Genomic DNA, 144179 nt, shown 5'->3' with positions numbered 1-144179 from the left:
CTAAAACTACTTTCATTTTCCTTTATGAGAAATAGATAAGAGGGGAATAAGGAGACCAACCTCTGTCTTGCGCTTGGTTCCTTGCTCAATTCCTCTCCCTTCTGATAGATCTTTGCTACTCACTTCCTTGTCTACCCAGCTTCACAGAGCACCTGTAGAATCAAAGCAGCATAACACTATCCAAGAACATAGATCTATTATCATAAACAATATAGGACCAGATATATATTGAACACACAAATGCACATAACATCAATCATACAAGAATGTGGAGGAAAACTTGAATAGCTTTATTGATAATCAAGAAAGAGTAAAGAGGATTACAACCAATTGTTCTAACCCAACATCATCCTCTCAGCAAGAAAGCCCTTCTTCACCTCATGAAAAGCTTAGATCACCCAACACTATGATATTGCACCAAGAAACCAGCAGCACTTCCTTACAAGATACAAAATTCCAGCCTTTGGATCTCTGGGATGAGGGATCCATATATAGATGTTTGCAAGGGGGGTGAGTCAGCTTTTGAGAGTTGATTAGTGTCCTCTCTCTGATAGTTCTTGATTCCACTTGGAGATTGATGATCTCTTACTCATCCCTGGGTGAATGTAGAGAGGCAAGTGTCACAGGAGAAGTTTCTAGAAGATTCCATGATCCTCCACCTTGCAGATTGACCCTGCCATTTGTCCACTCTCACCCATCGCACCCCACAGAAGGGCTTTTAAAGATGCATCGCACCTACTGTGTGTATTTAGGTGGGATGCAGCGCACTTTGACCATGGAGCAGGTGAGATGGTCCAGTTTTGACGAGTTCTGAGCAGTTTTTCATGGAGAACTTCTACGAGAAGATGTAATCAGTTGACCTTGTTCTTTTAGAGGTTCGAACAAAACTTTTAGGGAGTTAAGAGCCCTTGGTTTATGGACATTTATGATTGGGGTTGCAGTGCCCAAAAATGTCTATAACACTCCTCTGGATCATCGGGCTCATTCTTTGTATCTTGGCAGTGGCAATAGTGGCACTGGGATCTGTATCAATAATCTACTTCCCTTTGTCATTCCTCTTGTCAAGTTTTGACTCAGGGTTAGAACATGCATCTGATTCTGAAGCCTTCAACTTGTCCACCAATGACTACTTGGTCTGACACTCACTTGTGTTATCAGTGGGGCTCTTATGGAACTCACACCACTTTCCTGTGTCCTTATTTGATGTCGTGGTGGTGTTCTTTTCTTGCAACTTTGACTGGTTGTCTTCGGTCAATGGTTCTTAAGGTACTTCTAGTATAATCCACAAAGTGTGAAGAATGATCTGGATTCAAACACTTGTGAAATCACTCGATCAAATACCAATGATGCAAGCCTATCTTCGAATGCGAAGAACTTGCCATTGAGGCATGCAAGCTCTAAGGTACCAGAGAGGAGTCTCTAGGTCAACTTCTCGGATAACGAGCTGAAGTCGACAGGAAGCGACCCGTCCAAGGAGGGCCATAATGTTTCCCACATCATCGACGCGAGACAAAGGAACAAGATGCTTGTGAATGAGACAAAGAATCTAAGGAAGGTGTGTAAGGCTACAAATTATAGAAGGATTAAGATCTTGAACATATCGGCGACACGACTAAGGAATTTGGCAGCATTTTGGTACCAAGGGATCAAAGGTCATGATGATGTAGCAAGGATCAGATGCAATGAGGCAAAATGAATAACCCAAAACCTGAAAGGCCAACGATAGAATGAGGATATCCCAACCCAACACGAAGTAGAAAGAGCGTCGATGTCCAAGAGCGACAAGCTGCCGTAATAACTAATACAATAAACAGAATGTTTCCAAATTTTACCCCACCATTTCTGGTGAGTACCCCAATTATTTTTGAAACACAAGCTTGAAGGGGATAGAATATGCTTGTAATGTAAGTTCATCCTTCGGAAGAATCTGACCTAGTAATTTGTAACAAGCCCTAGGAAGGAGAAGCTCGATCTCATCATGGTGATAAGTCCAATGTCGTTAGGGTTTAACAAGTCTGACATAGGTAAAACTCAGAGCCTTTTTCATGTTTAGAGAGTTTGAAAAAGGCACAGAAAAGAAAAATCCAAAGGATCCTTTTCGTAAATTTGTCCCTCGAACCGAAAAGGTAGAAAATAATATCCAAGGGAACCTATTGACCATGAAAGATCAATGTATACCTTTTTCATAAATAATCTATTCTAGGAAGTTGACAAGAAGCGATAAAAACCCTAATTTGACCAAAAAGGCTTATAAAAGAGTAATTTGGTAAAAATCAAATTACTTTTCACAATTTTATCTCAGAGTGAAAAATTTACCCTTGTGCATTCGAAATTTCAACGGTTGACTGGAGAAAGATCAACAACTTTCCAGCAAATTCATTCGGTCCAGGTAAGCTCTAATCGATTTCCTACATACTTAGATAGATGATAATTCATTTTTTTATGGTATTAGCTACCTCCAAGGAAGGATTTAGGGTCACCATATTCACAAAAGTCGTCGCGAGTCGCCAGCTCGAGACCACGACGACCCAAAATATTACACGTGGAGAAAATGGGGTCTTTGTGAATGTACATGGAAAGTCGTGAAAATCTCGATTTTTCTGAACGATTGATTTTGGCTCGGCACCCCTATTTGAAAAATAGGTGCACCGAGTGCCGATTCTTAATATTTCTCAAAATTGAAGCCATTTCCTTGGATTTTAAATATAAGCAAAGTACTTATAATCCTGTATGTGTGTGTGTAGGAAGAAAAATGGCGACTGAGCGGAAAGAACGAGAGCATAGTGGCGATGATGAATTAGCCATGGGAGACCAAAATTGCCTGGATGTGCTCCAGAACTGTGGTCTACTGAAATTTTTCATGGTGCCTAGTCTAATGCAGGAGCATATGGCACTCTTCATAAAATTCAGAATCCAAAGCAGAGCAAGGAAGAGCACGTGGACCATCGGAACTAAACTGGAGGAATCTGTTAAAACAGACCTAAATTGATGGAATGAATAAAGTCACGAGGAGACTTAATTAAATGTAATCTTCCATGTATGTGTTTAGATGAGAAATTTGAGGAAAGGATATGATCGGATCCTTCACAGTGATCTGATCCAATGTTTCCTTATATATATATATGATGAACCTACGTGTTTAATATAGATAGATAGAGAGTAACAAATAGAATTGTGTAAGCATAGAGTATTCACAATGTAGTTGAGAGGAGAGCTTGTTCCTAAGGCTGAAATGCTTTAGCTTGTAATTGTGATGTGTATAATATAAAGTGTGTAATTATGTAATAATGCATTTATGTGTTATCTGTGTATATATGCGATGATGGCTTGAATCGAGTGTCAGTAGATTACTAATCGACCATCGATCACTGTAGGATCCATGGTGATCCATTGTTTAACGAAATATTGTTTATATGAGTGTTCTATGTGAAGACAGAATATGGTAGAGAAACTAGGGTTTTAGTGTGAATCCATCAATAAGCAGCGGATCAACAGTGTAGGCAGAAGGAACGAGAACCATGAGATCATTTAGATCGACATACACTAATGGAAAAAAGTGAAGAGAACCAGAAGTAGTTCTGAGCCATCGATCTCATAGATCAATGGTCACCGCGAAGCTTAGAAGCGTGAATGTTAGCGTGCGAGGAAAGTAGTTTCACCACGGGAATGGTATTCCAGGCGAGGTATAAGTTGTAAGTTGTATTTCGAAGAAGGCACCCGATACCATTCAGAGGTGGACACGTAGCAGCGAGGAGGAGAGAGGAAACTGCTTTATCAGGTGATTAATCCTCGTGCTTGTGTCTCACCCAAAATCGCTGTGGACTGTCAGATCCACTAAGCGTAGATCAACGACGAAGGAGTGTCATGTAAGTTTGAGAGAGCGGGAAGAAACATCGTCTGTTGGATTGGAGGATGTAATGGACGGTCACAATCTAATCACTAATCGCAAATCAGAGATAATGAAGGACAATGTCGATAGAAATGGAGTGCAGACCCATCGATAATTATTGTTGCCGGTGTATAAATTTTGAAGTCCGGCCTTATGTTTGGCTGTGGGTTTTCCGTGTATTTCCTGTTATTCCTTTGTATTTTGATTAAATCAATGGTCCCAGGTTTTTAAAGGAAAATCCGATTATAGTGTTGTAGTCCAGGTTATAAGGCATAGAGCTATTAAGTGCTTCCGATAGGTTTGTGGGCCATAACCCACAGGCCTCAGGATCAATTTTTCTAATTAAAAGGGGAAATTGGTCTTACCCCAAAATCACCTTTCATCATTTGTGGTATCAGAGCAGAGAAAGTTTTCCTGCGAGAAGGAAGAAAGGAAAGGAGGTACAGTTGTTTAAAGATGGAGAGTTTGTGGTCTTACTGTCGTGCAGAAAGTGGTAGCAGAAGGTGATAAGACTTGCAGCAACCTATAGCAAGGAGTGCTCAATTGGTTCTAGAGGAGAGAACCAGAAGGATGCCAAAAGACTAAGTGAGGAGAGCTTGGTGAGGTATCATGTAGCAGAGGAAGATTGTTACTGTAGAGGTTGGTTGCAGCTCATAGAAGATCATGAAGGCAGTTCCACTAAGAAGTGGGTAGAATTTCTAAGGACAAGGAGAAGCTTATGACCAGGAGGTCATAAATTTTTTTGTGCCTCAGGAGTCTGATGCAGGAGCATTTTGCACTCTCCATAAAATTCAAAATCCGAAGTGGAGAAAGGAAGAGGACGTCGACCATCGGAACTAAACTGGAGAAATCTGTTAAAACAAACCTAAATTGATGGAATGAATAAAGTCTGGAGGAGACTTAATTAAATGTAATCTGCCATGTATGTGTTTAGATGAGAGATTTGAGGAAAGGATATGATGGGATCCTTCATAGTGATCCGATCCAATGTTTCCTTATATATATATATATATATATATATATATATATATATATATATATATATATATATCTGTGCGTATGTGTGTGATGAACCTGCGTGTTCAATAGAGAGAGACAGAGAGTAACAAATAGAATTGTGTAAGCATAGAGTATTCACAATGTAGTTGAGAGGAGAGCTTGCTCCTAGGCTGAAATGCTTTAGCTTGTAATCGTATTGTGTATAATATAAAGAGTGTGTTTATGTAATAATGCCTTTATGTGTTATCTGTGTATATATCTGATGATGGCTTGAATCAAGTGTTAGTGGATTATTGATCGACCATCGATCACTGTAGGATCCATGGCGATCCATTGTTTAACGAAATATTGTTTATATGAGTGTTCTATGTGAAGATGCAATATGGCAGAGAAACTAGGGTTTTAGCGTGAATCCATCAATAAGCAGAGGATCAACGACGTAGGTAGAAGGAATGAGAACCGTGAGATTGTTTAGATCGATGAACATTAATGGCGGGAGGTGAAGAGAACGAGAAGTAGATCTGAGCCATTGATCTCATAGATCAATGGTCATTGCGAAGCTTAGATGAGTGAACGTTAGCACGTGAGGAAAGTAGTTTTGCCATAGGAATGGTATTTCAAGCGAGGTATAAGCTGTAAGCTAAATTTTGAAGAAGGCACCCGATTCCATTTAGAGGAAGACACGTAGTAGCAAGGAGGAGAGAGGAAACTGCTTTATCAGGTGGTTAATCCTTGTGCTTGTGTCTCACCTGAAATCGTTGTGGACCGTCAGATCCACTAAGCACAGATCAATGATGGAGGAGTGTCGTGTAAGTTTGAGTGAGTGGGAAAAGGCATCGTCCTTTGGATCGGAGGATGTAATGGACAGTCGTGATCTAATTGTTGATCGCAAATTGGAGATAATGAAGGACAATGCCGATAGCGATGGAGTGCAGACCCGTCGATAATTATGGTTGTGGGTGTATAAATTTTGAAGTCCAGCCTTATGTTCGGTTGCGGGTTTTCCGTGTATTTCTCATTATTCCTTTGTATTATGATTAAATGAATGATCCCAGGTTCTTAAAGGAGAATCCGATTATAGTGTTATGGTTTGAGTTCTAAGGCATAGAGCTATTAAGCGCTTTTGATAGGTTTGTGGGCCATAACCCACAAACCTCAAGATCAAATTTTCTAATTGGAAGGGAAATTGGTCTTACCCAAAAATCACCTTTCATCATAGTCTAAGGTCACAACTGGACTTACTCCAATATTTGGTGGGAGCGTGGGATCCGAATGAGGCTAAATTCAACATCCGAGGGCAAGAGGTGGAGATTGAGGCAGCAAACATTTACTTCTTGACAAGGTTTTCATGGAGGGGGGAAAGGCCCTGGATGTCTGGAACATGGATCATTGTAGAAAATATGGACATGATGGGAAGACCATGTCCAGAGGCAGAGAAGTCAGATAAGGGCAGAAAGCTCAATATTGCTACTGTTAGAGACTTGTCTCTCTGTGTCCTTATCTTGACCATCACTAGAGTAGTTGGCTCACAGGCCCCACATGAGGCCACCAAAACCCATCTCTAGCTATCAGATGACTGTATGGATCCCACCATATTCAACTAGGCCGAAGCCGTGGCTGATAACATGAAATGGAAATTAACAAAGTGCCAGCGAGGGGATGTAAAACAATTCGGGTATGGGTCTATCTTGGTATCATTCATCCTTGAGTGCCTTCCCATATTTCAGAGACAAGAAGCAGTCGTAACATGGTCAACTCCGCGGGAGCCATGGATGACTCGATGGGCATTGCTGATGCCCTGAGGAGGCAGGGGTCAACATATGTCATGGAGACCTGAGTTTTTCCAATGGTTGGATTGCTAGCTTGTCGTTGTCGAGGGCTGAGCATATGCTGGGATATATTTCAGGGGTGATCCCGAGTTAGTACTCCCTCCTGGGGAGCACTCGGACCACAAATGTAACAAATTTTGATTTTGAAAGATTTTATAATTTTTTATCATTTTTTATACATGTTCTGATCACTTTGTGTCGCGCGGAATGGGTCGATCTTGCGGACAAGATAGACCTTCCTAGAATCTAAAGAAGACCTAACAACAAGCAAACCAACCAGACACTATCTTTCTCTAAATATGCTTCAATAAACAATAGCAAACAAAGGTTTCTAGGGCCTACCTTTGGTCCAACGCAAGCTTGTGGATGCCCTCGCTCTTTCGATCCAAATGAGCTCCTCTTCGCGAATCTGCAAACACAAACAAGGCAAACAAATTAAATAGCACCTGAAAAACCAATTGAAAAACTAATTGCATGAAACATATTTAACATGAAAGTCAAGGAGTCCATGAAACAAATAACATAAGATACTTGTTGATAAAAATGAGTTTGATTGTATTAATTCAAAAGAAGAAGAACTTTACAACCTTTGCCTTGACGTTGTACAAGCTCCTCCCAGGGTCCAACAAGATGTCTCCTCTACTTTGACAAGCTTCACTCACTCTCCAATGGAACCAAGAGGTATGTGATCTTTCCTCTCAAGCTCAACCAAAGAGTCTCAATTTCACCAGCATTTACCCTCAAAATGTTCAGCTTCTAACCTCCCTAGTCCTCACCCCAATGCCTGTATTTATAGTGCAATGGAGGGAAGTTACTAGGTCCTCCTTCAAAGGGATAGCTCCTTTAATCAAGGGATTAGCTCCTTCTCTTTTGGGATGCATGAACCACCTCAGAGCGAACAATCCACGTCAAAATTCCTTCTAGAAAACTCTGGAATTAACCCAAAGTGAGTTTTTTAAGATAAAAATTGTGCCTTTTGACTTTCACAGGGGTCCGCACCTGCACCGTTAGGAACAGAACGGGTAGGTACACAGCTTTTGTACACAGAAGGTGCGGGACTGTAGGTGACCATGGGAGAAAGTGCGGAACCAGAGTTACATTGATTTCTAATGTCTTTCTCCCACTTCCAAAGCTTGATTTGAAGAGCTGAGGTTCTAGACTTGCTCAAGAGGACAGTACAAGTGATGATAGACCCATACTGACTGAAAATAATCATGATGACGATATTTTTGTGTAACAGATTTTAAATTCGAACCCTAAGAAGGAGTGGTTCGTTCCTGTTTGTAATTGAACAGGTCCTTTACTGTGAAATTTTAACGAGTCCAGTATAGGCGAAACTCGGTGTTTTTCAATTTTAGAGAGTCTGAAAAAACTTAAGAAGACTCTAGGGTTGACCTTTTTCGTAAATTTGTGTCTCCCAAGCCCGAAAAAGTATAAAATAATACTTGAGAGAACCGCTTGATCTTTTATGACCAAGGAGTACTTTTCGTTATTAGTGTCATTGACCCGAAAAAGTAAAAAAGCGACCAACGACACGTCGTTTTATAGCCAATATCGAATTTGAAACGACAAAAATTTGGCAATCTTTTCATGTTTTTACGGTCGAAAAAGAGGTGTAAGTGGACCGTCTTTTAATTCCGTTTTAACGAGTGTAAAAGAAATGCTCGGCAATCTTTTCATGTTTTAGGAGTTAGAAAAGGGCTTAAAGATTACTCTACTTGTTTTTTTTCATTGAAAATGATAGATTTCGCCTGAATAATCCTGTATTCTGCACAAAGACACAAACATTACTCATACCTGTTTGAAATGGATAAAAGCGTTGCAAAATACCTTTTCAAAGTGAAACATAAACAAATTTGCGATTTATTTACTCAAAAAACTTATAAAAACAGCCTTTGTCAATTCATTTTTACCGTTCAAGTTTGGGTGAGAAAATAGTGCTTTTGCTTAGAAAACTTCCCGTGAAGATTGTGGAAAATCAAACCGTTGGAATCGAGTGTCGTCTTCTCCAGGTAATCCACATCACCTTACTCTTCATTTTCAACCGTTTAGTTTTTTTATTTAGCCCCTCATTTTGTTTTTTGGGAGAGATTTTAGGCGCAAAACCTGCGCGCAGGGGTCCGCAGGTTTACCTTTGCGGACCCGCGGACCCCGACTTTTTCTCCATTGGGAAAAAGGTCGGGGTCAGCACCTTCCGTGTAGACAAAGTGCGGACCCACGCACTGTGTCTAACATGGAGGGTGTGTACCCCGCAGCAAGGGTTTTGAACCTAAAATTCCTCAAAAATGGACCAATCAAAATGTTTTCTAGCAATCTAATTAATCTTTATACTTGATGCAGAGAATATATCATGCTAGATTGGCGAGAACGGGAGCATGAGGACGTGTATACCATCGCATGGAATCATCAGCCTTCGCTTGACGCTTTGAGGGCATGCGAACTGTACAAATTCTGGACCATTCCTGGCATGAGGGTTCAGGTAGATTTCTTACAGTGGCTGCTTGACAGGTGGAGCGTACAGGACCAGTGCTTTTTCATTGGCGGACACCGGCTCGAAATCGAGCTGGAGGACATTTATTTCTTGACTGGTTTGCCTAAGAGAGGCGAGGACTTGACTCTATTCGGGACTAGCCCAGGTGGCCAGTCTGTCGATAGCCTCCGGCTAGAGTACTGCCATAGCCAAGCTAAAGACAAAGGGATAGACATAAAGACCATATCCCATCCTGAGCTCATGGTGATTGCATTTACTGTCACCAGACTTTGCGGAGCTGCCACATTACATGTTGCCACCGGATCCCAGATGCGTATGGCAGTTGATTGCTTTCAGGGCACCATCTTCAACTAGTGCAATGTTGTGCTGGCCAATGTGAAAGGCCAACTGACCAGGGCCAAGAATGGACGACTAAAGACCTTTGGTTATGGGGCTTTGGTCATGAGTTTTGGCCTAGAGAGGGTTCCTATGCTGATCCCACAGCATCTTACTGTTGGAGCTGGGCTTCCTCGAGAGCCCAAACTGATGCAATGGGTCGCAGTCATGGCCCGTCACCCGGACGAGAGGACAAAGGTTGCTCGGTTCAAACCTGAGTATTTCCAATGGTTGGAAAACCAGGTTTTTTGCATTCAGGATTTCCCTTACGCTGGGATAGATTTCCATGGTGACCCAGACATGGTTCTTCCACCAGGAGAGAAGTGGGATGAGTCAAGTAAAATCCTTTTCAACTTTCCCTATTTAATTTTTTTTATATTTTTCATCGTCTCAAAACTGATAGTAAAAATTTCAAATGCAGATGTGGGTCCATAGCGACCAGCCGCTCTCTGGCCTTTCGAGAGGAGGCAACCAGTTGCACCCGCGCCAGCCCCACAGGACGAATCAGTAGATGTTTTGGCCGAGTTGGAGAGTCATTTTGAGCGCTTGACAGGAGATATTCCTGAGACTACTATTGACGACATTCCTCGTCGACTTCAGCGCTATGTGATTGGAGTCCCGGGACCTTTTAGGAGGTTCCTTTGCAAGGTGGCTCGGGTAGTGGTTTCTTATAGAGATCATCACCAGTGATAGGATGATCACCTTTTGTGGGTACATGTGACATTTTTGTTTTTGTACTTATGATTTTTGCCGATCATAAGGTGTTTTTCAACCTATGATCGAAGACGATGTATTTTTGACACACTCCTATATATATATATATATCACTATTAACGGCTTATCTTGTAAATCATGTCATGGAATGGTTTTAAATTTACATGTATGATTATTGCAAATGTCTATTTAACATTTGAGAAGCAATTGCATCTGCTAATGTATTTAAAGACCTTGGAATGTGCTGATATTCATTGTAATCAAACTCACGTTCCAAGAGACGCACTCTCAAAAATAATCTTAATAACACTGGATTTCTAATGGCATACACTCTATTAAGCTGTAATACAACGAGTTCAGAATCTAACCTCACTATCAAACTCCGAATCCCAAATGAAATAGATTCAGATAATAACTCAATCACTGCACTATACTCGGCAATGTTGTTTGTTGTTTGACCGAGGCTTACCCCATGCATAGAAACTAACTCGTCAGAGGGTGAATAGATAACCCAAGCTGCGGAAGAGATGTTCCGTGTATTACGACAAGCACCATCAGCAAATCCAATGTATGTTTGGAGAGGCATCGACATCTGCAATATCAAGAGTAAAACCAAGATAAGCAGGAATAATGATGAAAAACACTCTTTAAGCTAAGCACACTTTTGTTTTTTAAACTAAAACACACTAGCTAGAAAGAAAACTATCCTAACTAAAAATCTCCATACCCCATTCTTTTAAGCATAATACTTCTTCAAGTAAAGACCATTTCTGGGTTTACCTAAAGAGTCCCCGTCAAAGTCTACCAACTCATAGGCCCCTTTTGCTAGCTTTCGCTTAACAATATAGGGACCATGCCACATAGGAACGAATTTCCCAGCGCCTATTTTATCATTAGCTTGATCATACAATAACACTAGGTCTCCTTCCGAAAAATTTTGAGGGGTCACATTCCGATCATACTGAGCTTTCATACGTTTTGCGTGAGTCTCGATCGCTAATGCAGCATCACGTCGATTCTCATCTAATTGAGCTAAGTATAACAAATGCTTCTCCTCTTCGGAAGTAGCTGGAAGTAACTCGATGGCCATTTGCAGTGACGGGATTTCGCACTCAACGGGTAACACGACTTCCAAACCATAAACTAGTTGGAAAGGAGTGAACCCTATTGATGTTTTTACTGATGTTCGGTATGCCCAAAGCACTGAAAATAGCATGTTATGCCAATTCGACCGATGAATCCCAATGATTCGTCGGATCATGATAACTAAAACTTTGTTGATGGATTCAACCAGACCATTTGCTTGTGGATAATAAGGTGTTGAACTATCGTGATGTAAACCAAGCTGGCCTGTAAGTTCGGTCATCATAACATTTCGAAAATGACATCCATGATCAGTGATTATCGCTTGTGGGACACCAAACCTAGAAATTATATGATTGAACAAGAAAATTGCAGCTGTCTTGCCGTCTGCTTCGAATGTAGGCATCGCCTCAGCCCACTTAGTAAAATAATCTACTACAAGGATGATATACGCATGCCCCCCGGCCGAGTGAGGGTTACATGTAATAACATCGATACCCCATTTGGCAAAAGGACCAACGGAAATTATAGGGTGGAGAGGAGCAGGTGGAGCGTGCATCTTACGATCAAAAATCCGGCAGTTGTGGCATTTTTGGACCGTCGTAATACAATCTTTAAACAAGGAAGGCCAGAAATAGCCAGTGCGTAATATCTTTTGGGTTGTGGCATACCCAGACATATGACCGCCACATGCTCCAGAGTGACAGTCGTTTAGAACCCTTTCAGCCTCTTCGTGAGTTAAGCAACGTCGAAAAATAAAGTCCGCCCCACGGCGATAAAGAGTATCTCCAATAATTTTGAATTGTTGGGACTGGAATCGAATTTTTCGACGTTCCAACCTTGAAATTTCTACCCGAAAGGATTGGGTCTGGAGATAGATGATGATATCCCCATACCACGGATCTAAAGTGCTAATTAGAAACAAAGATTCGTCCGCAATGGGTCCTCTACCAGAGTTTCTGTGTCAGCATGCGGGAAGTCACACATTAACTCTGCAAAAACTAAAGATTTCTTAGACTTAGATTTCTCAAACTCCAAGTCAAACTCTTGCAGGATAACGATCCATTTAGAGTACTCGCCCCCTAGCAATTGTTTGGTCAAAATGTAGATCATAGGGTTGCAATCTGAAATTATCGTAGTTTTACGTAGTAAAATGTAGTGACGAAAACGTTGGACGGCTTGAACGGCTGCCAATGCCAATTTCTCCACATGTGAGTATTTTAGCTCAGTTAGATTTAACGTGCGACTAAGGTAATATATCACATGTTCCGTTTCGAATTCATCTTCCTGAACTAAGACCATTCCAATGGTGGAATGGGAGGCAGCGAGGTATAATTGGATTTCGTCATCTGTACACGAGGCACCTATATGAATGTTCTTAACAATTCCAGGCTTAACCGAAATGTCAATGGGAATAGTTTGAGAGATGTTTCCCAAATTTAACTCTGAATCAGGATGTTTCATTGGATTATGAGGTTCCTTGACATATTCGGTCGTAAAGATTGATGAGAAATTATTTTCAAAATGATCATCCTCAGGTAAAAACGAAGATCTGTGATGGAGATCTTCCCATGGTAAATCATCTACACATAGGATTTCACGAATCTGCTCATTAGAGTGAACAAGTTCAGAAAACGTAGTTAAATCCGAGGTTGATGTGAAAAGCGATTCCTCACAGACCACATTCATTAAGTCATTTTCAGTTGAACACGGGTCGACCAGGGAAAATTTTAAGAACCCCCCCCCTAAATTTATAAATATAATAAATGGGCGAATCTCCATGGTATATAGGAAAAATGGAAGGTGATTTTATCAATAATATAATATGTATATATAATTTTTTGGCGAATCTCTCACCAGGCATGGCGAATATTTTACTCAATTATAAAATCTTGTAAGATCTTGGCAAGTCTTTCACTAAATAATAAACTTTGTAAAGTCCTAGTGAATCTTAGCATAGGCTACATGTTGGTTTAATTCCCCCATTTAAATAGGCTACATTCCAGGTGAATACCATGGGTCAATACCATGTGCCATTTTGGTGAATACCATGGGTCAATACCATGTGCCATTTTTATTTTTATTAATTCTAATATTAGGGTTAATAATGATTTTTTGCATGGTATTAATAACAATCTAGTCCATGGTATTTTTCCCATAGTATTTTGGCCATAGGTTTCACCTAAATATAACCCATTTTTTGAGTGTTCGTAAATATAAGGTGACTTATGGAGTAAATATAAAAAAATGTTTTATTTGTTTACCATACCTCTCGTTTATTTATATTTTTATTAATTTACCATACCTCTTTTACAAATATGGTATTTGGCCCATAGGATTCACTTAAATAAAACCTATTTCTTGAGCCTTCATAAATAGAACGAGGGTTATGGACTAAATATAAAAAGAGGTTTTATTTATTTACGATACGTCTAGTTTATTTATATTTTTATTTATTTACCATACCTCCACTTTACTTATATTTTTATTTGTTTACACCCTTACATGTATATAAGGTGACTTATGGAGTAAATATAAAAAATGTTTTATTTATTTACCATACCTCTCATTTATTTATATTTTTATTAATTTACCATACCTCTTTTATAAATATGGTATTTGGCCCATAGGATTCACTTAAATAAAACCTATTCTTGAAAATGGGCGAATGGATTCACTTAAATAAAACCTATTCTTGAAAATGGGCGAATGGAAGGTTGTAAGTCCTAATTTCAAGGGCTAAATTTACCTTTTTTACCCTCTCCCTTAAAATAAGGTGGGCTATTTGAGGTGATTTGTAAAAATGTACTATGATACAAAATATTCGCCCACTAAAAATTTAAAACCCCTTAATTTCGCCAAAGGGCGAACATTCGCCCCTAAAATTATCCTTGGGGTCGAAAAAAGACTGCACAGCTTCATAGGCCATTTCATATGGACTCAAAGGCATGGAATTACCAAATGAGTCTATTTCAGATTCAGAAGGAACGATCCAAGGATCGTCATAAAAAATAGTGTCTGATGTAATCATATGAATAGTTGCAAATGAAGATGATGCGTTGATTGGAGGAAAAGGAAAAGTTCCCAGTAAACCAGCATCTTTAACTAATCCTACTCCAACATCCTTATATGGGATAGTCATTTTACCAACATGCTGAATACTCTCCGAAGAGGCTGGGTCGGACGAAAAGTAAGATAGCTGGTCTATTGTTACGATCTTTCCATTATGTGGAAATTTTATGACTCTAAAGACCGATGAAACGACCGCTGTCATCACGTAAGACCAACTTCGACCCAAGAGAAGGTTGTAGTCTAGAGGGGCATCAACCACCTCCACATCTAGACTAATGGTTTTTCCTTCAACCCCTATAGGCAAATCCTGTAGAATGCCAAAAGGATGAAACCCACGGCCATCAAAGGCCTTAAGAATCGTCGGGGATTGATTTAGTGAAGGAGAACCAAGCGATCTCCAACACTGTATTGACATAATACACGTTGAGGCTCCCTCATCAATTACAGTCCGATGAATAGGCCTGTTTTTGACTATCACGGGAATCTAGAAAGCCATTTGATGAGGCAAACACGGTGTACTATTTTCTAGATCAAAGATTATTAGGTTCGGGTCCTGAACATCAACAGCTCCTATAGCCGACAAAAGTAATTTGCATTGTGCTGGGCATGATTGCAGCACTTCCAAAGCCGACATTGCTGAGGGTGAAACAGCTAAATCCTCAACAATGTTATAATTCTGAGCCGCTCTCGCATGTGGATTGAAAGCTGACCTTCGAAGTACACCCTTGGCAGGCGGTTTGATTACTAAGTCTGGATTAGGTTTCTCGATCTGTAGTGGATCGGAACCGGGAGCTGAGGTTGATCGATTAGAATGAGAAGATTCTGCTTCTTTGCCATCAACAGGACTTTTACTGCCATAATCTTGTGATCGAGTCGCAATCCTTACATGGGACATCATCAATATGGGTTCTTCATTGGCACTCGAGGAAGAACCTATCATCTTGCTATCTTGATTTGGAAATGGATCCTTCAAAACAATAGGAGTTTGGGAACCTTTGACGATTTTCGCAACCTCTGCTCGATGAGGGCAGTCTCTTGTGAAATGTTCTTCGTCACAAATGAGACACGGATAACGAGGTTTGCGCTTTTCATCATTGGATTCCGCCTTTTCAGGTTTCTCCTTTGAACTTTTGTCCGTTTTATTCTTCTTCTTTCCTTTCTTCTTCCCACTGGATTTTGATTTAGCTGTAGATGATTCTACAACGTGAACATCGGCGGAAACCTCTGCAGAAGAATCTCCTGTTGGGGAATCAGGCAAGGTTATGATAGGAGAAGAATTCTTGGAAGACTTCTTCTTACTTTTAGTGTTAACCGTACCAATCATACCGTCAGCGGCATGAGATCCCGAAGGAGCTGATTTGATTTGACTTGGGAAGATCGGGGATCTTTCCGTGTAACGTACCTGACTGAGTATAGACCAAGTCAAGGTACTGTGCTTGAGCAATGACTTGCTCCTCAGTAACAACTCCGGCTTTAGCAACATCTTCAGTGATCCTTGGCAACAAAGATTTTACAAACCACTCAGCCAAGATTTGATCCGGAATGAATACCTTCACTAAACGTCGTCGACGTCTCCACTCATGAATATGATCTGAAATATACGTGGATGTCGATTGTTTTATCGAAGTTAACAATTCCGTGCCATTGTCATATCGAACTGGCAACTGGAAATGAGTTAAAAACGAGGTAGCTAACTGACTAAAATTATAAAAAGTGCCTCGCGGTAACTCAATGTACCACTTGGCCACAAGACCAATCAGAGTGCGCTGGAAAAGTCTAAGATGGATCGAATCATCTGTGATGGAGTTAGACACACACCAGAGGTGGTAAGTCATCACGTGGTTCGATGGGTCCTCTCCAGATTTACCTTCGAACTTGGGAATGTCACTGGGCAACTTATTCGGCATTGGCGGCCAAAACGGGAGATAATTAATCGGATCATTCGTTAGGCGCGACAAGTCTGGTAAGTCCAAAGTTGCGATAAATGGTAACTGCCGATTAGGATCCCTAAAACTCTGGGTCATGAGACCAGCCCTGGAGGAGGATATCCAGGATAACTAGGAATAGGAATCGCGTTCGGGATATTGTATCCTCCTGGAAAACCAGGATTAACCGTACCATACTGGGGTTGTTGAGGTTGTTGATAAGTGTACCCAGGATACGATTGATACTGATAAACTGGCTGCTGGACAGCAGGACCGAATTGGTACTGTCCCTGGTACGGTTGATAGGTGAATTGAGGTTGACTGGTGACAACCGTACTTAAACCAGGTTGTCCTACAGGCATTTGAACCGTACTTTGAATGGTGGATCCAGACGGTGGTAAAGATTTCTGAGGAGTAGATACAGAAACAGTAGAAACCGGAGCTATTGATACTCCAGAAGTAGGTGGGGTAGATGGAACAGATGTTGCGGTAGTTGCAGCAGTCGTTTGAGATGGAGTACGAGGCGCAGTAGGCCCAGACTGTGAAACTACCGAAGGTACAGAAGTTTGAATGTTAGACTGGACTGGTTGCTGGGGTGAACCAGAAACTAAGGGTTGTCCAGTTTGAGATGACAACTGTACACTTGTCTGCAACACCTGTTGAGTTTGCGATGGATCCCACACTATGTTTGTTCCGGGGTATTGACCCATAATAGGTTGAGAATATTGAGGACCATAACCGGGTTGAGGGTAGGTTGGATAGTTGAAAGGTACATTTCCCGTCCCTTGAACATAAGATTGACCTTGGGGTGGTTGGAAACCTTGGTTCGAGTACTGACCTTGGGGTAGATATCCCTAAGGCACGTACTGATACTGGGGTTGACCTTGAGGTATAAATTGATACTGGGGTTGACCTTGGAGTACATATTGAGTCTGGGGTTGACCTTGAGGAACATATTGTACCGTAGGCACGTACTGTCCTTGAGGTTGCCCCCCAGATGCAAATTGTGTACCTTGAGGTTGCCCCCCAGGTGTTAAATGAGGCTGCCCCCCAGGCGGTAACTGGCCACCTTGAGGTTGAGAATTGGGAATAGAACCTGACATCATAAGAATGTCTTCTACGCTCAACGGCTTTGCACCATTGTTTCCAGTGAATAACCCTTGTTCAATGGGTTGAGGAGATGCTCCCGAAAAAGTACCAGAAAGTGACTGATACCCAGCGGGAACAGAAGGACCGCTGTACAAAAAAGATTCAGGCGATTGAGTAAACATGGACGACTGACCTGACATATTTACGGGAGTATAAAAACCTCTAGGATGATAAGGAGTACGAGGTGGTGAAAAACTTAACACTGAATTTTCCAAATAATTAGTCAAAGAAAGATACCAAGTAGTACTTCTTGGTGGACTGTAAAAAATTGATTCACGCTCCCTTAGATCAATAATAGGTTGATTTTCAGGGATAGGGATGCCTACTTCTTCTTCCGGAGCAAGTTCTTCAATAGCTATCAAACCAGAAGGAAGATTTTCTGTGATTACTCTTTCTACCCTAGGTGAATTAGGACCATTAGAAGTTGGAGAGACAAACCCCGATGTTGGAGTAACAGGCTCAGATATCTCAGGTTCTTCAACCTATATCACTAGTAGATGAAAAACTACCAACAAGTTCGGAAACCGAAATAGATTCAAGATTATAACCTGTTTCTAGAGTTTGGTAATCAGTATGTACAACCAATGAAGACTCTCCTTCTTCAGGTGAACCAACTTTACTACCACTAGGAGTTACGAGGACTTTCAAGCCTTCAAAATGGCTCGAGACTTCTTCAGGAAGTTGGCCCCGAAGTCTACGGGACTGTCTTGGTAATTCAGCCACAGTTAAAAACTTTTAACTACTTCACACACAAACAAAGTAAAATCTCAATGAAAAATGCCTAAAGCCTCTAAAGAACCAAACAAATTTGAATCACACGCCTAAATAATCTAGAGATCAAAACACACACAAACAGTAACTTTCCGGACCGAAAACACTAGTTGGTGATGAAATCCAACGTCGCAGAATTCAGTACAGAAATGGCGGTTGGAACAGATACCCCGGCAACCTGCTTAATGAATAGACTGGACCAAGTTCCTCCACTTAACCATCTCGAGTGAAGTGAACCCCCCAGAAAATCCAAGTGAGTCTAGCCGACGTCTGCTCCAAGTACAGTGGGATCTTCCCACCACTGTCACCTTAGGAAGAATCCTAAAGAATATGGCCACTAAGGTTACCAACTGAGACAAATACACCTGGGGGAACAGTCTATGATCCGATACGCACGCAAGGGCAGAGTAGCAAGCTCAATCCCCTTGAAGGCTCCTTGACATAATCCAAGGTTTACCAACAAGTGACCCCAGGCTCCTCGACAATGGTTAATTCGAGGTTTACCGTTTTTAATACGTGAATATCTGGCGTCGTTCCCAATGAGGAAGGATTGATTCCCACACTGGTTCAGACACGATCTCGTGCTTCTCCTTTAAGAGGAGCTTTCCCAGAGCATAAATGCAACAATTGGATTTCTTCCTACCACAAGATACAACTACTTGTTTGTTTTTACTGTCTTGGAGAGTTAATTACTCTCCTACTCCAAGACACTAGCCTAAGCTAAGTTGGTGTATCAGAGCCCTAGAAATAAAATGTTACTAGGTGAATTTTACTTTAAGCATTAATTTTAGTGGTTGTTTTTTAAGTCAAGAGGTGACGGAGATGAAACTCGTGGTGTAAAGACTCGACTCGAAATCACTAAAAAGATGCACCTAGGATGATTTAAACAATCTTTTCTCTTCGATGAACTTCTAAACTTAAGAAAGAGTTTGAGAAATGCAACTACTTTGTAAACGCAAATCTTTCTCAATTAAACAAATCAAAAGAAGAGTTTTTCCTTTCCAAAGCACTCAAAACGAGACAACTAGCTATTTCACACAAATTGTCCTTTTCTTTTCAAAGAAAACAATCACTACAAAAGACAAATTTTCCAAAAGAGATTTTGTTTTTTATATTTTGTAAAAAAGACACTCAAAACTAATGAAAATGACTAACTTTGAGAGCTACAAACTATAAAAGCTACTTGAAGTTAAAGCCTACTAAAAGTCTTTTTAAGGATGTTTTACTTAGCTAAATGTGAGCTAAGGACTAATGTATGCAGAATCACAATTAGTCAAAAAACAACCAATCTTTCATTTTCTTTTTGTAAAAATGAAAATTCCAAACTTTCAACTACAAGCTTTTCGAAATTTTGAAATGAGAAAACTCAAAGCGAATTCCTCAACAAGGGGAGATTTCATAAATGGTCAGACTCACAAGAAGACCAGTAGACACCAAGGTAATCTGAGGTCTCTAGGGCTTCTAAGCTCAAAGCCACTACACAACCAAAACGAAAAACAAACCCAACAAGCAAAATTCCTAGGAATTCCACCTAAAACCCTAATGCTAATGAAATTAAACCAAGGAAAGTTTTTGACAGGGAACAAGCAGGTCTGGGCAATGGCTAAAACTTATAAACAAATTCTAAAATGATAAAAAAGAAGAAAATTTGAAATTCTTCAAATTTTTGACAGGGTACGCAGGCAACCTGTTTACACATGTGCGTCTACGCTCTGTGCACAAAGCAAAAGTGCGTACAAGTACGCACTGTGCTTAACTCAGAGGGTGCGTACCTCTCCCAAAACTATGAAAAATGGAAACTAACTCAAAATTAACTAAATACACCCAATCCCACAGTCATCAAGTCAAAAACAGAAACAGAAAATACAGTTTCTCAAGTCAAAGTATAGACAAAGAAAACAATCAAGTCCCTAGTATGGTCGCCATTCTGTCGCGCGGAATGGGTCGATCTTGCGGACAAGATAGACCTTCCTAGAATCTAAAGAAGACCTAACAACAAGCAAACCAACCAGACACTATCTTTCTCTAAATATGCTTCAATAAACAATAGCAAACAAAGGTTTCTAGGGCCTACCTTTGGTCCAACGCAAGCTTGTGGATGCCCTCGCTCTTTCGATCCAAATGAGCTCCTCTTCATGAATCTGCAAACACAAACAAGGCAAACAAATTAAATAGCACCTGAAAAACCAATTGAAAAACTAATTGCATGAAACATATTTAACATGAAAGTCAAGGAGTCCATGAAACAAATAACATAAGATACTTGTTGAGAAAAATGAGTTTGATTGTATTAATTCAAAAGAAGAAGAACTTTACAACCTTTGCCTTGACGCTGTACAAGCTCCTCCCAGGGTCCAACAAGATGTCTCCTCTACTTTGACAAGCTTCACTCACTCTCCAATGGAACCAAGAGGTATGTAATCTTTCCTCTCAAGCTCACCCAAAGAGTCTCAATTTCACCAGCATTTACCCTCAAAATGTTCAGCTTCTAACCTCCCTAGTCCTCACCCCAATGCCTGTATTTATAGTGCAATGGAGGGAAGTTACTAGGTCCTCCTTCAAATGGATAAAGCCCTCCTTCAAAGGGATAGCTCCTTTAGTCAAGGGATTAGCTTCTTCTCTTTTGGGATGCATGAACCACCTTAGAGCGAATAATCCACGTCAAAATTCCTTCTAGAAAACTCTAGAATTAACCCAAAGTGAGTTTTTTAAGATAAAAATTGCACCTTTTGACTTTCACAGGGGTTCGCACCTGCACCGTTAGGAATAGAGCGGGTAGGTACACAACTTTTGTACACAGAAGGTGCGGGACCGCAGGTGACCATGGGAGAAAGTGCGGAACCAGAGTTACATTGATTTCTAATGTCTTTCTCCCACTTCCAAAGCTTGATTTGAAGAGCTGAGGTTCTAGACTTGCTCAGGAGGACAGTACAAGTGATGATAGACCCATACTGACTGCAAATAATCATGATGATGATATTTTTGTGTAACACTATGTTTCAATCTTGCAGATGTTGGGCCGGAAAGGCCTACAGGTTTGTCTCCAATTGCTCGAAGAGTTGAGCGGGAGTTTGAGGTTCCTCATACTGGTGGAGATGTAGAGGACGAGATCGCGTGTGACCTAGAGGGATTGACGGAGGGGATCCCTGACTACGTGAGATTCGAGGATGTCCCTCAACAGTACCAACAAATCATAGCAGGGGTGTCGGGCAAGATTCACCTACTTCTCAGACATGTGGCCCGAGTAGTCATGTGTTATAGAGAGCACCACGCACATTAGAATCCTAGGTTTAATTTCTGCCATTTTTGAAAGACATGTTGTCTTTTGATGTAACCGAACACATATTTTTCAGCACTGCGATGTGCAACACTAATATACATATATATATACCTATGTTTTTTCTATATTGACTTATTATGTCTTTAATGATTTACTTTCATAAATGTCGCAAATGTCTATCAAATACATGATTTTCTAATGCATCAGTTAATGTATTTAGTCTTCTAGGAATGTGTCGATATGTAATATAATCAAAATTCCTTTCTAGTAAACGAAAACGTAAATACAACCTTAAAATTTGAGGATTTCTGACAGAATAGTGCTCGTTGAGTTGAAGAACAACAAGCTAGGAATCTAGATTCACAATCAATGTGTGAATATTGAGGACAACAGCCTCAGCCAGCAATTCAATGACTGCACTATATTTAACGACATTGTTTGTGGTACATCCTAGAAAAACACCTTGAAGATCTACCAACTCACTGTGAGGATCATAGATAACCCATGCTGCGGAGGAAAGATTCTGGGTACCACGATAGGAACCATCAGCAAAAACAACATAAGGTGCGACAGACATCTGCATAAGAAGCAAAAAGGACACAATAAGTGGCAAATGCTCACACGCCAAGTCAAACATGTACAAAATGAAAAACATAGAAATGTACACAGAAATGCACAAAAGACTCATGCATAAGATAAGTTGCATGCCCCCCTAGCATAATGATTCAAATCGAGGGACATGCCCCCCAAGCTTCATTTCATTCAGTGAGGTGGATGGAATCAATGTTCACTTGAGAGATCTTGGAAAGACTCGAATAGAATTTGACGAGATCTTAATAAAAGACTCGATTTAGAACAGGGAGTGGTTTCATCTTTTAACAAGGTTGACACATTAAAAGAACTATCCTTGTAACCCTTGTCTCACTTTTAACGAGTGTGACACAAGACCAGGAACTATCCTCATATCTGTGGTTTCACTTTTTAATGAGGTTGACACATGAACAAACTATCCTCGTAACCCTTGTTTCATTTTTTAACGATCTTGACACAAGACAAGGAACTATGCTCCGAACATCTACATTCATTGTTTAACGAGGTTGACATCGGACCAAGAACTCTCCTCATCAAAACTGTTCATGGTCCATATGAGAACATGGCTCCCAAGAGGTCTTCACTAGACGAAAGAACCATGCTCTAGGAGGAATACATGTCATTGGGTACCAACAACAGATCGGGTTCCAATGCCCCCAGTACCTGATGTACGAGACCATCTGCGTGATCATCAACAAATGTGGAGATGGAACGGGTAGCCACATAATTGACCTACAACGGGGAAGGTACTGCTTGCAAATAAGAGCCGATAGGGGATGATGGTTGCGAAGGAGGTACTTGGTGACCAATGAATGAAAATTGATCAATAGTCACAATTCTTCCTTCGTGCGGAAAACAAACCACACAGAAAAGTGAAGAAACAAGGGCTCCCATGACATAAATATAGTCACATGCAAGGCGAAAATTGAAATCTAGTGCACCTTGGATGACCATCACATCTATATAGACGATTTTAATTCCCAAAGTAATAGGGAAGTTCGGAAGGATCCCTAAGGATGGACTAGTTCCTCTGTCGAAAGCCAACATATTTTGGGTCATAGGAACAAGCTGTCGGGAGCCCAAACCTTTCCAAGTAGTGGAAGACATGATGCTAACAGATGCACCTTCATCCAATAGAGTGCCAGGTACTGCCATATTATAGGAATGTACTGTGATTTGGAAAGGTACATAAGATGGGAGGCAGAAAGCAGTCAAGTGACTCCAATCGAAGGAAAAGACAGAAATAGTTGGTGGGAGTATCATATGATTGCCCCCATGTTCTGTAGGAATAGAAGAAGGACTCCCCTAAGCAGTCAGGATAGGAGGGTCACTCTTTGATTCATGAGAATCTGAAGAGACGAGAAGAACATGAGCAGTATGATCATTATGCACTTCCAGAACAGAGTGAGCAACTGGTGGTGAAACCAAGTCGACACTCTCTTCGACCAATGGTTGGTCGAGAATAGACACCAAAGAGTTAGGCTCAGGAAGAGCAGGGTGGGTAAGAGATGAATCTAAGTCAATCTCTTTACCAATCGGGGGAGGGTCAAAAGGAAGCCTTTGATAACCAACAGGGAGTTGGGGGTGAGAAGCCGTAAGGTTTTCCAAAACTTTGGAGGTTGTATCCATAAGAGGACAAAGGTGAAGAAGATGTTCTGCTTCACATAACCTACAGGGAAATCTAGTCTTCCCTTTCTTCTTACCATCGCTAACCAACATATTTTGAGACCATACCTCTAAGACTCTAGGAATGCTAGGACAGTCTCGGAGGAGATGGTCACCCTTACAGAATCGATAAGGGAATTTGACCTTCCGTGACGGTTCAGAAGGTTTGCCAATAAGAGGAATGTTTGGAGTAACATTCAGACAATTGGCCTCTCGTTTAGCTGACTTCTTCTTCTTCTTCTTAGCCTCCTGGTTACTAGATTTGAAACTTTCACCAGGCGAAGTAGAAGAGAAAGGTGAAGAAATAGGGGAAGAAGGTGAGGGATCAACCTTAGAATCATCACGGTTTGATTTGAATGAAGGAGATGGTGGGGCCAGAGTCGAGACACTTAGGATTACTAAGGTTTAAAATAACCAGACAGGTAAACCAATGGTTAACCCAGGGAGGGACAACGTTGCCATATAAGGAGCGCCAGCATTTCTGAAGGAAGGAAAAGGATGAGGGTTCCCTTCTGAGGGGAACCCTTGACTGGTAGACTCCAGAAATGTTGCCATTGGAATCAACTCTAAAGAATCTCTAAGGAAATCAACTGTTATCAGGAATGTTTCGTGGGAAGTTAATTTTAGAACATTGAAACAAAACTTTTCCTTTTAATTTTTTAAGACTCGAGAAAAGGAAAAAAGGTGACTCTATCACTTTCGATTGGAAGCGAGCTTGAAAGGACAAGCTATCAGATGATCCTTTTACTTTTAAAGAGTCAAAAAGGAATGAAAGTGACTACTCTGGAATTCTAGGTAAGAGGTTGACCAGACAAATTGTAAAATTGCATATACCCCTTGGTGATAAAATGAAAGAGAAATGACCAAGGACTTCCCGTATAGCAGTCAATCTTCCCGAATGCTGTGTTCGGTGCATACGAATTGTAACATGGTAGACTCTGCTTCCTATGGATAATAAAATGATAACCTAGTGGGGTCTCCCAATATATACGTGATGGTACAGGGAGCACAAATCTGTACTAGCATATATTGTATCACAAAAGCAGGAATCACGCAACCTTAGTGAAAACAATAGGGACTAGGTTTAACGACGCTGAAACATGTCTCTAGCCTAGACCTCTAGATGTGTGAGCGTTAGGTTCCAATGCATTTCTAATTTCATTCAATAAATTTTAACAGTTAATCTTGAATTAATTCTTGATTTTAAGGCCCTATCGAATGTATCTTTAACACTCCTAGAATGCAACTAAATGAGTAAAAAGTCCATTCTCGTTGGATGAACAACTAGCTAAGGAAGATTGAGAGGTTCAATGCATAACAGCTGAATGGAAAACAAGAAAATGAATCAAAGGAAAGGGAACACTTCTACCATTTTCTCAAACTTGCAAGCAATATGAACAATAAAGAATGAGAAACACACTTTTTTCTTTTCAATGTCTTAATCTCAAGAATCTACTAATGCAAAAATCGTCTTTCAAACCTTAATACAAGATGAATGCAATTTTTTGATTTTTTTAAATAAATGATAAGCAGATACATGCACAAATGAATCAAAGACTCAAAACTAAAGAAATAATCCTTTTTTACAAAACTAGAAGACTACCTCATTCACTGGGAAGCAAAGAGATTTATGCTAAGCGAAAGAAGGAGACCTAATGAACAAGACAAGGAAGTTTGGTCACCAGACGCCACACACCAATCAAGAGGATGACAAACAGTGAAAAAGAAGAAGCCTCAAACAACGAGAAATATTATACCAAGCAGAGTCTAAATATCTCAATGAATGAGTGACCTAAGTAAACCAAGCAGTGGAGAAACCCTAGGGTATTTAGGTCACATGGTTCAAGAGGGAGGATTTGAAAAGACTTGAAAACCATAATCAAAAATATTAACAACCAACACTTTTGACACAACAAAGAGGAGAAAAACAAGCTTTGAGGACATAATACATTGGCCAATCAACCAAAAAAACCTCAAAATTTGAAACTTACAGGAATTGTCGCAAGTAAAACACTAGCAACATGCACCGACAACAAATCGTCACACCTCCCTAACCAAGAACTTTATGACGTCATTGCAAAAGTACATCAGTTATTTGTAGTGGGCCGATTATAGGCCTTGTCATGACTGTTAGACAATTTATTCGCACCGTACAATAAAAGATGCAACCCAGAAGACAACTCAGACGTGACTACTTCGCAACTGTTAGGAAATAAATAGCAACAACCTAGAATCAAAAGAAAAAAATGAAAGTTGGACTGGAGCAAGGCCAAATCTATCACTTAGAGGGGTGGGAAGGCTATAGAAGTAGTCTAACAGCTTCCATAATGCAGTATGCTACCCAAAAAATAAGGAAGTCCATAAACCAACAAAGCCAATCAACACAAAAGACAAAAGACAAGTCCCCAGTAGGGTCACCAACTTGTGACACAGGTAAGTTCCCTCTGCAGACAGAGGCAACCCCTCTAGCCCTAGAGTGGGTCTAGTCACTACACAGACAATACCAAAGAAAATTTCCTTAGAAAATTGGTGTTATGAAGGCCTACCTTCAATCCGAAGTTCGATGAAGTCCTTGTCGTGTTGTTCCAGCTCTTATTCTTCTAGTCGCTCATACCTGAAAAAAAACATCTAGAGAAACACCACAAATGAAATAGAAAATGACCAAACACTGTACTTGAAGAGATAAGGCACGAAATAGGAAACAAGCTATTGATTTGTATTAATATAAATCAAAGTAAAACTTACAACTGAGCATTGACGTCATAAGCCTCCTTGAAGGGTCCTATCGCCATGTCTCCATAAGCATTTACTTGTGAACCGTCTCCCAAGGGAACATATGACTCTCTCTTCTGTCCAAAAGGGTTGATGCTAGAAATCTCTCAAGCCAAATCTACTCAAAATTCTCTCAAATAAAAATACATATGATGCTACTTCCACACTCCAATAACACTCTCTACCTCTACTCCTCTCTTAGAAACTTGGAACTATCAAATTACATCTAGCTATCATCTAGTTACATCCAAGCTAGCTGATCTCATTCATGGAGGAGATGTTTATAGGAGGGAGAGGTCCCATAAGAGGAGGAAGGAAGAGATTATCTCTTAGGGAGGTTGCACAAAAGGTGGAACAACTATCCTAGAGGAGAGAGGAAAGTTCAACTAACCCATCAACCAACCCTAGGACTGCCCATGAAGCAATTTCATCTCGAAGTTTTGACGAGTTGTTTAAAAACTTGCCAAATCTGGCTCATCATGGGTGCAACGTAGGGATAGACCAAAAACTTCGCTAGGGCTAGTGTTAACTTGACCATCTTCGTGAGAGGGATAACTTATGACTCGCGATGACCCAAAAACTTAGGTAAAAAGGGTCTTCTTCAGGGATAATGTTGAGACACTCTTCCTGAGATTGCAAGGAAGGTAATGACACATAATTGGCAATATGACACATCACAGATGTCGGTAACATAGACTGGCGGTATCTGGGATGAGGGAATGCAGAGTCAGTGACAAATTACTATGTGATAGTAGGCCGCTACGGTATTTGAGTACCAAATACCACTCTGAATCCTTGACACCCAGCTTTGTGTGAAGGGTATGAAATATATTGGTAAACTCTAGCACGTCTTGGTCCCTTCCCGACTGCAACGTAGTCCACTTTATGTATTTTTCTTCATAGCTTCCGAGAGGGTAGTACTACTCCTTGATGGCATTGCAAAATGAATTCCAGGTGGGTGTAGCTAAAACAGTGAGGCCGTACTTTCATCCTTTTACTTGCTGTAGGATTCCCACCAGTCCTTGGCATGGGGGGTGACTTTGAGAAGTGAGAAAGTGATATTTTCCCTGCTGAAAAAATCATGAAAATAAATCCTTCTAGAATATTTAACCATTTATCTATGGCATATGCATCTATCTTAACCTCAAATATGGGAATCTCAGAATTAACTTGTACCTTAAAGGGTGTGGCACTTCCAGAGTAGCTACTGGAAGTAGATGCGGTGCCCCTGGGTAGTCGTTGAAGAATCTGGGAAAAGTTGTCCATCATTTCATTCCTTTGTCACTCGAGGGCTTCTTCGAGCAAGATTTTGATAGGATCTCCTACCCCCTCGTATTTCTTTTCATTCGCCATGGGAGGCCATTGCGATTTGTGAGGCCGATCTTGCAAAGGTTCAACTAGATCAAGCCCTAACTCCTTATATCCCGACCTCGTTGGGGACATGCAAAGAAAAACAAAGAAAGAGAAAACCACTCTGATACCACTGATCTAGATTTAACAGGAATGCAAAAATTACAAATATAACCATAAATACTAAGATGCAGCAGAAATAACACTCATTTCATTAATAGAAAAATACTGAAGTATGCTTACAAACAGAATGGAAATAAGACTAGCTCGGGTGATGGTAGCTGATCTCTGAGAAGAGATGTGGTGGCTACATACCTCTGAACTTAGTTACAATGAGGCTCAAGGTCCTTTTTATTATTGAACAATAAGAGAAAACCATAAACAAACAAAACCCTAACCCGAGGAGATGTAACACCAAGAGTTTGTGGGCCCCGTTGGGGTTAATTGGGCAACCATCTTTCTAGGGTCGTAACATGGTCATATTATCTCTGTTTGACACATATGATACATCATTGGAAATATATCTTTGGGGACTACAACTATCGATGTGACTGTTATAAAAATCAATCGAGGAATTTTTCTAAAAAAATGTCGTTTAGGGCCTCAAAACAACTCTGGATGTTTAGGACCCAGAAAACTGCCAAAAATAGTAAATTGTGCTACAATTAAGGAAACCGAAGAACTGAAAGAAACAATGGTGAGGATCCAAGTGGAATAGGCGGTTGGCCACCAATATACACTTGGATAGTCTTTAGAAAGTTGAAGGATCCTATCTAATCAAATCAAGATGTCTCTTTCTTGCTTCAAGGAAAATGAGAAGTTGGGTGACTCGTCTAAATTTGTTGCATGGAAGATCAGGTTGGAGATCATAGTTGATGACAATGTTGTCTAGGAATACCTATAATGAAAATTACCTAAGCATATAGAGAATGCTTCTACTTCTACCAAGAACAAGTATAAGAAAGATGAGTTAAAAGAAAAGAAAATTATAGATGATGGCTTACAAGATCATTTATGTGTATAAGTTGGATATATGAAAAATTCTAAGGATATGTGTGATAAGCTAGCTGACATGTATAAAGTCAACAATTTGAATGAAATCATCTCCTTGAAATATCAACTCAAAGATATTAAGATGAATAAAGGATAGAATGTGCAATCCTACATTATGAGGATATCTCATCTTAGAGATCAATTGCAGAGAGTTGGGGAAATTGTGCTTGACAGGGAATTGGTGATTGTAACCCTTATAGGTCTCCCTCCTATTTTGGAAACCTTCATTGCAACTATAAGAAAAAAATAGTTTCCCCTCATTTGATGAGACTGTTGGAAATATCACTCAAGAGGAATTAAGGATGGTTTCTATAGGTAGGATACAAAAGCATGAAGAAGGATAGCTTGTTGCTTTCGTCACTCATAACAAGAAAAATAAAGTAAAAGGAGGTAAATCAAATTCAAGGAAGCCTCCTCCTTGAAATTTGAAGAGAGGGAATGAAAGAGAAACATCGCACATTTAATGTTACAGTTGTCACAAGAAAGGTCACTATGCTCGAGATTTCCTTGAGAAGAACAATGGTCCACACTACAACACTAGAAGCAACAATAACAGGTTTAATAATCAAAGAAGAGGATATCATCGAGAGAATGATTGTAATGGAAGAGATGAAATAAGAATAAAAGATACTCTAAGTGATCATGAAGAAGACCATCTTCCTTAAAAGAAGTCAAGAAATACAAGAAATGAAAGTAATGTTGTTAACCAATCTAAATGTATTCTTATTTCTGCACTTTCTAGTTCCTCTCCTATGAATACTTGGGATAGTTATTTGGTTAATAGTGGGGCCTCTCATCATTTCTCTGGGTGTAAGAAATTTCTCTCTAATTTGGTGGAGAGGGAGTCAAATTTGAATATTATCCTTGGAGACAATTGTTGTAGGGATTAATGCATGGGCGGTTGTGGATAGAAAAACCCTCTAGGGTTTCCCGGGACACAAGGGTGCAGATGAAATTAGGTGACTTGCAATTATTCCAAGATATATGCACATATTCATGTTAATCTAGAATCGACAAAGTAAAAGAGAAGAGTTACCTCTCAATCTCTAGTGTAGTTTTGTTAGAGATCTCAGTGTGCCAAAGGGAAGATGGCTTCCCCCTCTCCTAGAACAAAACCTGCACATAGACAAGATAAGAGGTAACCTTCACAACATATAGACCTTGACAATTAAAAACATTAACATACAGGAATATATAAAACTATCTTAGATATAAGAGAACCATCAATCTCGAAATTGCATCAACATATATAGAAAATAAGTCTCAACATCATCAAGTAGACAGAGCAGAAGAAGATCTATATTTTCAGATGAGAGAAGAATGATTACAACCATGGTTGTTGAATCAAGTCTTCCCTTAGCTCCTCGGCTCCTTTCCTTCTCTCTCTCCCTTAAATATTCAACAACATAACCATACTTGTCTCAATATTCAGATCACTGTTACAATGGCCAAGCCTCTAATTTATAGATGAGGAGAGGCTCTCTCCTTTCCAATTTCTTCAAGAGTTCCAATGAGTAAAAAGCTTGGATGTTTCCTTGCTTTATTACTCGCTAAATTCCTTTGAATCTTTGTTAGGATTAGCAATGTCCTTAGCTAGGACTGAGACATATGTTTCTAGATTTTCGAGCTGACATTTGAGTGAAGAGCAGAGTGTTAGTTAGTAAACTCGTGCTTTGACCTCCGGAATCCCATAAATATCTAGTAACGCTTCCCTTTAGGCAAAAAAGAGAATTAAGATAGGGACTAATGCCTTTTTTTGAGTCATGGGCAGTCTTATAACTCCCTTAACTCCCTTTTTCTATTGCTATGGTGCGTTACCCTAGAAAATGGGCCTGCAACTTAGTGTTTTCTTCCAGTCAAAGTGTCCTTTTCCTCTGAGATGATGAGGAGGTCATTTTGTGTATAATAGATGCCCCCTAAAGTTTTAGGTGAGATATAGAGATGATTGACAAAATACTTTATATAAACTGAAGAGAGAGAGAAAGGATTGGAGCTTCAGAATTGCAAGAGACCTGAAATCCACATATGTCATAAATAAATAAACATGTCCTAAGTCAGGCATTCCCATGCTTAGTTGTTGTTGTTAGCACTCTGTAAATCCCTTAAGGCTAAGGAAAGGGATCCCAGAGGTAACCACCAACCTCTTTTAGGTTAAGGTCCAGTCTCCCTAACCTTGGAGAAGAATCTCTCGTTGGATCAACTATCAATCAAAAAGACTGATAGGATATGCATTTTAGATTGGGTATTAATGTCAAGGGTAGATGATAAAATATTTGATGGAAATGTTGGAAGTGAGGGCCACTGAAGTATAGGATTATAGCACATCAGGGCATGCATGAGCCATCTAGATAACAGAGGCAAGGTAGGTGCACACTCCAAGTCAAAGGTTGTTTGTAGTATAGCGAAGAATGAATGAAACAAAAAAATATTCAGTCAAACAAAAAAAAGCATCTGGTTATGAATTCTGTTACATAACTAATGGCCAGATATTTAGAAGAATCATGACAGAGAAATAAAGAATTTTACCATTTATAAGGTCCAAAGTTATCTTGAGCATATAGGAATGAATTCAAGACAACAACTTCAGAAATGGATATTATATTAACACAAAAGAAACACAAACTTGATAATGCACACCACAGGAATCTCTAAAACTAATAACTCAGTTTGATTTGAAGCTACCTCAGAGCACTTTCCAATGGGAAGGGTTTGATGAAGCTCTAATTCCTTTCGATATTTGAAAAATGACCTCAAAATTCCCTGTCTAGACCACAAGACCTTAAGGAGTAAATGACTCCTTGGACAATCAAACCTTTATGCTACAACACCTAGTGATTCATAGGCTAAATTGACCACAATAAATAGCGAGAGGCTAACACCATTGATTCCTAATATAGGACTCTAACAATTTTATCAGAGTGATTCTCAAAAGAGGCACGACCGTCATGTCCACTGATAGGTACAATGTGGAAGTTGTGTCATAATATGATCAATCTGAAGAGGTCTCCAAAAACAAGATAAACAACTTGGGAAAAGAAACAAGGTTGATTTTTGTAAGCCTCTACCCAAGGTCTTGTTCTTCGCCTCTCTCAACGACATATTTTTTCACATGTGAATAAAAGAGTTGAATTTGAACATGTGAGAAATCATCTGCTTACCAGTCAATGATGAAAATTGTTAGGAGATGTGAGGATGGCCAGCAATAAGGATGATTCTTGTTAAGCGCGCTTAACTCCACAGTTAAGCGCGCTTGAGCCAGAGGAGTTCTGGGATGGGTGACCTCCTGGGAAGTCCTGGTTACCGGGTGCAAGCCCCGAAAGTGATGATTGATGCTATGTGATTCGTTCTCCACATTTCACTAGTTTCAATCCCACTTCTTCACCCCTGTGAGCATCACCCGATGCAATGAGTGCTAAGTGAACTATTCAAAAATCATGAGAAATTAGTCAGTTACGACTACCTCTCATGGAAATGGTCATACGTTTGAATGACTTACTTAACGCAGTTGAATCCCAAAAATGATATCTAATATAATGCACTGCGTAATCCCCCATACTTAAATTCAAAAAGAGTCAAGGGATCTCTACTTGAATGGTTCATGAGGCACAATACTTGCTAAGGTTTTGCAAATGGGGTAGCAAGCTAAGTGGGCTTGATTGTGGGAAAAACTCCACAGTTAAGCGCGCTTGAGCCAGAGGAGTTCTGGGATGGGTGACCTCCTGGGAAGTCCTGGTTACCGGGTGCAAGCCCCGGAAGTGATGATTGATGCTATGTGATTCGTTCTCCACATTTCACTAGTTTCAATCCCACTTCTTCACCCCTGTGAGCATCACCCGATGCAATGAGTGCTAAGTGAACTATTCAAAAATCATGAGAAATTAGTCAGTTACGACTACCTCTCATGGAAATGGTCATACGTTTGAATGACTTACTTAACGCAGTTGAATCCCAAAAATGATATCTAATATAATGCACTGCGTAATCCCCCATACTTAAATTCAAAAAGAGTCAAGGGATCTCTACTTGAATGGTTCATGAGGCACAATACTTGCTAAGGTTTTGCAAATGGGGTAGCAAGCTAAGTGGGCTTGATTGTGGGAAAAACTCCACAGTTAAGCGCGCTTGAGCCAGAGGAGTTCTGGGATGGGTGACCTCCTGGGAAGTCCTGGTTACCGGGTGCAAGCCCCGGAAGTGATGATTGATGCTATGTGATTCGTTCTCCACATTTCACTAGTTTCAATCCCACTTCTTCACCCCTGTGAGCATCACCCGATGCAATGAGTGCTAAGTGAACTATTCAAAAATCATGAGAAATTAGTCAGTTACGACTACCTCTCATGGAAATGGTCATACGTTTGAATGACTTACTTAACGCAGTTGAATCCCAAAAATGATATCTAATATAATGCACTGCGTAATCCCCCATACTTAAATTCAAAAAGAGTCAAGGGATCTCTACTTGAATGGTTCATGAGGCACAATACTTGCTAAGGTTTTGCAAATGGGGTAGCAAGCTAAGTGGGCTTGATTGTGGGAAAAACTCCACAGTTAAGCGCGCTTGAGCCAGAGGAGTTCTGGGATGGGTGACCTCCTGGGAAGTCCTGGTTACCGGGTGCAAGCCCCGGAAGTGATGATTGATGCTATGTGATTCGTTCTCCACATTTCACTAGTTTCAATCCCACTTCTTCACCCCTGTGAGCATCACCCGATGCAATGAGTGCTAAGTGAACTATTCAAAAATCATGAGAAATTAGTCAGTTACGACTACCTCTCATGGAAATGGTCATACGTTTGAATGACTTACTTAACGCAGTTGAATCCCAAAAATGATATCTAATATAATGCACTGCGTAATCCCCCATACTTAAATTCAAAAAGAGTCAAGGGATCTCTACTTGAATGGTTCATGAGGCACAATACTTGCTAAGGTTTTGCAAATGGGGTAGCAAGCTAAGTGGGCTTGATTGTGGGAAAAACTCCACAGTTAAGCGCGCTTGAGCCAGAGGAGTTCTGGGATGGGTGACCTCCTGGGAAGTCCTGGTTACCGGGTGCAAGCCCCGGAAGTGATGATTGATGCTATGTGATTCGTTCTCCACATTTCACTAGTTTCAATCCCACTTCTTCACCCCTGTGAGCATCACCCGATGCAATGAGTGCTAAGTGAACTATTCAAAAATCATGAGAAATTAGTCAGTTACGACTACCTCTCATGGAAATGGTCATACGTTTGAATGACTTACTTAACGCAGTTGAATCCCAAAAATGATATCTAATATAATGCACTGCGTAATCCCCCATACTTAAATTCAAAAAGAGTCAAGGGATCTCTACTTGAATGGTTCATGAGGCACAATACTTGCTAAGGTTTTGCAAATGGGGTAGCAAGCTAAGTGGGCTTGATTGTGGGAAAAACTCCACAGTTAAGCGCGCTTGAGCCAGAGGAGTTCTGGGATGGGTGACCTCCTGGGAAGTCCTGGTTACCGGGTGCAAGCCCCGGAAGTGATGATTGATGCTATGTGATTCGTTCTCCACATTTCACTAGTTTCAATCCCACTTCTTCACCCCTGTGAGCATCACCCGATGCAATGAGTGCTAAGTGAACTATTCAAAAATCATGAGAAATTAGTCAGTTATGACTACCTCTCATGGAAATGGTCATACGTTTGAATGACTTACTTAACGCAGTTGAATCCCAAAAATGATATCTAATATAATGCACTGCGTAATCCCCCATACTTAAATTCAAAAAGAGTCAAGGGATCTCTACTTGAATGGTTCATGAGGCACAATACTTGCTAAGGTTTTGCAAATGGGGTAGCAAGCTAAGTGGGCTTGATTGTGGGAAAAACTCCACAGTTAAGCGCGCTTGAGCCAGAGGAGTTCTGGGATGGGTGACCTCCTGGGAAGTCCTGGTTACCGGGTGCAAGCCCCGGAAGTGATGATTGATGCTATGTGATTCGTTCTCCACATTTCACTAGTTTCAATCCCACTTCTTCACCCCTGTGAGCATCACCTGATGCAATGAGTGCTAAGTGAACTATTCAAAAATCATGAGAAATTAGTCAGTTACGACTACCTCTCATGGAAATGGTCATACGTTTGAATGACTTACTTAACGCAGTTGAATCCCAAAAATGATATCTAATAAGGATGATCATCTCCAATATGTCCAGTACAATCTAGCAAGTGTTAGAAGTTTTTTGTCGTCAAACACACGTAGAATCTCTCAGTTGGGAGCCAATAGTGAAAACCCCCAATCAAACGCAGGGTAACCTGCCACTGAGGATTACAAGTTCTAGGATACTGATATATTTTTGCATCTTCTTCCTAGATAGGATGTGGAAGTTGATGGAAAGAGATATGTCAAATGTAGGCAATAAGGTGTCCTACATTAGTTGATACGAAACATGACAAGAATGATTATTTTGGAGATATATTAGAGCAATGGGCCAAACAAACAGAGGGAAATTTCAGGCATATGATGGTATGGTTGATACAAGAAGAAGAGAGCATATGAATCCCTTGAACAATAGAAGGTACGAAATCAAGGTTACCAGGAAATTTAGACTTAAGAACACCAAACAATGTTCGAATACAGGGATGCAAGAAAATTAGAGTATGAAGGCTAAACTCATAGGATGGTAAGGTTCGAATAGAGGATGACAAAGAGGATTGTTGAGTGTTTGCTTCAGGGGCTTAGACCTAAGTTCAGAGTTGGTTGTTCTAACCAATAAAACCCTATACTATCGGCCCTTTCGGCAACAAACTGTGTAGCGCAGACCGCAGTCCCACCCAAGGCAATATTGGGGGATGCTAGAACTAGGTTTCTACATTGAGAGGGGCTATGTAGTGTGGTTGTAAGGTTTTTATCAGTTTAGGGCTTAATCCAACCTTCACGAACTGTTAACCTTATTGTTACAGTTGTAAAGCGTTTTCCTACTTAATAGACTTGCGAGTTGCGCATAACTAGTCTAACATGTATTATTCGTCATATAAAACTGTATTTGAACCTTCGTGATGCAATTGCAGAAGAAATGTACAAAAATGAACCATAAACAAGCTAAAACATAGAAACTACATAGACATAAGAAAATAAAAGGATCTGTCTCAGATTCTTCTTTATTAGTTCAAGTCTTCATAGACGCAATAATTTTTACCATGCACACATAGATGTAGGGGCCTGCGTATATAACTACAGACTTACCAAGGTTTCCGTGCGCACAGCTACAGGAGCCTTCCCCTTTGCTGGAATACATAAATATCTCCTAATCAAAAATTCAAAAACATTTCATTCAACTTAGCTAATTCCCTAGACTTTCTAAGAGATCCCTTTATATATTCTTTTACCCTTACAATACCATGGTCAGAAAACCATGGACGAAGCTCAAAATACTATAGATAATCCCATCCCCTTACAAAAGAAGGGGCTTTGATCTTCCCCAAAGCCCCTTTGACTCTTATAACCATGTGTTAATCATGCTCGGCTCCTCAAAATGCAGAGTCTCTACATGACTCGAATAAAACTTAAACCTACGGGACCCTTACCCAACAGGCTCCCAACAAAAAGATGTGACTCATGCTCAAGTCACTCAGCTGGTACACCCTTGATCTTTGCCTTCAGGCCTTCCCATGTAGACTTCAATGGATGAATTGTTGTTGTGCATTACTCTACGGCCTCTCAAACTTCGTCCACGAGCTTCTCTATTGTCGGCCCTCCTGCTGCGAGGTCGATTGTCCTCTGTGTTTGTTGCATGCTCCTTAATTTTCCCTCTACTTCCTATGAGTGTTGGAAGGCCTCATCTACCCAAGGCTACGTTCATGCAGAGATGATCAGTGCCTTCCTCCATAACTCATCAATCTATCCCTACAAAAGTTTTCCTTGTTGAAGCCAGGTGAACCGTTGCAAAGGCACTAAGGTTCGTGTCGTTTCTTTAAGCTCATCGAACTGTAGTTGGTTGTCTCTAATTTCTACTTCGATCTTCTACACATGCGGGTGTTCCTACAGAAATTCCCATACTTCCATTGTATCTTCAGGAAGTGGACTACAGTCCTTGACTCCAGTCGTTATCTATGTCATATCATCTTTTATGGCAGTTGCGCATTGCTCTCGAACTTCTGGTTGTGTTGTAGGCCACATCTTCATCTGAAGTTTTATAATCTACATCTGCAGTTGAAATCTAACCTTGCCCACCTCTGCCTTCAAGTCTTTGACTGTTACTACCAGTTTCTGATGTTTTTATGCTCAAGTTTCCTTCGCTGGGATCTGGAGATTTGGAAGCTCACTGCATCCTTTGGTTATGCCCTCTTCTAGCTGCTAGCTGGGTGTAGCTACCTTAGTGTGATCCTGCATCACTTTATTCTTTTCTTTGAACATCAATTGGTTGTCTTGTTTCACTTATTTTATGACCAACAGAGCTCACTTCTCTCGGATGTTTAGTTCATCAGAGACTCCCTGGTGTAAATCGTGCAATGCCTAAATGGGGAACACCGCAAGGTTGAGACTTATATTTTTCCAGTATTGCGCGCAATCCTATTCCTTGGCTGTCTCAAAATGGAGAGAGCCCCATGGTAGTTTCACTTCTTAGAGCTCGGATGTGATTTTGGTAGTGGTACAAAACTTTGACACGCTCACTTGACCCACACTTGCTTGACCCATGCTCGCCTGAGTCACACTCGCTTGAACCATGCTCACCTGAACTTCCAGCTTCTTGAAGCCCTATTGGACCTCTGTCAACACTGCTTTGTAATGGTCTTCAACTTTCCCTCGGAAGTCCTCCATCATAGTCTGTACTCTTTCTCTTATCTCATTGATGTCCCCCTCAGTGAGGACTATTAGCTTTGCACCAATGGATCTGTCCAAATTCTGATTCTTCTACGCTCCTCCAGCACGTTGCTTCTTTTGCCTTTTCACTATAAATAGGGAATCAATGTCCTCCATGTCCACAAAAGGGTCTTCACCACCCTAATCACCCTCATTGATATCCTTCCCAACTCTGTGCTCTATTTCCTGTGTGGTGTTTTTCTCAAGGTTAATTGTGACCTTCTAAGGAACCTTCTCCTTTTCCACTAGTTTTTCGGTCTATGTACCTCTAATGGCTTGTTGTGTCTTACTTGTGCCCGTCTTCTCTTTCTTTGTTCTAGCTGGGGTGAGCCAATTACTTAACCACTTGTTGATGACCGTCAAGATGTTCTCTTCAGAAACTAAGTATGGTATCTCATACTATACCTTCTCCAAATATTTCTTGGTGTGGATAAAGACAATTTGAAAATCCTCTTTAAAGTTAGTAATGTCTATATATTCTTGAAATAATGCGGGTGATAGTCATGACCTTTGGTTGATGACTGTGCACAGATCCATCTCAAATAGAACCCAAAATATTTTGTTCTCTATAACCCGGGTTGATTCCTTAGGTGTTGATAGCGAGGCAAACTTCACAGCTTCATACTCATCAGGGTACATAGTGGGGAACTACAACTCCTCTTGCATTCTCCATGCTACCAATGCAATTAAGATCAATAGCCACAAGTAGTGGAATGACTTCCCTTCTTCTTGTGCTTCTCGATAGCCATCCAAAAGCTCCTAACATAGATACCTAACTAGTTAAACTGGACCCCCTTACTACACTACGTGGCCAAGGATATAATTGGGGCGACACTTCATCCATCCAACACTTCCTCGTGATGTTACCAGCCAAAATGGATGTGGAAAAATGCATAGCCTCATCATTAATAAAACTAATAGCATAGACCTGAGACTTCTTGACTAAGCCAAAGTCATTCTTCATCTGATCGGCCAGCTCTTTCTCTTGAGACTTCCCAACAAATGCATCATCCAGGTTCACTCCTTGGTAAGGTAGCACAGTAATCCTTCGGATTAACATATTGCCAATCAGGATTGGTGTTTTGAGCCATAAACACCCATAATGTACCAGTGCCAATAGTTAGTGCATACATATTATGTTTATATTGTTGTGCCCAAAGTGTGGAATAGAAAGCATATTAAGCAACCCAACGAGTTGAATCCTTGCTACCCACTTCATTGGCTCAACCCTTGTCACTCCAGCTTCTTTGTAATAAATAGATTCGAGGTACTTGCTAGACTCAAATTGGGGATACTTGCTGCGATCATGGAAATCCTAGTCCTCCATGTGTAGTTGTGGCACCCTGGCCAACAAATCTCTCTCAATTAGCACTTACGCTAGTAACAGGGGTGTAAATATCTTGTATTTGATAGAACATGGGTCCCTTGTCACCTTTGAAGTTGGCTTCCTCAGCGGTGTTAGCTTCAGTCACTTCAGCCTGTCACCAATGATCAAATATGCTCTTACAGGTGTTGTTAGGGTGTCAAGTCAATTTTTTGTCATTTCAGTGAGTCTTCATATAAAAATTTGGTCATTGGTTATCATGTCTAGGTCACTATTGCTCCATTCACTTACCCATGGTCATCATCACTCATCATGGTCATTGTCTTCTTCAAGGTATCATATCTTCATTTAAGTGTCTTGGGTCATGAAATGGTTAAATTCCTCATTTTAGGTCATGGTCTAGGGTTTCACTCCATGTGTCCATGTGTTTCCAAAAGCATGTCCATCATGTGATTAAGTAGGTAAAGGGAGTTAGCATCTTAGGGAAAGAAAAATAAAGGTAACGATAATGTTTTATTTCAAATAAGACAATATTGCAGTACACTACCTCACATCATCATTCCTCATAGGGACATGTGTGATTAAAAATATGTTTCTGACAAAATGGAGACTAATTTTACAAAACTAAAAGAGGTTTTTGTCCATTATAGTCCAAGGAACACAAACCTAATTTAGTTTATGCACATGTATTATGATTTGAAATAAATTCCCCAAATACACTTGCTATGGGAGTGTTGCTTCACTTCTAGACAACTTGACATCAAGATAGTTTTTTAGGGGTTTGGAGCCAATTTTGTCAGTGTTTGAGGACTCTATTGTGTAGCAGACATCCTAAGATTTCCAATGGTAACTTCAGCTTGTGATTTGTATTAGTGGAAGGCATCCAAAAGTAATATTCAAGTTGGCACTGCGCTCTAGTCAGAGAAACCCTGAGTTTCTGGAGTGGCCTTGGGAAAATAAAATTTTCTCCCTCATGGAGTGTCCAAATTACATTCTTGAGGTGTCCATCCTATAGAAGACTTCAAGATATTTCCAATGAGCTATCAACCTCTCAATTTGGAGCAGTTTAAGGCCTCCAAAAGTGGTTTAGAAGATGGCACTATGCTTCTGTGAACTGTGCTGCGCTTTGGCACTGCACGTAGGAACACTGTGTTGTGCGTCGGACAAAGTGCCCAGAAATCCTTCAAAAATATCTCAGATCTCAACTTTTCACTTGCAAGATTGATTTTACTAAATTCTAAGCTAAGGAACAAGCAATTACACCCTCATCCTCCATCTTTTTCTTTCCCAATTTCATCTCATGTCAATGATTCTTCAAGTTAGGGTTTGTAGAAAAATTTGCATGGGAAATGTTAGGGTGAAAATGGATGGTGAGCTCCAGTATTGAAAAAATAATATTGCAACTCCTACGGATTCCTTCTTTACTTTTATCAACCCGGTAGTTCATAACAAACTTGGAAGCGACGGTGTTGTATGCACAAGTACTAGCTCTTACTGCAAGTTGTCACTTGATCAGCTGGCGCAAGTTCACTAGGAGATTAAGCCAAATTCTATGAGTTCTCAGAAGAAGCTTTTACTGTGATGGAAGAAAGCTAACTCTATAGGGGCTATTCTACTTGCAGAAAGAGAAGGAAAATTGAAATGAAATGCAAACCCTAGCAAACCCTAGTAAACCCTAGTTTACCCACTAACCCTACTTTTGCAAGAAAAGAGATGGAAACTACTGAAATGGGTACCATTGACTACTGAAAAGGTAAATTGCATTTATTCAAGCTACTTCTGAAGAGAAATGAGAAGAAATCATCTTTTTGTACTTTTGAGCATTTTTATGTGGAATTATTATGCTTGTGATTTGACTGGTTGTGGTTGTGCAGAGGTTTGGTGGCAAAGGAAGATGGAGTTGGCTTTTATAGAAGGTGAGGAAGGTGTGGAGGGGTCCTAAGAAGCCCCTAGTACCCTTCTGAAGACTTCCATTGTGATCAGACTTCGAAAAATCACTCACAGGAAATTCTATAGGAGGCTGCAGGGGATCTACAGGAGGATCTATAGGAGGAGGCCGAAAGTGGCTTTTGGATGTTTGAAGGTGGAAAAAGAATGGGAGAGGGGAAATGAAGGTTGGATGAAGGTGTTGGGGGGTCTATAACTTGTCAAGGAAGATCAGGGACGAAGGCGATGGTTGGATTTGTTCAAGGGGTAAGAAAGCAGCTTTATGGAAAAACGCAGAAATTAGGGTAGATTGGCGAAATGTTGCAAATGAGTTGGGAAATCAGGGAGAAGTGAGTTGGTGCTGGCTATTTTATGGAGGAATGATGAGATGGGATGTCCTGCAAGAGATCTGCACATTTACTTCTCAAAACTGACCAAATCAAGAACTAAAAAACAGAGTTTTTTCTAACTTAACCTAATTTCTGACCTAAAACCAAAAAATGTTGAACAGTATCCTATGAACAGAAAATCATGCGAGAGAACTATGGTAAAAGGACATGGAATGATCTAAGCAATTAAATCTGAACCAATATCCACTTTTCCAAATCAAAGGATCACACTAGCAGTTGCATGGAAGAGCAAAAACTGTGTTTTTGGTGGCAGCAGTAGTGCCTTGACCTCAAATCATGGTCCCAAGAAAGGAGAAAGGAGATCAAGACCTACTGTTGGCATTTTTGGATCTTTTTCTGTCACTGTAGCAACTTACTTAAACAACTTGTAACAAAAACAACTATTCTAACCATCAAAAGCAACCTAATCTAATGAACTAAAATGAATCTATGCAACAAAAATTAACTCATGAATGGAAGCAAAAACATATAAATACATGAAGGAGGTGTTGGGAAACTTGGGTTGGGCCCTAAACCAAGAGCTTCAGCCCTCTGAAAAAGATCAGTGCTAGCTCAAAAATTGTTTCATCTCCATTTATCAAAAAATAGCAGTTACATCACATAAATTGTCTTCAAAAAGAGCTCGAAAATGAGCTGAGTACAAGGCTGCACAAAAGTGCGAAAATATACTAAGAACTAGCTAAAATCCAACTAAAAAAATTGAGGCCCTAAGCCCCCCTATTTATACAAATGGAGTCCCCCAACAGCCCTCCTAAAATCAAGGAGCTTGGCTTCCCAGAATTGGAGATAAAATGTAGTCCTTCTTTACTTTCTCGGCTGCCCCTTGGAAAGTGGACCTTTGTGCTCCAAGTTTTTGATGGAGAATTCAAGGTAAGGGTTCATAAATGAAGGGGACACCCTCCTACAAATCCTCTCCCTTGTTATTCCTCGAATTTGGCTGCCAAATGCTCATTAAACCTTTGATTTTGTCTCAAAATTGACCAAAAATCTACATAAAGCACACATTAGACTTTTTGGCATAATGACTAACCCAATTCACTCTATTAGCATAAATATAATAAAAAACATGCAATAAACTAATGAGAATGGTGGATTAAGCTGAGTTAGGAGGCTAAATGAGCCCATATAATTACCCATTTCTGGGGCTCATCATCACCCCCTTACTGAATGGGTTGCTCATCCTCTGAGCAACTAGTCTATCTCCTCATCCATGATATCTTTGATGGATTCCCTGACATCCCATGCTTCTGATGTGATATCCTCCTCTTTATCATGGAATCCCGCCTTTCTATCAAACTCCTCCCACTGTTGTATTTCTTCTTCCTCTTTTTCCTCTTCTTTTGTCTTCTCTGCCTCTGTTAGCTTTGCTTCCTCAAGCTCTGTTTTGGTTTCCTTCTCATCTTGTTTAGTTTTTTCCTTCTCTGCTTTAGTATTTTTCTTCTCTGGTTTAGTCTTTTTCTTTTCTGTTTTAGTCTTTTCCTTTTCTGTTCTAGGTTTCCTCCTCTCTACTCTAGTATTTTTCTTCTCTGTTTTAGGTTCTTCCTTCTCATCTTCTGTTTTGATTTCCTCCTCTATTTTAAGTTCTTCCTTCTCATCTTTTGTTTTGATTTCCTCCTCTGTTTCAAGTTCTTCTTTCTCTATTTTGGTCTTTTCCTCTTTTTCTGTTTCAAGTTCTTCTTTCTCTGTTTTGGTCTTTTCCACTTTTTCTATTTCCTCCTCATATTTTGTGTGGGATTCCTCTTCTGGGATATCTCAGGTGAAGAGGGAGACAACAATTTTCAAAAACTAGGAAATAGAGAAAAAATTGTGTTTTTCTTTAAGAAACAGGCAAACTTTTTTTTTTTGTTTAATGCAATTACTCTTCTCTTCAGGCTTAATTCTTCCCTAAAATTGCATCATTCACTATATATGTGAGTATCCAAGGTGGAGAAGGAGACAACACTTCTTTTGCAGAAACAAGAAACAAATGAAAATTGTGTTTTTCAAGAAACAAGAAAACTTTTGAATGCAATTCCTCTCTTTTTCAGGCTTAATCCTTCCTTAAAATTGCATCACTCCTTGTATATGTGAAAACCAGGGTGAAGAAGAGATAATACTTCAGAAATAGAGAATAGATGAAAACTGTGTTTTTCTTAAGAAGCAGGCAGAATTCTTTGAATTCAATTCCTTTCCTTTTTTAGGCTCCATTCTATCTTACAACCACATCACCCCTTGTATATATGAAAATGCAAAGTGGGTTTGCACCTAGCCTACCTCTTTGAGCCCAAATTTGGATGAGAATCCCGGTTTTTCTTCTGCAAGACTACTCACTGGTCCTCCTGTAGAACTATTACAGCTTCCTGTAGAATGCCAATAGCAAAAAATGGGTGAAAACAATAGCAGATGATGATTTCGAGGTTATGGTGGTAGTATAGAGCTTACTGCAGCGAAGTGGATGAGGATGAAATGGAAGAAAAGGTGGTGAAGGAGTTTTGAGGAGGCATACTTATGTTTTCTTTGAGATATTTCCGCTGATGGTCAACTGGAAAAAAAGTGCGTTGGCATTATTTGGACTATTGGTCCCTACTGTAGTGGCATCATGAAACCTTATGCTTTTTGTCCGCAATCACCTCCCATCAATTGCATTGGAGTTTAAATAGCCACCACCACCTGTTTTCAGATTCTCATGAGTTGAATGGACGCACGTGTAGTGTGAACTCCGGCTGAGTGCTGTTTGACGAGGGTGGCCAGTTAGCTGGCCACCAATCTAGTTTAATAGCAACCATCTCATTTGTCCATGTAGTTTTTAAACTATACCCATGCAATAGAGGAATGGGTTTAGTCACTTACCTGTTAATCGAGAATTGCATGTTGCTGTGCTGTTGCATGCTTAGGCTTTGGCGTTCTATCCATGGATTTTTGCTGCTGGCACCCGTGGCTTTTGGATTGGTGGCTCATCTTCCTTGTTCAGGTGATCTTCAATCAGGATCTTTCTCCTTACGCATTGTACACACTTTTGGCTGCACCGATTCTGCTTCTGGAGCTTGATTTTTAAGGGTATCAGCTGCTATGCTTTATTGTTGTCTGATGTGTAATTGTTTTTCTTGTGCAGGCATCCTCTGGCTGGATCTAAGCTATAGGAGTCTGCTTCAACCTTCAGATTTGCATGCTCATGCTAGATTTTAATGGGACAATGACTTATTTTGTCCATATCTCCCAAACGGTAGATTGGATTGACCTGAAATTTTCTGAGCATGTTTCCATCATCATTATGCACCTCCCATATAAAAATTTTGGTCAATGGATGCATGGAATTCGAGAAAAAATGAAAATGGTTGAAGATTATGGAGGTTGATTTCTTGGAAATCGTGCATTTGAATTGGCTGAAATTACTTTGGCATGTTACTATCGCCCATAAGCATCTCCCCATAAAACATGTTTTTAAATGGATGCACAGATATGGAGAAAATGCAAAAAATGGCTAAAGATGATGGAGGCTGATTTCTTGGAAACCGTGCACTGGAATTGGCTGAAATTGCTTGGGCATGTTGCCATCATCCCTATACAACTCCCCATGAAACAATTTTTTAAATGGATGCACAGTTTTCAAGTTAGGGAAAAAACAAATTTCTGCTCTATGTATTTTTGTATCAGAGCATTCTGTAGTTTTTTGGACAGTAAGAGAAAATGAGCTTGGGCTGTAATGCAGACTTGGAATTGATGGGAGAAAGGTTTGAAGATTGCAACAAGATTTATAAACCCTTTATGAAGCTTCCCTATTCCCCAAACTGCTTTTAAAATCCATTTCTAGCTCTCTGTAATTTCTACAGGAGTCTCCTGTAGAAAACACAATTTTCAGAAAAGAAGCACAGTGAGGTGGAAAGAATGTCAAGAATGATGGAAAAAGGTGAGGGAAGGTAGGATAGGTGTTGTTATTGGTTTCAGAGCTTCCTTGGCACCTACTGCTACTTCCTGAATTTCTTCTGCAAACCTACAATACAACTGGAAATTCATTTCTCTTTTTCCTTTTCTCTCTCTCTTTTTTTTTTCGAAAACAACTAGGGCGTCTCAAGGAGGTTTTCACCCTAATTGCTTGCCCTGGGCGCCTCCTAGGGAGGTTTTCACTCAGGGATTTTATTCTCTTTTTCTTTTCTCTTCTTTCCAACCCATTGACCACCTCATGGAGGTTTTCAATCAATGAGCCAATCTAAGGCACCTCCGAGGATGTTTTCACCTTAGATTTTTAATTTTTCTCTTATTTTTCATTTTTTTTTCTTTTCTTTTCTTTCTCTACCCTACCCTACTTGAAAAAAAAAACTATTTTCAAGTATAAGAATACTTCCAATGGATCCATGTACACATCGAGATGATAGACAAAATGATGTGGAGGCTTGAAATGCATGCTTTGATAGGTATCCAGATTTCAGAGACCAAATGATTTGACTTTGAAGGGATCAAGCATAGTTGAGGAAGAGAGTATTGCTACAACTTAAGGACTGTCTAGAACCATATTTGAATATAGTTGTGATGTCCTTGGTCCTTTTGTTGATTTGGATCATTCTTCATGTCTTCTTCTATCATGAACTTCACGTCTTCCTCTTTTTTCTGATTTTTCTCTTGAATACATGGAGGATTTGATGGTAACCATGAGGGAGCTCTCTTGATCTCTGATTCTGATGTCTTTTCTTCATCAAGTGCAGCCCATGGTTTTTTGATCTTCTCTTTGGCATCTTCTTCTATTGGAGGCGCTCCTTTAATGATATCAATATAATCTCTTTTTTGCAATACTCTTCCTGAGCTATGGTGAAGATCATCGAGATTAAGAGGAGTTTTTTGGAAGTGTTGTACCTCAGCATTGTAATTGGGCTTAGCTACTCCAATTTGTGGGTTTGGAAATGGTGGTTCCCCACTATATACTTGTTAGTCCTGTCTGCTGTTTAGGTTCGGGATCGGCTGGGCAGGCATTTGGGGTTGCCTTGGAGGAGCAGGAGGCAATGGTTGTGGTTGAGCAGGTGGTGGAGGAAAAAGAGACGGAGGAGCATTATATTGGGGCTTCCACCCCTAATGAGGTGTATTCCACTGAGGCTATGGCTGAGCATAGGAGTGAAATGAATGAGTAGCTGGTTGAGCATGATATTGAGGAGGATATGACCAAGGAGGGGGCGTGGACCAAGAAGGATGAGTAGGGGGACCCCAAGAAGGTATGAATGTGACTTGGTTGGGGTTGTAGTATGCTTGAGATGTCCCTTGCATCCCCTACTAATATGGTCTAGGTCCATGCGGCCTCCTTTGGTCTATGTAATAGGTGTGTTCAGTGACTTTTTCGGCCCCTTGGTATACAACTTTAAGTTTGGGCAACGAAGGGCACTTGTCTGTAGAATGATTTTCTTAACAAATTGAACAAACCTCTATATATTTCCATGGGCATTCATTCCTAAGATGCCTCCTGGTGCACCTAGGACAAAAAATGGCTAAAACCCTCTCTGCTTCCTCTTATTTTCTTTTGATATGCATGGCAAGAATCTGCCTCATCTTGCTTTGAAATCTTCCAGCCGATTCTCAAATTCACTTCTAAGAGATGAGTTGGAAGACAAGATACTACTCCCAGCACTTCTCTTTCAGCCATTGGCTCCAGAGGAATGGGTTTCTTCTTCTTCTTCCCCTATAGGTTCTTCAAATATGTCTGTTTGTTACCTATGGGTGTTTCTTGATTGTAGCCACCAAAGAAGAGAGAAGGTTGGCTATGTGAAGAAGTGGGGGTGTTGGGAAAACATTTTTCTGAATTATCTCTACTCCTACAAGGCATGAAAGGAATTTTTTTTTTGCGTGATTTTTTTATTTATTTTTTATTTTTTTATTTTTTTCTGCTTGTACCTGCAAAACTGAAATGGATTGAACAAAAAATTGCAACTAACTGAAATGAATCTTGTTGAAATGAAATTGCATAATTGAAATGAAAGCAAGGAAATGAATAATCTACTTTGCTGGAATGGAAATTGCAGAATTGAAATGAAAGCAGGAAATGCCTAATCTACGCTTGCTAAAATGAAATTGCAAAATTGAAATGAAAGCAGGAAATTCCTAATCTATGCTTGCTGAAATGAAATTGAAGAATTGAAATGAAAGAAAGAAATGCCTAATCTACGCTTCCTGAAATGAAATTGTAGAATTGAAATAAAAGCAGGAAATGTCTAATCTACATTTGCTTGAATGAAATTGCAGAATTGAAATGAAACAACTACTCTACTTTTGCTGAAATAAACTACTTGGCAGAATGTTGCAATAGAAAATAGAAGAAAACAGTAATCACAAAATACTCTGATGCTTCCCCAGCAATGACGCCAAAAAGAGTGGTGAGCTCTAGTATTGCAGCAATAATGCTGCAACTCCTGGGGCTTCCTTCTTTACTTTTATCAACCCAATAGTTCGTAACAAACTTGGAAGTGACGGTGTTGTATGCACAAGTACTAGCTCTTACTGCAGGCTGTCACTTGATCAACTAATGCAAGTTTTCTAGGATCTTAAGCCAACTTCTATGAGTTCTCAAAAGAAGCTTTTACTGTGATGGAAGAAATCTAACTCTATAGCGGCTATTCTACTTGCAGAAAGAGAAGGAAAACTGAAATGAAACGTAAACCCTAGCAAACCCTACTAAACCCTAGTTTACCCACTAACCCTACTTTTGAAAGAAAAGAGACGCAAACTACTAAAATGGGTGCCATTGACTACTGAAAAGGTAAAGTACATTTATTCAAGCTACTTCTAAAGAGAAATGAGAAGAAATCATCTTTTTGTACTTTTGAGCATTTTTATGTGGAATTATTATGCTTGTGATTTGACTGGTTGTTGTTATGCAGAGGTTTGGTGGCAAAGGAAGATGGAGTTGGATTTTTCAGAAGGTGAGGAAAGTGTGGAGGGGTCCTAAGAAGCCCCTATTACCCTTCTATAGACTTCCATTGGGATCAGACTTTGAAAAGTCACTCACAGGAAATTCTACAAGAGGCTGCAGGGGATCTACAGGAGGTTCTACAGGAGGAGGCCTAAAGTGATTTTCGGAGGTTTGAAGGTGGAAAAGTGATGGGAGATGGGAAATGAAGGTTGGATGAAGGTGTTTTTGGGTTTATAATTTTTCAAGGAAGATCAAGGATGAAGGAGATGGTTGGATTTGTTCAAGGGGTAAGAAAGTAGCTTTATGGAAAAACGCAGAAATTAGGGCAGATTAGAAAAATGTTGCAAATGAGTTGGGAAATCGGGGAGAAGTGAGTTGGTGCTAGCTATTTTATGGAGGAATGATGAGCTGGGATGTCCTGCAAGAGATCTGCACATTTACTTTTCAAAACTGACCAAAGCAAGAACTAAAAAATAGAGTTTTGTCTAACTTAACCTAATGTCTGACCTAAAACCAGAAAATGTTGAATAGTATCCTATCAACAAAAAATCATGTGAGAGAACTATGGTAAAATGACATGGAATGATCTAAGCAATTAAATCTGAACCAATATCAGCTTTTCCAAATCAAAGGATCACACTAGCAGTTGCATGGGAGAGAAAAAACTGTGTTTTTGGTGGCAACAGTAGTGCCTTGACCTCAAAACATGGTCCCAAGAAGGTAAAAATGAGATCAAGACCTTTTGTTTGCCTTTTTCAATCTTTTTCTATCATTGTAGTAACTTACTTAAACAACTTGAAACAAAAAGAACTTTTCTAACCATCAAAAGAAACCTAATCTAATGAATCTATGCAACATAAATTAACTCATGAATGGAAGAAAAAACATATAAATACACAAAGGAGGTGCTAGGGAACTTGGGTTGGACCCTAACCCAAGAGCTTCAGCCATATGAAAAGGATCAATGTTGGCTCAAAAACTGTTTCATCTCCATTTATCAACAAATAGCAGTTACATCACATAAACTGTCTTCAAAAAGAGCTCGAAAATTAGCTGAGTACAAGGCTGCACAAAAGTGTGAAAATATACTAAGAACTGGCTAAAATCCCACTAAAAAAACTAAGGCCCTAAGCCCCCCTATTTATACAAATGGAGTCCCCCAACAGCCCTCCTAAAATCAAGGAGCTCGGCTTCCCAGAACTGGAGATAAACAACAATCCTTCTTTACTTGCTCAACTGCCCCTTGGAAAGTGGACCTTTGTGCTCCGAGTTTCTAATGGAGAATTCAAGGTAAGGGTTCATAAATGAAGGGGACACCCTCCTACAAATCCTCTCCCTTGTTCTTCCTTGAATTTGGCTGCCAAATGCTCATTAAACCTTTGATTTTGTCTCAAAATTGACCAAAAATCTGCATAAAGCACACATTAGACTTTTTGGCATAATGACTAACCCAATTCACTCTATTAGCATAAATATAATAAAAAACATGCAATAAAATAATGAGAATGGTGGATTAAGCTGAGTTAGGAGGCTAAATGAGCCCATATAATTACCCATTTCTGGGACTCATAAATGGCCATCATTATTTTTAATTTCCAAAACATGTAAAATGATATCCTACACCTGCATATATATTTAGTGAGCCATTTTACCATTTCACCTAGCTCCAAACAAATTTTAAAGACTCAAAAGTAAAAACCCTAGCTCATTCCTAGAGGTTTTTGGGCAAATCTCATCATAAACCTTGTTGTTCCCACCTGCAACCAAATCATTTTTCCACTGTTTCTCCACTTGTTTTCATCATATTTCAAAGTCCTCTCTCATTTTCCAAGACCCCTCCGATCATTTTGTCAAAATCCACCTCCACATCACTTCATTTCCATTCATACCTCATAGTTTATTTTTCATTCAAATGGAGGTGGGGTCATCTAGGAAAACAGTGGAGAAGACTTAGCTATCCAAACCTGAGGTGACTAAAGTGTATAAGAAGGGCCAAAGGCTTGTGTTTTCTTCTCATAGAGAGAAAGGGACCAAGCCTTCTTCATCGAAAAATCAGGAAACGACATCAAAAGATAAAGACATATTTGAGCATGAGTTTGAACTAGTTGATTCGGAGGTTGAGGATCAGACTTCAAACATGCAATAGACAAATAGGGATAAGGACTATCAAATCAAGGAGCTAGCAATCAATTTGGAAAGAGAAAAATATGTCATATCATTCCTTGAACAAGAAGACAGTCAACTCAAAGAAAAGGAGTTGATCCTAAGAAAGGAAAAAAACAAGTTATTGCAGCAAGTCAGCAAAGGTAAGGAGATCATGAAATAAAGTGAGCATGAAGCATAAAAGGGAGAGGAAAAAAGAAAATACCAATAACAAGAGGCCTCAAGAAAGCTTTGCAAGAAGAACAAGAACAAATTCTGCTTAATGAGGATCTTGACCTAGAAGATATGATCGCCCTAGAGGTTCATCAAGACAAGGAATATTGGCTTAATAGGGTGAATGAAAACTTGGAGAAGCTCCTTGGGAAGGAAAATGAAGACAATCAATTACTCAGACACATGGCACATCACTATCAAGCTCAAAACATGAATGTCAATGTTAAAGTGAAACAACTTGAAAATAAACTCAAGGAGGCCAAACAACATAAAAAGGATGAGGGAAGCTTGGATATGCTTTCTGAAACATCCATGAAGCTATAGAAAACATATTTTTACACCTTCCCTCCAATTTTGAGCAAATTCTAAGCATTTTGAGGTTTTTGACAAATTTTGGTCTAAGTTCATAAATTCAGCTCCTCCAGCAAGGCACTTCGCTTTTTCTTCAGGCCTCCATTTGAGGAAAGGTCTACATTTTTGGAAAGGTATTTCCATCCTCTAAAAACCCATTTGACCAGATTTTGTAGAGGTGGCTTAGTTTTGGAGAAAAATGCAAAATGGTGGCAAAAAACTAGCATTCTCGACCATTTTTTGACAGGCACTGTTCTTCTGGAGTGACCTTGGAGAATGGATTTTTGAAGGTCTTCCCATGCTCCAAATTTAGAAATTAAAACGGTTCTGGAAACTAGACTTGAAGGACTAGTTGACCATTCTCTCCGATTTGTATTTTGACCCATGGAAGCCACCTCAAAATCAGCTCAAAGTCAGCCCTGCACTTCTGCACATTTTGTGTTTTTATTTGGAAAATTTCATTGTGTAAAATTTCTAGTTTCTAGTCTAACTTGGTCAAAGTCAAGATTCTCTCTGTAATGGCACTAGTTATGAGGCTAGGTGATGTAGGCATAAATAAATGTACATCATAGGTTTTTTTTTATGTTTATTAGGCCTCATAAAAGAAGAAAACGCCTAAACAAACTCTTCATGAAGTGTTTGAGTTGCACCTTCTCACTCTCACCTGTTGGTTGAGAGAATCTTGGAGTTAGTTCCTCCACCAAGGAATTCGACTCTTGAAGGTGAAAAAGTGGTGTAGGAGAGTATATAAGTATTATTTCACTTCAGGAGAAGAGGACTGAAATTTTTGTGAAGGAGGCTTGCATTGTAATCATCTTTCAGCTAATATAGATACAGGTTGCAGCTATTTTCAAGGAATTCTAGCCCAGTGAGTTCATGGTGCTTGTACTTCATTCTTTTTGTTTTCTCATGGTATAAAAATATTTATGTACATTATATCTCTTATTTCTATGAATTCCTTGTGATAAGATACTCAGGATTCTTGTTTTTCAAGCTCTGTTATCTGGTTTTCATAGTTATGTGTTTTGTCTTCCTAAGCTAATGAAATTATGTTGATTTATGCTCATTAGTTTCTTCCACACTATATCCTCTATACTACACTGAAAAATACTCAAATTACACCATGGATTCTGACATCTAGCTCCTTCTTATGTTTTCTCTTGCATTCCCACAGCCTAGACCTACTTGTGGCTCCAAACCCAAAGTTCAGCAAATCCTTAAAAAACCAAATTTTCACAAACAAACAAAAAAATACACATATCTAGCCAAAAATTCATTTGCTTTGAAGTCATATCACTCATAAGAGACTTAGAGAGATCCCTCTCACGCTCAGTAGGGCTAGCTACTGAGCCGAAGTGGTTTGAGGTTACCCTTGTTGATTTCCTTTTCAGCATAGGAGATTGTAAGGACTAACAAGCAGCATATAGGGTGGCAACCTGGAAATTGGTTCCACCTCATCTGCACTGGTATCCTCAATTTTGTCAGCTTTTTATTCCTCATCCAGATCTTTGGGCTCCATTTGTATCTTTTTTTTATCCATTCTCTTCTTGCCCTATTGCTGTGGGAGGATTTTCCTTGGTGATATCCTAACTAGGGTCCTTTGGCGCTTCTTCTACCTCTTGGTCATTGTTGTTGCAGTAGTAGGCTTAGTTCTGGATATCTTGGTGCAGTAGTATGTGTTCGCTGTGAAGTGGTCATGATGGATTCTAGCCCTCGACTTAGAAAATCTTGCTCAAGATCCTCCCAACTCCAACTAGACATGCAGCAGAATGCTCATCTCACACTTAGGCACAAAATCACACAATGAATTCTCAATAAACAAAGTGTCTGAATGTGAAGTGGGGTGCCATATTTATAAGCTTTCTCAAATTCAAACCATTGAATCCCCTCTAGATCCTCCTCATAAGTGAAAATTTGGTGGCATATTTTCCTAGATATGCTCCTTAAATGTGTTTCCCCCTCCTTTTAATGACAATTTCCCTGTCAAATCAATTGTAGCAACCCCAATGGTCATATTCTAGACGAACAACAACAAAGCCTTCCCTGTAGCGTAGTTATCCCTTCTTCGTCGCAACTTCCTCCACTTGCGCCATCCTCCCGAATGTCATGCGACCCTCCTTCTTCAACAAGGTCCTTCATTTGTAGAGTACTTTATATCCCCATGCTTCCTTCCAACTTCCTGTAGCACTAAGACTGTCCTACATTCATATAGTAATCACATAGCCCTAGGGATGGAATTGTCCCTATAGAGTTTCAACCTACTCCCATTTACTTTCCAAACGAATAATTCTCCATTCATCTTCGTGAGATGAACTACACCACCATATGATATATCCCCAATAACATACAAGCCTAGCAAAAGCATATTGAACTTACTAGGGAACTGTGTGAACTTACTATCGTACATCAAAACCAAGTCTCCATTCTCAAAAGTTCACTACTTAATATGTCGATTGTGTCATGCCTTTTCTCAGGCTTTCTGTACTTATTGGTGAAATCTGGTGTAGAGTCTCCAAAATGTCTTCAAAATATCATCCACTTTCACCTTTATCACCACTATTTCACTCACATGTCACAACTCCATAGCCATATAACCTTTCATTATCTTCCATTTTCATAATTATATGGATTCCATTTTTGTTTTCCAAAAGTTAATGATTTCTAGTATTATAAGTGAATTAAATGGTTAAAACTTAGAAAAGTGGCTTGAATTTCATGACATGTGTAGGTCATTTAGAAGCTTCCAGGGCACCCTTATGTGGCCTTGAATGCTCAAATTCGAATTCCCTTCAAGAAATGGAAGAAGATTTGGATAAAGATCAATGAGGATATGTGTCTCATCATTACCTATTTGAGTTGTAACTCTATGAGATTTTCTAGGGATCTAGGGAGAGAATAATGGACCTCCATTAATGAGGTAGCTTCTTATGTTTTTGTATAAATAGGAGAGCCTCCTCCTTTCAAAGGCATGTGTAAAGTTGGGGAAATGCTCATGTTTTGAATATAGAATTTGGATTTGGCACCATGCTCATGAGTGATATTCACTTTGATTTGGTTATGCTTGCATTTGGAGCCTCTCAACTTTCCATCTCTCATGCTTTTGGATTGGCCACCTATAATGTGTGAGATTTATTATTTTTTCAAGATTTATTGCTTTCATAAATTAATATTTATTTATTTCATATCTTTTCCTGTGTGAGAGGTTAAAAGTGATTATTTTTATTTGCTTTATACCTAAAGGTTAAGAGAGATTGTTTTATTTTCTTTCCTATCTAGAAGTTAAGAGCAATTGTTTTTATTTTCTTTCATGCATTTTCCTGTGTGAGAGGTTAAGAATGATTGTTTTTTCTTTCATTTCATGTCATGTGGTTTTGATTATTCATTTCATAGGATCCTGATTTGATAATGCACACATGATCCCTTAGAGTAGATTTCATTTCATGTAATTTCAATTCTGCATGTTGTACTATAATTCTACTATAATTTCTTTTGAGTTGATTGTTGAATTAGAATAGGTGAATTTGGTTTGTCATTATTTGGTTTCGTAGTTAGATTGATCTAAATTGAAAGTTAATTTCTAGCATATACAGTGCACGCACGCTTCGCAAGTTTTACAAAACCCCCGATTTGACAATTAAATGATAGGTAATTAATTTGCCTCAACATTTTGGCGCCGTTGTCGGGGAAGTGTGCATAGGAACTAGCTTTGAGTCTAGAGTTCATTTTTTCAATTTTTTTTAGATGCATGATTAAAGCATGTAGATGCATAAATCATTTAGCTACATATTATTTTTATAAAAAAATATAAAAAAAAGATCGATACTAACCATTTATGGAGAAAGGATCTAGAATGCAGATCAAATATTCTTTGGAGCACAAAGATTACATTGAGGAATGGTATCGAAACGCAATTGTGCCATGACATTCATCCGTTCTCAAGAGATATTTGCGGTAAATCTAAAGGTTAAAACGATTTCTCATGTCCTCATACACAATCAAGTACATTTCGCAAATTTAGATATGACTATTTTAGAAAGTTTAATCCGTAAATGGCTCCATTGGAAACATTCATATACTTAAAAATAAAAAAATCTTTCCAGTAGGATAAAATAGGAAAAATAAAATCAAGCTTGATTGCATTTTTTTTTTAAGTTCTTGTTTGCATTTTTTTAAAGTTCTTGATTGCATTTTTTTTTTTTTTTTTAAGTTTTTAGACTTTAAAATATTTTAGAATTTTATTTATTTTCTTGCCTTTTTCATTAACATCACAAATATTTTCAATAAAAAAATCATGTTTTGATTTTAAATAATTAAAAAATAAAAAAATCATGTTAGATTTTCAATAAAAAATAACTTAAAATTTTTTCATGCTTTTGAATAAGGGAAATGTAAATTTTTAATAAAAATTATCAATTCTTTTTTTTTAAGAGAAATGAGAAATTGACAATTTAGGCTCTCATGCTACCTGTAAAGAAAAAAAATTGCATTAGCTTAAAAATCAAAATCCAAAATTCATCATTAAAAAAAACAAAATCGTTTAAAAAAGAAATTCTCTATTTTAAATAAATTGTTTCTTTTTAAAGTATATATATATATATATATATATATATATATATAAGTGTTTCTTTTTAAATTTATATGTATATATTTTAAAGGAAAGGAATATATATAATAATAATAAAAATTGGCAAAACACATAAACCAAATAAAAACAATAAAAAACCATACTTTAGAAATTCACAAAGAAAAATGGAATAAAGAGTGTAGATGGAAAAAAGCTTATTCACCTGGAATGTTGTTGTTCTTGAGAACTGCAACGAGCAAAACAAAATTACATGATCAGAATGATAATTTAAAAAAAATAAAAATTGAACAACACGCCAAACTTGTCAAAGAAATGAGAAAGAGTGAGAGATAAGATGGCGTAGCATTATAGCTCCACGATCCTCCAATTTCAGTTATTACCAATCCACCTCCTCCACCCAATCTCCAACTTCAAGATAATTCATTTTATGTTCTATGCTTATGTTTCACTTGAATCAAACCATTGCTAAATTGTTTCAAGCACTTTGGGTAGCATCTCGATAAAGAATTCTAGTTTTTAATTGACGGTGAGTTTTGACTCAAATAAATGAAGAATAATATTGAAAACAGTTTCTTAGCTAGATCGATGGATTCATAGGATTCTAAGAACAATGAAGATCAGGCCCACTGCACGGCAGAGTTCTTTGAAAAATGCCAAGAAAACAGTGGGAGCGAGAAGCTCAGCAGCAGGTTATGGAATTTGTTAAGAAGTGCAATTCTATTTATGTGCATTAAATGCTCCTTAAGAAATACACTCCAAATCTCTAGCTTTAGCAATTAATCTAGAAACAAATAATTTTTGTTACCTGAAGTAGAGGAAATGCGTAATAGTTTTGACACATCATTTTAAAACACGTTTTATGGCTAAATGAAAACAAAATTAAAAAAACTAAAACATGGGTTGTTCTCAGAACAGGGTTAAGTACATTATCTAGAAGCGATTTTCTAAAATTCGTAACCAATTGGGAGATATTCAAGGTTCTTTAGAGCCTTATTTTCCAGGTTACATGGAAAAAATGGTTTTTACTTACTGCCTTGAGATCCTGCAAATCATTGAAACAAATTCAGTTTGATTGAGTCCATGAGAAAGACTTCTCGGTGTTGAAGGAGGGCAGCTTCAAGCAAAAAACCTTTACGAATTTTATGCACATTACCAGAACTTGGCTTCGAAATACGCTACTATGACCGAGTCGAAACCACATATCGTTTTCAAAACATTCAAATATTCACTCAATGCTTTGACTTTTCATTTTCAACCATGGCAAATTTTGATATTACTTAGTTTTTTTTCTTCTTAGGTTGGGAATGTTATACGTTATGTTGTTATGATTTTTTTACATGTGTTTTTGTTTGTAACATTTATGGATAATGATTTGTTACTTTTGTTATGTTGTTAGTTTTAGCATTATATGTTTTAGTGTGTTTTTTTTATGTTTTAATGTTTTATGTATATAATGTTATGTCATTGTTTATATGTTTGTACATATGTTTTTTTATATGTTTTGTTTTGCTTTTAAAGTGTATATATATATATGTGGTGTATAATGTTTGTTTTTATTTTCAATTTTCTTTTTAAAAAAGTGTTTTTTTAATAATATTTGTACTTTTGTTTTATATATGTTATGTTTTGTGATTAATATGTTAATGGTTGTTTTTTTTTTTTTTTTTTTTTTTTTTTTTTTTTTTTTTTTTGTATATTTCACATTTTAGATTTTGTAAATATTTTATTACATTTTTATTTTTATTTTAATTTTTTTTTTTTTTCCATGAAAAAAAAATTGTCATAAAAATTGATGTGAAATTCATTTAGTGACTGGAGAAAATTGAGAAAATTTGTTTTGATGGTCCACTCAAACACACTCGGCGAAGCAAGAAACAAAAGAAAGAATCATAAAACACGAGACAAGAACAACAAACAAGGCTATGGCATCAACAACTAGAAATTTCTCTGTCATTGTTCAGCCAAAGCAGGTTTACAGGTAAAATAAGCAGATCATAATTATCTTGTCCTTTTTAATAAAAAAAAAAAAATGTTTTTCTAATTTAAGTATTGATCAATTTGAAGATTGGAATGGTTATTTTTTAATAACAAAAATGCATAGTTGTGTGTACTTAACTATCTGTTCAGGATTTTAGCTATAGAAACTGTGCAATTCTACAGCTAACCAACAATTGTTTAGATGAAAAACAATTCTGCAGCTCTGTATTTAACTCAATGGGAAATAAGTTGTACAAGACAATTTTCATTATTCTATGCTAGATATCATATCTCGCTTATTGATCAATATAGTGTGGGAGACATATGCTCCTTGTTGAGGTGAAAACTCAACACCCTCATTTTTAACTTATTTATTTCAAATAATGGGAACCCTTATTGTAAAATTTTCGCTAAATCACATTTTAATGTTTTCTTTTGGCTAAGTATCTTATAATTTTTCTTCATATTATTCTTTTGATTTCTTCATTGTATTCTAATTTTTGCAAGCTTTCCATTAGTTCTCGTTTCATCTCATTTGGATGCAGAGTTTGCAAATGCTGCTCATCTGAAGTTCGATAATTTTTATTGCCAAGGCTAAAAAAGGTACAAAATGTATATTATTTTGATTTTTGTAAATATTGATACCTATTTAATTTTTAATAATTAATTCATTTTCTCTAATCGTCCTACAAAATTTCCACAGGAAAATTGTCGAACAATTAAAATTATGGTGTTTTCGGATCTCATAAGTCTATGCTAAATCCAAATTTAAGAGAAATTATGAGATTTGAAATCTCAATATTACAAGTGGTTGTAGCTTTTTAATGTTGGGACTTTTATTACCAAGTGGTTGTAGTTATTTTTATTATTATAACATTACAAGTGGTTTTATTTTATACATAGGAGGGAGGGTCATGTAGAGAGTGTTGGGCATGCCAACATTCAGTGGATCGCTCTGATATGAAGTCCTGACTAGACCTCACATTGCTTGGAGTAGGAGTCCTAGCATTGGGTGGTAGTGTAATGCCTTGACCAAAGAAATGTGCAGATGAAAGTATGATGACTTTGGGTGAGAGAAAGTGTGTGACCCTACGGAGAGTCAAGTGAGATGCATGAAGCTTCTAACGCACATAGGGGAAAAGGAAGTGCATACCTTACAATCTTGTAATAGTACACAACTTGAAAGGAACACACAAGCGAAATGACATCAAAAGCTAAAATGAAAAATAGTCCACAAGTTAAAGTGATGAGTTAATCCAACGACACACATTCAAAAAGATTCATACAAATGCATACAAAGAAGTTCATAAACATATGCATAAGTTAAATAAGATACATTTCTAGTACAACAAGAATAGTCCTACTTTATATAAAACATATGCATGAAAGCATGTTGGTTCCAATTTTATTATTATAAGTGAAAGTTTCATCCATACATACACAATTGATGACCACTAGGCCCAATAGTGGAACATTATAGTCAAGAACACCTACTCCTCCAAAGAAGTATTCTCGCTCTATGCTATGGAGAATCCAAGACTCTTCACAGTACTCCCAAATCTTTCTAAGCCTAAACCTAGCCAACGGTTGGATCCCAAAATCTTGTTACATGAGTTATGAGGTTCTATTTATAATAAGAGGGTTTGACTCTTCAACTCCTCTTTGTGACCTTTGTACTACCCTCATGACTCTTCAACTTCTTCATTAAATGACACATTACATTACATGGTAACTTTTGATATTCCAATATTGACACTTGAAATTTCATTTACAACATAATTACAAATAATATTACATTTTCCACATGTACCCATATAATACCAAATAAGGTAGAGACAACCTAACAAGACACAACACTATGATTCTGGAGTTTGGGGGAAGTCTAGATCAAAAATTTCCACTTGCTGCATCTTGGTCACATATTGGTTCCAAGCTTGGTACTGTGTGATGGTGTCCCCAAACTACTTAACAATGTCTTTTTGGAAGCAGACTCTAGGCTCCATGGCATATGGGTATATTGTCTTGGAACCTGTGTCCAAATTGTTCTGAAGCATGAGCAACATTGTCTTAATCTTAAAAGGAACATCGATGTACTTATTCATGTTGTGTGCATTCAGCTCCAATTCTTCCCTAGTGGCATATCATCTTAGCTGCTCCAAGTACTCATCAATCTCCAGTCGGACTTATTTCTTGGGTTAAGCATTTGTCAGGGAACTGATTGATGGGATCTGGTGTTTTCTCACCAAGACATCCAAATTACTGTACAACCACACATATGAGGTCTCGGTGCTGCCAATGAATGAGGTGAGTTACTCATTGTTTTGAATGAACATTCAAACCTTTTCTTTCTCCATCTTGGGCTTGTGGCTTTATCTTCTTCACTAATTCAAGCGGGGCCCCTTTGTATTGCATCTTCCACTCTTGTGCATGGGCAATGGAAACATGTATTTTTTTGAGTGTTTGAACAAACTCTTTGCATCGCTACTATAGGCCATGCAAATGGACAACGGCTTTATGCATGGTGACAAATCCATCATAGAGCTTCCGCATGGTATCTCCAAGTGTCAATACTTTAGTAAGTATCATTGTACTCATCTCCCCCAATGCGGAAATTGCATTATGCGTTGATGCTTAGAGTTTTTCTGCCTCTTTCTTGGAAACCTGCAAGTTTTTTTCCAGTTATTCATTCTTGGTCGTCAGATACTAACAATTTGAGCTTGTTGCTCCTACATAGGCCAAGTTGGCTTTGGTAATGGTTGTTGGATGCTACCTAGTGTCTGACACTATCACCCTTTCCTTATTGAATGTAGGTGATGTGTGAACATCTGGAAAGTTCTTCCTCCATTCCTATATAATACTCTTTCGGAATTCATCAAATAATAGATTGTACACATCCATGACCATATCATCATCAAGGAGAAAAAAATCTCCCTACTCACTTGGGGATGGTTCTGATACTGGAGGTGGTAGAGACTTAGTGATGACCTATGGTTCTTTTGGCATCAGGTCAGTGTCTTCATTTTGTGGCTCTTGTTCAACTCCATGGCTGTCACTTCGATCAATTTCTCAATCTACTAAGGAAGCTCTCTATCCTCCATTTTCTCACCTTCCTCCTTGTTATCGGCAAAACTAGTGTCTATGCAGAGCTGCTAATCCCACTAAGGTTGGTAGCTACCTTAGAAACAAACAAACTAAAACTATTTTCGTTTTCCTTTATGAGAAATAGATAAGAGGGGAATAAGGAGACCAACCTCTCTCTTGCACTTGGTTCCTCTCCCTTCTGATAGATCTTTGCTACTCGCTTCCTTGTCTACCCAGCTGTTGGGTCGTTAATATGCCATTATTATTATCACTTTTGAACACTTATTCCACCCATTTCTACTATTCTTCATCATGTCATTTATTATAATTTATTATATAACTCCATTAAATGATGATTTATGCTTCTATGAATGAATATTATTTATTCTCCTTTATTTCTAATAAATTGATGATTATGCATGATTTTATCAATGATAGTTTTAATAAATCAGTTGTAACATTATTCACCATTTTTAGCCTCCAATATAATTTCTAGATTGAAGATTTGATCATTAAAAGTGCCAACTCAGAAATTCGCTGGAATAAAAAGTGACGGTTTTGCGGTTGAGATTCTGAGCAAATGAAGCACAATCTGGAAAATCTGGTACATGGGTTTTGTCTAGAACGGGCCCAATTAACTGTATCAAAGAATGATTTGCCCAAATTCGGCTTGTACTGAGAGAAACGTAGGATTCTTTGAACACGATTTTCTCATATATTTTGTTGCGGCCGTCCTCCAAATCTCAGCTGCAAAGCCAAATTCGTCTTGCTCTTGTTGAAAGCTGGATGGAAATATATCTTCTTGTTGATCAATTGGTTAGAAGAAAACCAATTTTGTAATAGAAATCATGTTGTACTTATCTTTATTGTAACTGCTCTCTGATCTCTCTTTATTTAAATCAGAACAGAGATCAGAGAAGGGGATGATTCGAATGATGGAAAAATGATGGAATTGAGGATTTAGAATTAGAGATTTAGAATTAAGAATTCATGATAGGATAGGAGGAAGAAATGATTGTTTCAGGCGGTAAGTCTCAAAGCTGCTGCTGTTGTAATGATTTTACCATTTAATGATTAGTACCTGATTTGGGAGTTGTTTTTCATTCTTTTCATCTGAAGTAGCCTAGCAGCATCCACTGGGGGCTAAGGGCCCAGCCTCTGGTGGAGTACACTGCTACTATGTATCATATCTTTACAATTGCTTCTTTGTGATGGTTTGATTTATTTCCTATTCTTTTGAATTGCATTATTTTACAGTTTCATGTTTTTATAGTGTGCTCTTAGAATATTTTATGGAATTGTTTTATTGCACAAGTTGAGATTGAATCGCGTGGCTATTCTTTTCCATCTTAATAGAGATTATTATCCTTTTCAACTTATATTGTCATGCTGTTCATTTCAAATGTAAAGCTTCGCTGTTCATTTCAGATTGTTGGTTATTCGATTCCACTAATCAGAGTTTGTTGTTTAGATTTATTAAATATGATTCGTTGTTTAATTCCTTTAATTATAAGTTTGTTGTCCATTTACTTCGCTGTTCAGTTTGGTTGATTAATTGCAAGAGTTTGCTTTTAAAGAGTTTTCCTAGTTTACTTTCAATGAAAACTTTAGTTTAATTTCTAATTCCTTTTAATTGCTTTAAAGCAGGACTGTCAACTGTAGAGAACATTGGTTATTGCTTCCTCGTTCCCAGATTGATTGTCTTGTTCTAGTTTGATTTCAATTGCATCAATCTCTAGAGGAATGAGTTATTGCTACTGTATCCTCAATTGATGGTTGTTTGAGTGAATGATTTAGTTTAAGAACATTTCAGTTTCTTGCTATTCCATTTCTTATCTACCGTTCCATTTCCTGTTATTCACATTATCTTTGCTTTGGTGTGAAGAACGATCTGAAACTGTAGTGGGCATTGGCATTCACTGTCTAGTCCCCAGATTGATGATTTGTTCCTTTATTACTTTTGGTTACATCAGTTTCCAAAGGGATGAGTTATTGCTACTGGACCCTTGACTGATACATTGCTTAGTTTTCCGAATGCATGATTTAAGTCTTAAAGTGCTTTGTTGTAAGTAGATTTTATTTCCAGCTTTCATTTACTTTTGGATTTTGAGCCCTATACTACAAAACATTACTCTTAAGTAAATAGCCGCCTCAGACTGAGTACACTCTTGAAATAAAAAGTCGTCCCTGGGTTGACAATTAATGTGAAGGTAATTAGGAGTTAAAAGACACCTTTTTATCGCTCCACATTTTGGCGTCGTTGCCGGGGAAAGTGTAGCCATTTCTAAAGAGTAGTGTGAATCTAATGAGTGCCTACTAGGGAAGAGTTGGATCTTAAAAACGGAAGGTAAGAACCTGCGTGCGGAGCATGTAAAAGCCCTGCTCCACTGTCCGCTTCCCTAACAGATTTGTTGTTGCTTTGTTGGGTAGAAATGGATGTTTGAATTTTTGTGTGAATGAATTAAAAGAAAAAAATAGAAATTTTGAAAAAAAAAATCTCATGATTTCTCTCAAGTGGTGATGTAAGCACCACCCATTTCACTAACCGATTGATAGGAACATTTGAAGAAGGGGCCTCGAAGAAACACATGAAGAACATCTTCTATTATGGTAAGAAATGGATCACATTTTTACTTTTGAATTTCCTATCAAAGATCTAGGAGGGGTGACACAAATGCACATAATTCCCCCATTGTCTCAACCAAATTTTCATGGCTTGAAAAATGAAGATCCAGAGACATTCTTATTTGAGTTCGAAATACTTTGTAGAGGATATGATTATTGTACTAATGATCAAAGATTGAAAGTGTTTCCTCTTACTCTAAAAGAAGCAGCTCTCCGATGGTTCATGAGCCTAGGTGGGAACTGCATCCAAACATGGGAGGACATGAAGAACATATTCTTGAAGAAGTACCAAGACTATTGCAAGGCCAATGAAGATATTTTCAATATGATACAAGGGGAAGATGAAAGTTTGGAGGAATATGTAGATCGATTTCAATACAACCTTCAAAAATCAAAATATAAGCATTTGGAAACAGAGATCTTAAAAACACTCCTTCTTAAAGGAATCAAAGATGAATTTTTAGAACTCTTAAATCTGATAGAAAAAGGTGATGTTTTTCAGATATCATATGATGATGTTTGTGAATTGTGCATAAGGTATTCAAGAGGAATCTCAAAGGCTGGTAAGAATTCTAAAGATGTTTGTTCTTTCTTTTCCAAATCTGCTACAAGAATAGGAGACATAAGAGCTGAAATCAATACTTTATTTGTAAATTTTAAAGTTGATTTTATTAGCTCTCTAAGTTCAAAATTGGATGCTTTGCAGGTTCGGAAAAATCAAGAATTTGATGAAGTGTTTTTCACTCATGACCGAAAAGAGCAGTCCATAGATAGTTGTTCTTCTTTATCTAGGATGGAAGTAGCATATCAAAGAGATGAGGAAGATGCAACAAATTCAAAACCATGGAAATCATGGCCTACAGGTATGGTTCAAAACACTTCCTCTTCATTCTCTTACTTGCATAATCCATTATGGAATACTAATGTGTTAGAGCAGCCATGTCAATTTCAATATAACCACCAATCTTGTTTACAAGTTGGGCATGGTTCATCTTATGATGGCATGACTACTCTCCCTCATCTTGTAGCATAAACATATTCTGCATATTTTTCACCAGCTCTTCCACAACATCCTGCTTGCATACCAAATTCATCCACTCAACTCAATCAACCACATCATCACAATGCTCCATTCCTTACACATTTTCCTGCTCAACTAATTCCACACCCTCACCATAATAAACCAGTACAACCTGCTTACAATGTTGAACTGCCAAATTTACCCACCCTTCCCACCCATTCTATCTCACATGCGCCATTAGAGAAAACTTATAATGAGATTCAAAATGTTTCAAATTCAAAAATTGTAGAAGCTATGGAAGAAAATGAGGTTTCTTATAGTATGTATCAACAAGCTATTTTAAAAGCTCAAGAACTTCATGATCTGATGGATATGAGAAATCAAGAAAGTAACAGATACATTGAAGATTGGTTTCACTCCATCATTTGTTTGCAACATCACTCTATGCTTCAACAATTTTTGATACCATTTTTTGAAGGGAAGTTGGCTTCTCATACCCTAATATCCATTAACATGTATTTTTCAAATTTGGGTATGTGCATACATGAAGCCCTATTTCGAAAATGGTTCCATTGGAAGTACTCCTATACGTAGTCATATTCATTTTTCAAATCAAAATAGGTTAGTGTAGAAAATAAAATAAATAAGGGAATAAATAAATGCATTTTGTTTTTTTTTGTAAAACTAGTTGTTTCTTTTGTTGCAACACGCTATTGAAATCAACATCGATGATAAATGTTTCAATTCATTTGTGTATGTAGATGATTTATAATAGAAATAACAATTCTACAAACACTTATATTCATTTTTATCATCAATATGAAAAAATGGTTGAATATCATTTTTTTGGCTTGTGGGCTTAATGAGATTTCTGGAAAAACAGTCGGGACAGTCATGTTTTGAGGGACCGAAAGTGAATATTTTTAAAATCTATTTCTACCCTAGGTATCCCTTGATGTCTAATTTCTAACTCAATTTGAACCACTCAATTTGGATTTGAAACAAAAAAGTTAGAACCAAAACATTGACAGGGTGTCTAGCGGGCAGCTCAGGAACAGAATTGGGACAGTCAGTTTTTGGAGGCCTAAATGTTTGAATTTTTAAAACTTGTTACTATGGTAGATTCACCTATGAATCTAGTTTACAATTCAATTGGAATCACTTATTTTTGATATCGTATGGGGAATTTATGATCAAAATACTGACTGTCTATCGTAAATCAGCACCCTTAAAACTATGTCTTTCTGGCTGTTCCTTACAGTATGTGACCTATCAATTCTTCTTTTCTTCAAAACCTGTTTCTATTGGAGATAAAAAATTAATCTAATTTCATTTCCAATTTGAATCATTCAAATCCAACATCAAACAAAAAATCTATGCTTAAAACATTCACTGTTGTTCTAAGTGGGGTAATCGAAAATGACTCTGTTATGCAGGTTGTTCTAAGTAAAATTGACATATAATATCATTGAATTTTTAAAACCTGTTTGTATTGGAGATATACCTTTGAATTCTCTCTCATCTGGCTTTGAAATCACTCAATTTGGACCAAAAACAAAGAAGTTGTGATTAAAACACTGTTGGTTAGTATGGTCGACCACTGCTCTCCCGCAGGTGACAAATAAATTTTACTTTGTTATTTTCTCTGTGGATTTGTTATACAGAGTAACTACTTGTTAGTTTTTTGCATAATTATTGGATTAGGGGAGCCCGATCACCTCTCTTTCTCCATGATTTAATGTTTTATTGCAGGTAGACACTCGTTTTTTCCAGGTCTTGGGAAAATAAAGAAGGTCAATTTATGGACTAGTGATTTTTGAAAGAAATTTTATGAAACAAAGGAATTTCATCCAAGTCATTACCCAATGGATTCATAATAGAAGAAATGAAGAATTGATTTCGATTTGAAGATTCATGTCTTGTCACTGCTGCCAAAACATTTTTCAAAAAGATCATTTTTTTTTACATAATATCATAGCTGTTGTAACTTAATTTACATATTGTTTTTAAATAAAATGTTGTTTCTTTTCTAATTTCTCTTATATTTTGTGTTTCAAGTATTGCTTAATTCAAAGTGTAACTCATCCTCAACATCAATGCCGTGAACAGCTAATTTGTTTTTTTGCATGTTTGCATTTTATGATTGTCCATTTTGCTATTCCTTTCTGAATGGAACAACACTTCTGCACTTTCGTGTTTTGTTGTTCCTTTCTGAATGGAACAACACTTCTGCACTTTCACGTTTTGTTGTTTCTTTTCGAATGGAACAACGCTTCTGCACTTTTTTTCTGTTCCTTTTCCAAATGAACGGCACTTGTGTTTTTGTTGTTCCTTTTCCAAAGGAACAACACTTTTAGTTTTTTCTGTTCATTTTTCCAAAGGAACGACATTCGCATTTTCACACTTTTTTTGTGTGTATTTTTTCTTTTTTTGTGTGTATTTTTACTTTTTTTGTGTGCATTTCCTTTGTTGTTCCCTACATGGAACACCACTTTTTGAGTGTTTTTGCTGTTCCTTCAAAAGAGCAACACTTTGGGAGTATTTTCGAGAGCAACCCTTCCTTCCTCTTGTGGAATTATTCTTAGTTCATCTCAACCACATTTTATTGATTCCCTTTCATGGCATGAAGTACACTATTTTTATGAAGACAAGAATTATGGATTATTTTGAAGCAAGTTAATATTATTCACGTTATGATCTTTAACAGGATAGCTTCTTGATGATAGATTCTTTTCAAAATGGACACAATTATTTATATATTACTTTACTGCATTGTTTTCTGTTGAACATGATATTGATTGATCATCTTAATACCATGCTGGTTCCACCCTTCCTGGTTATAATCTTCTCTGTCTGTAATAAATAAGATTATGGGTATATTTTTTTTCTATTGACATGTTCAACTTTTTCCACCATCCCTACTCTTAAGGAGTACTGAGCCTCCCTCTTTTTATCATAAAAATATGTAATAACAACAAAATTTTGTTCGTAGACGGAGGATAGGGGGTCTCATTACGAGCCAGCCTACGATGTTCATAAGGCTGTAACAAAGTGACATTCCCATTATGGCCACCACACCAGGGTTATGATCCACTGGATAGCCAGATTATCCTTGGAACAGGAGGTCTCATCACGAGCCGGCCTGATCACTTCTACTACATCCCAGTGAATGGCAGTGTGGTTATCTGGTTACCACGCCAGCGCACTGGTCTCTTCTGTAAGAACAGCACTGAAACTCTCTAGTTATAAATTGAGGATTCTGGCTCATATGGGTTAAAAAGCAACCCTGCCGAGGCTATGGATGCCTGCTGGCAGCAGAGGCTCTGCTTATGGTATTGAAGTTATATCTTATCATCAATTATTACTATAATACCCTTTTCTTATTTTTTCTTTTTATCAGAGAAGTTATTTCCTTAATTGTTTTTTCCCTATTTTGAACCTTTATGCATGAGAAATTGTTTTATGATCAATCGCATCATTTTCAGCTAGCATACTATCAGTAAAGCATCTTTTTGGCATATTGTTGTTCTTTTTCTCTTTTTCATCACTTATCATCAATTCAAAGCGTCCTATCTCTTATTCATAACTATCTTTACACACTTTGCTCTCATTATAACCATAACTCTCGTCATCATATCATTGATATGTGTACTCTACTGCTATATTGTTCATTCCCTTGCCTTGCCATCAGCATAACACCTTTCATAGGGTTTATGGTTGTGAAATCCCTTTTTCAATTAGAGAGGGGAATGTATGCATTATGGGATTGCGCGTGACATGATGACTGCACTCTGCGATAACTTGTTGATTTGACAAAATATCAGTATTGCATGTATACAAAAGTTTTTCTGATTGAAATTTTTGCATGCATCTTATCTGTTGCTATTCAAAACTAACACTATGGATTCAAGAACATTGTATGCCAAATAGTGTTTTGTTTGTAGGAAAACAACAAGTATGGGCAGAATTCTATTCATAGCATGACCACACTATTGCACTTAACAGAAGAGGCTCGTGAACGTGAACAATTCTTCAGACATGATGTGCTTACTTGGATTCCACCTTTTGTATCACTTTCAGCACCAACTCTACCTACATCAGCTTCAACAAATGCCAGTCCATATATGTCATTCCACATTTTTCTTTTTTGGAGGTACAACTTGAGGTAAAATAGCATAATTTTCTGATTTATTACAAATTTAGGAGAATTTCATAAAAATTCATTTTGAGCATTATTTATCATCATTCACTCCACATCTGTACCACTTCCCATTTTTCAATGACATATCATCTTTCAGTTGGGGGAGTGTTGCTTTCATTCATTTTTTTTCTTATAACCATGTTATTCATATTCTTTATCATCCATTGCTATTCTTATTCCTTCTCAACACCTCCCTTCTTCCATGTTGTTTTACACCAAGCATAGAATTCAACAGCACGTAACAACCACCTCTCTTTGTTTTCTAGCATCGCATGAGGGCATGCTAATTTTTCAGAGAGGGGGAGGAATTGCTATGCATGATGGATGTTTTATATTTTCTTTCTCATTTAAAGCATACAATTTCAGTGTAGAAATTGATTTCCATAATATTTTTAAAACTATGAACTCAATTCTTGTGATCTCTAGGAAACACAGACATACTATTAAAATACACATACCTAGATAATTTCAAGATAAATTGGTTCATAAAATTTCGGAAATCATGCACTCTCACCTACAACCATTTTGTTTATATCTCATGATCCGTGCATCAAAACAATTTGATTTTTTGGATCATAAAGGAATTCATATATTATAAATTTACTTGCCAAATTTCAACAAAAGCTGGTTTGTAGTTTTTGAGAAAATGGTTAATGAAGTTTGTTGTTACTTATATCATATTTTGTTGCAATTTCGTATTTACATATAGTTGAATGTCAATGTAAAAATTGTTATGCCTTCATCAAGATTACTAAAAGTGAATATTCATTAATTAAGGAAGAATTCATTTGTTCTATCCATTTCATGAGCTGAGATGAACATATTTTTTATTGCTTGGTTAACACATGGGTTTTTGTCTTTGGGTTGCATGAGGACATGCAATATATTCAGTTTTCGTTGCATGAGGACATGCAACATATTGAGTGTGTGGGTATGTTGGGCCGTTAATATGCCATTATTATTATCACTTTTGAACACTTATTCCACCCATTTCTACTATTCTTCATCATGTCATTTATTATAATTTATTATATAAACCCATTTTATGATGATTTATGCTTCTATGAATGAATATTATTTATTCTCCTTTATTTCTAATAAATGGATGATTATGCATGATTTTATAAATGATAGTTTTAATAAATCAGTTGTAACATTATTCACCATTTTTAGCCTCCAAGATAATTTCTAGATTGAAGATTTGATCATTAAAAGTGCCAACTCAGAAATTCGCTGGAATAAGAAGTGATGGTTTTGCGGTTGAGATTCTGAGCAAATGAAGCAGAATCTGGAAAATTCGAAACATGGGTTTTGTTCAGAACGGGCCCAATTAACTTCAATAGGAGACAGTTTGCCCAAATTCGGCTTGTACTGAGAGAAACACAGGGTTCTTTGAGCACGATTATCTTAGATTTGTTGTTGCGGCCATCCTCCAAATCTCAGCTGCAAAGCCAAATTCGTCTTGCTCTTGTTGGAAGCTGGATGGAAATATATCTTCTTGTTGATCAATTGGTTAGAAGCAAACCAATTTTGTAATAGAAATCATGTTGTACTTATCTTTATTGTAACTGCTCTCTGATTTTATTTAAATCATAACAGAGATCAGAGAAGGGGATGATTCGAATGATGGAAAAATGATGGAATTGAGGATTTAGAATTAGAGATTTAGAATTAAGAATTCATGATAGGATAGGAGGAAGAAAGGATTGTTTCAGGCTGTAAGTCTCAAAGCTGCTGCTGTTGTAATGATTTTACCATTTAATGATTAATACCTGATTTGGGAGTTGTTGTTCATTCTTTTCATCTGAAGTAGCCCAGCAGCATCCACTGGCGGCTAAGGGCCCAGCCTCTGGTGGAGTACGATGCTGATGTGTATCATATCTTTACAATTGCTGATGTGTGATGGTTTGATTTATTTCCTATTCTTTTGAATTGCATTATTTTACAGTTTCATGTTTTTATAGTGTGTTGTTAGAATATTTTATGGAATTGTTTTATTGGACAAGTTGAGGTTGAATCGCGTGGCTATTCTTTTCCATCATAGTAGAGATTATTATCCTTTTCAACTTATATTGTTATGCTATTCATTTCAAATGTAAAGCTTCGCTGTTCATTTCAAATTGTTGGTTATTTGATTCCACTAATCAGAGTTTGTTGTTCAGATTTATTAAATATGATTCGTTGTTTAATTCCTTTAATTATAAGTTTGTTTTCCATTTACTTCGCTGTTCAGCTTGGTTGATTAATTGAAAGAGTTTTCTTTTAAAGAGTTTTCCTAGTTTGCTTTCAATGGCAGCTTTAGTTTAATTTCTATTTCCTTTTAATTGCTTTAAAGCAGGACTGTCAACTGTAGAGAACATTGGTTATTTCTTCCTCATTCCCAGATTGATTGTCTTGTTCTAGTTTGATTTCAATTGTATCAATCTCTAGAGGAATGAGTTATTGCTACGGTATCCTCAATTGATGGTTTTTTGAGTGAATGATTTAGTTTAAGAACATTTCAGTTTCTTGCTATTCCATTTCTTATCTGTCGTTCCATTTCCTGTTATTCGCATTATCTTTGCTTTGGTGTGAAGAATGATCTGAAACTGTAGTGGGCATTGGCATTTGCTATCTAGTCCCTAGATTGATGATCTGTTCCTTTATTACTTTTGGTTACATCAGTTTCCAAAGGGATGAGTTATTGCTACTGGACCCTTGACTGATACATTGCTTATTTTTCCAAATTCATGATTTAAGTCTTAAAGTGCTTTGTTGTAAGTAGATTTTATTTCCAACTTTCATTTACTTTTGGATTTTGAGAATTATACTACAAAACATTACTCTTGAGTAAATAGCCACCTCAGACTAAGTACACTCTTGAAATAAAAAGTCGTCCCTGGGTTGACAATTAATGTGAAGGTAATTAGGAGTTAAAAGACACCTTTTTATCGCTCCACACCAGCTTCACAGAGCACCTATAGAATCAAAGCAGCAGAACACTATCCAAGAACATTGATCTATTATCATAAACAATATAGGACCAGATATATATTGACCACACAAATGAACATAACATCAATCATACAAGAATGTGGAGGAAAACTTGAATAGCTTTATTGATAATCAAGAAAGAGAAAAGAGGATTACAACCAATTGTTCCAACCCAGCATCATCCTCTCAGCAAGAAAGCCCTTCTTCACCTCATGAAAAGCTTAGATCACCCAACACTATGATATTACACCAAGAAGCCAGCACTTCTTCCTTACAAGATACAAAATTCCAGCCTATGGATCTTTGGGATGAGGGATCCATATATAGATGTTTGCAAGGGGGGTGAGTCATCTTTTGAGAGTTGATTAGTGTCCTCTCTCTGATAGTTCTTGATTCCACTTGGAGATTGATAATCTCTTACTCATCCCTGGCGAATGTAGAGAGGAAAGTGTCATAGGCGAAGTTTCTAGAAGATTCTGTGATCCTCCACCTTGCAGATTGACCCTGCCATTTGTCCACTTTCACCCATCGCACCTCATAGAAGGGATTTCCAAGATGCATCACACCTCCCGTGAGTATTTAGGTGGGATGCAACACACTTTGACCATGGAGCAGGTCAAATGGTCCAGTTTAGACCAGTTCTGAGCAGTTTTTCATGGAGAACTTCTGGGAGAAGATGTAATCAGTTGACCTTGTTCTTTTAGAGGTTGGAACAACACTTTTAGGGACTTAAGAGCCCTTGTTTTATGGACATTTATGATTGGGGTTGCAGTGCCCAAATATGTCTATAACACTCCTCTCATGTTGGTTGTTCTGGCTCATCAACATGTATCGGTGATGTTTCCTTTGTCATTTCACCTTTCCTTTGTTCTTCTTCCTTATTCTACTTCTCTTCTCATTCTCTCCTCCTCAACTCCTCTTCTTCCTTCAACTTCTTATTTGTCTCCTACAACTTCAATTCTACTTCCTACAACCTCTTCTTTTCTCTCTTCCTCTGCTCTACTCTCTTCATCCATTGCTCCCTCTTTACTTCCATTGCCAAAGTTTCCTTTTCTGTAATAGGATTTTCCATCATTTTGCAGCTCTGCTCTCCCTCTAGATCATCATCAATCTTCCTCTTTCCCTTGTCCTCCACTAGATTACTACCTTCTATTTGTTTTTGTTGTTTATTCTGGAGTTTTTGTTTTCTGTAGAGCAGCCTTCTAGTCTCTTGCTATACTAACCGGCTCATTGAGTCTGGAGGCATTGTAGCAGCACCTCCAAGGATCCTCCTCTGGATAATGAAATGTTTTGTGGATCCATGAAAGTAAACTCTCGTATAATGGTCTTTGCCAATACAATGGGGATCATACGGATTAAAGTCCATGGTGCTGAACTCGAATTTCACTATGTCCTTAGCTTTGGAATCTACATATTTCAAGCTCTTAATCTCGTATAATCTGATCCAAAAAGGAAGAGCATGCCATGGCACTTTCTTCTTCCTATCTTGTCCTGCTCACAACCCTATCGCGAGGTGGTATGAAACTTCATACACGATCAGTTTTTCAGTGGCATACCTTGGTAGGACATGTAGAGGCTTCTCTCCACTAAACACTCTAATGAAGGTGCTGCCCGGTGAGGCATACCAATATGCAGTGTTTACTATCACCTCCATTTCTTCTCGGGACATGCAAGGTGGATCTTGCTCAAATATAAGCTTGTATAATGAGATGATAAAGTGACTAGTTAGCCTTGACATCACTCCTCAATAACTGCAGTTGGGAAGAAGCTTGTAATAGATGTTCACGACAGTCCCTTGTGGTGACCATGTCCAGCTCATGCCATGGAACTGTTGTTGTGAATATATTTCATCCAGTAGGTATATGGACATGTAAAACATATCTTGCTCATTCTTGGGTGGATTTCGATCCTTAGATACAAGGGACTTCAACTGTTGATCCAACAGATCTGACCAGTTGAATGGCCTCCCACCACTTACCAACTGGTCTAGTAAGACTGTCTACCTTTCATGGAAGGTCTTTCTGCTCTCTTGACCGTCTATTCTACAAGTAATGAAGATTAAGAACTAATAATCATTCCTTGGGGACTTTTCCTTGTAAACATGGGTGGGTGTTTGTCTAAACTTCGATGACTTTTTAACGTAGCACTTGACAATGTCTCTTGTATTCAAATAACTATGGGTGGCATAGAAGAGTGAGTCCATGTGCTTCACTATCTTTGGAAAGTGATACATCTACTGAAAGTATTTTTCCCTAAAGGTGGTAAGATTCCTCCAACCAGTACTTCTCAATTTCATGGTCTGTTCATCCATGTATGAGACAATCCAGCTGATGATGTCTGAACATAGGAAGTTGGGATACCTGCATGCAACCTTGTATAACCCAATCCACTCGATACTAAGATAAACCTATTAGTCCTCTAAGTCTACCTTAAAGTCCTCTACAAAAGTGTCTTTGATATGTTTCCATGTCAGTGTTGTGTCCTTCTATGTTATGTTCTTAACCTGCAAAGTAATACCCAAACATAGAATTTGCGAAGAAAAGATACCGAGAACACAGAATATGCGAAGAAAATATACCCAGAGCACAGAATAGCAATGATTTTATTATTCAGAGAGAAATGTTCACAGGCCTCTTCGAGGGGGCAACCTCCAATAGAGCAGAGCTCGATTACAAAACAAGACGCGATACTCCTCGCAGGGAGTCTCTATCCTTTATATATGACTCATACATGCAATACCACGGGCCAATATCGTGGGTTTTATTAATACCATCTATCTAATACTACCGCCCATTTACCATCTATCTAATACTACCACCCATTTGCAACTAACTGTGGTCCCGTCATTAATTGTGGGTTAACCACTTACAAATATTAATATGGGCTTTATTGACTCTTGACTATGATGTGATCCCATGACATAAATAAGGGGGTTAGGGTGGGACCCTAACATGCCCTCCCCCTTAAGACTAGCCTTGTCCTCAAGGCTGAAGCTGCGGAAACTACTGAAGAATAGTGGCTGGTTCCCAAGTTGCATCTTCCAGAGAGGTGTCTTTCCATTTGACGAGGACCTCCTTAATCATGTGGCCGCGCAGGTGCTTGTCTCGTGTGTATAGAACCTGTTCAGGTTGAAGCCAAATTGACCCTTCTTCGTCCAATTCAGGTAGGCTGGTTTGAACTCGGCAATTGTTCCCAATCACTTTCTTGAGGCACGATACATGGAAAACTGGGTGGATTTTTGCTGTAGGTGGCAAAGCCAACTTGTAAGCCACTTCTCCAATGCGTTGAAGTACTTGGTATGGTCCGTAGAATTTTGGAGAGAGCTTTTGACAACCCTTGTCTTTGAGTGATGTTTGCTTATATGGTTGCAGCCTCAAAAAGACCTGATCCCCTTCTTGAAATTGGCGCTCTGAGCGATGTTGGTCAGCCTGTTGCTTCATACGGTTCTGAGCTTGATGAAGATTCTCGCGCAGATGGGCAAGCATGGTTGCGCGGTGTTGTAGGAGATGATCCACGGCTTGTACTTTGGAGCACCCTGTGAGATAAGAAGTAGGGGAAGGCGGAAGTTGTCCATAGACTGCTTCATAGGGAGTCATTTTGGTGGTGGCATGATAGTTGGTGTTATACCACCACTCCGCCAGAGGTAACCACTGTACCCAAAGGTGTTGCTTTTCTGAAGTGAAACACCTAAGGTAGGTTTCTAGACATTTGTTGACGGCTTCGGTTTGACCATCTGTTTGTGGATGATATGAAGTACTGAGTTTGAGTTGAGTGCCTTGTATTCTGAAGAGCTCCTGCCAAAAACTACTGGTGAATATTGGGTCGCGGTCGGACACAATAGAAGTGGGCATGCCATGCAATTTGAAGATTTGATCCATGAAAGTTTGAGCAACCAAAGTTGGTGTAAATGGTTGGGGTAGGGCGCAGAAATGAGCATACTTCGACAGTCGGTCCACAACCACCATGATGACTGACTTTTTCCCAGACTTTGGAAGACCTGTAATGAAATCCATGGAGACCTCCATCCAAATTGACACCGGAATGGGCAATGGTTGTAATGTGCCTGGTGTGTTGACGGTTTCCCCTTTGTGGCGTTGACAGACGTCACATTCTGCTACGAAAGTAAGGATGTCTTGTTTCATGCCGGCCCAAAAAAATGATCTTTTGGTGCGAGCATACGTCTTCTGAAAGCCCGAATGTCCTGCAATCGGAGATGAGTGCAATTCTGCCAAAATGCGACTTTTGAGGGTGGATGTTGGCGATATTACGACTCTATCCTTGTAGCGAAGAATATGATTCTGCCACGAGTAGCCCTTTCTGGAATTAGGATCTAGCTGCAATTGAGAAATGAGTTGGGAGAGCCCGGGATGTGAAAACCATTCCCTGCGAGCCTCTTCAATCCAGTCGGGAATGGGGAGGGAAATTGCGAGCAGAGTACTTTCCTCCTCAAATTGGCGCGACAATGCATCTGCTACCCTGTTGTCTTTCCCTTTCTTGTAAATGATCTCATAATCATATCCCAACATTTTGGCTAACCATTTATTTTGTTGTGGGGAGGATAGGCGTTGCTCCAAAAAATATTTAAGACTGTGATGATCTGTGCGGATTTGGAAACGTCGCCCCAACAAGTAAGGTCGTCAGGTCTCGACTGCATGTAAGATGGCCATCATTTCCTTCTCGTAGGTAGATTGGCCCAGATTCCTCCCACTTAGTTGTTGGCTGGTGAAGGCCAATGGTCACCCTTCCTGCATTAAGACCGCTCCAATACCTGTTCCCGAAGCATCACATTCAATGACAAATGATTTGGTGAAGTCCGGTAGTGCTAAGACAGGAGTGGAACACATGGAGGTTTTGAGAGCGGTAAATGCCTGTTGTGCTTCCTCGTTCCAGAAGAAGGAATTTTTCTTTAGGAGTTGCGTTAGGGGCTTCGCTATGCGGCCATAGTTGCGGACAAATTTACGATAATAGCCTGTGAGACCCAAAAATCCTCTCAAGCTTTTCAAGGTCTTAGGTTGAGGCCATTCTTGCATTGCCTGAATCTTTTTGGGGTCCACCTTGACACCTTCACGCCCCACAATGTGGCCCAAATACTCAACTTCTTCCATGCCAAACGAACACTTAGACATCTTGACAAATAATTTATGCGTGCGGAGCAGTTGCAAGAGTAAATCTACATGCTGAAGATGTGCCGCCCAAGTGCCACTATAGATGAGGATGTCATCGAAGAAGACAAGGACAAATTTTCTGAGATATGGTTTGAGGAGGTGATTCATAAGGCTCTGAAAAGTAGAGGGGGCATTACAGAGACCAAATGGCATGACCAGGAACTCATAATGGCCTTCATGAGTTTTGAAAGCTGTCTTGGGAATGTCGACTTCCTTCATGCGAATTTGGTGGTAGCCTGAGCGAAGATCCAACTTAGTGAAGAATTGAGCCCCATTGAGTTCATCCAGCAAATCGTCAACCACTGGGATGGGAAATTTATCTTTGACTATTAACTTATTGAGGGCCCTGAAGTCGGGACACATCTGCCACTCCCCATCTTTCTTGAGGACCATGACCACTGGGGATGAATAAGGACTAATGCTGGGACGAATGACACCTGCTTCCAACAATTCCTTGATGATTTTTTCTATTTCATTCTTTTGGGTGAACAGATATCTGTATGGCCGCACATTTGGGGGTTGGGCCCCTGGAACCAATGTGATGCTATGATCATGTTCCCCTCACGAGGGTGGAAGCTCATGAGGCTTGTCAAAGACCGTCCGATGTTTATTTAAAATCTGTTGCATCTCAGGATGAATTGGCGGAGACATGGTGTCTACTACCTGTATGGCATTAAATTGAGCTACCACTCCATGATGGCCCTTTTTTAACAATTTTTCCATCCTATGTGAGCTGATGATAGAGGGGGCTCCCGCCTGTAGTCCACAGAGGGTATGTGTGGAGTTGTTCTGCTTAAAACTCATATATAACTCCTGGAAATCCATTGTGATTGGCCCAAGAGTGCGGAGCCATTCCGTGCCTAGGACAATGTCGCAACCCCCCATGTGTATTGCAAACATGTGGGTTTTCAATTGATAATCCCCCATTTGAATTTTGACATTTTCACAGCGACCTTCACATTTCATTGTGCCCCCATCTACAATCTGGACTTGGAAGTTAGAAACTGCCCGGACGAAACAATGTGCTGCTTCAGTGATCTTTTGATGGATGAAATTATGGGTACTTCCACTATCAATCAAGACTACTACTGGGCGATGTTTAAGAAAACCCCTGATTTTGAGAGTTTGAGGGGAAGAAATTCCTGCCAATGCATTTAGCAAAATAATTGGTTCATCAGATACAATTTGGTTATCTTCTTCGATCTCCTCCGGTTCCTCAAGTGGTGGATCTTCCTCGGTGGAGCTGTAGTCAGTGGCATCTATTTGAAAAAACTTGTGCTCTTTGCATTTATGACCCGGGGAATATTTTTCATCACAGTAGTAACATAGTCCTTGCTTCCTTCTTTCGGCCATTTCCGCAGGTGACACCTTTTGAATCTTAAGTGTCTGAGTCGTATTGGGAGCCTGTGAGGGACGACCTTTAGCGGGGAAGTTGGGGCGGCTGGATTGGGTTGTTAATGCACGTTCCACCTTACGGGCTACCTGGCAAGCCTCTGTCCATGTGGGAGGGTGGTGGAGTAGAACCTGAGCTTTGATGGCTTCTTTAAGACCGCTGATAAAGCATTCCATGTAGAACTCATCTGTGAGACCCCTAGTGCGGAAGGCTAAGGCTTCAAAAGCAGTAATATATTCCTCCACTGTACCCGTCTGTCGGAGCTTAGTGAGACGCCCCAAAAAAGAGTCTTCCTGTTCAAAGCGACTGCGAAGAGTTTTGGCAAATTGGGCCCAATCCTGAAAATGTCCATTGCAACGCTGATGCCATTCCTTCCATTGCCATCGTTCATTGTCCAAGTACATGGTGCCCACCATAAGCTTAGTCCCCTCATCTATGATATGATTCAATTGGAAATACTGCTCCATTTGTGCTAGCCATGCAGACGTGTGAGAACCGTCAAATTTATGCATATCCAACTTGGGAGGTCACTGACTAGGTGGTGGATGGGTGTGCCAGACGTGATGAGAGTGGCTAGACTCACCCTCATGGTATTCATGGCCATTATACGCCGCCTCGTGGGCTGGCTCCTTGCCCTTTGGGAGTGCATCATGTATCGCATCATGTATCTGGTTACTTATTCCTTTAAGCTCAAGTTCGATATTCTTCACCGCAGTTTGGAGGGAGTGCACATGGTCTTCAATTTTGTCGATCCTTTCATTGGCCATCGCTTGAGCGCGAGTTTCTACCATACACCAACCTGAGGAAAAAATTGGGACCGCCTAAAAAATTTTTTTTACTAAGAAATTGAATGGTACCACCTTGCTCAGCTCGTTGTCCTGATTCTGATGGGCTAGGTCACCAATAACCGTCCCAGAAGATCTCAGACTTTTTTTTTTTTTTTGGAAAACTCCTAACGAAGTTTTACTCCTTCCTGATCAATACTGCAGTCGCCAAATCCTCAGAATGTCAATGCCGCCAAAAGTCCTGCGAAAATTATATCCAGGGACAGGAACCCTTCACAACTACTCCGATCTGGTGGATCTGGGAGATCTGAATGGTGGAACAACTGCTGCTGCTGATCTGATGGAGCTGCGGGACTGATGTCAGCTGCTGCTGCACTTGCTGATCTGGAATAGGTGATGTGTGATCCCCCGATAGAAAGGGAACTATGGTCTTGAGGAGTGTCAGGTGCTACAGATTGCAATGTACATAAGGGTCTGACAGTAGTACTCGGCCCAATGTTTCAGGGCTCTAACTAAGGAGGATCGACCGTACCCTTAGCTGTACAACCCGACTCCCCTATCGTATGGGCGAGTAATCTCTCCGAGTGTTGTTCTCGGTGTACTGTAGCCACAAGACGGCCGAAGGTTTATCTATGGCAAGGTTTCAAGGGAGCTAGGGGGCTTCCTATATACCCAGAGGGTACGTGGAAGACAGTCCATGCGCGGTTCTGTCTAATGCGCTACTACTCGAAGGGGTACCCACAGGGGTTACAAGGGAGTCCAACAGACGTGACCACCTCTTGTATTTCCTACGTGCATGCCTCCCCAAATCCGCAGGTTTATGCGCTTAACGACAGATCCCGTGGTTTAAAGACGCCAGAACACATCTCTAGCCAAAAAACAATTTTGCTAAAATTTGGAGATCCCACTGAGCCCTGGAAAGTGCTTTGATACCACTTGTTATGTTCTTAACCTGCAAAGTAATACCCAAACATAGAATTTACGAAGAAAAGATACCGAGAACACAGAATATGCGAAGAAAATATACCCAGAGCACAGAATAGCAATGATTTTATTATTCAGAGAGAAATGTTCACAGGCCTCTTTGAGGGGGCAACCTCCAATAGAGCAGAGCTCGATTACAAAACAAGACGCGATACTCCTCGCAGGGAGTCTCTATCCTTTATATATGACTCATACATGCAATACCACGGACCAATATCGTGGGTTTTATTAATACCATCTATCTAATACTACCGCCCATTTGCAACTAACTGTGGTCCCGTCATTAATTGCGGGTTAACCACTTACAAATATTAATATGGGCTTTATTGACTCTTGACTATGACGTGATCCCATGACATAAATAAGGGGGTTAGGGTGGGACCCTAACATTCTCAATAGATAGCTGAGTGTTTGCATACACTAGTAAATCAGCTGATATCTGCTCAACTCCTTCCCTAGTACTTCTCTCAATAGTTTCCTTTGATGCAACTCTCCTCGATGACATTTTAACTATGATTGTTGGATATATTCTAAAAAAATGTTGTACCTGTGGGATAGAGAGGATACTCATGGTAAGAAAATGTCAGTTTAAAACAAAAACAACTTCAAGGAAAGTTCAAATAGCAAGTTGGGCACTTAATGTGAGGGATTGTGCATTTTTGCTTGACAAGGGTGACCGAATAATTGTGGGAACTGCACACTGCGCATTCCCAACAGTCAGTGTGGAAGCTTGATGACTAGAACTGTGCAATGCATAGTTCAACCTGGGACAATCTACACATTGTGCAGTCCTAGTGGCCAAGTTGGGAGGTTAGCTCCTAGAATTGTGCAGTACACAGTTGGATCTAGCCCAAGCTATGATCTGTGCAATTCCAGAAGCCAAGCTAGAGGCATGAGGCTCCATATTTTGTCGTGCCAGTTGTGCAAAGTGAGATCTGGGCAAGGGAACCTAGATATGCCCAAGCAGAGTGTGAAAAACATGCAAATATAAAAGATAGTGTGAAGTTGAGTGCATATATCATTAAATGTTGATGCATGCATGTGAAACAAGTGAAGAAATTGATTAAAATTAAGGAAAACGAAGCATGTGAGGAGAGTCACTGCAACGACAACCGTTGTTTCCAAAACAAGAAAACACACGTGACACTTGGGAAAGGAAATATAGTGACTTGAAACAAAACTTCTACAAGTTAAACCATTAGCAATAATGTAGAGAAACAAGTTAAACAACACACTCACAAGTCAAACAACCAAAAGCAACAGAAAAATGACAAAACAAGGCAAAAGCAAAACTCATCCAAACAAGGAACGACAATCGCACTGAAGGTTCCTTGATCTCCTTGTGAATTCTAGGGCTCCAAGATCGACTGTGCAAATGAGCTCTAGCAGCATTGATTAAATAGATTTAGATTGATTAGGGTTTATGACGTGTATACCTAAAATTAAGGAAAATGTTACACTTGGTGGAAGTTTAAAAAAATAGCGCAAGTGACTCCTTCAGGATGCTAAAAATAGATCCCTATTTTTTAGGGATACGTTTTTACTTTTTTCATTTTCGTGGGAAACTTGCCATGAACATTGTCAGGAAAGACTGCAACACCAGGAACTAATCAACTTTTCAGTTCGGTGCACTGCGTCGTTTTTGAGCTCAAGGAGGCTTGTGTAGTTTATGGGCTGAGTGTTGGGTTTCCCCCTCATGACTATTCATTTTATGAGCTCAAGGATCACTAGTAGTTAGGACTACATAATTCCCAACAGCAAGGCTAGTAGCCCTCATGAATTGCACAGTTTTATGGGGCAAACCCAGAACTGTTGTGGGACCAATTTAGGATATCACCATGTGAGTTAGAAAGTCAACTAAGTAAGAAAACACAATCTAAAATGAAAAGGATAAGTCTCATTCAAAACATGGATACCTGTATTAGTGCAATATTAGCTGTTTTGGTTTAGATGGAAGACTCTGAAATTAAAGCATAGGAAAAATTTTGGAGTGTGGTTGTAGCCGCTACAACATTGGCCACACATTAGAACTCTAGCTCTCTGTATGGACCTTTTCTTGTGCAAAGTGAGTCTAACTCTTCCGAAATTATTGTTCAGTTCTTCTATTATCATAGTTGCTTCACATAACTTGAGTTAAAGATATAGTCCCTACCATTCTCTTTATTGGCAACACACATACCAAGCCAAGTCAAACTTAGTTGTTTCAATTGGAGATGAGGGATATATAAATGCACAAGTAAAATAAAAATTTAGAGTCTAATTTTTATCTTTCGTATTGCTCCGCTACCAGCAGGCTGGGATAGTACCCAGATGGAGTCACTTCAAGAACACAAGCATTGCTATGCTACCAATGAGCTTGGACATTACCCCAATAGAGTTACTTGCTTCACCTCTCTACGCAGGAATCCTTTCTCTTCTTTTGCCCTTTATTTCATTTATTTCATTTTTTTTTCATTTTCATTTTTCAAAGAAATGTTCATAGTCACTTATTTATTTCATGAGGTGGAAGATGGATTCAAACTTTTTGAGAGCATAAGAGGTTGTCCCTTAAGAGAAGGATATTTATATATACCTCTAACATACTTTTTAAGGTTTCCCCCCCTCCTTACTCTACTTGATTGAATTTAAAAGGGTTAACCGAAAATATAAAACCAAGTAGAGTAGGAGGTATGAGTTAAGAGTGCAAGCATCATGGTTTGACCATGACTCTCTCTAAAAGGAACGTATTTTCCATCAGGGTATCATCGACTAGAAGAAATGAAACATTGAAAAAAAGAGATGGAATAGACATATAGCCAAGTGTTGGTAATTGTACAAGTTACTCATGGACTTCAACTTACTTGTTTAAGAAGCCAAACACAGTTTCGTGCGAAAACTAACCTACAGGCATGAAAGAAAACAAACAATGGAAAGAAGAAAGACAAAGTAAACAAATCAAGGAACAAACAAGCAAAGAAAAAATACTCCTACTCATAACATAAGAAGAACATAGGCCAACTCACGTAAAGTTATACTTCCAATGCAGCCATCGGCGCATTGGTTGGCCCATGAATACGAGAGCATGAATTTCAAAAAAGATATACGAGAGATGCTACAAACAAGAAAGATAAAACAATTAAAACTAGAACATTTGAAGCTTGAATGCATCCACAGAAAAGTAAAAATGGAAAGCACATGAGAGGCACTCTGTAGATGTGTGATGGTGTCCTAACATTGTGCGAGTGGAAGACAAGCATATACACACTTTCGAACTTGGAAAATGAGAAAACATGAAGAAATAAGAAAAAATTGGTTTTGTAACAGTGCTTTCTACGTACGAATCCTCTAGTGATTGAGCGATAGGATCGTGTGATACAGATGGAGGATGCAAAAATGGTATTATAGATTGATTTTCAATGTGAACAATCGAGAGATGAGGAGCCTGGAGAGATTCAAGACATTTATGATCTGAAGTGCATCTGACCTCAAGGCTACGAGAACCTGACATAACCATTAGCTCGGGCTAAAGTGCCTCGATAGCTTGAGGAGGTTTCAATTCATCAAAAGATGGATCATCAAAGGTCAGTGGCTTAGAAACATCAATAATGGAAAAATTAGAATTGTGATCGAATGAATGAATGAAAAGATCACGATAGCCATGATAAGAAATTTCAAGATGATGAAAAGAAGCATCCTCATGATCTAATGAACCATAAAGAGGGGATGATGGAAAACAAAAAATATCGCCCTCTATGTTTCCCGAACTATTGGATGAGAGATTGGGAGGATTAGGGTAGATAAATTTGTCCTCTCTGCATTCAAATGAAAAACTAGCATTCCATGTATTCTGCCAATGATCAAAAGTAGAAACATCCAAAAATTAATGTTCACAAGATTGAATAGAAATATCAAAATGGTGGAAGATGTTAGGATAAAGAAGACGAGGTGCGGACAAAAGGAGGTCATCCTTCACTACGGATTCTTGTTTAGATTCCCACACATACTTGTCAAAAATGATATCGAAGGTTGGATGTTCAACAACAACTTCGTCTAGAACTTGACCCTCATGAACATCAAAAGAAGGATCTGAGACAGATGAACACAACAAACGAAAATCCAGAGGATCAAAGTGACTGAAGGATGGAGGATGAGGAGATAGCATCTCATGACAACCATCAGAGTTACAGTCTAGATTTTCACAGAAATTATGAGCAGGTGGGGTAGGAGTAGATGGAGGTAGATCAACATGTGGATTATAAACTTCTCCCACCTCGACCTGCGGATATAGAGTTTGTTTGATGTGAATGGGACAAATGGACACTCGGGATATTTTCCTTGTCTGTCTCATATTTATAATCTCTAACACCGAGGTATGTTAGGAGGGGTTCCAAATATTCTAAATCATGTGGATTTTTAGAAATGTGAACAAGATATTGAAATATTTCATCCAAGAATTCCCAATCAACTTCATCTTTAGGAAATTCAAAACAGTAATGAATAAAACGATCATGAAAATCTTGAAGAGATTCATCAGGTGATTTTCACAATTTTAAAATTTTGCTATTAAGGGCTTTATGATCATAAAGAATGAAAGCATGGCATGATTCACTAATAAAATGATTGAAAGAGTGTATAGAGGTTGAAGGCAATGTGTGACACAATTTCTTTGTGCGCCCTTCAAACATGAGAGCAAACAACCCACATGAAATATCCTCGCATGGGATGTCATGCCCGTCAGAGAAATTGAGAATAGAAACTTTGTGCCTGAGCAAGGTTATTCCACCCTTGCCACTAAACTTAATTCTAGACAAGTCATTTAAAATTCCCATTGGCACTTCAAAATGTGCAGAGTTAGAAAAACAATTCGGGGTTATGGTTTATGAAGAAGTCATCAAATATGTGAAGATATTCAAAACAGACTTTGAGCAGTCATCTCATCATCTCGTCGTCCTTCTAGCACCAAAATTTTTGACATTGTTGGACTCGCTAAAACTTAGGGGATCTCCCCAATTTGAAGTCCTAATTAGATCTCACGCAATTTGGAGTAGGAGTCCTAGCAGTGAGTGGGAGTGTAATGCCTTGACCACAGAAACACGTAAAGGAAAGTATGATGACTTTGGGTGAGAGAAAGTGTGTGACCCTATAGAGAGTCAAGTGCAATGCATGAAGGTTCTAACACACAAAGGGGAAAAGGAAATGTTCCCCTTAGCAGCATGTAAGAGAACACAACTTGAAAGGAACAGACAAGCAAAATGACATCACAAACTAAAACGAAGAATTGTCCACAAGTTAAAGTGATGAGTTAATCCAACAACACACATTCAACAATATTTGTAAAAATGAATAAAAAGTAGTTCATATGCATATGTGTAAGCTAAACAACATACATTTCCAATACAACAAGAATAGTCCTACTCTATTAACAACATATGCATGAAAGCGTGTTGGCTCTAATTTTATTATTATAAGTGAAATTTCCATCATACATAAACCATTGATGACCACTAGCCCCAATAGTGGAACATTACAGTCAAGAACACCTTCTCCTCCAAAGAAGTATACTCACTCTACGCTATGGAGAAGCTAAGGCTCTTCACAATACTCCCAAGCTCTTTCTAAGCCTAAACCTATCCAAACGCTTGGATCCCAAAATATCATTACATGAGTTATGTGGTTCTATTTATAACAAGAGGGGGTGACTCTTCAACTCCCCTTTGTGACCTTTGGACTACCCTCATGACTCTTCAATTTATTCATTAAATGACACATTACATTACATGGTGACTTCTCATATTCCAGTATTAACACTTGGAATTTCACTTACAACATAATTACAAATAATATTACATTTTCCACATGTACCCATAGAAGAAAAAATAGGGTAGAGAAAGCATAACAAGACACAACACTATGATTCTAGAGTTTGGGGTAAGTGCATCTCAACAACTTACACTTGCTTCTTGTTGGTCACATATTGGTGGCAATATTTGTACTATGTGATGGTGTCCCCAAACTATTCAACAGTGTCTTTCTGGAAGTAGACATTAGCCTCCATGACATTCGGGTATATCATCTTGGAACTTGTGTCCACCTCATTTTGAAGAATGAGTAGCATTGTTTTTATATTGACAGGACAACCGATGTACTTTTCCATGTTGTGTGCATTGAACTTCAACTCTTCTCTGGTGGCTTCTCAGCTTAGTTTCTCCAAGTACTCATCAATCTGTAGCCAGACTTGGTTCTTGGGTTTAGTATCGATGAGGGATCTGATTGATGGGATCTAGTGCTCTCTCACCAAAACATCCAAAATACTATACAACCGCACATACGAGGTTGGGAAGATGTCGATGAATTAGGTGAGTTCCTCATTTTTGTGAATCAACATTCGTACCTTTTCTTTCTCCATCTCTACCTCTAGCTTCATCTTCTTCACTAAATCAAGTGGGGCCCCTTTGTACCAAATTTTCAACTCTTATACAAGGGTGATTGCAACATGTATGTTTTTTATATTTTGAACAAACTCTTTTCTCTGTTGCTATAGGCGATGGAAATGGAAAATTGCTTTATGCATGGTGACAAATCCATCATAGAGCTTACGCATGGTATCTCCAAGTGCCAATACTTCAGCAAGTAGTGTTTTCCTCATATTCACCAATGCAGAAGTTTCCTTTTGCATTGATTCTCAGAGTTGTTATGTCTCTTTCCTGACATCCTCAAAGTTCTTTTCTAGTTGTTCGTTCTCAACCATCAAATACAAGAATTTGATATTTTTACTCCTGCATAGGCCAAGCAAGCTTTGGTAATGGACGTTGGATGATTCTTGGTGTCTAACTCTATCACCCTTTCCTTAATGAATGTAGGTGATGTGTGATCATCTAGAAATTTCCTCCTTCATGCTTGTACAATCCTCTTTTGGAACTCATCAAATGATAGATTGTACACATCCATGACTGGATCATCATCAAGGAGAACAACATATCCTTTCTTAGTCGGGGCTAGTTCTGATACTAGAGGTGGTGGAGACTGAGGGATGACCTGTGTCACTTTTGGAATCAAGTCAGTGTCTTCATTCTATGGCTCTTGTTCCAACTCCATGTCTGTCACTTCGATCAATTGCTCAATTTATTGAGAAATCTCCCGATCATGCATCTATTCACCTTCCTTCTCTTTTGTTGGTTGTTTTGGATCATAAACCTGTATTGGCGTTGTTTCCTCTATCATTGTGTCTTTCCTTTGTTTGTCTTCATGCTTCTACTTCTCTTCTCGTTCTCTCCTCCTCAACTCTTGTTCTTCGTTCAACTTCTCCATCTCCTACAACTTCATTTCTGATTCCTGCAACCTCTTCTTTTCTCTCTTCCTCTGTTGCTCCCTCTTTTCTTCCACCACCAAAGTTTCCTATTTTGTGATAGGATCTACCATCATTTTTCAGCTTTTCTCTCCCTTTGGATCATCAACAATCTTCCTTTGTCCCTTGTCTAGTACTAGATTGTTTCCTTCTACTGTTGTTGTTGTTGCCTATAAAGAAACCTTCCAATATCTTTCTATACTGACCATCTCATTGAGCCTAGAGGCATTGTAGCAGTACCTCCAAGTATCCTCCTTTAGCCAATGAAATTGTTAAGAAATTTACGGCAGAGAGATAAATTATTACTGATATTTACCAAGATTTTCATATATGAATAATAAAATAACTAGCAACAATACACATAAATATTATACACATAATATTTATCTAGGAAAACCCCAAATACAGGGGAAAACCCAACCCAATGAGATTTCATTAGAATTTTCCAAAACCTTGGCCAATGCGGCCAAGTGAGCCTTCACCACCCACCTCCAGGCCTCTCTTACAATGAAGTATTCCCAGCCTTTTATAGGATCCATTTCATGCAATACCACAGACCATAATACCATGGGTACACTATACCATGTGCCCAGAATGACTACTATTTAACCAGGTCAACTTTGACACAAACCCTGAGTCGATTTTACCTAGCAATTCCCCCCCTTAAACTTGACTTGGGGTTCCTTGACTAAATCTAGCCAAAACCTGCTAAGTGAGACAATCCTGCTCACTCTAGCCCTTACCCCCTTCAAATTTTTTACTAGGGATTTGTTAACCTAACATCCCCCTATTACCTAGGCCTAACCCATACTTTACTAGTAATTACCCAGGGGTATGCATGCTTTACTAGGTCTTACAGTAGTATGCCCATTTACATGTAAATTAAAATTTCACTCCATTATAATAATTTTTTTTTGTTTACCCTTGTTGTTGTATTTGTATATATGACATCAATGTCCATATAAAAAGAACCCATCTACTAAATTACATGGGTCACTAGCCACTATAACTGCTAGTTATCTAAGCGTTCTTTTCAGGTACATGGTTCATCAACTAATTAATCCACCTTCATATATCCTCCTCATCCACTAAATCTCTCATGACCCAATAGTGTGCAGGTTTGCTTCACAATCTATGGCTTTTGATCTAGATCTACAAGAAAAACTTAATTATCTCTCTATATAACAGGCCAATACAAACCCTTGGCAACAAAAAACATCCTTCTGAAGCTAACGTAGATACGATACGAGTTGTTAAGAAATTTACAGTAGAGAGATAAATTATTACTAAGATTTACTAAGATTTATAGATAGGAATGAGAAAATAACTAGGAACAACACACATAATATTTATCAAGGAAAACCCCAAATCTGAGGAAAAACCCAACCCAATGAGATCTCATTAGCATTGGCCAAAACCCTAGCCAATCTGGCCAAGTGAGCCTTCACCACTCACCTCCAGGCCTCTCTTACAATGAAGTATTCCCAACCTTTTATAGGCTTCATTTCATGCAATACCATAGACCATAATACCATGGGTACATTATACCATGTGCCCAAAACCACTAATATTTAACTAGGTCAACATTGACTCAAACCTCGAGTCAATTTTACCCAACAGAAATGTATCTTCGATCCACGGAAAGTAAAAGCTTGTACAGTGGTCTTTGCAAATACAGTGGGGATCATATTGATTAAAGTCCTTGGTTCCAAGCTTGAATTTCACTATGTCCTTAGCTTCAACATCTGCATCTTTCAAGCTCTTAATATCGTATAGTTCGATCCACAAATAAAGAGTGAGCCATGGCACTTTCTTCTTCCTATGCAGTCTTGCTGACAACCCTGTAGCAAGGTGGTATGAAACTTCTTGCATGATCAGTTTGTTAGTGGCATACCTTTGTAGGACATGTGGAGGATTATCTCTACCAAACACTTTGATGAAGGTGCCACTTGGTGAAGCATACCAATCTACAATGTTTATATCACCTCCATTGTTTCTCGAGACATGCAAGGTGAATCTTGCTCAAATATAATCTTGCATAACAGGATGATAAATTGGTCAGTTTCCTTTCCATCACTCCTTGATAGTTGCAGTTGGAAATAAACTTGTAATAGATGTTCATGATAGTCTCTTGTGGTTTCCATGTCCAGCTCATGCTAGGGAATTGTTGACGTGCACATATTGCATCCAGTAAGAATGGGGACATGTAAAACCTTGTTTGATCATTATTGGGCATATTCCAAGCCTTAGCTACATGGAACTTCAACTATTGAGCCAACCGACCCGACCAATTGAATGGCCTCCCATCATTTACCAACCAGTCCAGTAAGACTACCCACCCTTCAGGGAAGGTCTTTGTGCTCTATTGACCATATATTCTACAGGGAAAGATGATGAAGAATTGATAAGACTTCCTAAGCTACTTTGTCTTGTAAACATGGTTGGGTGTATTCTAAACTTCAATGATTCTTTGGCCCAATGCTTGATAATGTCTCTTGTATTCACATATATATAGGTGGCATAGAAGAGTGATTCCATGTGATTCATCAACTCGGGCAATTGATACATCTATTGAAATTATTTTTCCTAGAAGGTTGCAAGCTTCCTCCAATTGGTACTGCTCAATTTCATGGTCTATTCGTTCGTATGTGAGACAATATAGCTGATGATGTATACACATGGGAAGGTGATATACCTACATGAATCCTTGTATAACCCTGACCACTAGATTCTAAGATAAACATGCCAGTCCTCAAAGCCTGCCTTCAAGTCCTCTGCAAAAGTGCCTTTGATCTGTTTCCATGTCAGTGTTGTTCCCTTCTCAATAAACAACTGAGTGTCTACATACACTCGTAAATCAGCTAATATTTGATCAACTGCTTCCCTAGTACTTCTCTCAGCGGTTTCCTTTGATGTAACTCTCTTGGATGCCATGTTAACTGTGACTACTAGATATATGCTCAACAACTGTTGTACCTATTGGATAGAGAGGACACTCATGGCAAGAAAATGTCAGTTTAAAACCAAAAAAACTTCAAGGCAAGATCATGCAGCAAGTCAGGCACTTGATGTGAGGGATTGCATAGTTTTTCTTGATAGGGGTGAATGACTAACTGTGGGAATTGTGCACTGCGTAGTCCCAGTAGTCATTATGGAAGCTTGATGACTGGAACTATGTAATGCATAGTTCAACCCCGGCCAAGGCCTAGGAGAAACTGTGCATTGCACAGTCTCAATGGCAAATCTGGGATGTTGGTGCCTAGAACCATGCAGTGTGCAGTTGAATCCAACCCAGGCTATGCTCTTCGCAATTCTAGAAGTTAAGCCAAAGGCTCCATATTGCATTGTGCTAGCTGTGAAAAGTGAGATCCAGGCAAGGGAACCCAGATCTACCTAAGGGTAGCGTGAAAAACAAGTAGATATTAAATATAGTGTGAATTGGAGTGAAAATATGACTAAATGTTGATGCATGCATGTGAAACAAGTGAAAAAATTGATTAAACTAAAGGAAAATGAAGCATGTGAGGAGTCACCGTAATGACAATCGTTGGTGCCAAAACAAGAAAAATCATGTGACACTTGGGACAAGAATTCTATAACTTGAAAAACCACTTCTACAAGTTAACAAAAGTCAAAATGTCAACAATCATTGAGAGAAGCAAGTGAAATAACACTCGCACAAGCTAAACAACCAAAAGCAATAGAAAAAATGGCAAAAGACGACAGAAGAGAAACTCACCTAGAAAAGCGATGACGATCGCATAGAAGGTTCCTTGAGCTCTTCAGGAATGCTATAGCTCTAAGATCAATTTTGAAAATGAGCTATATTAAATAGATTTGGAAAAATTAGGGTTTATGAAGCATGTACCTAAAATCAAGGAAAAGGTGACATTTGGCATAAGTTTCTAAAAATAGTACAATTACCTCCTTTGGGATACTAAAACTAGATCCCTATTTTTAGGGATGTTTTTTCTTTTTTTCTTTTTTTCTTTTTCCAGGGAAACTTGCCATGCACAGTCCTGGGAAAGACAACGCAGTTTCAAGAATGAGGAAACTTTCCAATTCAGTGCACTGCACAGTTTCTGAGCTCAAGGAGGGTTACATAATTTCTGAGCTCAGTGTTGGGATGGCCCCTCATGAGTGTGCTTTTTCTGAGATCAGGACTCACTAACAGTCAAGATTGTGTAATTCCCAACATCAAGGCTAGTTTCCCTCAAGAATTACGTAGTTTTCTGGGGAAAGCCCAGAATAGTTGTGGGACCAAGTTAGGAGATCATCTTGTCAATTAGAAACTCAAATAAGTAAGAAAACAAAAGATAAAATGAAAAGGATAAGTCTCAGTCAAAGCATGGATACTTGGATCAGTGAAAGATGATTTGTTGTGGTTTAGAAGGAAGGCTCTAAAATCGAAGCATAGGAAACATTTTGGAGGGTGTTTGTAGCCACTACAACAGGTCCCACTTCAAGTGGTCCTCCTCTCCCCCTTCAGACCATATCCTCATCAGAGCTTTTAAAAAATGAAACTCCTGATATTCAAAAACAAACCTCAACACATTTTACGATACCAGAGCTTTTGTTTATTGTAACCTACTTTGAAAGAACCTTTGATATTACATTCTTTTGATACTCTAATGGCTAAACGTCTTTGATACTCCAATGGCTAAATGTCGATAGTTCATTATATCTCTAATGGTTTGTTATCATAATGTTTGATTTATCATGCCATCCCCTTCAATCTTGTGATTCAAAAATAATTGGGGTACTCGCCAAAAATGGTGGGGGAAAATTTGGAAATCTATCAGTCATGTCGACAGCTCACTCTTGAATATGACACTCTTTTCTTCGTGTCAAGTTGGGACATCCTCCTTTTCATCGTTGAACTTCATGGATTTGGGACGTTCATTTTTTTCCTTCTATCTAATCTCTGCAACATCATCATGACCACCGATCCCATGGATCCAAAAGCTGCCAAACTCCCAGTTACATCGCCAATATCTTCAAGAGTTGTCCCTTTGCAGTTACACTAACCTCTGATTCTCTGTATCATCCAAAATCATTTTACGTCCTCTCATCTCACGTCGATGATGTGGGATTAATTATGGCCCTCCTTCAACATGGTCGCTTTTCGTCGACTTCAACTCATTATCCGTGAAGTTGACCGAGAGACTCCCTTCCAGTACCTTAGAGCTTGCATGCCCTAATGGCAAGTTCTTCACACTTGACGACAAGTTCATATCATTGGCTTATGATCAAGTGATTTCACGGGTGTTTGATTTTAGTCCATGTATTCACATTCGTGAATTGTGTTGATAATACCTTAAGGACCATTGTCATTATTGGTGGCTTCTCTCGTGCTTGTTAACAGTTTACATCATTGACTGGTAATAAAGCGACTGTCTAGCATGTTTGAAGTCAACACATCTATTCACATGCTAGGATCTGTACTTTGATCGGGTCATGTTGGAGTGTAAGAACCTGGACTCAGATCACACACGTCCAGGTTGTGAAGTGGTGTGACATGGTTTATGATGATATGCATGTCTCTTTCAGATGGCTAGCTAGGACTAGACCATGAGTTATCATATGTGATCCTTCTCATTATTAGATGGCTGCGACCATACCTTGGTTTCATTATGATCCTCTTTGACGGATGGTTGTGCCCATACCTAGATCCATTTACATGATCATTCCCTGGATGTTTGCGTCCATGCCATGATTCATGTGTCATTTGATAGATATATCAGTTTGTGTATATATATTTGTACTTGCTTGCAGGTTTTCTGATGGCAGACCGGTTCCCCGCAATAATTTATAAAGCATTTCATCCCTCACTCCAGCTCGACCTTCACGCTTTAGGGGGCATCTGTTACACAACATTTTGTCACTTCCCTAAACTTCTCATTCCTTGATCCTGAAGGACCTCTACAGTGAACCCGCATGCTTTTCCTTCATCAAGAAACTTCCATTATGTCCCTCTTCATGAGTAGATCATTTCCCTTTTGCACCATTTCCCCTGAAACTTCTGTTTTGCCCAGTTTACAAGACTAACGCTAATGGCCTTTGTCTCCCCTGCGCCGATGTGTAGAGATTAGCACTACTCCACATGCCGACTGGAGCAACTCATATGTGTTTCAATCGCACCAGTCTTGTTATGGAAAGTTTTTTAAATTAGAGCTGAAGCTTCCAGCTCTAGAAGCTCTGTAACGGAAATTTGGTAAATGGTTTGTCTGGATTGGGTCAAGGATGACTACTTGGGTTCCTTTCCCCTATAATGATGGAACTACCTCAAGGGATAAGTCCTTCTCCCATGAGAAGAGGATCCATCTCCCATCCATATTTCCTATATAAACCTCCCTTCTTCCCAAGCACAAGCTAGTCCTAGTCATAGTTTTTGGTTGAGTGTTGATGCAATTTTGGTTTGGACTAAACAGGCAAGCTATTACTAGTTGTAGCTATCTAGTTGTGTGAGGGAGAAATGTGATTTGGTCTGGGGTGAAGCCTAAAGGGAAGAGCTTTAAAACTATTGTTGTTTGAAGCCATCGTGGAATGCTGGTAGAGATGTGTTGGAACCTGGTCTTTTCAGAGGAAGACTACGACGTCAAGACAAATGGTTGTAATATCTCTTTGATATAAATATATGCAACTATCGAATTATTTCCTACGTTTTCTAATATTACATATTCATGGCTTAATGTTTCTTGACTTGTTTAGTAGGTTGAATTTCAATTTGTCTATTATTATGTTTATGGTCTGTTGTTGTTTACTTGTTTTAGGAGCTTGATGAAGGAAGCGAGAGATTGCTAGAGTGAGCAAGCGACGACATCATCGAGCAGGATAAGCGGACCAAGAGGTAGGCCCTCTTGATTGATTCTAACCTAAGGGAATCTTCCATAGAATGTATCTGTTATGGCTAGACCCATTATCGGGCTAGAGGAATTCATTTGTGTCTGCACTTATAATTTTACTTCACTACAATCTGACGTATATCCAAGGAACCACGGATAGGATTCCCCATGATCCGTTAATGAAAAAGGTATTATAGACTATGTGTGAAGTTTCCTATGTTACTTAGTGCAATGGATCAAAAAGATTGCAAATAACATAAACACATAAACAATTTGAAAAACACATTCAAACATATCAACACAACCAAATTTAATAAAGGAGTTCACTAGGCTTCCTGGCTACGCCTCCTGGTCCTTTCACTTCTAGTTCTGACCTCTTTATTATGTCTTCAAATTTGTGTTACAGGTATGAGCTCAAAAATAGAGTCTCAAATGCTAAAATGGAACTCACCACTGTGTTCACCTTGGGTTTTCGAGTCAAAATGAGTATAAAATCGATTGTATTTGGTCACTATGACCTCCAGACCCCTTGGAATGGTCAAAAACCACATTAGTCAACTCTCTTGGTGATATGGTATTGATATACCATGTATAGTTACAAATTGTGGTGAACATGGAATAATATGATAACATTAAAATCAAAGGATAAACCAAAGGACCGGTGGGCTTGGGGTTGATCTCGACCGTCTGGCCTTTTCTCGGCGCAGATCCCGATACCAAGTGATCCAATGGTTATCGCATTCCCTGCGTGATCCAACGACTTGGATGATCTCCACCGTCGATTCATCCTGCTCAATCCTACGGCTGTCACGCAATATCGTGCTCCCACTAGCTCGACGATTAAGACTCCGAAAGCACGCGAGAAAAGCTATTTTGGTGTGCTACGTGTCGACCGCTGAGTGGAATCGCGTGAATTTTCAAAAAACCATTTCCAGCCTTTAAGGGTGCGATATACCACTTACCGCTTTCCTTCCATAACTCAAAGAAGTTAAACTTCTTTTGAATAACCATATCGCGTTCATTTTCAAGGTTAACCTGCTTGCATGTCTTGATGCGATATGTGTTGATCTCCTCTGATCAGATGATCTCCACTCTCATTCGTTGATCGGACTAATCCAATCACCTATTGTATGAACCAATCACAAATTTCCACATCACCTTTTACGCTAACATCATCCAAAACCTGTGACTCATTCCTAGGTTGCCACGTGTCCTATTGACATAGGCATTGACTGTTGACCTAAATCTTTGGTTGGTTCTAATTTCTTCATCCAGACTCGGATTTACATGTTGTTTGCACCGTTGGATTTGTATTAACGAGCACTTCAACATGAGCCCACTTTCACCTATATTTTAAGACTTTGATCTGGAGGCAAAACTGAATCCATTTTGGATCGCTCCTCCCCACTAGAAGCTTTTGGTCCACCAAAAGTTGGTTTTAGCTGTTAAGTAAGTGAGGATAAAGTTCCCACATTTTTCCAATCTCTATCCATCGTGCTTTACTTGGATTTGTACCTTTGAATCCAACTTGAAGATACTCAACATTTCCCCATCGTGAAGTCCTTATCCTCCTGTCAAGAACTGTGCCCTCCTGTAGCTCATTGAGATACCCGGGCAAAAGATCTTCAATGGAAGGTAGATGACCTTGATCTTCGAGATCTTCAATCAATGAAGGTTCATATAACAACAAGTTTTCAACATTTACGATGGAATATATTTGCATATAAGCTGGTAGATCTAGGCATAAATCATTTTCACCAATTTTGTCAAGTATTTTTAAAGGACCATATCTAATTGGTTTCAACTTTTTACCTTCCCCTTGCAGTATTTCTTTGCTGATGTACAGCCAGATTTGATCACCAAATTGAAAACTATGCTCAACTCGATGCTTGTCATGTCGCGCCTTATACCTTGCTTGGCTTCTTTCCAGTTGTTCCTGTACTGGTTGGTGAATTTCATGGATTTGTTCAATGAACTTGGTTTCTTTGTCCACATCATTGTGTCCATCAACTACTATGTCTTTACCAAAGACAAAATCTAAGGGATACTTTGGTATAAAACCAAAACAAGTCTAAAAATGAGATCTCTGAGTAGAAGAATGTTTTGCATGGTTGTAAGCATGCTGCACATAACACAAATGCTCATCCCAAAGTTTGGGATGCTTGCTGTAATATCCTTGAAGCAATTGTATCATTGTCCTATTGACCACTTCTGTTTGACCATCTGTTTGCGGATGAAATGTCGTGCTCTTCTTTAACTTTGTGTCCATTAACTCCCATAGACTTGACCATAATTTCCCAACGAATCGAGAATCTCGATCAGATACAATAGAAGTGGGTAACCCAAAATGAACCCATACATTTTGAAAGAACAAATTTGTAGTTTGTTCAGGTGTGACCTATTTATTACATGGTGTCAAAATACACATCTTACCTATCCACAACTACATACAAATAATCATGACCTTTTCTAGACTTTGGTAATCCCCCAACAAAATCCATGGAAACACTTTCCCAAGGACGAGAAGGAATTGGAAGTGGAGTATGCAAGCCTAATTTTTTATTACTTTGCTTGCTTGTAACACACATAATACATCCTTTAATATATCTAGAAACTTCCTCATTCATTCGTGGCCAATAGCATAATCTTTGTAATTGTGCAACTGTTTTACTTACACCAAAATGACTTGATATGAGAGAAGTATGTGCTTCTCGAATTATATTAACTCTTTTAGTTTTTGGAATGCATAACTTTCCCAAATGATATAAGAGTTTGTCCTTTATGTAATAATCCAATTCTTCTACCTGCTTGCCATGACTTAAAGTTGCATATAAATCCTTAAAATTTGTGTCTGGAGCATATTTTTCAATGTAACTTTCATGAATTACCGAATTATGCTTAAGTATTGTAGATGCATTTATAATTGGTCATGATAACATGTCTACAACCTTATTATGTATGCCCTTCTTATATCTGATAACAAGATGAAATTGTTGTAGAAAACCCATCCACCTATAATGTCTTGATTTTTGCAATTTAGTTTGTGAGTGTAAATATTGAAGTGGTTGATGATTTGTCTGTATGATTGTTTCTTTACCCATTATATAATGTTTCCACTTTTTAACACTCTAAACTAATCCATACAATTATTTATCATATGTAGGATAGTTAACTACCACTAATGTGAATTTCTCATAATGAAAGCATATAGGCTTTCTATGTTGCATCAACACTGCCCTCATAGCATATTCACTTGCATCTGTCTTGATCTCAAATGGATGCTGAAGATCTGGCAGTGCTAGTATTGGCACTGTAGTGATCCTTTATTTCAATGAGTCGAAGGCTTTCTGTTGTTTTCCTCCCCACTAAAACACATGTTTCACACTTGTCAAAGCATGTAAAGGAGCTGCAATCATAGAAAAGTTAGCAATAAACTTTCTCCAATATTGCACTGCCCCTAAGAAACTTCTGACTTATGTAGCAGTATTGGGCTTAGAACAATTTACAATGACTTCGACCTTAGAGGGATCTATCTTCAAATCACCACCCACTACAATATAACCCAAATAATTCAAAGATGTTCTACCAAATTCAAATTTTGACAATTTTACATAGATATTTTCTCTTTTCAAAACATCTAAAATCTACTTTACATGCTTTACATGTTCATCCCATGTTCTACTAAAAACAAGAATATTGTCTAAATAAACTATTACAAAATCATCAATGAATGGTATAAATACATCATTCATGACTTGCATGAATGTAGCTGGAGCATTAGTTAAGCCAAAAGGCATAACCATCCATTCATAGAGTCCTTGCTTCATTTTGAAAGAAGTCTTCCATACATCCTGTTCTGCAACTCTGATCTGATGGTAGCCGCTTCGCAAGTCCAGTTTAGAGAAGTAAACCACATCTTTAACTGATCTAAAAAATCATCAATACGAGGAAGAGGATATTGATTCTTTATTGTGATTTTATTTAATGCTTTAGAACCAATGCACATTATCCAAGAATCGTCTTTCTTTCACACTAACACAATAGGTGATCCACACAGTGATGTGCTTGGTCAAATAAACCCTTGATCGAGCAATTCCGATGTCTGCTTCTTTATCTCTTCATTCTCTAGAGCTGATAACCTATACATTCCAATGTTAGGTAGTGGAGCATCTTTATGCAAATAAATCTCTTGTTTTATCTCTCACTTGGGTGGAAGCCCTTTAGGCTCTCGAAACAGAATATTATAATTGAAAACAACTTTAACCAGATCTGCTTTCTGTTTAGGATTAAAGCCCTGGAATGCATTGGATTTATCAATATCCTTTGTTTTTACAATCATAGGTAAAAATTTCTTACTTGAATTTACAATTCTTTTCATCTGTCCTGAATTTATGAGAGAGAAGTTATCTTTGAGTTTATGAGCCCTTACAATATATTCAGTTCCATCCTTAGTGAGTTGATACTTATTTTCAGTTTTATAGAAGATAGAATTTCTATTGTACAAGTATGGAATTCCTAATACAATTCCATGTATGTCCAATGGGACTATGCCTAACTCAACCTCATCTACAAATTTTGACCCAACAGAAAAATGAATTTTACATTGTTTCGTAACTTGTAGATTTGTTTTATCACACACCCAACCTAATGGATATGGCTTTTTATGAGGTTTTGTTTCCGGACCCAACTTATTTACAATTTCTTCAGAAATCAAATTAACTAGTGACCCACTATCAAATAAAGTATCGATTTTAGTATGCTTGGAAATGACTCTAATATGAACTAGCTCATTTCTTTTCCTCTCATCATTATCATTATCAACAAAATGTCAAGAAGTACTTGTAGATGCTTTAGAATATTTACCTTTTATACTTGTAGTTGTAACCTTTGTCTCGTCACCTGAATCTCATCCCAAGTCCTTTTGAATAGCAGCAACATTCTTTCTCTCTTTACTCCAGAACTTCTTAGGATTCAATTCTAGATGCAAAGACCAGCAGTGTGCCTCATCGTTTCCTTCCTTCCTATAATGAGTGCATGAAGGTTTATCCTTCTTCACATTGTTTGTTTTCCTCTCCTTCCATTTCAGTTTCTTCTTGCCTTTACTCTTTCTTTCAATAGGTTTGGATGATTTCCCAGCATCTTGGGTTACATTTTTACCTCTAGCTTCTAGATGAGTTGCTTGAACTGATACATCATCTAAGCTAGTTGGATTAAACATAAGTATGGTATGCCTCAAATAACTATGAAGACCACCTATGTATTTCAACAATGTCTCTAGTGAGTCTAGTGATATTCCTAATGTTAAATCTCTCTTATGGAGTTCCTGAGTATAACTCTGAACACTTTGACCTTTTAATTGACGTAGTGTTTTCCAACTCATCATTTCTTGTTGCATATAAGCCAAAGGACAAAATTGCCTTTTAATGGCAGAAACAAATTCATTCCAAGTTGAAATGATTTTACCATGTTTTTGGAGATCTTCTTGTGTATTTCCTTCTCACCATACAAGTGTGGTTCCTCCAAGTCGAAGGCTAGCAAGCTGGATCTTCTTCCTTTCTGAATCAACTTTCTGCACCCTGTAATATACATCAATTTTCCTTATCCAATTATACAGCTTTTCAGCATTAAGTTCTCCATCATAAATTGGCAAATCAAATTTTACATCTAATTTGATCAAAGAGGATTTCTTCTTTTATTTTTAGAAGAACTAGTCTTATGAGAAGAAGACGATGATGATGAGAAGCATTCCTCATTTTCCTTTATCTTCTTTATCTGGAGGAACAAAAAGAAAAGGTTCCTCTGCTCCTTTGTCTAGTTTAGGTGATGAAGTGCCTTCACCTTTACCCTTTGTAAACTCATTATACATCTCTTCCATCGTCGCACGTATTGTCATGAAAATATCGAAGAATTGGGATTCTGACCCAAGTGGAGTTTCATCTGCCATCCTTCTTTGTGAAAAGACCCTTCCAATCTTTAGATTCACCTCAACAAGTTCACCTTCACCCCATCTGAGCCTCAACCTAGTAAGCATTCAAATCTCCACACAAACTTGTCAACCTTAAAAACCTTGAGCTTTGATACCACTTGATCCATTAATGAAAAAGGTATTATAGACTATGTGTGAAGTTGCCTATGTTACTTAGTGCAACGGATCGAAAATATTGCAAATAACATAAACACATAAACAACTTGAAAAACACATTCAAACATATCAACATAGCCAAATTTAATAAAGGAGTTCACCAGACTTCCTGGCTACATCTCCTGGTCCTTTCGCTTCCAGTGCTGACCTCTTTATTATGTCTTCAAATTACTGTTACAAGTATGAGCTCAAAAATAGAGTCTCAAATATGAAAATGGAACTCACCACTGTGTTCAACTCAAGTTTTCGAGTCAAAACGAGTATAAACTCGACTGTATTTGGTCACTATGACCTCCAGACCCCCTGGAATGGTCCAAAACCACATTAGTCAACTCTTTTGGTGATATGGTATTGATATACCATGTATAGTTACAAACTGCGGTGAACGTGGAATAATACGATAACATTAAAATCAAAGGATAAACCAAAGGACCGACGGGCATGGGGTTGACCCCGATCTTCTGGCCTTTTCCCAGTGCAGATCTTGATACCAAGCAATCCAACGGTTATTGCATTCGCCGCACGATAAAAAGACTTGGCTGATCTCCACTGTCAATTCAGCTTGCTCAATCCTACAGCCATCCCACAATATCGCGTTCCCACTAGCCTAATGGTTAAGACTCTGAAAGCACGCAAGAAAATTTGTTTTGGTGTGCTATGTGTTGACCGCTGAGTGGAATCACGTGAATTTTCAAAAAACCATTTCCAACATTTAAGGCGTGGGATATACCACTTACCGCTTTCTTGCCAAAACTCAAAGAAGTTAAACTTCTTTTGAATAACCATATCATGTCTGTTTTCAAGGTTAACTTTCTTGCATGTCTTGACGTGATATGGGTCAATCTCCTCTGATCAGATGATCTCCACTCTCGTTCATTGATCAGACTAATCCAATCACCTATTGTATGAACCAATCACAAATTGCCACATCACCTTCTGCACTAACATCATCCAGAACCTGTGACTCATTCCCGAGTTGCCACGTGTCCTGCTAACATAGGCATTGACCATTGACCTAAATCTTTGATTGGATCTAATTTCTTCATCCGGACTCGGATTTACACACTGTTTGCACCATTGGATTTGTATTAACGAGCACTTCAACGTGAGTCCACTTTAACCTGTATTTGAAGACTTTGATCTAGAGGAAAAACTGAATCCATTTTGGATCACCCCATATCCTTAAGAAGATTAATATCTCTTCTTTGTTCAAACCCCTCCATACCATTAAAAATTCTCTTAGATCCATTACAGACCCTATTGACCCTAAGGAATTGAAAGGGGTCTACCTTGTTCCCTGCTCCTATGGTATCCCTTACATTGGAGAAAGAAGTAGATCTATTAAGCAGAGAATCAATGAGCATGCTGCTGATATTAGACACAACCACTCCCTTGCATCAGCCCTAGCCAAACATACAGAGAAATCAAAACACCATGTCTGCATTGAAGAATCCAAATTTGTTGTGAAGGTAGATAACTTCCACCATAGGAAACTTGGGGAAGCAATTGAGATTGAAAGGCATGCCAAAAATTTTAATAGGTATGATGTTTGGAAATTGAGTAAGAGCTAGATTTTGGCTCTCTCTTCCTGACTCTTTCTCCCTTTCTTCTCCTTTATCATTTTTAATTTTTTCTGATTATCCTTATTAATTTTTTTTTTTTTTTTCAATATTATTAAATTGGTTAACTCAACTAAAATATGTATGCACTTAATGATATTTCATGAGTATTAAATAATTTTCTAATCCTTTAACTATAGTTTTATATAATTTATCCCCTTTTAACCTTCATTTTTATTTTTATGAAATTTGAGTCTTTCTCTAAAATTTTTATTTTACGCAATATTAGGTCACTTAATAAATCTAATATTAATAAGTAACCTCATTTATTATTTATTTATTTATTTTAAATAGAATTCTCAAAAATAAATTTATAGACTTTGTTATAGTATTTCAATATTGAATAAAGTATTTTATAACAACTAATAAATATTTAAATTTAATATAATAATTATTTATTCCTAAAAGCTAGTTTCTAAATGAATATGTAATATTTTAATTATTTTATATTTATTTTTAAAAGTTTATATTTATTTTTACTCCTAACAGCTAGTTTTAACCAAATATATTTTATTATTTTAATAAATAAATCCTCTCCTCTAATAATTAATATTATTTTACTTACCTGATTAACTAATTTAACTAATTTACCAATGGCTATTTTTCAACACTTATTTCTGGACAATGATGCATCCATACTATTTATTCCTTAAGGTCCATTGATTCTTCACCTTGTCCTAAGGATGGACCACATTAGTTGGTTCAAAATGTCGACCAAACCCTATCAATGTGATTAATATGAAAGACTTATATCTACAAGTATGCTTAATATTAACATTCGAGAATGGTGAGAAAAGAACCTTGATTTATTTTTCATCAACAAGCCAAGTTGTGGTAGAAAAACCTAGATTGGGTTAGGGAAGAAATTATTTTTGTGGAGCTTGCACGTGATCATATTGTGGTGAAAACTCCTTGAAGAATTGTACCATTGGTTGAGTAGATTGTGGCATAATAAGGAAATTGGGAGTGTGAGATGAATATTCAGAACTTGGACCATAATTGACTTGGCTTCCTTACATTGGTTGGATAATAAATAACTAGGGTTGTTTTCTAGCCACGTTGGAAGGCTATATTATTATTGAGTTATCTATAGAGAATCAATAGTCATTCTCTAAAGGTTAAGCAATGTTTAAGTACAGTTTGAGAGGTAGATTGCTAAAACAAATTCCTCTCTGGATTAAGGTTCTTATGGTGGAAGAGATATTATTTTAATTTGAACAAACCAATATGGTAGCGTAAAATCCTTGTAATGGGGTTAGGGTTCGTGGGAGAGATGTTGGCCCATTGAGAGAAAGATGAGAGGAATTTGTGATAGATGCATAAGAGTTACATAAGGAATGAGACTTTAGAGCACTTAGAAGGGAACATATAGTTAATGAATGGAGGGAGCATAAGTTGCATGAGATTAGGAGAAGACAAGGAGAGTTGTAGTAGATAGGTGAAGTGTTGAGCATTATAAGGTTGCAAATCAGAGGAATGGGAAACTCAGAGCTGTGGAATGAGGAATTAGTTGAAAGGTTAAATTCTGGTGCAACCAGAGGAGCTAGAAAAAATGACGTAGGAGGTCAAAGTAGGGATAGTGGAGCCCATTAGGAGTAAAAGGGAATTTGAACACCAAAAATGCCAATTTAAATGGTCATGATGATTTGATTAGAGCATTCTAATGGATGAGGAGATGAATTTCTTTGTGAGGATATTATTCCATGAAAACGATTCCTTCCTCGCAAGTAGCAGTCCATAAGACAATAGTGTGATTATATCTCTCGCTAAATCCCCTTTGGTACTTTATCAAAATCTTGCCAGTTTTATTTCAAAGTTAGTAAAAACATTGAAGTTTGAGAAAGTCCATAAAGTGTATGAAATTGATGACTCTGTTAGTTCCAGTAGTTCCAGTAGTTTGGTGGTAGTGGTATTCAAATACATTCTACAACTTTTTCAAAACTTGGTTTGCAAGGCTTTGTTCTAGTTTAACCTGGTCATACATCAATATCTAGGAATGTGGTGGGATCGTTTACTCAGTACCGTGATTTTTCGAGTCGAGGAGATCAGTATGAAGATCAACATTAGTACCTATGCAAATATATTTGGAGGGATAGACAAACTCTAGATGATTCTAAAGTCATTGAGTTTCATACTACCTTGAGGGATAGGGGCATCCGATTTTCTGTTAAGTGGTTGGATACAAATCATAATCCTCCTTTGGATTTAGTAAAGAAATAATTTATTAAGGAGCATAAACTTCCTCAAAAAAAGAAAAAAGGTCTAGCTAAGTTATGGGATATCTAACAATGAGAGGGAGAAACTTCATGTGAATGCACCCAACATTTTATGGATATATTTGGAAAATTGACTTATCATATTCATTTTCATCATCAAAAAGACTGGTTTATCAAAGCATCATTAGTGCTAACCAAAATTTCCCTAATTCAGTAGAATATTGACACCATACAAGATGCATTGGAGAAATCTATGAAAATCAAAGTGATGTCAGTGTATCCTCATGAATATATAGTAGCTTTAGCTTCTAATGACCCTACTATCATTGGTTTATAGCATCAGATCATTTATCTAACCGAGAGATTAAAGGATATGAACATTACAAGGCCATCTCTTCCATAAGTTTGGTTTACCATATGTCATGTTGAATGTTATCATGCTACAAAATTCCTAAGGTCATGGAACCTAGGCGATTCTACTGTAGTTGTGGGACCACCTTTTCCATAGCTAGGACCCTCTAGAGGGATCATGCAAGTTTCAACCAGTGTTCGTGTTGCCGTTGTTACAACACCCTCAAAAATTTTGGCTTACATCCAAATTTCAAAGCCTACTTTTACCTTGCAAGTTGTCATTTCTAGTAGTAAGAGTCATTCAATTGTATATCCTTTAAGTTTTCTAGTCCCTTTTGGAAGAAAACTCAAGTGTCATCTTTTGGCATGGGAAGGGTCACACATCACAAAAAAAATGTTATGGTATATTTCAAGAGGATACTTTGGTGTCAATGGTTCTTATTTATCACATATACATATAATAGACCCATTCCAAAAGTTTCATGCATTGTCACACAAGTGTCATCACTAACGTCACAAAGTGTACCTTAAGTGTCACATTGGGAGGAATATGTTATTTTTCCATCACAATAAGGGGACCATGTTGTTTCTACATGTTGATTTTTATATGTTGTTTTTAGTATTCTGAGTGTAAGATCATGTCTAATTCCAACCTTAGTCTCATATCAGCTTCACTAATCCCACACTTAGCCAAATTATGGATATTTCTTGCCTGACCAACTAGAGCCCAGCCTGCCTTCCTTGAACTATGCATTGCACAGTGGAAATCCTTAAGCATGCCGCATTGCCTCTTGGAACCTTGCAATGTGTAGTTTATGCCTCCAAGGAATACACATTGCACAGTTGTAGTGCCCAATCCTAGCCTCCTGACCTCCAGAACTATGCAATCAACCCTCCCTTTCAGTCTCCTTCTACACATTGTGTAATAACAGGAATCAAGTAGTCTCCCTTCCTTCCTGAGTTTCGAAACTGTGCAATCCCCTAGCCTCCCTCTATCATGAACTATGTGTTGTGCAGTCTCAATAGGAAAGTTTGCATCACTAAGCTCCTCAATTCTATAGTCTTCTTCCTTAGGCCTCTAAAACTGCACATTACACAGTCACAAGCAACAATCCTCTACTCCCAACCCCTTGAATTGTGCATTGCGAAATCCCTCATCTCTCTTCCATTCCAATACCCAGTTCTAGTTCCATCTATGATTTTCATTCTCATTATGAGCATTCTGCAATTGCAGGTACTACACCTACACATGATAGGGTGATGATTGAAGAGAAGGAGAAGGAGATTATCATAGAAGACACTTATGAAGATGAAAGGACAAGTTGATCATTGAATGAGAAGATGGAGGTGATGAGTCTCGTAAATGGCTAAATTTTGAAGATCATTATGCCATCCTTCAGCCTTAAAACTATCTTTCTCTTACATTAATTCACATTTCTTGTTTTATTATGCTTAGTAAGAGGAGTGAAAGGAGTTTGTCCTAGTATGTGAACTAATGTGGTTTAATTGCAAGAAAAGGAAGCATATTTTAGGTTATTACTATTCAAGGGCTTGATGGAGACAACTAGGTGAGAATCTAGGGGGTTTTTCCACCTCCTTAACTCCCTAAACTCAACTTGGGATCATAATACCATGTCTCACTAGTTCCAATTCAATGGTGACCGAGTGACACCTAGTCCAAGTGAATATAAAGAGGGACAAGATCCACCATTTTCAAGATCAGGGAGGGAACCACTCCTACTTTCAAGGGAGTTTCTTCAGCTTCCCTTTTGTATAAATAAACTAGAAGAAGAGCTCAGTAGGATTCAAATTTTTTGTTCAACTATGTGTAGCTATTGAGTTTGAAGCTTGACATTGTAAATTTAAACTTTTATGATATGTGTTAGACCTGCACGTTTTGATACTGCGAAGTGGGGTTTTAAGCTGCATCTGAGTTAGTTTTAGAGGCTTGATACCCTTGGGTTTGGGTCCAAGCTAGAGGCTTTGGTCCCTCTTCTTGTACTTATGTTTCTTCTTGATTCCAAGAAGTTCATATTTTCTTTCATTTTAGTAGAGGTTAAACTATAAAATTATGTGGTTGCAGTCTCTACATCACCTCTCTTGTTGGAGAATGAGCGTAAGGATTCACAACTGTGGTCCAAAAATATTGTGTCTATGATTTCTTGGAAATATATTAATGTTAGTTGTCCTATTTTACATTTTCTTTCTATAGTTTAGAAGTCAGTTTAGTGATTGGATCGATGTTATTGCATAAATTAGTTATTTAAATTCAACCCATATTTTCCATCATAAGTTAGTTCATTTTGTTAATGATAAATGGATGTGTGCATGTGATTGATTATAGGGTTGGTTCATCTATAGGGAAGGTCACCTTTATCACTTCCATATTGAGTTCCTTCATCTTTTCCTTTCACTTCCAAATTATGTCCCAAAACCCTGTTTTATAAGCCATTTTCCAAGTATACTGAGAGCACTTATCCTAGTGAAAGAAAGACCGCTAAGAAGTCCTGAACTTTGATAGGGGCTCAAACCAACCTCCCTCCATTTTTTGCAACTTCAATCCACCTCCCCATACCCTCAAGATAACGTTTTCACCTTCAAAACCCACTTGGATGCCCTCCTGTAACATTGCAGGCTTTCCTATAGCATTACAGGCCTCCTGTAGCAATCACCTGTAGCATTAATTTCCTTCATCAATTTTGATCTCCACTACAAATTTGACCTATTCTAGATGAATGATGACCCCCAATTGTGATTTTATGATCAGGGCAAGCTCCTAGGCCACTCCAACCATTCCTTTTCTCCATTGCAAAAACAAAGTAGAGTTAGTTTTGTTTGTCGCAAGTATGATGCAAGTAGGTTAATGATTTAGAAGCAAGTGTGAATTAGGTAGATGGTACATGCAATTATGATTGATAATTTCATAAATTATGCAAGACAAAATAGTTTCCTTTCTACAAGTAGATTTATTATTTTGATGGATTTCAAAAGATAAAATTGCTTTCTTTCTGTAAGTATATTAGCCTTTGTCTTTTCATGAGTTGATTAGATAGTATTTAGAAGTTGAGTCAATGGAATTTCAACTTTCATAGCTAGAATTAATTTCCAGTTGTACCTTTATCATCAAACTTTCACTCTAATTCAATAGAAGGAATGGTCTTTGATCACTTTTGTTATAATGTCGCAACTGAGGGTGGCATTAGTGGAACCCTATCTACTATGCATATTGTTATCACTCAGGTTGTTCCCTGGATCCTAAGGGAATACGACCGAGGTAACCACTAACCAATCTTTTAGCTGTAGGTCCTAGCCTACCTCCAACCAGAGAGGTCTTGCTCTTTATGTTTTAGCTTTGTTTTGGAGTAATTTTAGGCTAGTTATGATGTACAGGGTTTTGTCTTAAATTTGGTTGGATGATGATTTCAGGCAGAACTGGTATGCAGTCTCAGGACAGTCTAGACTATTGGGTAATGGAGTCAATAATGGTGTACTCCTGAAAGTATTTCTTGGGAAAAATGTAATGCTACAGAGCTAGACAAGCATCTATGGAACAATTCTTCAAATCTGGGAATCGATGGAATGAAATTAGGGAACGAAAGGCAGTCAAGGATCTTTCACTATGCTGATAGAGGGAAAATGTACGAATATTATCTAGGAGCAACTAATAATTCCTAAACAGCATTCATAAAGAAAGAATCGGTGCAAACATGAGCAATTAAGAATTCATATTTATGACCAATTCTGAAGAAAACATAATTAGAAACAGAGATTGAGCAGAGGGTGCATTCAAACAATTCTTGAGATATTCTTCTTCTCTATTGCTAAGATCATGAAACATATATGTGAATTTTGCAAACACAGAAAGACAAAACATGGTTTAGGAAAACTTATTGTTCCATTAAACAACACAGGAATTCTGTAGCAGAACACAGTTCATCACTTTCACATCCAAACAGTGTAGAGACCATGAACTTCACCAGCCATTTGTATTATAAAGTCTAAAAATTTACAACGCAGCTCTTAGAGAGAAAATCACCAACCCCAAATACGTTCTATGGGGAGGTCTATATACAAAAATGAGATAGAAAATATCTAGTTGATGAGTCTTCATGCAATAAATTACATCACCAACTTTTCCAAGGAAGTAAATGCAGAATTACATGCTGCAGTAAGTATTAGCTTGCTAGCTGTCTATTTTGTCAGAAAATTTGGACTTTAGGGATCAACTGAGTCGGTTGACGTTGTTCTTTTAATTTGTGTTTTTTGGGCCTGTTATCCCAATGCTTTGCTGAGCCATTGCTTTGACTTGCTCTGCCTGTTGTCTTCCTGCTTTGTCCGGTGCTTGCGTACTCAGTTTTTCTGACCTGTAGTTGATTTGTGGCTGACCAAAATCTGAAGCTGAACGAAGAGGAAAAAGACCGAGATTACTTGGGAAAAATTTCCAGCATTGCTTGCCACCAATCTTCTCTAGGCAGCTGATGTCTTTGTATCTTTATTAATGTCTCATATGCCTTGGTATATCTGTAAAAATTGGGTGGGACCTCAAACAAGTGATTGATCTCATGCTCAATGTAAAATAAGTTTTCTAGCTTGTCATAAAGGCTCTATCCAGATGGAGGTCTTGTTTCCTTTGAGGTACTTGTGGATGCTGTAATCTGATTTGAAATAAAATTATTCATCCTAGTAGCATATTGTTCATGGGTCAACAGTCTTACAGCACTGGCAAATAGGCTGGGCAATCCTCTGCTCTTCAATGCTGCAAGATTTAGATTGAAATCATCTACTTTTGCCTCCATTTCCTGACACTTTCTTTCTAGACTTTGCACAAAATTTCTTAGAGTCAGCACGTTTTTGGTTGTCAGAACAGTATTGGTCCTGTTACTGATATCTAATGCTGCCAATTCTTCTTTGGTATGAGTGTTCAGGAAATGAATCATTTTAGTAGCCTGCTCAGGCATATTCCCTAATGCTGCTCTAGCCCTTTGATTCTCAAATTGAGCTAGGCCTATCAGTTCTATCTGTTCATGCATGGTTTGGATCGATTTCCATTGTCCAGTGATTGATTGGCCAATTTTGGCCCACAAAATCTTTTTTATTTCAGCTAGAGTCTTTTCTAAATTCACCTCCTTCTCCAAGGCTTTTATTTTGCTGTTCAAGGCCTTAATTTCCCTTGTTTTTTCAGCTACTGTCACCTTGGACTTATCATAGCTTACTTCCAGTTTGGCTAAATTTTCTTTGGCCTCTTTTACCTCTTTTGCCTAAAGTTCTAGCTCTTTGACAGCTTTCATCATTTCATCCATGCTCATGCTAGATTCAGGTGTTGTTGTAGTTGCTACTGTTGTAGTTGTTGGGATGACTGGAGGGATTGTTGCTGCTTATGTAGGAGGAACAGGGACATCAGTTGGAACTGTTTGAGGTGGCTAGGAGGTCGACTCTCCCTGCTTGCCTTGAACTGCTCTTTCAAATTCTTTCTCCATCTGAATTATTCTTTGGTTCATTCTCATCAGTAGATCCATTGTATCCTCAACATCTTTTTCTTGTACCAGCTCTGCAGTTTGAGGGTGCATAGTATAAGGCAACCCCAATTGTTTTCTAAGGGAAGCAATGCCATCTTCTTTTTTCTTTACAAGGGCTCTGACACCCTTAGGATGCTTAGGATCATGTCCTAGGTCCACAATAATGTCCTCCAATATTTTTATTCTGTTATCTTTGGCTGAGGAGGACATTCTTTCCAAATCTAGCTGAGTATTTGTGTTCTTCAGAGATTCCTTCAATTCATGGGCCAGCATGGCCTTATCTGCTAGAGTGGCATAGACCATCTCACCTGTTTTCTTGTGCAATTCTATTTGGTCCATGGGGTGAATGTTCTTGGCAAGGACCTCTAAATTTGTCTTCACATAATCTATAGCTGACTATGGCTACTGTATCTTGGGCTTGAAATGGCTGAGAATAATTTTTTCTTCTTTGAAGTCATATGCTGCCATCAATCTCTACTGTTTTGCAGGTGTTTCCTTAAGAAACTGATCATATAATTGTACTCTTAACAACTCATTTTGAGCCTTGATTTCCATGAAAGCAGTTTTGATACTAGGTGGCCACTTGCTCTGTTATGTTGAGGAGGAGACCTCCATGCCATGCTGCCTCTCTTGCTGTTACTGGAAAGAGCTAGTAGGTGTGTGTTGGCTTGCTTCCCTTTCTCTCCTTGGACTTTCTAGTATCTCTTCACTAATTTCCTCCTCAACTGGAGGATCAACTCTTTGCCTCTTGGCTTCAGGTTGCTGTGTAGACCCACTAGCAGGTGTGGAGTCTTATCAGTTTCTCTTCTTACCTCTTTCTTCATTAGCAGAAGTTTGTAATGCTGGCACTTGTAGTGCCTCAGTCTGTTGTGGAGGGGCCTACCCTTGACCCTGCTCTTTTGAGGTAGCAGGTTGTTCTGTTATTTTTTCTTGTTCTACATCCATCAGCTCCTTGCCTTTTGCTATTCTTGTTGCTGGTGTAGACCGTTGTTGGGCTTTGGGCAGCTTGTGAAGCTGCAGTTGTAGATGGACCTTCTCCTACTTGTTGTGGCAGTTTGAAAGTTACCTGGTCAAAAGAATCCAAGTCAAGATTTTTTTCTAAATCTTTGACATTTTGTTCCATAATTTCTTCTTGAGTAAACTCCTCAACTAGTGTCCCTGCCAGCCACTTGTGGGACTCTATAATGCTCATATGCTGTCAGCCTATATTTAACTCTTCTGGCACTGATAAAGCCATCCGGGTCATAAGGGACCCACCAGAAACTCCTTTTCAACTTGAGCTTTTGCCCCAATATTTGGTCAGCATCTTGCCAACCCTCTTTCTTGTTCATAATAAAGGGGCCTATATGGTCTCTAAATTTCAGGCGAGCTTTCTTCTTGGCACTATGAAAATGAGTGAGATCTGAATTGATGAGTTGCATGTAATATTCTAAGGCAAAAAGACTCATTGGTACATATCTTGGGAGCCTGTAAGGACAGAGCTCACAGCCATAGATTCTAATGACCCTGTGATTTTGGTAGAGATACCAATCACCTATTTTGTAATTCTTGGACAGCTGCAAGATCTTCTACATGTCATATGATAATCTAGGAGGAGGAGTTCTCATTAGGAGACAAGAGACTGGGTAGAAAAGTTGGTCAATGAACTCACAGTAGGAATATGGAGAGTTTTGAAGCTCATGAAAAACTGATGACCAAAAGATAACAGACCTTCTTTCACCCTTTCAATCCAACTTTTTGATGGGGCATTGGAAACATTCAAACTGGTAATACATGAACAAATGATAGATATATGATGAATATTAGAAGATTCCCTCCCTATCCAGCTTCACTAGTTGGTCATGCATTTTATTGGCTATGAACTTGGCATAGTTGTACTTGACAGCATGGGGTTGTCCTAGGCTGTATGCAGACAGCAAAACCAGCACTGTTTCATCAATGTGCTCACTTGTTCTAAAACCTAGCACAGAGGAAATCATATCTACAAGCAGCTTTCCCACCTCATTGAAGTTTACATATAGGAATGGAGGTGGCTCAGTAGGTTGGCAGTCTGCCCTCATGAATGTCTTGGCAATTCTTGCAATCTCAGAGCTGGAGAGCTTGGATCCTTCATCCAGCAAGTAGTTCATAGAGAAAGGAAACAATAGCTGAGTCCGTTTGAAGGTTAACATTTGGTTGATAGAGTCAGGAGTAATATGAAAAAGTATGCTCCCAGATGGAGACTTGACAGCTCTCTGAGTTGGCTCATAGTTCTCAGCACATAGATGGATAATCTCAGGAAAAATATTAACAGAGGGGAGGAAGTAAAAAGGCAAATTAGACTCCCATATGCCATACATGTCACAGTTGTTTAAAAAATTGTTTCTCAACTGGCAGAAGGTCTGCAAGTGATTCCTGTCCCCAACCAAATCTTGAATGAGGTAATCTTTATCAGCTAGGGGCATTGCTTCAAGCTCTTTGTTGGGTGGGTTCATAGGAGTGATGTTTAGAGCTGTTGGAGTGGCCATCTTGAAGTCTTTCTGTGCTTGAGCTTGGAATAATGTTTAGAACAACAACAGATGAGGAAAACTGCTTGGGAAAATTTGCAAAGGAGTTGCAAACTAAGTTCAAATGAGGAAATAGCTTTGAATGTCTGTAGCTATCATAAAAGAGGCAAATTTGCAGAGTTTTGAAAGGCTTCTCTCTTCTCTGATGAATTCACTGGATTAAAGACTGTAAGGGAAAATTGCAGAAGGAATGGGGATTATTACAACTCAATTACCAAAGTTTTTGTAGTCGAATGTAGCAAAGGGGACAATGCACGGGCAATATGAGGTTTTTCCGGGAATATGGACTTGGAAATTATTTTTCAAGGGTGAATTTGCAAACAGGCGCAGGTTTACACAGTTCCTTTTGAGCTGGGGGTTTGTCAGTGAATTTTAGGCAACATTTAGGTGTGGCAGAGTCTTTAATTTGGGAATTTGCAGGTAATCAAGCAAGTGAAATGGAGAAAATTGTGAAAAAATAGGGTTAACAGGCGAAATTCGGCAAATACTTGGTTTTTAGGTGCCGAGGGTGGTCGAGTTGGTATAATAGTGAACAATGGAGGTGAATCTGCAGGCGGCAGCAGCTCAATTGTTTGAATTTGAACTCTGGAGGTAAAACGACATAAAACAGTGTGTGTAGCTCTCCAAACTTGACCAATAAAAATGAACTAAAACGGTCGAATCGGCCTATTTTTATGAAAATTTGGGACTTTGGCGCTTTTGGAGCTTTTTTGGGATGACGTCAGCATGACGTCATCGACGGGTACCAGGTACATCAAGGTGACGTGGCAGCTGACTCAGGTGACGACGTTGTAGAGGACATGCTGGCAGGGTAAGGACGTAAGTAGGTGAGGTGGCGGTGACACGGGGCAGTGGCGGGTCGACGCAGAGGTGAAGTCATGGTGACGTGGTACTGACGTCACTAGCGGATGGCGGTTTCCAGTTTCCTCCCACACCACCTTTCGGCCTAAGCGGTATTGGGGAGGGGGCCTCCGAACACGCCAGGAGGATGACGCGTGGCGGGGGTACGGCAGGGAAACCGCCCATCCCCCGGACGCTAACCTCCGGTGGATCGGGGCATGAAAATGACCGCCCACCGTTAGATCTGCGGCTTGGGACATCGGACGGCGGACGGGGGAAACGGAGCGACGTGCAGCTTTTGGAGCGGGACCCGCCTAGGTATTAAAATAATAACACGCCATGGGGGGGTTAAAAACTTTAGGTTAATGCGGGTTTATGGGTTTATGCGGGGGGAACATAGTTTAATGTTTAATTAAAACATTTAAACACCAAACGTTTGAAAAATGAACTCGGAGGGGTAGAATGGTAAGATTTTATGGGTAAAGGGATAGGTAGAGGTTATTAACCTAACCAAAGGTTAGATTAATCCCAGGGTTAGGACGCGGAAGGCTAATGCTAAGGCCCCAAATGGACCTAGCATTTCCTTGAATTTGTTTTTATGGCTATAGTGCCAAGGGGTAGGATATCTAATACTTTTTGGGGTTTTTATATGATTTTTTTGTAGAAGTAGGGGTGGGAACATAGGTTAGGGAGCTATATAAATAAATTAGCAGTTAATATGACTTTGTGAAGTGAAAGTGCAAGGAAGAGGCTAAGTTTATGAAATAAAACTTAGGCAGAGAAATTGAATGGAATGTGGAGAAATGATTTTTACACAAGAAATGTGGCTTCTTTTGATTGAGAAAAGCCAAAACTTGACTTAATATTTTACAAAAATGAAGTGAAAGCAAGACTTTTTGGGCAGATCCCAAGGTCCTTCAGGGGATGTTAGTGATTGATTTATGGGGGACTGAAAGGGGAATTAGATATGCTTCCATAGTTATGCCATCTAACAACTGCTTTGAGATTTCTGTCATTGGTGAGATGGACCTTGTTTGACAATACAAAGGTGATCCAAACCTTGCTGCTGCAACCTCAAACTACCTACCCGGCCTAATACACCTAGCATTTTTTCTTCCTTTTGAATGGGTGCACTTAGACTTGCAAACCCTAATTATCCTCTTTTCTTTTGACTTCCCTCCTACCTAAATCTACCCTTATCTCTTCCAAGGGCCCAAATTAAGCAGTTGGGCTCCTTTACTTTCTCTATCTAGCTACTCATCTACCAAGCTTGAACTGTTTGGACGGATATTCTTTCTCTATTCTACAACAAGCAATTTAAACATGGCATGATCCAGATTGAATTGTTGGAACACCCATCAAGTGATAAACAACAATATTTACACATCTATCTGTTATACAAAATATGGAACCTTTGCAGCATCAAAGATGAACATATTTGGCACTTCCACTGTCAATCATGAAAAATGAAACCTATTGGTATAGGAACCTAATAGTGGCTCCACTTGGGGATGGCCTTTCCTTGTGGAAGGCCAAGAACAACAGGTCAGATTGCCTTATTTTTCAATTCTTGCTATGGCCTAAAACTCCCTTCTCTTGGAGACCAATAAATTGAACCTTTGTATCCTGTATGCAACACCTTTTTGAGTTGTTCTGTCTAAAATTACAGCTCTGCTTCTTGCTGGTTTCTCTGAGTACTTATCATTATCTTCATACTTCCCAAGTCCTTTTCTTGATTTCTTATGGTGGACTCAAAATACACATCAAAAGGTGATGCAGTTCCCTGATTTTTCTTCAAAATTTGCTGCATTTGGTTCCTTATCTAACCGCTGTAAATGAAAATGCTGGAAATACAAATATTTATATACAATATACAGTCATGTTATGCTGATCAAAGGGAATCAAAATAGTGTTTGAGCATTCGCCCATTGACTGGGCCTTCTTCAGTATTTGTGCCATCCAAACTCTTCAGAAAATAGGTGTTATTACCTTGTACAACATAAATAACATAAGGTCCCTTCCATAGGAAATCGAATTTGCCATGTTTCCCTTTATCCTCTCTTATGGAATCCGATATGAGAACTTTGTTTCCTATGAAGAAATCTTTAGCCTTTGTTCTTTTGTCAAAAATATTTTTGAGTTTGTCTTGTAGAACTTGGGTTCTTTGATATACTTCTTCTCTTGTCTGCTACAAGTGTATAGTCTGATTGATCCTTCTCTGAATATCATTAGGCTCTGCTTGTATTTCTTGTAGCAACTTGATTACAGGGATTCCCAAAGATGAAGGGAACCTTGCCTCCATTCCATAAACCAGTTCATATGGATTTGTACCAACAGATCTTTTAGTGGTCAATCTATCTGCCCATAGTGCATTCACCAGTTTTTTATGCCAATTATTTTTGTTCTCCTCCAAGACCTTTTTGATGATGTTGATGAGGCTTTTGTTGGATGACTCAGCTAGGCCATTACCTTGAGGGTAATAAGCTGTGGAATGGCCCAAGGCAATGTGGTATTTGTGGCAAAAGTTGATCATTCTTTTGGATTTGAAAGCAGCAGCGTTGTTTGTAATAATTTTTTCTGGACAGCCAAACCTTGACAAGATGTTGGTTTCTAAAAATTGCATGATGATTGAGTCATTGGCTTGCCTACAAGGGATGGCTTCTATCCATTTGGTAAAGTAGTATGTGGAAGTCAAAATCCACCTATGTTGGCTAGAAGATGAAGGGTGGATTTCACCAATGAAGTCTAAACCCCATTGTTGGAATGGTCTTTCAGTTGAAATAGGTTTGAGGGGTAAAGGTAACAGCTTTCTTTTTCCTTCAAAGATTTGGCACTTGTGGCATGAGACAACAGATTTTTTCACATCAGCAAATAGGGAGGGCCAATATAACCTAGCCCTTAGGATTTTGTCAGCTGTGGACTTCCAGTACAAGTGTCCACCACAGTCCCCTGCATGAAATTCCTTGAGAACTTTGTCAGTTTCATTCAATGTTAAACAACTAAGCAAAATACCTTCATGATTTTTCCAAAACAAGGTACTTTCTAAGATGCATAATTTTGATGCCTTCATTTTCAAGAATCCCTTTTTTGTCTTGGACAACCCTGGAGGAGCTTGGAGGTTTAACAATACAAAACATATGTCAGCATACCAGGGAGATTGTAAAAAGGCTTGATTTATCTGTGGAGTCACCATCTCCTCTTCGTTTTCCAGTTCATTGATGTCAAGGGCTTGGAAATTGGTTTCAGTCATTAGTTTGGCTAGCGCTTGTCCTTTTATCAGTTTTGTAGGCTTGATTTCAATGTCATATTCTAAGATATTGGCAATCCGTTTGCCCCTTTTGCCTTCAATTCCTTCTTGAGTTAAAATGTCTTTAACCATAGCATTTGGGACATAGGCAATCACATGTGAGTATAAAATGTAAACTCTGAAATCCTTGATGGCTTTTACAAGGGCATATGCTTGTTTTTCCATGATTTGATATTTTAAGGGAGCATCTCTAAGAGATTTGCTGAAAAAGGCAATGGGCTTCTCACACCCTTGGTCATCTTTTTGCAATAGAACAGCAGCAATTGTATGCTCAGATGCAAAGGAAAAAATGATGAAATCTCTATCAAATATGGGACTTGTGAGGACTGGTGTATTTTTCAAAGCTCTTTTGATGTCCTCAAAGGCTTGTTTGGCTTCCATGGTCTATTTGAATTTAGAATCTTTCTTCAGCATATTGTTTAACAGTCTTATGAGCTCAGCCATATCTTCTCAAGAAGTTAATCTTCCCTAGAAAAGCTTGTAGTTCTTTGATGTTTCTTGGATGAGGCACTTGAAGGATAGCTTGAATTCTGTCTGGGTCGATCCTAATGCCATCTTTTGAAATGATGTGACCTAGGAGCTTGCCTTCCTCTAAGCCAAACAGTGATTTCTTTGGATTCAATGATATGCCATATTTTCTGCAAATTAGAAACACTTGCCTTAAATGTTCTAAGTGTTCTTGGTTTGATTTTGAAAAGGCAGTGAGATCATCAAGGTAGATTACTAGGAAATCATGGATTTCTTTGGCGAAGGCTATATCCATTGCTCTTTGAAAAGTGGCCCCTGCATTTTTTAGTCCAAAAGGCATTTTGACATATTTAAAGGTTCCCCAAGGTGTTGTAAAGGTAGTTTTGTCTTGATCATCTGGGTGGACTAAAATCTGATTGAATCCTGAGAATCCATCTAACAATGAGATCCTAGAGGCTCCCACTACCCTTTGTAGGATATGATCCATTTTTGGTAAAGGGTAATGGTCTTTGAGAGAGACTTTATTCAAATTTCTCAAGTCAACACACAGTCTTATCTCTCCCGTTTTCTTTCTAGTAGGTACTAGATTTGAAATCCATTCTGAGAACCTAATTGGAGCAATGATTCCTGCCTCATACATTCGTTTAACTTCTTTTTCAATCAGGGGGAGGAGGATGGGATTCACCCTTCTAAGCTTCTATTTAAAAGGCTTTTGATTCTCTTTCAAAGGTATAGTATTTTGGATGACTGAGGTATCATAGGACTTGAGGTCCTCATAACTCCAGGCGAATACATCTTGGAATTCCTTAAACAAGTCAATGTATTTCAATTTCTGATCAGCAGGCAAGGCTTTGGGGAGTTTTACCATTTTTGGATTTTCTGCGGTTCCAATGTTGCAGTCCTCAATTTCAACATTCAGTGGTTGCATTTTTGGCTTCCTTAAGATGTCATTTGAATCGAATATATCCTCCAAAGGGGTTAAACCTGTAGGTAGAAAATTGTCCTTCAGTTGAATTACTTCAGCTTCTCCCTCAGCTAATTCATCAAGGTGTGTTTGCCTCAGTTCTTGTAATTTTTTGTCATCAAAAACTGTTGGATGCAAGATCAGATTTGTTGTTTCAGCTGATATATTTTGTTCAATTCTGTTTGTCTGTTGTTGATCATCCACAGTGCTAGTATCAATGTTCATGCTCGAGAATTCCTCCTTCAAAGTCAAGAAATTATTTATTTGTGTGTCATTTTCAAAGATCTGCCAATTTTTTACATTGTCTGGGACAACCGACCTATGTTTAATTTCAACAGTGAAATGGTGGTTGGGCTCAAATGGTAGCTTGCAAGTGCTAGCAAAGGTTGCCAAGCTATGTGCATGTAAATTGTGCTTTCTGGGAATTTTAGTTAACTGAGATTCTAAGAAGGTGTTAAGTATTTCAATGGCCGCCCCCCTGTAAGCCCTAAACCTAGGATCATTTGTAACAAAATTTCCCTTCATCTGTTGTATGATCAGATCTGAATCTCCTAAAATTAAGACCTTGCTTGCCTCTAGACCTCTGATCAGTTTGAGACCTAACAAAAGGGCTTCATACTCGGCCATATTTCTTGTGCATCTAAAATTTAACCTATATGCATGACCTTTAGCGTGGTCATTCTGCATGTTGTGTATCCAAACCCATGCCCCTGCTCCTAATTTGTTTACCGAGCCATCAAACTCTAAGTACTATAAGATTTCTTGGTTATGACTTCTCTTAAAAGTTTTAGAAGTTTGTTCAATGGGCAGATTTGGATCTTGTATGTCTTTTGATGTATCATTTCCCTTTATTACATCAATCATAACAACAATTTTTTGATCTTGAGTATTAGATTTTTCATTCATACCCTCTGGTTGTGCTCTTATCAAGACTTTTACATCAGTTTTGGGACCCATATCAACATTATATAAAATGAATGAGTCCATATCGGAATGTATTGAGTAGATGGGGAAGTTTTGGGGTTTTTCTTGACTAATCACCACATATTTCATTAGTGTTTCACGATACAATCTCTTTGGCTATCCAAAGACCTACATAGTGGCATAGGACATGTCTAGTTGCAAAAATCCTTGGAGTTTGGTCCCCCATGATATTGATAAAAGCATATCGTACTTGGGTGGAATATCAGCTACCACCACATCCATCAGAATTGTTTTGGTGGGGTATTGGACCAAGGAGACACACAAATCTTTAATTAGGCCTAGACACCTGACTTGGCTGGAATCAAATGAAAACAAATCTTTGTATGGTCTTGTGATATCTAGATCTAGTTTTTCCATCACGGATTTAGGCATTAGGTTATGGGAAGCTCTTGAATCAAACATTGCATTGTGTAACACCTTGTCATGAATGTTTAAACTGACATAAAAAGGTGAAACTCCTCCATTTGCTATTTTTGCATTAACCTCAGGACCAGAAAGTAATTCAGGTTGATCATCTAGAACATTTACAACATCCGTATTGTCTGGTATATGGAGTGACCTATTGATTTGTTGTCTATATATTTCATGTTTGGCCAACTCAGAGAGAGGAATGGCTATTTTCAGCTTACCAATTTCTGCTTCTAGATTGAAGGGATTCTCCATTTGAGTTCTTGTGTTGTGACCATCAGACTTTTCTTTTTTGGCTGAGTTTTCAGTGATCTTCTCCTCATGCTGAGTTTTGTCTTGAATCAAATCTGTTTTTAAATTGTTTTTAGGAGGGCTGGTTCCATTTTCTTTTGGAGGAGAGGATGTGTGTGGCTGGTTTTTTGAGGGTTGTTCATCTGATATGTCCTCAACAGAGACTTCCCTTGGATCTAAGTCTGTTTTGTTAGGGAGATCTGTTAGGATAGCTTTATCTTTTGCTTTCTTTGGCTGTTTAGTATCCTTCAGTTTGGTAGGTTCAGGGACATCTATGGTTCTACTTCTTAATTTATACTGTTTATGAACCTCATAGATTGCTGCATCATAGCCTTCTCTAAAATCAAATGACTCTCCTGATTTGGTTTGAAATTGATTGAAATTATGGGCCTCTTGATCTTCTTGTGTTAGAAAGACTTGGTGTTCACTGTCCAAACCCATCAAGTTGATGTGAAGGTCTTCTGTTGGTTCACTAGATGTTGAGGCTTCGGCATAGTTTTCTTGAAATGGAGGTCTGATGTTCTGATCAGGGCTAGGCCTCCCGGTGTTTGGATTTTGATTCTTTCTAAAGTTTGGGCTTCTTGCAGTAATTGGTTGACCTTCCCATGATGACTTTATTTCAATGGTTTCCACCCTATCCCCAAGTCTGTCCATACCTTTGATGATTGCATCCAAATTTTGTTCAAATGCTGAAGGTTCTTCTTTAAAAGTAGTTCTTCTTTCAGCTCTTGCTCTATTTCTTTTAGCAATTATTTTTGCCTCCACACTAACAGCTATATTATGCATGTCCGCTAAGCTTGGAGGGGCTCTTTCCCTCAATTGGTATGCCATGTCAGAATCAAATCCATCAGGGAATTTGATCAAAGCTAAATCAGGTGGAGGTCTAAGGTTTTGAGGAATAGCATTGTAAACATTGTTGAATCTTGCACAATAGTCTAGGACAGTTTCTTGTGGGCCTCTTTTTATAGTGTCATACTCAGATAAAATGTGCAATGGATTTTTTTTCTTTTCCCATCTGTTGAGAAATGTTTGGTAAAGAGCATCTGGATTGGCTATGGAATTTGCAGCAAGTGCTCTAAACCAAGTTCTTACTTTACCTGTTAGACTTTGGACGAAAATCTTCATTCTCACAGCATCATCGTCTATCTCATAATTCTCAAAATAGTCTTGCATTTTCTTAGTGTGTTGTCTGTGTAAGAGCCAGTTCCATCGAAATATATGATCTTACTTTGATAATCCTTAGGCATAGCCCCTGGATTTGCAGGTAGCTGTAAAGGGGCATAACGATTTGCCATATTGACAGGGATAAATGGGACAACAGGAAGAAATGGGATAGCCGGAACAACAAGGATAGAAGCAGAAATATGTGTTGTGGATGGAGGTGCAGAGAAAGTGCTTTGATAGGTGGATGAGGAAGAAGGAGAAGTAGATACAATGTGAGGATGGACTAAAGCTTTAGCAGGGGTTGGAATATAGTTTTGCTGAACTGTTTCAGGGCTTGAATCAACAAAATCTTCTTGTTCCTCTTGTTTCCTAAGGATCTTTGGGATTAAGTTCGGATTGTCAAAAATAGCTGGAGGATCTGGGTCAGGGTTTGACCTGGTATACCGAGTTTTCTTCTTTGGAGCCAGCTTCTAAATTTGTTTTTGGTATTTTCTAGGAATGCTTTAGAATTAGAAAGAAACTGATCAAATTTTTGGAACAGATATTTGCAGCTTAAAACTAACATGAATATTGAATGAAGCAGCTTTACTCCTGTAAATGCAGAGCAAGAACAGTTTCAAAGGCTTCCTGGCTAACATTCAGACTTCATCTGTAGCTTTAAGGAATAGACAACGATTGCAAAAATTCATTCAAAGTCCCCAGTTGAGTCGCCAATGATGTTATCACTCAGGTTGTTCCCTGGCTCCTAAGGGAATACGGCCGAGGTAACCACTAACCAATCTTTTAGCTGCAGGTCCTAGCCTACCTGCAACCAGAGAGGGCTCTCTCTTTATGTTTTAGCTTTGTTTTGGAGTAATTTTAGGCTAGTTATGATGTACAGGGTTTTGTCTTAAATTTGGTTGGATGATGATTTCAGGCAGAACTGGTATGCAATCTCAGAACAGTCTAGACTATTGGGCAATGGAGTCAATGATGGTGTACTGCTGAAAGTATTTCTTGGGAAAAATGTAATGCTACAGAGCCAGATAGGCATCTATGGAACAATTCTTCAAATCTGGGAATCGATGGCATGAAATCAGGGAATGAAAGGCATTCAAGGATCTTTCACTATGCTGATAGAGGGAAAGTGTAAGAATATTATCTAGGAGCAACTAAGAATTCCTAAACAACATTCATAATGAAAGAATCAATGCAAACATGAGCAATTAAGAATTCATATTTATGACCAATTCTGAAGAAAACACAATTAGAAACAGAGATTGAGCAGAGGGTGCATTCAAACAAGTCCTGAGCTATTCTTCTTCTCTATTGCTAAGATCATGAAACATATATGTGAATTTTGCAAACACAGAAAGACAAAACATGGTTTAGGAAAACTTATTGTTCCATTAAACAACACAGGAATTTTGTAGCAGAATGCAGTTCATCACTTTCACATCCAGATAGTGCAGAGACCATGAACTTCACCAGCCATTTGTATTATAAATTTTGAAAATTTACAGCGTAGCTCTTAGAGAGAAAATCACCAACCCCAAATACGTTCTATGGGGAGGTATATATACAAAAATGAGATAGAAAATATCTAGTTGATGAGTCTTCATGCAATAAATTACATTACCAACTTTTCCAAGGAAGTAAATGCAGAATTAAATGCTGCAGTAAGTATTAGCTTGCTAGCTATCCATTTTGTCAGAAAATTTGGACTTTTGGGATCAACTGAGTCGATTGAGGCTGTGCTTTTAATTTGCGTTTTTTGGGCCTGCTGTCCCGATGCTTTGCTGAGCCATTTCTTTGACTTGCTCTGCCTGTTGTCTTCCTGCTTTTTCCAATGCTTGCATACTCAGTTTTGCTGACTTGTAGTTGATCTATAGCTGACCAAAATATGAAGCTGAACGAAGAGGAAAAAGACCGAGATTACTTGGGAAAATTTTCCAGCATTTCTTGCCACCAATCTTCTCTAGGCAGCTGATGTCTTTATATCTTTTTTAATGTCTCATCCGCCTCGGTATATCTGTAAAAATTGGGCGGGACCTCAAACAAGTGATTGATCTCATGATCAATGTAAAATAAGTTTTCCAGCTTGTCATAAAGGATCTGTCCAGATGGAGGTCCTGCTTCCTCTAAGGTACTTGTGGATGCTGTAATCTGATTTGAAATAAAATTATTCATCCTGGTAGCATACTGTTCATGGCTCAACAGTCTTCCAATGCTGTTCAATAGGTTGGGCAATCCTCTACTCTGCAATGCTGCAAGCTTTAGCTTGAAATCATCTACTTCTGCCTCCATTTCCTGACACTTTCTTTCTAGACTTTGCACAGAATTTCTTAGAGTCACCACCTTTTTTGTTGTCAAAATAGTATCTATCCTGTTACTGATATCTAATGCTGCCAATTCTTCTTTGGTATGAGTGTTCAGGAAATGAATCATTTTAGTAGCCCGCTCAGGCATATTCCCTAATGCTGCTCTAGCCCTTTGATTCTCAAATTGAGCTAGGCCTATCAGTTCTATCTATTCATGCATGGTTTGGATCGATTTCCATTGTCCAGTGATTGATTGGCCAATTTTGGCCCACAAAATCATTTTTATTTCAGCTAGAGTCTTTTCTAAATTCACCTCCTTCTCCAGGGCTTTTATTTTGTTGTTCAAGGCCTTAATTTCCCTTGTTTTTTCAGCTACTGTCACATTGGACTTGTCGTAGCTTACTTCCAGTTTGGCCAACTTTTCTTTGGCCTCTTTTACCTCTATTACCTGAAGTTCTTGCTCTTTGACAACTTTCATCATTTCATCCATGCTCATGCTAGATTCAGGTGTTGTTGTAGTTGCTGCTGTTGTAGTTGTTTGGATGACTGGAGGGATTGCTGCTACTTGTGTAGGAGGAACAGGGACATCAGTTGGAATTGTTTGAGGTGGCTGGAAGGTCGACTCTCCCTGCTTGCCTTGAACTGCTCTTTCAAATTCTTTCTCCATCTGAATTATTCTTTGGTTCATTCTCATCAGTAGATCCATTGTATCCTCAACATCTTTTTCTTGTACCAGCTCTGCAGTTTGAGGGTGCATAGTATAAGGCAACCCCAATTGTTTTCTAAGGGAAGCAATGCCATCTTCTTTTTTCTTTACAAGGGCTCTGACACCCTTAGGATGCTTAGGATCATGTCCTAGGTCCACAATAATGTCCTCCAATGTTTTTATTCTGTTATCTTTGGCTGAGGAGGACATTCTTTCCAAATCTAGCTGAGTATTTGTGTTCTTCAGAGATTCCTTCAATTCATGGGCCAGCATGGCCTTATCTGCTAGAGTGGCATAGACCATCTCACCTGTTTGCTTGTGCAATTATATTTGGTCCATGGGGTGAATGTCCTTGGCAAGAACCTCTAAATTTGTCTTCACATAATCTGCAGCTGACTGTGGCTCCTGTATCTTGGGCTTGAAATGGCTGAGAATCATTTTTTCTTCTTTGAAGTCATATGCTGCCATCAATCTCTGCTGTTTGGCAGGTGTTGCCTTAAGAAACTGATCATATAACTGTACTCTTAACAGCTCATTTTGAGCCTTGATTTCCATGAAAGCAGTTTTGATACTAGGTGGCCTCTTGCTCTGTTGTGTTGAGGAGGAGACCTCCATGCCATGCTACCTCTCTTGCTCTTGCTGGAAAGAGCTAGTAGGTGTGTGTTGGCTTGCTTCCCTTTCTCTCCTTGGACTTTCTAGGATCTCTTCACTAATTTCCTCCTCAACTGGAGGATCAACTCTTTGCCTCTTGGCTTCAGGTTGCTGTGTAGACCCACTAGCAGGTGTGGAGTCTTCTTGGTCTCGCTTCTTACCTCTTTCTTCATTAGTAGGAGTTTGAAATGCTGGAACTTGTAGTGCTTCAGCCTGCTATGGAGGGGCCTACCCTTGACCTTGCTCTTTTTAGGTAGTAGGTTGTTCTATTATTTTTTCTTGTTCTGCATCCATCGGCTCGTTGCCTTTTGCTGTACCTGTTGTTGGTGTAGACCGTTGCTGGGCAGCTTGTGAAGCTGCATTTGTAGATGGACCTTCTCCTACTTGCTGTGGCAGTTTGAAAGTTACCTGGTCAAAAGAATCCAAGTCAAGTTTTTTTTCTAAATCTTTGACATTTTGTTCCATAATTTCTTCTTGAGTAAACTCCTCAACTAGTGTCCCTGCCAGCCACTCATCTTGGTTGGCATATTTTTCAATTTGTGGGACTCTACAATGCTCAAATGTTGTCAGCCTATATTGAACTCTTCTGGCACTGATAAAGCCATCCGGGTCATAAGGGACCCACCAGAAACTCCTTTTCAACTTGAGCTTCTGCCCCAATATTTGGTCAGCATCTTGCCAACCCTCTTTCTTGTTCATAATAAAGGGGCATATATGGTCTCTAAATTTCAGGCGAGCTTTCTTCTTGACACTATGAAAATGAGTGAGATCTGAATTGATGAGTTTCCTGTAATATTCCAAGGCAAAAAGTCTCATTGGTACATATCTTGGGAGCCTGTAAGGACAGAGCTCACAGCCATAGATTCTAATGACCGTGTGATTTTGGTAGAGATACCAATCACCTATTTTGTAATTCTTGGACAACTGCAAGATCTTCTGCATGTCATATGATAATCTAGGAGGAGGAGTTCTCATTAGGAGACAAGAGACTAGGTAGACAAATTGGTCAATGAACTCATAGTAGGAATATGGAGAGTTTTGAACCTCATGAAAAACTGATGACCAAAAGATAACAGACCTTCTTTCACCCTTTGAATCCAACTTTTTGATGGGGCATTGGAAACATTTAGACTGGTAATACATGAACAAATGATAGATATATGATGAATATTTGAAGATTCCCTCCCTATCCAGCTTCACTAGTTGGTCATGCATTTTATTGGCTATGAACTTGGCATAGTTATACTTGACAGCAGGGGGCTGTCCTGGGCTGTATGCAGACAACAGAACCAGCATTGTTTCATCAATGTGCTCACTTGTTCTAAAACCTAGCATAGAGGAAATCATATCTACAAGTAGCTTGCCCACCTCATTGAAGTTGACATATAGGAATGGAGGTGGCTCAGTAGGTTGGCGGTCTGCCCTCATGAATGTCTTGGCAATTCTTGCAATCTCAGAGCTGGAGAGCTTGGAGCCTTCATCCAGCAAGTAGTTCATAGAGAAAGGAAACAATAGTTGAGTCCGTTTGAAGTTTAACATCTAGTTGATAGAGTCAGGAGTAATATGAAAAAGTATGCTCCCAGATGGAGACTTGACAGCTCTCTGAGTTGGCTCATAGTTCTCAGCACATAGACGGATAATCTCAGGAAAAATATTAACAGAGGGGAGGAAGTAAAAAGGTAAATTAGACTCCCATATGCCATACATGTCACAGTTGTTTAAAAAACTATTTGTCAACTGGCAGAAGGTCGGCAAGTGATTCCTGTCCCCAACCAAATCTTGAATGTGGTAATCTTTATCAGCTAGGGGCATTGCTTCAAGCTCTTTGTTGGGTGGGTTCATAGGAGTGATGTTTAGAGCTGTTGGAGTGGCCATCTTTAAGTATTTTTGTGCTTGAGCTTGGAATAATGTTTAGAACAATAACAGATGAGGAAAACTGCTTGGGAAAATTTGCAAAGGAGTTGAAAACTAAGTTCAAATAAGGAAACAACTTTGAATGTCTGTAGCTATCATAAAAGAGGCAAATTTGCAGAGTTTTGAAAGGCTTCTCTCTTCTCTGATGAATTCACTGGATTAAAGACTATAAAGGCAAATTGCAGAAGGAATGGGGATTATTACAGCTCAATTACTGAAGTTTTTTGCAGTGGAATGTAGCAGAGGGGACAATGCACAGGAAATACGAAGTTTTGCCGGGAATATGGACTTGGAAATGATTTTTCAAGGGTGAATTTGCAAACGGGCACAGGTTTACAGGGTTCCTTTTGAGCTGGGGGCTTGTCAGTGAATTTTAGGCAACATTTAGGTGCGGCAGAGTCTTTAATTTGGGAATTTGCAAGTAATCAAGCAAGTGAAATGGAGAAAATGGTGAAAAAACAGGGTTAATAGGCGAAATTTGGCAAATACCTAGTTTTTAGGTGCCGAGGGTGGTCGAGCTGGTACAATGGCGAACAATGGAGGCGAATCTGCAGGCGGCAGCAGCTCAATTGTTTGAATTTGAACTCTGGAGGTAAAACGGCATAAAACAACGTGCATAGCTCTCCAAACTTGACCAATAAAAATGAACTAAAATGGTCGAATCGGCCTATTTTTATGAAAATTCGGGACTTTGGTGCTTTTGGCGCTTTTTTGGGATGACGTCAGCATGACGTCATCGGTGGGTACCGGGTACGACAGGGTGACATGGCAGCTGACTTGGGCGATGACGTGGCAGAGGACATGCTGGCAGGGTAAGGACGTAAGCAGGTGAGGTGGCAGTGACACGGGGCAGCAGCGGGTCGACACGGAGGTGACGTCATGGTGACGTGGTACTGACGTCACTAGAGGATGGCGGTTTCCGGTTTCCTCCCGCAGCACCTTTCAGCTTAAGCGATATTGGGGAGGGGGCCTCCGAACACACCGGGAGGATGACGTGTGGCAGGGTTACGGCAGGGAAATCGCCCATCCCCCGGACGCTAACCTCTGGTGGATCGAGGCATGAAAATGACTGCCCACCGTTAGATCTGCGGCTTGGGACATCGGACGGTGGATGGGGGAAACACAGTGACGTGCAACTTTTGGAGCGGGACCCGCTTAGGTATTAAAATAATGACACGCCATGGGGGGTTAAAAAACTTTAGGTTAATGTGGGTTTATGGGTTTATGCGGGGGGAGATAGTTTAATGTTTAATTAAAACATTTAAACACCAAACGTTTGAAAAATGAACTCGGAGGGGTAGAATGGTAAGATTTTATGGGTAAAGGGATAGGTAGAGGTTATTAACCTAACCAAATGTTAGATTAATCCCAGGGTTAGGACGCGGAAGTCTAATGCTAAGGCCTCAAATGGACCTAGCATTTCCTTAACTTTGTTCTTATGGCTATAGTGCCAAGGGGTAGGATATCTAATATTTTTTGGGGTTTTTATATGATTTTTTTGTAGAAGTAGGGGTGGGAACATAGGTTAGGGAGCTATATAAATAAATTAGCAATTAATATGACTTTATGAAGTGAAAGTGCAGGGAAGAGGCTAAGTTTATGAAATAAAACTTAGGTAGAGAAATTGAATGGAATGTGGAGAAATGATTTTTACACAAGAAATGTGGCTTCTTTTGATTGAGAAAAGCCAAAACTTGACTTAATATTTTACAAAAATGAAGTGAAAGCAGGACTTGTTGGGCAGATCCCAAGGTCCTTCAGGGGATGTTAGTGAGTGATTTATGGGGGACTAAAAGGGGAATTAGATATGCTTCCATAGTTATGCCATCTAACAGCTGCTTTGAGATTTCTGTCATTGGTGAGATGGACCTTGTTTGACAATACAAAGGTGATCCAAACCTTGCTGCTGCAACCTCAAACTACCTACCCAGCCTAATACACCTAGTATTTTTTCTTCCTTTTGAATGGGTGCACTTAGACTTGCAAATCCTGATTATCCTCTTTTCTTTTGACTGTCCTCCTACTTAAATCTACCATTATCTCTTCAAAGGGCCCAGATTAAGTAGTTGGGCTCCTTTACTTTCTCTATCTAGCTACTCATCTACCAAGTTTGAACTGTTTGGACAGATATTCTTTCTCTATTCTACAACAAGCAATTTAAACATGGCATGATCCAGATTGAACTTTTGGAACACCCATCAAGTGATAAACAACAATATTTACACATCTATCTATTATACAAAATATGGAACCTTTGCAGCATCAAAGATGAACATATTTGGCACTTCCACTATCAATCATGAAAAATGAAACCTATTGGTATAGGAACCTAACACCTATAACATTGTCACCTCGAATTTTGTATGAACCTTGGGTTGATAATTTGAGTTGAGGAACCCTTGGGAGTTGCAACATTCTTGGTACAATACTAGGGATCACCACTTTTTGGCATTTTTGTCGAGGAGGTGTCTATGTAGATGTTAGTTCTGCTTAAGCATCATTTTATATTTTACATACAGTATTTGAAAAAGTAAAAAATATATATATATATATATATATATATATCGAGAGAGAGAGAGAGAGAGATATAGATATATTTCTTGCATGCCTCATAGGAGTAGGGATAATTAGGGAAAATTCTTACCAAAAACCCCCACACCCTCAAACAACCAACCTTCCCTCTTCTTCAATGATTGAGAGCTTCCCTGTCTGGCTACAGGAGAGTTAGAAGACCCTCTAGGTGAGCAACCTAAAATTTTTGAAGAACCTATTGAGGAAGAAGAAGAACCCACTTTGCCTACCATAGCTATGGTTGAAAATAGGTACAATGAGTTTTTCACTATCAAAGAGACCAATGGAGAGGCTAGAATGAAGAACATAATCCATACTGCCCTTCCACACTTCCATGGATTAACCTTTGAGGATCCTAATAACTTTATGTTTGATTTTTTCATTGTCTGTAGGACCTATGACTATGCCTCTGATGAGAAGAAGTTGAAGTCATTCCCCTCTACCCTTAAAGATGCAACCTTGCGTTGGTTTATGGATCTTCTTGGGGTTAGCATCACTACTTGATCCCAAGTGTAATAGGCCTTCAATAGAAAGTATAGGGACTATCATAGGTCAAAATAAACCAAGGAGGAAATATTTAGGATGGCTCTTAGACCTGATGAATCCCTAGAAGACTATCAGGAGAGATTTCAACTCATTTATAAAAGGTATAACTCCACCCTTGATCCTGAATCACTCAAACTAGTTCTTCACAAAGGCATTAGGGAGGATATGTTGGAAACCCTCAACATGTTTTCTGGAGGAGATATCTATTAGTTATCCTATGATGACATTAAAATTGTGTTGAGGAATCACTCTAGGGCTGCCAGGAAGAAGGGCAGGGATAGTCAAGGCTTAGTTAGTTCCTCTCCCTCCACAACATCCATTAAGAATGAGATAGGTAACATTTTCGAGGATTTCAAGAGTGAAATGTTGCATACCTTTTCACTGCAAATGGATACCATGCAAATCAAAAGAAAGCAGGATGAATTAGAGAGTGCACTACCTATTTTTGCCCTAGATGCACCAAAAGACATCCTAGGAATGAATGCCCATTGAATATCATAGAAGTTTTCCTAGTTTGTGAAGGAAATCATGCAACAAACAAATCCCTTCTTTTCCAAGACTAAAATTTGTATATCAAGGGGCAGAAGGGGGGTCAGATAAAATTTGTTTCATCAATCAAAGAAGACATCAAGGACCTTGGCCATATCAACAAGGAATGCAAGGTGCACACTACTCTTATTATGATCCAAATCAGAATACACCCTTACAACCTTGGTACTCTTCCACTCATCCATCAGGGTCCACACCTCCTTCTTGATCATATGCTCCTCCATATCCTCCTCAGCATGTTGTTATAGACAAATTTGTGCCTTACAGCAACAAGCATGAAATGTCAATAATCCAAGGGATCCAAAGTTCCCTAAACATGATGTTCCTACCCCTAGAGGAACAAGGTCAGCAAACCAACAGCTCTCAGATCAGTTCTCCACCTGAAAACACTCAAAAACAAGCAATCCTGAAATCAAAGCAGGTGCTCCACTAGGTTTCTGCGCTGAAACTCAGTTGCTCCATGGGGTACCTGCGTTGCAAAGCAAGTGGAACAAAGGCCACCTGCGCTGAGCGAGATGAGACAAGTGGCACACTAAGTCATTGCTCTGGAATCTTCCAAAAATGACACTTGGATTAGGTATTTCGCCTTGTGATGAGTCAGAGGCTCTGTTTCTCCAAGTGGAAGCAAGGTTCTCCAAGTGGACTCAAGAACTGAAGATCAACTAAAGATTAACTGAAGAGAGAGAGGACACAAGGCAGCTACACATCAGTTGCAAGCTAACTCATCCTTTCTCAATTCATCTATATATTGAGCTCTCTCCTATGAGCTCTAGAGGCTGGAATTTTGTGCAAAGTAATGATATGCTGTTGGTTTCACTATAGAACTATTGGGTGATTGTTTGAGAGAGGTGAAGAGGAGAAATTCTTTCTGCTGGGAGGTGTTGCTGGGTTGGAGCCTTCAATGGTTGTAATACTCTCAGAACCTTTACTTCTTCATTAATAAAAGCTATTGAGGTTCTTCTATGTGCTCTTGTTGCAATAATATATTGTGATGATTGCATGTTTGGTTTACACTAATCCATGAACTAGTTATGATTGCATGCCTCTTGTAGTTTCCTTCTTTGTTATTTTGCAGGATCTCATTGTAGCTGGGCAAGCAAAAGAACAAGGAGCTAGGAGCAAATGGCCAAAGAGAAGAGTTTGGATTCGACATTAAGCGCAAGGCAACGGTTAGTGCTTTTCTCCATTCTCTTTTACTTTCATAAAGAAGTAAACCTTAAGTAGTTTGTTTTACAGTTGTTGCTAAGGAACTATCACCCTTAGAGTGGGATAGGGTCATCCGAGTCGGATACTTTTCCCTACAACAAACTGGCGACTCCGCTGGGGATCGTATCTGTTTGATTGTGTTTGTAGTATTTTGCTATTCATTTCCTGAACAAAAGAGTACCAAATCGAAAAGCTTTTGACTATATCAAAAGCGAAGTAGAGGGCAGCTACTCTAGCTCATTTCTGAGCAAGTTCATGATTTGAAGAGCTGATCTACAAGGATCCTTGTAAGCTCTTAGTGATAGCTTTTCACCTTCCTAATCATCCCTTTAAGTGTGCTTAACTGATTGCTTCTGATTTGAGCAAAAACTGTGCATTTTTGAGAAAATTATGACCCGGAAACTGTGAAAACGCAACTTTCGTTTTCCAAAGCAGGTAGTACACAGGCTACCTGCTTTGCAACGCAGGTCCCGAAGGGGCTACCTGCACTGAGAGCCAGACTGGCTGTGCAGCACCTGCGTTGGCCCAATTTTGCCTAGTGCTGTTGGGGTTTCCTCCTTTTCTCTTGCCTGTTTTCACTATTGATTTGGCTGCCAGTTACCAGTCTTGCACCTGTTCTGAAACCAATATTACTTGCCATCATTCCACCTCTGTTATATAACGAAATTGTACTTGTTCTTTTGTATTTCTTACTCATTTACAATTTCCCATAATGAAAAGTAAACTAGTCTTGCTTTTGGCCTCTTAGATCTGAACCTGTGTTAGGCATTTTGCTGGTCTAAAGAGTTAGCTTGTTTGCTGTCCATAGCTGATTAGTCATTTACTTTCATCATTATGGTTTGATTTCATGCATTTCCAGTGATTAAGCAAGTGAATCTTAAGGTGTCTTTTGATTTTGGACAAGCTTGTTTACTTTCGCTTTAAATCGAAATCAAAGTTATATAACAACTTTCTTTTTGTAACCCATCCACATTAAGAAAGGGAAAAAGAAAATACATGCATTGTGCATTTTGCATTTGACTGTTTGCTTGACGATTTAGGAAAAATTTGCATTTAGTGTGTGCTCTATGATCTGTGTGAAAAGATTTGCCTTTCTTTTCCCTCAGTAGTTAAGGTTTTCAAAGTTGAAAGATTGAAAAGTTTGCTTCTCATCTTAGACTGCATTCAGGAATTTGTTACATACATCTCGTGGTGATCCTTAAAGGCAAACTGCTAAGCAAGATCAACATTAAAATAAATCTAATTTACATAACAACGCTTTGTAACATAACGCAAACAAATAGAGGTCTAGGTAGAGACGTGTTCCGGCGTCGTTAAACATAGTGACTGTCGATCTCTACGAAGGTGGGTGATTCCTCCTGAGAGTCGGTGGCACTAATACGGACTTGTGCTCCCACGTACCGTCGCGTATATATTGGGAGACCCCTATAGGCAATTATCCTTTATCCATAGGAAGCCGTGTCGGCCGCCCTACTGATCGCGATGCAGTGAACACAGCATTCACGAAGATCGACCACCCGTACCGTAAAACGTATTCTGTGGTTTCGCGAAAAGTTTGGCACACCCTCTGCCTAGAACTCCAGAGAAGTTTCTTTTGGCCTTTTTCAAACTCTATAACTGAAAAAGTCCATCCGAGCATTTGTCACTTCGGGCTCGTTAATACATCGAAGGAGACTAGAGTCATCTTTAGCTTTTTCTCGACTCTTAAAACATGAAAAAGCAAGTTTGTGTCTAAAAGCGTCGTTAATAAAATTTATTTTAAACGGAACATAATCACCTCTTATTCCCACGTTGATCTTTCAGTTGAAAAGTATGGAGCCCACCAACCAAGGAAGTAACCTTGGTGGAAGTCCAAATCCCTTCTCCTCTTGGGGAGATGTTGGTGCGCCTCATATGGCCACATTGTCACTTCCAGGATTGACAATTGGCCTACCTGTATGGCTCTTTTCAACTAATGTAGTTCAAATCGCCACAAATCCTGAGCAGTCGAATCAACAGTCAGACTAGTCTAGAGCTGCCCACCAGCCTTCCACTTCTTACATTTCTTCCTCTGATCCTTCATCTTCACAAGGTAGAGCCGACAAAAGTCAGACTCCCATGGAGAAGAAGGAAAAGAAGAAGAAAGAAAAGAAGCAGAAGGGGCCTATGGCGAAGGCGACTGGGGGCAAGCAAAAGACATCTGACAAAAATCCACACACTGCACCGACCGGGCCTAAATCGCCATGTGTCATTTGCAAAGGGACCCACTGCCATCGTGATTGTCCTTGTATTCCCCATATACTAAGGGACTGGTCCCCCAGGTTGCACAATCCGGTAGCATCAACCTCTGGTAGTCATGTTGATTGCAATCCGTCAACTAGCGAGAGTGAAGGACGAAAAGGGAGACCAAGATCACCCTGTATGTTGTGTGAAGGCGATCATGCCATCCACCGATGTCCATTCTTAGACGAGGCGAAGAGAGTTTTGGAAGATCGTCCGGTATCACCGTTACAACTTCCTCCTGGATACCAAAAACTCGTGCCTAATCCCTCGATAGTTGAAAATCCAGCTGGCCCGCTCAAGTGGTCAGCTGAAGTGTCGGTCATTGAGAATGAACCAACTGAATCCAGACCAGACGAAAGTCTAAAGGTCGAAACGGCAGTTGACCCAGTTCTTCCTTCAGAGGTTTCATCCTCAAATGACACCGTCGTTGAAGATTCATCTTCAAATGACACCCTCACTGAAGAGAATAAGGATGACACCGTCCAGATTCTTTTCATCAACACAGACTCTGATGAGCATCAGGGCAATGCGCCCATTCCTTTATCGCAGGAAGGAACATCGTCAGGGTCGTATCCGGCCGTGTATTCGGTCCCACCACCAAGCAACCTGGTTGTATCCTTTGATTGGAACCAACTAGGCAGACCCCGGTTACCAGCTAGTATACCATTCAGAATCATTGTCCAAATCTATAGAATGGTAATGGCTGGAACCATAATTGATGAAGGGGCATCTGTGAGTATCCTTTCCTCTATTGCTTGGAAAGCACTGGGTTCCCCGGCGCTTTTACCTGAGATGAGAAATCTATCAGGTTTTGATAAAGGAACCAGTCGCCCTTTAGGGATCCTCCCCAATGTTCCCATTACATTGAGGAAGAAGACAGTTCATATGAATGTCATGGTCGTCCAAGGACCCTTGGATTATAACCTACTCCTTGGACAGGACTATATATATTGCATGGGAGCTATAGTCTCCTCACTCTTTAGAGTAATGTGTTTTCCACACGAAGGAAAGATGGTCAAGCTCGTAGACCAACTTTCATTTCCGGGATCTCGCATCACAATAGTCAAATACCAACCCTAAACGGCTTATTCACTCAAGAAATGCCTCCACCCCCGGTTCTACTTCCCGATGAATGCGAGTAATTCGGAAAGAAAGAACTGGGACCCAGGGGGCATGCACCCTGGCCTGCCTTGGGCAGAGGAAACCTTGGGTATAAAGTTGATTTCCGCAGAAGAATATGACTAGTCTGTACCCCGTCCAAAAGAAGGAAGAGAGGGTTGTTCTAGAATAAGATTCTTTTGTCAAAGTTATGTGAGTGAGATAATCTGCTTCTCGCTCCCCTTGTCTAGATAATTAGGATACCGAGGAAGGAGATCCATTTGTGGCGGCAAGTAGCCACCATCTTTGAAGGCAAGCCTCACCCATTAAAACATATGTTTTGAAGGATAAGTAGGGGCAGCCTCCAAAGAAAGAGATGAAATTGCTACAACAAGTGGTCACCATCTTTAGTAACCTAGTGATAGACATCGCCGAAAAAGGGGTTTAGTTTGCGGCAGCGAACAGAACTATTTTTCGGATAATAAGTAAGGGGCAGCGCCTCGAAATTATACTTTATACCTGGGGGCATGCAAACCTTTTGGAGTGCAAGCATGGGACGACTATTTATTTTTTAAATTTTTAGGTTCTCCCTTTAAACCTGTAGGTCTAACCCGTTAAACTCGTAGGATTAGCCGTTTCCAGCTTGCATAAAGAAAGGATGTGGGGCAAAAGTTAAAACTTGCCAAATTGGAGTAACTAGTGAGGTATAGCTCCTTAAATATGACTACCTCACCTGATGCATTTCTTGTATTATGACTGGTATGTTCGAGCAGTTTAAGCACATAGTTCATGCTCGTTAAAAAATAAACGCAAGATCCGAGCAGTTTTAGCACATAGTTCATGCTCGTTAAAAAATAAACATAAGTTGTGAGCAATCTTCCTCTAGAGTTCAAGCTCACCCAGAAAAAATGAACCGGTAAATAACCTTGGTAAATGTAACCTTTGACAGCCATATTAAAGCCCTTGGTCGCGTTCTTGCAGTCTCACCTCCATCCATTCATTTGGCCAATCGTTCATCTCCATATGTTTGTTTACCCATTTTGAGGAACAGCTGCGAAGAGTGATTTCACTAAGCCATCCTTGTGACACTGCCGTGATTGGAATATTCCAACCTGTACCTGGAATCTGCTGCTGCCCTGTTAATCACTCGTTCCTCGAAAGACGAGTCGTCTTTAAGCTCTTTTCACTGACTCGTAAAATATGAAAAGATTGCCGAGTTTTGGCCTTCTAGCTCGTTAAAGCGACCGGAAAGCTATCCCTCCTCTAGATTTTAATCTTTTTGGACCTGAGGGATTATTGCACAAAAAGATCGAGCGCTTGTTTTGTTCGGCTCGTTAAAGCAATCGAAAATTCATCCCTTCTGTATTGTTTTATACTTTTTCGGACTTAAGGGATTAGAAGACGAAAAAGGAATTTTGGAGTTAACTTTTCGTACCTTTTCAGACTCTCTAAAAATGAAAAGGACCAAGTTTTCTTTGTCGTTAGACTCGTTAAAATAATTAAATAGCGACAAACTTGTCTTTAGACGAGAATGAGTTTCCCTATCGCTAGGCTCGTTAAAACATAGCGATGGGCTTGCCCGAAGGGCAGGTTATAGAACAAGCATATGTTATCCTCCTCAAGCTTGACAAAAATAAAGAGGTACTGGTCAGCAATGACTGGGGAAAAATTGGGAGAACCTCACAGCATTAATGGTAGCAAATCGCTCTTGAACATGACACTTTGTCCTCCGTATCACATCGGGTTGGGTTGTTTCATTCACCGGTCTCATAAGCATGGTCCTCACCACACCATCCACAATTGGGGTAATGCTACCAATCCATCACGTCAGTGTCGTTATATGTTCAAGAGATGTGGTTCTGTAAAGAGTCAACCGTGTTCCACCCACTGCCATACATTATCCTTCATCCACTTCATGACCACCACCCTGAATCATACATCACAGTTTGTTTTCACCTCATCACAGTCACTAGCTCCGTTCCGTGTCACTGATGTGGGATTCATTAAGGCCCTCCTTTGATGGATCGCTCCTTGTCGACATCAGCTCATTATCCAAGGAGTTGATCTAGGAACAACCCCTTCAGTACTTTGAAGCTTGCATGCCTCAATGGCAAGTTTCTCACTTCCGGCGATAGGTATACATCAATGACCTTCGACCAGAGGATTTTGCATGGTGGTCGACGCCAAGTCCTTTATTCCCACCATGTGAATTGTACTGCTGTACCTTGAGGGTCATCATCCTTATCAGTGATTCCTCTCGCGCTTGTTAACGGTTTACATCATTGGCCGGTAATCAAGCGATGTCTTTCCATGTTCGACTTCAAGAAATTCTCACATGGATCGACTTGTACACCGAGTGAAGATCGGAAGAGATTGAAGACCCCGGATCTAGTTTCATCCATCCGGGCTGCGATATATATTCAGGATATAAAGACATTTGATATGTACATCATTGCAGCAGATGATCATCCTTCTCAAAGGATGATAATTTCAGCAGAGAATTATCAGTCTACAATCAGACGATCGTCTGTTCTATGTACCAAAATGTATTTATAAAGCTGAGCATGGGAATGCCCGCCTCAGCTAGATCATGAAAATGTATGAAAAATAATGTATCGTATTGTATCTTATTACAGGACACTTCTCAGCAGATTGAATGAACTTCGGATCCTCTCAATAAAGCATTTCACCCAATAAACGACCTCATACTTTAGGGGGCATCTATTATAGACAAATTTGTGCCTTACAGCAACAAGCATGAATTGTCAATAATCCAAGGGATCCAAAGTTCCCTAAACATGATGTTCCTACCCTTAGAGGAACAAGGTCAGCAAACCAACAGCTCTCAGATCAGTTCTCCACCTGAAAACACTCAAAAACAAGCAATCCTGAAATCAAAGCAGGTGCTCCACTAGGTTTCTGCGCTGAAACACAGTTGCTCCATGGGGTACCTGCGTTGCAAAGCAAGTGGAACAAAGGCCACCTGCGCTGAGCGAGATGAGACAAGTGGCACACTGAGTCATTGCTCTGGAATCTTCCAAAAATGACACTTGGATCAGGTATTTCGCCTTGTGATGAGTCAGAGGCTCTGTTTCTCCAAGTGGAAGCAAGGTTCTCCAAGTGGACTCAAGAACTGAAGATCAACTAAAGATTAACTGAAGAGAGAGAGGACACAAGGCAACTACACATCAGTTGCAAGCTGACTCATCCTTTCTCAATTCATCTATATATTGAGCTCTCTCCTATGAGCTCTAGAGGCTGGAATTTTGTGCAAAGTAATGATATGCTGTTGGTTTCACTATAGAACTATTGGGTGATTGTTTGAGAGAGGTGAAGAGGAGAAATTCTTTCTGCTGGGAGGTGTTGCTGGGTTGGAGCCTTCAATGGTTGTAATACTCTCAGAACCTTTACTTCTTCATTAATAAAAGCTATTAAGGTTCTTCTATGTGCTCTTGTTGCAATAATATATTGTGATGATTGCATGTTTGGTTTACACTAATCCATGAACCAGTTATGATTGCATGCCTCTTGTAGTTTCCTTCTTTGTTATTTTGCAGGATCTCATTGTAGCTGGGCAAGCAAAAGAACAAGGAGCTAGGAGCAAGCGGCCAAAGAGAAGAGTTTGGATTCGACATTAAGCGCAAGGCAACGGTTAGTGCTTTTCTCCATTCTCTTTTGCTTTCATAAAGAAGTAAACCTTAAGTAGTTTGTTTTACAGTTGTTGCTAAGGAACTATCACCCTTAGAGTGGGATAGGGTCATCCGAGTCGGATACTTTTCCCTACAACACATGTCAACCATCCTTTTCAGTGGCATCCACCCCAATCTTCTCAATAGTGCAACCCATCACAAAGGTGGAGGCCTCAAGTTAACCAACCTCTAGCTTTATTACCTTCACCTCAAAATCAACCACATCTCTCTCATCCTACTCCCACAAAGCAACCTCCAATGCCTGCTCAACCCAATATGAACACGAACAACAAGAAATCACACTAGGTCTAGAGTGGAGAAACATCTTATCCTACTTATGTTGTGGGAATGAAAGAGATCAACCTTCGATCTAGGAAAGTGCTTCCAGATAACCACCCACCTTTTCCACCTGAAGGGCTTCAAGAAGAGAAGGAAGAGAGTTTTCCTCAGGTCAATCCACCTCATTTCCCTTAAAGGTTGATCCACCCTAGCCAGCACACCCAAGAAAAGGTTGAAATTATGGGAGAATTGATTAACTTGTGTGTTAAGATACCCCTTCTTTAGGCTATTAAAGATGTTCTAATCTATAATAATCTCATCAAGTAGAAATATTTCAAAAATACTGGGAGAAGAAAAAGAGACACCCCCACCATAAATGTTGTTGGGAAATTATCTGATTTCATGCTTGGGAGGGCGATCTTCCCAAGATATCTAGACCCTAGAAGCCTTGTAGTAGACATGCATATTGATGGCCTTATAGTCCCTAACACTCTGATTGATCTTGAGGCTGCAGTCAATGCAACGACTAAGGATACCATGCTAAAGCTAAACCTCTAAGGGGGTTTTAGAAATACCAGCATAGTGTTACGGCTTGCAGATAGATCCATAGCAGATCCTGAGGGAGTTGTTGAAGATTTTATGGTCTCCATTGACTCTTGGGAGTATCCTATTTATTTCCTGGTTCTACATCTCAAAACCAAGTTTAATGGCTATCCTCTCATCCTAGGAAGGTCGTGGTTATCCATCGATGATGCTTACATTAGTTGTAGGGTTTGGAACATGACCATTAAGAATGTACATTTGTCTAAATAGTTGGTACTGTATCCTCCTTCTTAGCCTTCTATTGAGCATGGATTACCCTTATGATTAGACGAGGAGGAATAGGATGAATTATATCAAACCACCCCACACCCAATCTGGACTCTAGACATTATTATAGGAGGGTGGAAACTTGATGAAGATGATCACATTAACTATATCCTCCAAAATGAACCTCCCACTCCCATACCAATTGATGATCTGATGAAAGAATATGGGATTAATCCTTGGGTTTAATTATGAAATCTTGACTCAAGTCCATACCATGTCAATATTGTAGAGTTTGGCCCATCCATAACCTTAAATATCAATGCTTCTCTCCCATCCAAATAGGAAGAAAAATTGTGCAAAGTGCTAAGCAAACACCTGTATGATTTTTCTTGGGACTATAAGGAAATGAAATGTGTGCATCCCTCGGTTTGTACTCACCATATTTACATCAAGGAAGGATGAAATCCTTTGCGAAAATCCCATAGGAGGATGAACCCAGCTCTTAGGGACATTGTGAAAGAAGAACTACAAAAACTACTAGATGCAGGGTTCATATACCCCATTTCAGATAGTGAGTGGGTCTCACCTCTTGTGTTAGTTCCTAAGAAGAATGGGAAGTGGATAATCTATGTGGATTACTGATCCAAGTGGATCTTTAGATACATTGGCATGGAAAAAATTAGAAATCAAAGTGATCATAATGAAGTCAACTCAGGACCAGAATGAAGATCTTGTCTTTCTGATTCCAATGGTGCAAACGGTACTTCAATCCAAGTCCCGATGATAAAGTTATTGCGAAAAGAAGGGCTCTCCAATCCTTAAGAAAATGAGGAATTTCCTTTGAAAAAGGAGTCATAAACCTTAAGGCCAAATCGCAATCGGAGGTCACACACACACATATATATATAAAAGGATATCGGCGAGTAGATAGCATGATTAGCAATTAACCGAATCGACAAAACCCTCAACAAACACTTGGGGCGATATATGTGTGGGATGCCGATACGATCGGTCGATGTCGATATCGGCGATCAATAATCGACAGTTGGTCTTTCCCAAGGACCAGAACAGGAACACCCTGATACACCGATTTGCAACCTTAGCATGGACCTGATAGGAAAAATAAGCCCGATTTAATGGTTTTTGAGGTCCGGGTATATGGTTTTTGGGCAGATTTATAGTGTTTTTTGAGGTTTTGAAGCTTTATCAATGCAACGATAAAAGGCCATTTTTAGGAACGGTTGCACTCATCGATCCTTCCACTCTACCAACCTCTCTTATTAACTAGGCATGCCCTGTTTTAAATGGGATTTTGTCCAAGAATCCCTTATAAAAGAGGATCAATGGAAGAACACGGAGGAGGCATCTTATGGTTGCAGCACGCTATTTCGCAAAGGCCGAGAGTGTCTATTGATATGTTTTGAATAGTTCCATGATTCCAACCCCTTCTACAGCTACGAGAAGCTTTGGTGCTTCATACCACTCCATCTCAGGCATTCATTTCATATCCATCAGGCAGATTGGAGGTATAAGCCTCTTTATGGATAGATTAATAAATTTAATTCTATTTATTCATGCCATTTAATAAGAAAGGCCTCCCCATTGTTGAGCTAGGCTCGGAGACATAGTCTAAATTGGACGAACTCTGTTATCAAGCCTTGGTGTTCTCTTTTGTACCTTTTATATGGTTTCTTCTTCTTTTCACATGTGCACATTTATGTGTTAACCTACAACCTTATATGCAATTCTTTTCTATACATCTATAAGCGAAAACATCCTGGATCAAGTGGTATCAGAGCAAGTATTTTTAGATGTGAATTGCATGTTTGTATGCTAACAAGAGGCAGGCTTCAAAGAGGTGAAGAGAATCTAGAACATTTCGATCCAGAGGCATGGCATGCACCTCGAAGAAGAAACATGGCTGAAGAGGAAGCTCATATTGAAGAGGAGAGAAACTTTAGAAAGACTTTCTATTCAATGGCAGAGAATATTAGTCAGCTGGTTATAGGACTGGAAAAAGCTTAAGAGAAGAATCTAGAAGGACAAGGTTCAGCACATGGGAATGATGGAGAAGAACCCCCTCTTTCTCCTTCGAGTGGTTTCCCCACACCATAATAATCAGAGAAATGCAAAGGATGTATCTAAGAAACCTTTTTTTAAAGTAGATGTTAAATTTGATCTCCCTGTGTTTAATGGTGAAAGTAACACAAAAAAGCTTAACAATTGGATCAAGAAGATTGAGGTTTATTGCAGGATTCAGAAAATTGTAGAGGATGAGGTGAAAATCCAGCTGGCCTCTCTACGGCTAGGCAGCATGGCTCTCGTTGGGTGGGAGAGTAAATTGCAGAGTAGTAAAAATGTGGGTAAGCTCTTTTCCTCATGGTCTGATTTTACTTCTGCATTAAAGGAATAGTTTTATCCCTTAGGATACAAATAGAAAGCTTTGATGAATTGGCAATATTTAAGGCAAGGAAAAGGGTGTTGGCATTATGATTCAGGTGTTGTACTTGATGGCAAACGCTTTCAGGTGGTAAATCAAGAAGGACGCAGGAAATTTTGTTCAGCAAGTGCGTCCCCGCAGGTATTCCATACAGAACCCGCGTCCAGGGACGCCGGCCAGCCGTTCAGAAGGTGCGTCCGCCCAGTGCACACATTTCAAGGTAGAGAAAAGCTCGTGGGGGGCTTCTTGTGTGGTATCTAGCCGACGGTTGCGTGTTTCTATGGTGTCGGCTCGTGGTATTGTTCCACGCTTTGGGGAGAAGCTTGCCTATATAAAGCCAAGGAGTTCATTTGGATTAAGCATCATCTTGGTTGATCATCTCTTGGTGTGATCTAGTCCATATCTTTAAGGGTAAATCTTCTAATGGACTACGATCTATATGGCGCATGATCAGATCTGTGGATCTGAGTGTTTGGGTTGTTTCTGAAGTCCTCTTATCTTCTATATCTAAAGGGACGCAGATTCAGTGAAGGGAAAGTGCGCCGGGACGCAGTACAGTAAAGGATCAGGTGCGTCTCTGAAGCGAAGGACGCGGCGCGACTGTGGTATTGGGTGCGTCTCTGAAGCGAAAGACGCGGCGCGATAGTGTTGATGTGTGCGTCGGTCGCAGACAAGAAAAAGGAACAGTGCGTCTGCACGCAGAACAACATAAGGTATACTGCGTCCAGTCGCAGGCCACAGAAAGAAAATATGCGTCCCTGTCTCAAGATGATCTGTTAACTGTATATTTCTGTTCATAAGGTGTTCTGGGTTGTTTCTGTAATTACTGATCTGATATCTGTAGTAGACTGTATCTGTTGTATACTTGTCGATCTTTTTGAAAAGAAGTAGGGGGTTGTAGCTCCCTTCCAGGAGAAGTCTGGAAAACGAGAAAGAGTTGTAGCTCTTTGCAGGTTGCAGCCTGCGTGCTGGTAAAGGACTGCACCAGTACAAAATCATTGTAAAAAGAATTTCTTGAAAGAAGATAGAGACATTATTGCAGCAGGTGGTTTTTCTCCCGCATTGGGTTTCCACCTTACATCTTGTGTTCTTTGGTGTGACTGTCTATTTTCTTTATTCATGCTCATTGTTTTATGGTACTGATATACAAGAATATTTCAAAAGATCAAATAAGGAAGATTTGGTAAATTGCTAGATAATACTGATTCCCCCCCCCCTCAGTATTATTTTCAACAAAGGGCAGGATGTTCAGAGTTTTACAGAAGAATTTAGGAGGCAAGCACTGAATTTGGGTATTGCACTAGATACACCTGAAGCTGTAACTAAGTATATTGGCTCACCACATAGTTATATTTGGCATTCATTACTTTTGTTTGAACAAACCACTATTGACACAGCTAGTGTGAAAACAATTCATATTGAGAACAGGGGCAAAAATGAAAGAGAGGACCAATCTAGAAAGCCAATGTTCAAACCTCCCAATGGCAAATCCAAAGCGAAATGGAAAGGGAAGGAGAAGAAAATAGTAGCAGCCAAAGAGGGAGAGTGGCCTTATTACAATCATTGCAAGAAAGAAGGCCACGACGATGATCACTGTTGGAAGAAGCACCCAGAAAAGTGCCCAAATAAGTATGGAGGAAAAGGGAAGCAGAAAACAGTGGTAGCAACACAACAAAGATTCAGGAGATGAAGTGCTAGTCACAGGAGCAGGAACAAAAGGTACCCTTACACCTCCTATTGATTCTAAATCACATGGAAGCACCAGTTCTGTAGATGAGTCCCTTTCAAATCATAGAAAAAGAATTGAATTATTTCATATCAGAGCTGTAGTAAATCATACCAAAGTAGAAACTATGTTTGATACGGGGTCCCAAGCGAATTTAATTGCAAAATCCCTAGTAAAGAAGCTTGGCTTACAAATGAAACCACACCCAAAGCCTTACCTGCTGGGATGGATACATGATAAAGCTAAATTGAATGTAACCCAGCAGTGAAAGGTAAAATTTGTGATTGCATCTAAGCTAGTAGATGAAGTAGAGATGGATGTAATCCCATTGGATATCTATGGCATGGTATTAGGGAGCCCATACCTGTATGACAAAAACGTTGTCCTTTTCCGCCATGAGAATAAATACCACATCACTAAGAATGGGGTAGAATACATAGTGCGAGCTCATCAAAACAAAATTAACATCGGCCTCATAAGCACTGGGTAGATGAAACGGCTAGTAAATTCTAGCAAAACATGCATGCTTATGGTCGTTGGGGAAAAGGAGGTTGAATTCGCAGACGCATTCGA

This window comes from Pinus tabuliformis, chromosome J (genome assembly GCF_031772625.1).
Source record: "Pinus tabuliformis cultivar Carrire ecotype Pingquan chromosome J, CPIR1, whole genome shotgun sequence".
Lineage (NCBI taxonomy): Eukaryota > Viridiplantae > Streptophyta > Pinopsida > Pinales > Pinaceae > Pinus > Pinus tabuliformis.
Note: the sequence above shows the minus strand (reverse complement) of the source record.